Source organism: Mirounga leonina, unplaced genomic scaffold (genome assembly GCF_011800145.1).
Source record: "Mirounga leonina isolate KUSES-001 unplaced genomic scaffold, KU_Mleo_1.0 Mir_101664, whole genome shotgun sequence".
NCBI classification, from domain to species: Eukaryota; Metazoa; Chordata; class Mammalia; order Carnivora; family Phocidae; genus Mirounga; species Mirounga leonina.
In genome coordinates, this window is record NW_023270175.1 from 25288409 (window position 1) to 25432587 (window position 144179).

The window sequence follows — 144179 nt, forward strand, 5'->3', positions numbered from 1 at the left end:
TGCACCATCTTCCCAATTTTTCTATAACTCTAAAACAGTTCTGAAAAATAAAGTTTATTTAGAAAATATCATTTTAAAAAAAGAAGTAGGGGGACTGTTTAAAATAAGAAACTGGAGAGACACACTGAACAATATAGTTTGCGAACATTGGTGGGGGCAGCTATGAAAGTCATTCTGGGGATACATGGGGAAATTTGAATATAATATTGGATGATTCACCATTTTCTTCAGGGTGAGAGTGGTATGTGGTTAAATGGGAAATGTCCTCATCCTTATAGGAACAGACCACTGACGTATTTAGGGATGTCATGGTGTTGTGAAGTGTGATTATGAAGTCCACACTTAACCATAAACTATTCAGGAGGGGACAAAAGCACGTTTGGAGACAACAAAAGCAAAAGTGGCAAAATGTTAGGAATGGTGACCAAATGAAAAATGTATTGGCATTCCTCGTAGTATTCTTTCATGATTTCTGTAAGTTTGAAATTTTTCAAAGTAAAATTTTAGAAAAATATCAGTAGGATTCTAGAAATGGACAAAATGATACTAAAGGCCCTCTGGAAATATAAACATGCATGAATAACTAGGAAAAAGTCCTGAAAATAGTAATAATGCAGTGTGGACTAGCAATGTGAAATATGAAAGTGTATAGCAACTTAAAATAATTAAAAGACTGGTAATTTTTGAAACAGACTTCAGAGCTCAGAAACAGATCTAAATATACACGGAAATTCAATGTATGGATGAAGATGGCTTTTCAAATCAGTGTGGGGAAAAAAGCAAAAAAGTGGGGCTGCGATAACCAGATAGCCATTTGGGGAGAAAAGTGTTGAATCCTTACCTCATTCCTTCTACCTAAATAAAGTCCAAATGAATCAAAGATTTAAAGGTTAAAAAAAAAACTTAAAAGTACTGGAAAAATACATTAAATTTATTCTTAAATGTAAAGAAGGCCTTTTTAAGCAAGGCATGAATCCCTGAAGCCATAAAGACTGATAAGTTTAACTACATAAGTAAGTAAATAAATAAATCAATCTCAGGAAAATATTCTTAAACATATGACAATGGACCAATTTTCTTAGCTTACAAAGAGCTCATACAAATCAGTAAAAAACAAATCATCTAATAGAAAACAGAACATGACCACACAGTTCACAGAAAATGAAATATAAGTAACCAATAAGCATGAAAATGTGTTCCATATCCTTCATTAACATGCAATATAGCTAACGCAAGATGTAAGATATCATTTATTCCGTTTCAGATGATCAAATGTTCAAAAGTTTAGTACCCAGTATCAGCGTGGGCCTCGGAAATAATTGTTCTTACAAATTATACGTGGGAGAATAACTGGGCCAAGATTCCTGGAGAACAATTTGGCAATAACTACTTAATTGAAAATGAAAAATACCCTTTGATCCAGCAATTCTATTGCTAAGAATTAACTCTGGGTATAATCTCATTATATGTATAACTATGTTCACGGCAATATGGTTTAGCTATAGTAAAATATTGAAAACAACCTGAGATCCTCTCAGTGTTTGAACATTTGTAACACATTCCTACATTGGAAAACCACACGGTCATTAAAAATACTGAGGTATTTCTGTATATTCTGATACAGAAAGATCTTTTAAGACACAGGTAGCAAAAAACAGCAACGTACAGAAGAATGTCTGATTCCATTAAGGTAAAGTTTTTAAAATATATATTGGCTGGCAAATAATTTTTCCCCAAACGAATGTACAGGATACTCTAAGCTGATTCCCTTTGGAGAGAGGCATTAGGCACAGGAGGGAAGGGGACAAGTTTTAATGACATGCCTTTCTGTACCATCTGATTTTTTTGTTTTTGCCACATGCATATATCATCTTTATTTTTCCCTTTTTAAAGAATACTTGATTTGGATAAGTGCCAAGTTTTATAAACCAGAACTGCCCCTTGGGTTTTCATCAGACTCTGGATTTGCCCTCTGATGCTTTTAATCGTAATGATTTCCCGTTGGGTCTAAAGTTATAACAAATTTGTGATGGAATGATGGGACACTGCTACTCAAGGACTGAAATTCTTATACCCCAAAGGTCCTTTGATAATTTAGAAATATAAATGAGATTACACATTCTATTTAGACTCTAAAAAAAACATAAAATTGCAATTCGACTTCACATGTACAATAAAAAGTAAAGTATCCATTGAATTTAGTAGAACAGCATCGCACTTGGAAAAAAAAAATACAGCCATAAAATTCTCTCTTACATTTTTCTGGGGACAGAGAAGAGAATGAGATTTAAAAAACAAAAACAAAAACAAAAACCACTACCAAAAACAGGGTGAGACAATCATTTATTTATTGGACAGGGCAAGGCCATTTAAAGAGAGGAAACATATCCAAAAGGAGGTGTTTAGCTTGGTGTTACAGGCATTGATGTTCACAACAAACAACACTACTCAATACATCATGGAAACAGGCCACATACAACCAGGAAGCTGCTGTCATGCCACTCAAAAATAAGCCACAGTGCTTTGGAAACAATCATTAGGGAGTTACAGAGCATCATGGTCTCCAATCGCCGATCTGCATTTTCTGTGGCTGGGCCATTAGCCCATAGCATTTGGCTGGTTCCCTAGTTATTAAGAAGTCTCTTCCTATATTCTAGAGAGCCTTCGATAGTGCACACTTCTGAATGTCACTAAAATCGCAATCAACTGCAGGCTTAACTAGCTTACATCACTACATTTTTTTTGGACTACCCTAGGTAGTCATGGACTGTCTCAAAGTATTATAAATAAAATTCTGAATTTAATCCATTTAGCACTGTTACGATGCACCCAAATCACCTCTATTCCTATGGTACACACTGGAAAAAGAAAACAGAAATTCATTGGAGGAAATTGAAGAAGAAATTTGGGAAGCTCACCTGGCCCGAGGTATACAAGCTGCTAGCAAAGTTAGATGCACCTGAAAACTATGTCAATTCTCTGCCAAACTATGGGGCATCATTTTTACTGGGACTTTCCTGACTGGGCAGGCAAAGATTTCAATATCCATTCTAGAGACTAGCCAAAATATTATAAATAGTCATATATCACGAGTGCTTGGTTATGAGGAAAAGCCATTCAGCCTAAGATTGACGAAGAAACGTGGTAAGTGCCTGGCCCTCCCTACTCCACATCTACTGATTTGACCAACCACTTCCTTTCACAGCGATCACAGTTCTCAAGGGGAGAAGTTCTCACTCCACATAGAACAAAACTATACTTGGGAAGCCAGTCACTAAAGACCAGACATTGTGAGAATCCATTCATATTAAAGGACCAGAATAGGCGAATCTAGAGAGGCAGAAAGTACATTAGTGGTTGCCCGGAGCTGGGAGGCACTGGGGCAGGGGGATATGAGAGGCACCCGCTAAAGGGTACAGGGTTTCTTCTGGGGGTGATAGAAATGTCCTAAAATGCATTGTGGTAGTGGTTGTACAACTTTGCGAATATATGATAAAACCATTGAACTGTACCCTTTAAATGGCTGCATTGAAGGTATGTAAATAATAAAAAAGGAAGGCAGCCCCCAAAGAGAAAAGGCCCTTTCGAATCAAGTCACACCTGAGGAAATGGCAGGCCAGCCTGACGGAAGGAGCTTGTTTCTCATACAATATATATATATATATATTTTTTAAGATTTTATTTATTTATTCATGAGAGACAGAGACAGAGAGAGAGAGGCAGAGGGAGAAGCAGGCTCCCAAGGAGCAGGGAGCCCGATGCGGGACTCGATCCCAGGACCCTGAGATCATGACCTGAGCCGAAGGCAGACGCTTAACCATCTGAGCCACCCAGGCGCCCCTCTCATACAATATTTTGATTTAATTATCACATTAACCCCTGAATTCCATTTTTAACTCATTTCTAAATTATCTTGGGCTATCAGCAGATTTCTAACTTTGTTCTCCTTAGAGAGCAGAGTCAGTGTTCCATTGATATATTGGGTTGGCAAAACAAAACTAAACAACAGTAAAAGCTCAATGACAAAAGAGTCTCGTGCTTTGGGGCTGTGTGTTACCAGGCAGAATAGAAGAGCTGAAGTCCATTTCTAATGGGAAAAATGCCATCCAGCAGAAGGGCCTCTTATGACTCTTGCCGAAAGCGTGTTGCTTTTCAAGTCTGCATAGTTATTCCCTTTGCACCTATACAATTCAAAGAAAGCAATGTTTTCATACCTGTACAGTTCAACAAAAGCAACCTCCTTTACAAAGAAATATTAAGCTCCCTGCAGATCAAAGGGCTAGCCAAATCCCCTAAACCCAAAATTACTGTTTCTAAAAAAAGTCTACTCTGTCCCCTCATCCTCAACTTCGGCAGCATCCAACAAAGATGGAAAAACTCTAAGCCTGCTAACGAATCCGAAGCTATAAAACAGTTTCTTAAATGACTTTAATTGTTTTTCATTGAAGATATTAGTTCCAAATATTTAAAACATATTTGTCCCAATGCCTTTGAAGCCTACCTTTGATGAGAAGTTTCCTTTAGTTTTACTAATTTGCTAGTTTAGTAAGCAATAAAATAACAGAGACTTTGAATAAGTTAAACTGGCTGATGACAAGTAATCAGTTTTCTTCAGTGATTACTATTTTTCTACACAGGCAGGATAACCCATGAAATCATGAATGGTCTTTTGGTCTGTCTTCAACTATTCTTTAACTACATAACCAACTGGGGAAATTTCTGACAGAGAAATGAAGAGAACACAAGTAGCTTTACAGCAAGTTGAATTTGTTAAATATATTTATGACAAAGAATTTCTGACACAAGAATTGCTCACTGCACACAGAACCCCAGAGAAGTGATGAAACAAGACAGTCGATGTTAGGAGGTATATGGGAGTGGGGTGGGGCAAGAAGTCATGAGAAATTAAAAACTGGCAAGCATCTGCTGAAGCAGAGCCACTTTTTAGGGGTCGTAAGAAAAACTGATAAGCCACCATTTTGGTCTCTTTAGAGAAGTCCGTTTGTTGTTAAGAACCGAAGACTTTTTAACTTTCATTCATGCTGCAAAATGCAGTAGTCACATTATTTCCAAAAGGATCCTAAAAACTCAAGTGCAAAAGAAAAGAAATCTAAGAAAATAAATAATTACAAAATCATCAACATTTTTCAAAGTAATGTGTTCAAAACAGTGACTTTTACAAATGATATGAATTTGTTTTAAATGGAAAAAAGAATTCTCTCTATGAAAGATCAAAGACTCATTTCACAGATAACTTATGCTCCATTAACGATTTGATTAACAGTGTACAAACAAGAGCCACAGACTTTTTTTAATTAGGTCTGAAAGATCAATATAATATAAATACTGATGATGGGGGGAGTGTTTTATACCCCAAACTCCAATATTCCAGCTCTGTGTCCTGTCCTGTTATTATAATTTGTAAAAATCTTAACGACGCAGTGATTCAAGTTTTCGTAACTTCAATGATGTGTTCGAGGACAATGCATCTTGATTTGAAGAGTTTGTTGTATCCGAAGGCCGGAACAGTACTCGACCACGATGGTTAAATACATAAAATGATGGGTGATTCCTTAATGTGTCAAATGTCCTTAAAAGAAAAAAACAAAGTATCCACTTTAGATACACCTGTACAAAAGCCTATTTGAAAACAAGCAGGCTTCTAATGAATTATGAATTTGCTATGGGTTATACTCTTAACTAAGTTTAAATCCATGAGATCAGGCTATACATGGCAATCATATTGGGTCTCGTGATTTTTTTTTTCCTGTACAAGGAAAATAAGAAACCTGGAAAAGCAACATAAAGCTCTCAAATCTTTCTTTCAGCCACTCCTTCCAAGATGCCTATGACTATAGCACAAATAATCGCTCAGCTTTAATCACTTCTATAAATCTTAAAACTAGCTAGCCCATGCCAAATAGTCTTTTAAAAAACCAGTACATAGATTGTACCTTTGATTATTCTCATTTGGCCCTCACTATTCAAGCAATATGATCATTTCATAGATCTGTTTCCAAGAATCTTTCAAATACAACAAAAAAACTCCTTTGGCCCTTCTGTACCTACTGTTGTCCAAACTCATATATTTTGCTACCACCTACTAAATTTATATATTTTGCTACCACCTACTTAATGCCATTCTGTTTTACTTCTTTCTTTCCTGGCCCTTTGCCTGTGATTCTTGGTAGACTCTTTGTAAGAACTATAGTGGGTGGTAATAGTAGAGTATCCTTTCTTCTTTCCCAATGAGATATGTGTAGTCGAAAAAAGTTCACAAACACCTAAGTGTACGGCTTTTAGTACTGGTTTGTTTAAACATTATTTTCCTGAACAAAGACAACTCTGCCTTGATAAAAACTCAAATCTCAAAGTCAGCCCACCTAAAATTCCAAGCATACTCCTACATAAAACAGGAAGCCTGACATGTGACTATTTAAAATGTAAATTGAAAAGTAAAAGTAACGAGGGGGTGAGTTTCTTCTAACAAATAAATGTTTATTGTGAACCCTTCTGAGGACACATTGTAAAGGGTTAAAATTTCCAGGCTCAAGAAGGTAGGTAAAGTCCAGAGATGGAATTGAACAAAGCTAAAGGATAACTTTATGAAAGTAAGCAATATGGAAAAGAAAAGCAAGCCAAGCTCAAGAAAATAGCTTAGAAGCAGCACAGGAGAAAAGAGAAAGCAGAATAACAAATATACTGTAATCCAAGAATAGGAAAAGGCCAAAGAGCAGTTTAGGTCACAGTCTAGGCTCAAGTGATAGAGGAAACGGACCAAAAACCCCTATTCTTCCAAAGACTAAGCTGAGACATGAGGATAAAAAGAGGAAAAAATGGAAGGGAGGGGGGTGGGAGGGGAGGGAAGGAAAAAAGAAAAGATGAAAGGAAAACATTTCTGAGGGAATATCTTCCTATTTGTCTATCCCCTTCCACCCATCGAACCAATAAATAATTTTAAGCAAATATAACATGACATCTGAGTCTAATGTCAATAATCTGTCATTCAACTTCCATTTTTCTATCATATCAAACACTGCCTCAATATTTTGACCTCATTATTCACACAAACTGCATCATCAAAATGTAAAAACAAAATCAACTTTTATGTACCAGAAAACATACATTTTAAATTATGTAAATGAAGCAAAACCCCTATGAAACGAAGTGCCTATGAAAAGGGAAGGACTTACTTATTTTTTAGTTCTGAAGTGGCATCCATGTCTTTAAACTCTCCTGCAATATGAACTATACCATAACAGGTAACTGCAAAGGCCAGAAGTGTCTGAAGAACTATCTGTGAGTATAAAGATTGAGATTATCAAATAACATACAAATGTTATCATAAAAATTTGTAATTTTCCCTCCATCTCTTTTTAGCCTCTGACACGTATTTCTCCCAGATCCTATCGAGTCAATTCTCACTTTAAATAATTTGAACTCAGACACAATAAAATCTTCTACAAATTCTGTGGAGCAGCTGCAAAAATACTTCTAGGTTTTGCTCAAATAGCAAACAGGTACTGAGCCATTCAGAACTCAGTTACCAACTATTACCTGCTTCCAAGAGCAACTAAGACTTTGTTAATGTATTATTGTTAAATATCATAGAGTATAAAGAAGAATACCCCTGGACCCACCACCCAGCTTAAGAAATAAAACTACCAGTCCCTTTCTAGTCCCACGTGTCCCTCTCCAATTATTTCCTTCACCAACCCCCTCAAAGTTAACTATAGTTAACTATTGTACTGAATTGTATATTAATCAATTCTCTAAGGCTTTTCTTTATAATTTTACCAGATATGTATGTACCTCTAAAAAGTATATTGCTTACTTTTTCCCATCTTTGAACTTTGTGAGATTCATCCCTGTTGTAGTATATCCTTAGAGCCATTCATTTTCTTTGTATTCTATATTTCATTATATGAAAATACCACAATTTATTCATTCCACTGCTGATGGCTATGTGGGCTGTTTCCTGTGTGTTACTTTCACAATGCCTATAGAGATACCCTGCAGTAGGTCTCCTGGCACATGCGAGTAGAATCACTGGGGGAGAGTATACACACATTCAACTTCACTAGGTAATACCAAAACGTTTTCCAAAGAGGTTGTGCAAGCAAAAACTTGCAGTGTTTGATATTAACCAACCTGGGATTACAGGCACATTTGATTTTCTTGACTGTGATTTTTCTGCATTTTTCAGATTTCCCAGTTTGTAAACAGAAGCAAGGCATTTTAAGTAGATATAAATGAATATGTGTGTGGTATTAGGGGAGGGGTAATCTACCACAAAGCAAAGCAAAGGTGATAGGAGAGTGGCTTAATAGTCCCATCTATCATAACTTTCATTACAGACAACTAAAGTCAAAATTAGCCACAAGCTATTACTCTAACTTTCTGAATTAAAACTAATGTCACATGTTATACCAGCTTACACATTCCTGCCACCAGTGAACCAAGACCTATTTCATACAATGCAATCATAGGCACCATTAACAAGAATGTGGCAAATCTATGAGTTATCATGAAGTTACGTCAAGATAAATAATGTTAAGTAATAAAAGGCTGATTATAAAACTATACATATATACACATAGACAATAACTTTTTAAAAGAAAAACTGTTTTGATTAGGTAAAACTATACATAATGTAAATAAAGAATGCTGTTTATGCACAGGAGGAGAGCTGAACTACTGACATACTCCAAACTGGTGGGAGTAGCAGCAGAACTGCTGAGCAGTGAGGTCACTTCTCTTTTTTATTGTATGGGGTCAGTTTTACTTTTTATGCTTACTGCTTGATTCTGTTACAAAGAAGTTACTATCTTGTCATTTAAAATCCATTAAAGATAAAAAAAAATGGTGAGTGGAGTTCACATATCATTTCAGCTTAAAAAAAAAAAAAACACTTCCTTGTTTTTCCTTACTTTTGCCACCTACATATATGTCCCTAAACAATGTTTAGTTTTGCTTGTTCTTAGACTTTACATAAAAAGGAACTTTGCTAAGAAATAAAGTCAAGTAATCAACTTAAGTCCATCTCAGACTATGAACAGAGCAACTTCTAGAACGACTACTTAAACTACAGTTCTAGAAACCAAACAGAGAAATCTTTTGTTTCCAAATCTTCGGGTTTCACAATGAGTGACAAAGAGTAAAGTAGTGAACAGATGTTACTTCATGTCTGGAAAAATTTAAGAGAACAAGAACCAGTAAAAAATTATTATAAGCTATGTGGCTAATTTTTAAAATATATTTTAACGGAATATAAATGACCAACTTACATCTATTGGCAGTGATTCATCTTCCTTTTCTGTTAATCGCATATAAGAACGATCTATAAACCAGAAGCATACCATTAAGGAAATTGTAGCCCATTTTTCTTTCTTAAAATGCAAGCAAATCAATATACCAAAGAAGCGGCTGACTTATATGCTACATAAAGTAATGCTAATCCCGGATTCCTCAAAAACCTCTATCTTCTAAGGCAGTCAGCCTGATCTTGAACTATTTTACTTTCATCATGACCTGCTTTGTCACCTTACAAAACACGGTAAGAGTGAAAGGTGAGCAAGTATGAGGAAGAAATACCTAAACATGTTGGGTTTTTTTTTTTTTTTTTTCCTTTCGGTACTATGGGAAAACTAGAATCCTCTGAAACTAACAAGTTTCTTTCACTAACTGGTCAAAGAAATCACAATTATTTAAAAACGGATAATCCTACAGAAAACCTCAACTCTGAAATAGCACCGCCATCACAAGGTATGGATAAAGTAATACTGGCATGGACATGTTTTTTTCCTGAGAGACTATGTTGGGGCAGCGGTGGGATAGGAGAAATTCCAGAACGTCAATTTCTTTTTTTTTTTTTTTTTAAGATTTTATTTATTTATTTGACAGAGAGAGACACAGCGAGAGAGGGAACACAAGCAGGGTGAATGGGAGAGGGAGAAGCAGGCTTCCCGCTGAGCAGGGAGCCCGATGTGGGGCTCGATCCCAGGACCCTGGGATCCTGACCCAAGCCGAAGGCAGACGCCTAACGACTGAGCCACCCAGGTGCCCCCAGAACGTCAATTTCTGCCTCTCTGATTAAGTCCTAATTCTGCTGCTGCCTTAGCCTCAGGAAGCAGCAAGGTATGAAAGAAAAGGACCAGGATTTGGAAGCTGATAAGCCTGGATCATAAAACCAGCTCCTCCACTTACTGTCACTGACTTTATCTCATCAAACCTTAAGACATCTTCATGCACTGTAACATGCATCTCAATTTCAGAGTGTTAAAATGTAGGAGTGGGAGGGGGAGTGTGTCTCAGAATCAAAGAAATACAGTATCTTTCTGCTAAGTGTCTGCAACAGTAAAATGGGGATAGTGGGAAGATTACAGTAGATACATGGTAGCCATTCCGCCGTAACAAAGTTCATCCCAGCAAAGGTGAGCTTGCCATAGCACAACAGTGTGCTTGCTATCTGCTACTACAGTCTGACACGACACAATTCGCTTCAAAGGTAAATATCAGTCCTTTTGCAACATGAGCATTATAAAGAGGTCCCACTGCAGTGACGAATGCCACAAGGCATTCTCATCCCACCGGAGACACAAAAACACAAAATCCTAATTCTAGAAAAACCTGGCACGATCCCTACTTAACAATGTGCTGTGGACTTAAAAACCCAAATTGCTGTGAGTGAACATGCAGTGACTCTTAAAAGAAAATGTGTTTAGAGACATTTCTGAAGTTTTATCTTACAGGTTTAAAGAAACATCAATCCAATACCAAAAATAGGTTTGGCTAACTTCCTACTTGTCCGTTCAATTCCTAGCCAGCTTTCTTCTTTGCATGCAGCCTAATCGGACTCTAACACTACCTCTAACCAGGCATTTCCTCATCTGTAAAACGAAGGGGTTGGACTTTAGAGATCTCCTTGCTCGAGTACTGTAAAATTTTACAGCTGAAGCCAACTGTAGAAAATGACGCAGTACTCCACAGTATCCTGATCTCTAGGGTAGTGCTTCTCAAACGAATGTGCAGACAGATCACCTGGGGATCTTATTAAAATGCAGATTAGGATTCAATAAACTCTGGGGCGGGGCCTGAGTTTCTGCATTTCTAACAAGCTCCCAGGCGATTCCCTGGAGGCTGGTCCGTTGAACACCCTTGAGCCTCAAGGCTCTAAGATATTCCCTTAACCCTCTCGTCTCCCACCTCCCATCCCCGGCCTGTCTCCACGCATCCTGACATACTCTTAGCATAGCATCTGTATCACTTTATTGTGGTTCTTTACTGATTCCACTTGACTTTGAACTCCCTTGGGGCATCACTGTACCTCTGGCACCTAAGCACAGCGCAATTTCAACCACTTACACAAAACTGAATTTCATAAAGCAGTGTAGCACATAGGCTCTAGAGTCAAACTGCTTATCTTTGAATCCTGGCCCCACCATCATTGCTGTCAGTTTATGCAAGTTTCCCAGCTTGCACAAACTGCGTGTCTCAACTTCATCTTTCAAGAGCAGTAACAACAATAGCTACCTCACAGGGCTTTTGGTAGGACTGAATTAGATGATAGATGTAAAGCGCTTAGTTCAGTGCCTGGCACATAGTAAGCACTTAATAAACGTTAGCTATTATTATTGTTGTCATTTAAGACTGGAGCTTTGGAGAAACTGTCACAGAATAGAGAAGACCGGGGAAACATGACAACCAAATGTAATGTGATACCCTGCTTGATTCCTGGAATAGAAGACCTTATTGGAAAAACTGGTAAAACCCAAATAAAAGTTAGACTTTAGTTAGTAGTATTATACCAACGTCAGTTTCTTAGTTGTGACAATATACCGTGGTAATAGAAAGTGTTATCAATGCAGGAAACTGGGTGGGGGTATACAGTAACTCTACTATCTTTGCAACTTTTCTGTAAAATTTCAAAAAAAAATGTATTTAAAAAATAAAGCTGAGTTTCCATCAGACAAATGTCAATACATGTTTGTAAAAAGTAGTTAAAATAACTGGATCATTTTAATTCTATATAACAAACAAAAGGTTTTATCTTGAAAAAAAAAAATTAAAGCTTTGGAGGAATTCACATTTCATTTTCTACTTTATTCCTGAAGATGGAAAGTAATCTAGCAAATGAATAAAGTTCAACTTTGAATTCACTTCCTTCATTCAACAAATTTACTGAGTACCTACTGTGGGGAACATTGTGCTAGGCACAAGGATCGCAGCAATGAACAAAATGGGCTGCCCTCGTGGGCTCTATAGGCTGGGGCAAAGGTTAGCAAACTTTTCCCGTAAAAAGTCAGATAACAAATATTTTGGGCTTTGCAGGCCATACTGTCTCTGTGTCAACTACTCAACTCCCTACTTGGAAAGCAGCCAGACAATACCTAAACGAATGGGTGTGACTATCTGCCAGGAAAACTTCATTGATGGACACTGAAACTTGGATTTTATGTAATTGTCATGGATCATAAAATGATATTCTTTTGCTTTTTTTCCCCCAACAAATTAAAATGTGAAAACATTCTTAGCTCACTACAAAAACAGAAGAGAGTCTGCATTTGGCCCACAGGCCAGTTTGCTGACCCCTGGTCTAGTAGAGAAGGAAGACCACAAAACAGATCAGCTGTCTCAAGACCGCACCACCTCCTCTGCTAGACTCCAAGTTTCTTCTTGATGATACAATTGTATGTGTATGCTAAAGTACTTTTACTTTTTTCTTTTAAACTTCCCAGTGACTCTGTGACACAGAAAAAGCAAGAATTAAAATCCATCTCAATGAAGGCTCAGAGAAGGGACATGACTTGCCCAAGGTCACACAGATTTAGCGGTAAAGCAAGTTTTTCAGAACCAGCCCTCCAGACTCCCAGTCCAGTGCTCTTTCTCCTGTACCACAATGCCCCCATGAGGCAAACGGTCACTTAACTTCTCAGTCTCTGCCTGGACAGCCCAGAAGTGCCCAAGATGTTGTCCACCTAGTTGTCATGGGACCATGAGCATCGAGGTCCTCAATCTGACACTTTGCCTGCTCAGTCCCACGCTGGATCTGACATCACCTGTCCCGGATTCCCGGACCTACTCCCTCTCTGGCCACCCTGCAGCCTGACACAGACTCCCTCTTTGCCCACCCTGCAGCCAGCTCAGAGCCCTCTCCCAGACACCCTCTTCCCCTTCCACCCCTGCTGCAATCTCAGGTGCCCATCTCCTCAAACTCAGACTCCGAGCCTTCCACCGGGAAGCCCCGCGCCGCTTCTCGGAGTCACCACCCAACTCTAAGGGCTCAAATGACCATTCCTGGGACACTCGGTCCGACACTCCCTCGGGGTGCTCCCACACACCACCCCCGGAGTCCCACACAGGAGCGGTCGCGGTTCCCCCAGCACTTACGCTGCGCAGCGGAAAAGGCCGCGTGGGCTAGGGCAAAGAGGCCGACGCCCACCAGCCCCTTCCACAGTGACGGCGCCATGATTCCGGAGAAGCAGCAGCCCAACAAAAGAGGCGAAGGGCGGCGAGCGGTTCCTTCTTCCACTGGCGGGTGTCCGCGCAGCGCAGAGAGATGACGTCACCGAACCCCTGGGCGCGAAGTGCCTCGGAGGTGGAAAAACCAAAGAGCCGTGAGAAAGCGGAAGCAGGAATGCCGGGAAGAAGGGGAAAGCGACACGGAATAAGGTCCGCGAGTGACCATGAGCCGAGCCTGCGTGCACCGTCTCTCCGTGAGGGGCGGAGCTAAGCGGAGAGCGTACCGAAGGAGGCGAGAGCGGATCAACGGGGAAGCGGAGCGGAAGGGCGCCAGCGAATGAGCGCGGGCCGCGGAGCAAGGGGCAGGGCCCGCGAGGGGCCCGGGCGGGGCCGAGGGGCGGGGCACCGGGAGGGCTGGAGGCGGAGGTTCAAGGCCGGCGGCGCTGGGTCTCTACTCCTCGCAGGGGGGTTTGTTTGTTTGCTTTGCTTTTCCGTCCCGCTGGGTCCTTTGTTTTCTGCTGGCGGGTACAGTGCTTCAGCCCTCTGGGAGCCAACACTGCTGAAGGAGGCAAGGGTGTGAAAGCCAAGAGGCGGGTGGGGTGCAGAGGAGAACAACCCGGTATTTGGAACCCCAAACACGTGGCACGCGTGGGATGCTCCGTAAAAGTTAGTTCCCTTCTCCTTACCTTCAAAAGGTCTTGAAGAAAGACTCGCGCCCCAAGGGGTTGTGGTGCCGCGCGGGAGGGTTTTTGTCCTGAAGAGAGGCAGCTTACGTTAGGGAGAAATGAAAGGGGAGGAATAAAAGGACGCGCACAACGCCAGCCCACCTCTATCTCTGATCAGGAAAAAAGTGTACTCTCCTTTCTCGATTTGTCTTTGTCTCCATCCCCTAAAATGTACACATTCATTAGTGAGAGTCTCCCCTTCTTTCCACTCTGCTCTCCTATGGCGAGCTCACCTCTTCATTCCCACCGCAAGCGGTAACACAGTAATTCCAAAGTGACATCTCAATCTCAAACGTCTCTCTTTGGCTCCAGACCTGCATTTCCAGACCTGCTAATCGCTTATTTCTATCCTGCGGCACTTCAAACTGAATATGGCTAAGACGCAATTCATCCATTTTTCCAAACTCTGCACCAACTCCTCCAGTGCCCCTTGTCTGATTGGCACAGCGTTGTAAGCTGCATATCACAAGGTAAATGCCCTCGGCCCTGTCAGGATTCTACTTTTTAGCTGCATCAATTTTGCTAACTCTCATTTGCTCAAAGATGCCTATCCTGGACACCCCCTTTTAAACTTGCAGTCTTCCCATTCCTGGTCCCCTTAGCCTGCTCCATTTCTTTCTTTCTTTTTTTAATATCACCTTCTGAAATATTCTATAATTTACCTGTTTATTATGTTTGTTGTGTTATTATTGTTCACTCTCTTCCCCCATTGGAAGGTAAGTTCCAAGAGAACAAAGATTTCTGTCCATGCCTAGAATATTGCCTGTCACATATGGTAGGCATTCAAAGACTGTTTGCTGAATGAATTATGGGAAAGAAGTGGGGAGTGATGTAGCCTTGTTTGAAAGGATCTCTATAGAGAGTCCTTCCATTTTTTTGAATTGGGTTCAGAAATCCCTGGGACTTGCATATACTCTTAAATTTTGATGACCCCTCGATTGATGATAAACATTTTCTGATGTACTTGAGCTTCCTCAAAGCTGAAAAAAAATTAGAATATAAAGAAGGCATCCAAGAGCCTTCAGATTACCTTTATACAATTTTTGTCCTCCGTCTCATTTTCCAAACTTTTAATTATGGTCATTATTTTCGTCTGGGCCCACTCCAATTCTTTCACTTCTAAGCCAAGATTTGACACAGTACTCAATCAATGTCAAGTACAGTGTAATGTATTTCTTACAAATGTAGGCATATTTATAAACCACACAATCAGGAAGAACCAGGAAATAATCTTTCTGTACTTGACAGGAAAGTGCTTCCTTCGCCCCTGGGAGGTGGCTAGATAGAAAAGATAATTGACCGGGAAAAAAAGTCTTAACCCTTGGTTTTAGCTTTGATAATGGTCAAATTGAAAATAGCCTTTTCAGGCATCCTACTAAATTATCTCTGCTAATATTAATTTATCCGAAGCAGAAAAATGATTAGGTTTCTTAAGGGAGCTGAGATCTGGTTCCTTTCCTTTGAAAAGATGAGGTTACAGGGGAAAAAAGAGCCGGTAAGAAATCTGGTATTTGTATAAGCCACCAGTACATTATCCTAGTCTTCAGGGAAGTGGCCAGGCATCGAATTTAGTTTTCTCCACTACACCCTTAAGACGCATGCCCCCCATTCTCTTCTTTTGAATATCTTACCCATGTACGGATGCAAAAGAAACTACACTAGATTCACATTTTCTAGAAATAAACGGTTAACTCCTATTCAGGGAGTGGGATTTTAATGGTCTCATCTGTAAATTTTAACATGAAGGGAAGCCAAGGTATTCATAGTCATAGTTAACCAAGGATTGTATCATTGTATCATTCAAATAAGTACCTTGGGTCCATTCCTACATTGTTTTCTGGGTTGGAGTTCATTCCAAAAGTGCAAGGTACAGCTAGGAGCAGCAATGTTTTCGTGAGCTCTTAGAACAGAAGTCAAACTTCATGCGAAAGAGCATTTAAATTCCTAGGTGACCCCAGAAGTGCCTTTAGTTTTCCTAAAGAAACAGCTATTTTCCATATGCACAGAGGATCCATGATGTGAAATTGTTAAAGGTGGGGATAATGATCTCTAAAGCGTTTCCTACCCAGATGTTATTTACGAAGGCTCATCACGTCTTCCCAGGATAGTCTGTTGAATGAGAAAGCACTGCAATCCCAAATTGTTTTCAAGTTAATTAACTTGGTTACATGCCACCCAACTAGGCGAGTGACTTCATGCACCACTCAGATGTGCTTCCATTTCCCACGCAGATTCTCCCTCTTTCCTGAACACTCTGTCCTTTCCTACCTAGTTCAAAAATCCACTTTCCCTAGGAATATGTTGCTATTATAGGTATCTATAAGAGGAATATATCTATTGTAGGTACTAAACCTTTCTTCAAACTATTTATATTTATTCCAACCTCCCTGGGTAACTAATTCTAGAATTTTACTACCTGCTTGATTAACTAGTATTTTCAACATTTATATTGAAATCGCATCATCTTTTTTATTTCTTTGCAAAAATGGTGTATGTTCGGTGTAAGAAATTCAAACAATGAAACGATGTATCCCTCTTAATGCATTAAGTGGCACCTTGGCATTTACTGAGTTTTGAATCTCAGTAAACAAGACTGTGGTTACTTGATTCACATCTTTAAGACCTGTTTACTGAAAGGTTTATACCCCTGTGGTTAAAAGCATATGCTCTAGAATCAGATTGGGTTTGAATCCTGGCTTCTCCTTTACTATCCGGGAGATTGGGCGAGTTACTTAATTTCACTGTGCCTCAGTTTCCTCATCTGTAAAGTGGAGATAATAACAGTACTTACCTGGTAAAATTGTTGTTAGGATTGAGTGAGACAACACAATCCTATTATTTAGAATAATCCCACTCTTGATCTCTGGGTTGCAAGTTCGAGCCCCATGTTGGGTGTGGAGATTACTTTAGAAAAATAAAATCTTGAATAAAAGAATAACCTCGCATGGTGAGTACTCAGTAAATGTTAGCCATTATTATTGCTGCTGCTGCATCTGTAGATTCTTGTAGCTATTTTTCCAGACTAAAGGGGTTCTTTACCCCTTTAGTCTTTCTAAAAACATCAGTTGCTTCTCCCCTTTGGTTATTTTAATTGCTCTTCTCTGGACCATTTCTAGATCTGCTAATATCTCTCTTGGGGTTTCATTACCACATCTGCACAAAGTATCCTAGGTTACTTGTCTGGGGTTAATATGATTATTTATTTCAAGTAGCCTTGACATTGAAAATGACACCAAAAGTCTTACTCGCTTTTGTAGCACACTGAGCTGGTATGTTCAGGAAATAAATGTAAAACTCTAGCACTATACTGGGTCCTAACTGATATTTGGGTTTTTGTTGTTGTTGTTGTTTGTTTTTTTAGAGAGCAAGGGAGAATGGGCAAGCATGCATCTGGTGAGGGGGAGGGACGCAGAGGGAGAGGGAGAGAGAACCCCAAGCAGACGATGTGCTGATCAGGGAGCCCAACGCAGGGCTCGATCTCATGAACCTGAGATCATGACCTGAGCCAAAATCAAGAGTGGGGCATTTAACTGACTGAGCCACCCAGAGGACCCCCCCCCAACTGATATTTGTGACCTATTCTTCCTCCCACTTCTTCTTTTTTTTTTTTTTTTTTAAGTAGGCTCCACATCCAGCATGGAGCCCAATGCAGGGCCTGAACCCACAACCCTGAGATCAAGACCTGAGCTGAGATCAAGAGTCCGACGCTTAACTGACACTTAACCGACTGAGCCACCCGGGTGCCCCTCTCCCACTTCTTGAATATGCACATTCCCTATACCACTGCCCTAAAACTGGGTCTCTTTCTACCCTCTGTTCTTCGGAGAACACACGAACTCCTATAACTTCAATATTGTGTGTGTAGCTCCCACATCTTTCACTGGTCCTGACTTCACTCCTGAATTGCAGACCCTCCACTTGGATATCCCGCCAGTCCCTTAAATCCAGCCTGTTCACAGCCAAGCTGTACCTCCTGACTCCCATTTTAATGCTATTAACAGCCCTAGGTTTTCAGGTTATGTGGGTTCAGAACCTTGGAGTAGTCTTCCAATCATTCTTCCTCAAGCATTCCCTATCTACCCACCCAATCAGTTGCCATGATGGGTTAGTCCTACCTCTGCATCAGCTGCTGTACCCAGCCTCCCTCCTCTCTTTTCCATTCCTACTGCATCCAGTAAGTTAAGGCCATCTGACTTTTCAGCAAGACTATGTTTCTAGCCCCCCCCTTTTTTTTTCTTTTACTTTTCTAACCTCTGAACCGGCCTCCCCTACTGCCCATCTCTCTACATTTCATTCTTCCCCCTTTCTGCTGCCAAATTAACATTGAGGAAGCTTTGACCAGGGAAATGAATGAGTTAAAAATGTCTGCGGCATAAAGATCTTCCACAGTATGGCCTCAACTTTGCTTTCCAGCCTTCCCCTTTCCCCCAGTGTGGGAATGAGTCAATTCAGTGTTTATCAAGCACCTCAAGTGAGCCAAGGACTGTGCTAACCACTGGGCTAAACTTACCTACACTTTTCAGTGATCAGGTATTTACTGAGCACTTACTATGTACCCAGTACTGTAAAATCCTCTTTCAGTTTAGTCCTTGAACTGAGTCTATGTCCCTAAGAGAATTTAATGTCATCTGCAAACACGGAGATTTCCTTGGTCCTCAGTTAAATTTGAGAGATATTCATTGATGCTCAGGTGTGTTTTATTTTTTAAAAAAGATTTTATTTATTTGACAGAAAGAGAGAGAGAGAGCACACAAGCAGAGGGAGTGGCAGGCTCCCCACTGAGCAGAGAGCCTGACATGGGGCTCCATCCCAGGACCCCGGGATCATGACCTAAGCCAAAGGCAGACGCTTAACCCACTGAGCTACCCAGGCGCCCCTCAGATGTGTTTTACTGAGTACCTATTTTGGTTAGACCTTATGCTAGATGTTGTCAGTAAAGAAATAAGTAATGCCTGGTTCCTACCCTCAGAGTACCCATGACCTATGGAGCAACAAACATGTAACTCAAGCATGACAATATTTCAGGAGGGCTAAGAGAGAGAGTTGCCCAGTGGCCTGTGGGAGCTCATACAAGGGGCCCCAAACTCAGCCTCAGGACATCCCAGAAAGCTTAGTGACCTTTATTCTGAGTTTTGTCAGAGGAGAGAGGTTAGGTGAGGAAAGGGCTGAAGGACATTTAAGCAGAGGGAACACAATGAAAGGCACATACGTGTGTGGAAACCACGTGAAGCATTCAGGAGACCGCAGAGTTCCGAATGGCTGAAGCAAAAGATATTTGGGGGAGAAGGGTGGGCTATGAGGTGAAGAAGTGGTCGGGAGTCGGGGCTTATGGAGCATCATGGGCCAGGCTAAGGAGCCACAGCTGACGACAGTGGGGTCACTGGAGGGTTTGGAGCAGGGCTGTGCTATATATAATCAGATGCGTGCTTCAGAAGGATCCCTCTAGTGGAAGCATGGAATGACAGTTGGTGGAGACCAAGGCCGAGGTCAGCAAACCCTGCCCGTAAAGGACCAGACAGTAAATAGTTTAGGCTATCTGCAGACTCTACAGTCTCTTTGGCAACTACTTAACTCTGCCTTGCAGTGCAAAAGCCGCCACAGACCATAGGTAAACAAACGGGCACGGCCATGTCCAATAAACCTTTACTGATGGACACTGAAATGTGAATTTCACATCATTTTCATGTGTCACGAAATGTTCTTCTTTTGATTTTTGTTCAGCCATTTAAAAAAATGTATAAAGCATTCCTAGGTTCAGGCCATACCAAAACAGGTGGCAGACCGGATTCCATTGGCTGTACATTGCTAATCTCTGGACTAGCAGATGAGAGTGTGGAGAATGTAGCCAACTCTTTGGAGAAGCTCATCTCTGAGGGGGAGAGAAAACTAATGTGGTAGTGGAGGCAGGTGTAGACAAAGGCCTGTTTCTCAGGAGAGATCTGGAAGTGGTTTTGGAGAACAGGAAGAGGTAGTGAGCCAGTTTTGTAAGAAATGAGTCACGGGGATGAAAGGCACAGCATAGGGAGTATAGTCAGTGGTATTGTAATGGCGTTGCATGGGAACAGATGGCAGCTACACTGTGGTGAGCCCAGCAGAACATATAGACTTGTGGAATCACCATGTGGTACACCTGAAACTGATAATGTAACACTTAGTGTCCACTAGACTTCAATAAAAAGAAAGCTAGTGGGGCACCTGGGTGGCTCAGTCGTTAAGCGTCTGCCTTCAGCTCAGGTCATGATCCCAGGGTCCTGGGATCGAGCCCCAAGTCGGGCTCCCTGTTCGGCAAAGAGTCTGCTTCTCCCTCTCCCTCAGCCCTTCCCCCTGTCTCTCCCCCTGCTTGTGTTCTCTCTCTCTCTCTCTCTAATAAATAAATAAAACCTTTAAAAAAAATAAAGAGAAAAAAAAAGAAAGCTAGTGGACAAGGAGCCATTGAAGATGGTGGAGGGAGATGATGGTTGGAGTAGATCCTGGAAGAGGCAGGGAGGAGGTGATGGAATGCAGAGTACAGATTGCAGTGTATGTTTCGTAAGGGAGGAGGAAACATCTCTTTGACTGAGGCTAGAGGGGAGGAAGAAAGAAGGGGCATTAATAGGATATCTAAGTAGGTGGCAGGGTAAGGAAGGTGAGGACTATTTTCTTGAGGATCTTGATTTTCGCAGTGAAAAAGGAGGCAAGGCTCAAATTCCAGGTGATTTATCGGTATGGGCATCGAATCAGCCAGGATGAAAGCAGGGCTGGGGCGGGGCGGGGTGGGAGGAGGGTTGCTGTGACCCAGATGCCCACATCCTCCATGAATATACAGGAGTGACCAAGAAGTCATTAGGTGACAAGGAATGGAGAGTGTTAGAGCTTAAAATGAAGGCTGGAGGAGTGAGGAGCTTGGAACAACAATGGGGAAGTGAGCTGAGTGGCAACTCCTTCAGGCCACATGATACAGGGCGCGAGTTGCACATACTGTATGTGTGCATGTGTAAGACAGTGGGGTGGTGAGGAGATAGCACCCCCTGAAACAGCCTCAGAGCACGTGATGTCCTGGGTGAGATCCAAGTACCCGTTAAAGGAGGAGACAGAGGGGACCAAGCAACTGGCTTGGGTTGAGAGAGGGGTACATTCTCAGGGGAGCCAAAACTCATGGGGATTGGCCCACTTGGTAGAATCATTGCCATGTCAAGATTCCTCCTGGAACTGTGATATAAAGAGGTGGCTGGGTGAGGGGGCATACTAAGTCGCTGGGGCCTGTAAACAGAGGTAGAGTCTGGCGCTTGAAGACATTTGCTTACTGGTCAGGCAAGCAATCTCTGACTTTGGTTTTTTCTTTTTTTTCCAAGTTCCAAACACTAATAAGAGACTGAAAAATGATTCTGTGCTGAGGCAAAACAGCCTTGGATTAGGTGGTCAGTCCTGAAGAAACAGGTAAACTAATTTGCTAGGTCTTCTGGGGTAATCAAGCTAGGTCTGGGGAAGGGACAGTGGGGAGACTGAGAAGGATCCTCACCTGGGTTTCGTAAAGGCCAGCCCTGTGTGCACAGGGCAGTGTGGTTAGGCTGGAACCAGGGTGTAGGGGACAGGCAGCCATGAGATTTCTTGGGAAGGTACAGACAGACCCAAGTACTAACAGGAGAAAATGGGCTCACAGTCCCTGGGACAGTTCCTGACCTGACAGGGACAGAATTTGGAGTTGAACACCTGTTCTGGGTCTTTTTTTTTTTTTTTTTTTTTTTAAGCTCACTATCCTCACGGAACTTAAAGAGCTGGTTAGTGGGAGTGAATCCAGAATGGGGTAGCTTGGAGTTGCCTGGATGTTATTTGTCTTAGCAAGGAGGTGATATAGCCATGAGATGAAAGCGTTTAAGAATCAGGACTTCTAGCGGGGGCGCCTGGGTGGCTCAGTCGTTAAGCGTCTGCCTTCAGCTCGGGTCATGGTCCCAGGGTCCTGGGATCGAGCCCCGCATCGGGCTCCACGCTCAGCCGGAAGCCTGCTTCTCTCTCTCCCTCTCCCACTCTCCTTGCTTGTGTTCCTGCTCTTGCTGTCTCTCTGTCAAATAAATAAATGAAATCTTAAAAAAAAAATCAGGAGTTCTAGACAGAATGATAGGAATTGGATTGATAGTACCACTGATGGTATGCAAAATTTGAGAAAGAATTCGTGTTTGTAAGGGGGAGATGAGCTCACTTCAAAGCAGTTCTAGGTTTTTGAGCTTGGTAGGTCCCTCAACAGGATGTGCTATCCCACTGGTAGAGGCCTGAAGGGAGAGTGGCAGGTCAGGGCTGGGGATTTGTAGTGCATACATGTAGAGGTAGAAATGAAAGTCCAGAGAAGGCAAAAAGCCCACAGAGACTAAGGTGTGATTTGATAAATATGGAGAAAACAGGAAGCCACTGTTCTCCAAGAGGTGAGAACTGTGAATCTTCTGGGGTGCCAGGTGGAGAGGCTGAGAGTAGAGAAAATACTCTTGGAGGAAGAGAGATGAGAGATGGTGTCAAAGGTGACTTCCAAGCTGGGGAAATTTGTGTTAGAACAGCAGGGAAAAGGAGCAAGAAGAGAAAGAGAAACGCACCACACCTCAAAAGATTTCCTCTTTGGGAAGGGAGAGGAGTGTTTGGAGCTTGGGTAAATTTGGGCACACACCGATTGAATCTTCTTTGCGAGATGAACGAGTGTCTCTGTACGGGTTCCTGACGTGAGAGATGACTCGCATCTCGGGTGGTTGACGTGTAAGGAAAACTGAACGTACAGACACACGCATATTCCTTGCCTTTGAGTCCATTTTTTTTTAAAATATTTTATTTATTTGACAGAGAGAGACAGCGAGAGCAGGAACCCAAGCAGGGGGAGTGGGAGAGGGAGAAGCAGGCTTCCCGCCGAGCAGGGAGCCTGATGTGGGGCTCGATCCCGGGACCCCGGGACCACGACCCGAGCCGAAGGCAGACGCTCAACGACTGAGCCACCCAGGTGCCCCTGAGTCCATTTTTTATGAACTACTACAGTGTTGTTGGTTTTTTCCCAGTGAGGACAGAACAAGGAGAATCCGATTTAAATGACAGAGATGGAGTTCTGGGCGTCCCCCGAGGGGACAGCTTCTTATCCAGTTAAGAGACACTGGGGGACAATATTGAGATGTGTTATGAAAGCTCGATTCCCCTGAGAGCTCTAAGAATAGGACCAAAGTAGACCTAGCTCGATCCGCCTCTGCTTGATTACGCCGAGCTGAGGTTTCTTTTCCGGAAGGCCGTGGGCTAGATGCGACAGCCTTTCGTTCCCTGGCAGCACCTGAGTGTGCGGCTGGGGGGAGCCGGTGCGGTGGAGGCCCGAAGGGCAAAGGGATGGGGCCGAGCGAGCCGGGAGTGCCGCGTCCCCTTTAAGAGCGGCGACGGTGGCGGCGGCCGCGCGCACTCCGACGGCTACCCTGGGGCCCCGCCCCTTTCCCGTGAGCCCTCGGGGAGTGGTCCGACCGCGGGCGGCTGCGGGTGAGGAGCGGGGCGGGGGGCGGGGGGAGTCATGGCTCGGCGCGGCTGGCTGCGGGCGCCCCTCAGCCGCGGCGGCGGTGGCGGCGGCGGCGGTGGCCCCGGGGCCCGCCGGCTCATGCGGCCGCTCTGGTTGCTCCTCGCAGTGGGCGTCTTTGGCTGGGCCGGGGCTTCGGACGGCGCCGGCGGAGCGGCGAGAGCCATGGACGAGGAGATCGTGTCCGAGAAGCAAGCCGAGGAGAGCCACCGGCAGGACAGCGCCAACCTGCTCATCTTCATCCTGCTGCTCACCCTCACCATCCTCACGATCTGGCTCTTCAAGCACCGCCGGGCCCGCTTCCTGCATGAAACCGGCCTGGCTATGATTTATGGCAAGTGCCTCAACCCTTGTCCGCCCCCTGGCGCTCCCCCTTTCTCTGCCCGCCGGCTGCTTCGCCTCCTCTCCTGGCCCTGCTCGGCCTGCGTTCGGCTCACCTTCTGATTCCTTTCATTTTCTGCCTCGCCTTCTCCCCCACCCCCGTTTTTCAGCCTCATCTCCCCTTTTTCTGTTTTGCCCCCCGTTTTTCTGCCTCACTCCATTTCCTCCTCCGCCTCGCCCCCCGTTTTCTCTGCTTCGCACCCCCTTTCCTTTGCCTGTCCACACCTTTTTTTCCTCCGACCCCACCCCCTTTTTCTTCCGCGCATCACCCCCCCTCCGCCTCTGCCTACCAAGCTCGGGACCCGGGACTGAGGATGGGAAGGGAGTGGGTGCGGTGTCTCGGATTGGGCTGGGGACTGGGGGAGGGGAAGACAGCATAGCGATCTATTTCTCTGGGGTGTCAGTTTGTTTAAGGTCCACTGAAGCTGCAGTAGTATCTCTGCTGCTCAGGATCTGGCTTCCTTTTGGAACCGGAGTCCACCTTTACCCATCACCCAGCTCTTGCTACGTACGCCCTGTCCTTTCGAGGTTGAGAATGAAAACCTTACCTCCCGTGTAGCCCAAGTGAAAACCCGAACGTAAAAGAAGCTACAAGGAAGGCTTGGGGTATTTTGAATGACATCCTGATTTATTGTACTATGCTCGTAATATCTGATTAGGATCCGTATGGTCTACGTTCCTAATCCAGGCGTATCGAGGTGAGGACAGGAAAGAGTTAAAGATCTCCCAGCAGTGTGTTGTACTATACGGTGATCAGGACAGTTCAGCCAAACAGTGATTAGGAACACCACGCATATGCAGTATGGGTGACTTGCTGGTGGCATAAGGTTATTGACAGACCACTGAGTAAATGGCTTCAGTTCTGGTGTCTTAGTGTGCTTTCTTTTTGAGGTTTCTTATTTATGTATTTTTATATTTTGGTCTTAAAGCGAGAAGGGCAAATCGACCCATGGGCTCATAGGCATTTTGGCCTGCTCCGAGGCCTCATGAGAGGTAAAGATGTATATTGCTGACTGTCTTAACGTGACTATGAGGGTGTAGGTGGCTGAAGACATGAGGGTGGACAGACAATCCTTTCTGTGCAGTCCGTGAGTGAAGATTATCTTCATATGGAACAGGCTTAAACTGATGAGCTTGTTGAGCTTTGTTTCTCAGACTTGCAAATAGGTAGAAGAAGCCTTGGCACAAAAGAGACATTTCTCCACGACCCTCCCCCCCAGCCCTTTCCAGTAAATACGGACTTCTGGAATGTGCATATGTGCATCTCAAGGGTGACAAAACAAGGCAGTTGTGTGCATCAGGAAAATGCATGAACTCAGGTTTATTTTTCATCCGTAAGGTAATGTGATTCTAAGCCTGTGTGCAAATATCTCTGCTCCCTAGGATTCTTAGTTTTTAGACATATTAGATGGTTTTCATACTTCATATTTTTTGCATTTTACTTGCAGCGCCCCTTAAGCTACACATCTCTATATAATTTCTCTGTATAACAATGTATGATTTATATTTACTATATTGAACAAACATTTGCTAGTCAGCCAACTATGTGTTAGGCACAGAAAATACAAAGAAATAGAAGATCCCCACCTTCAAGGCACTTAGCTTTCTTGGGTAGACAGATCACATAAAGAAAATAACGGCATCTTAAATTCAGTTAAATGCCAAATGAGTATTATGGTGTTAAAACAAGGAACTGATCACAGAAGCCTCTTTCCTCCCTATGGAGAGAGTATGATGTAGTGGTTAAAGGTGCAGGGCTTCAGACCAGAGGTCCACAATTTTTTTCTGTAAAGGGCCAGATAGTAAATATTGTTGACTTTGTGGGTCACATAGGTCTCTGTTGCATTTTCTTCTTTTTGTTTTTTTCTTTTTACAAAGCTAAAAACCATAAAAAACTGTTCTTAGCTCATGGGCCATACACAAACAAAGCATCACTGTGGTTTGCCAACTCCTGCTTTAGAGTCAGACCAGGATTCCTGTCCCACTGTGCTAATTGTTCTGTGTGATCTTAAGCGAGTCCCTTACCCTCTTACACTGTGATCTATAAATTGGGGGAAATGATAGGAGGGTTATTGTGAGGAAGAAATGTTTTTAGCTTAGTACCTGACCCCTAAGTAAATGTTCAATAGATGATAGCTGTGATACTATTATTATTGTTTTATAACTGCATTTTCTCAGGTTAGGCTTAAAATAGTTCTTTTAATTCCTTAGTCTTATAAGAGGCAAACACAGTATTTTTTTAGTATCAAATAAGTACTTAGAATTGCCCTGAAAATACTTGCTCCGTGGTCGTTGATATCATTAACTTCTTCTAACTCTTGAACTAAATAGAAAAGTGGTATTACTGACTGCATTTCCTGATGTTTCTGGTAGTAAAAGGTAATGGAGTACCTTAGTGTTAGTATTTTGTAAAGGAAAAACAAGGGTATCTCTTGCCGAATATCAAGTGGAAGGGTGTTATCTGGGAGTCAAATCTGGGCTTGCTTTGTCACAACTTGGCATTCTTTAGCCTGTTCCATTTTCTCAGTATGGCAATGGGGGCTATGGATAAACAGCCTCCTAACTAACTCCCAAGTCCAGTTTGAGAATAGATGGGATTGGGTCAAAGTATTTTCAGTGCCATGGGAATCAATGTTTTCTAATCCTAATTACTGTCTGCCATTTACCTTTTCTTTGACTCTTATACCATCATAGCTGTTATGTCAATATATTATTTTAAGACCTTTATTTTTCAGCTTGACTTCTGGATGAAAAGGCTCCTTACTCTGGGAATATCCACCCCTCCAAGATTCAGCCCACCGATGATTTTATTTCTGTCATGTCAGTTTAGCTACCTAAATCCTGGAAAATGCTATTTAAAATAAGCCTCTCCTTTATCTTTTCGAGAATCAAGAGTAAAAAAAGAAAAGATTAAATTGTGATCAGTTTCTAGATTGTAATATAGCCTAATTGCTCCAATTACAAACACAATATGAAAGCACCCAAGTGTTCTGTTCACTGGGCTAACTTGCTTAAGAAGCTTAAAAGTGAGTCACCATTAGTAAAAATTGTCAGGGTAGTTAATTAAGTCTGAAAAGTGATCACTCACTGTAGTGTGTTTACAGATGGTATAGAAAGCAAGGGACAGGGAAGAAATATTTTGCCTGAAATTTCCAGCATCCAGAGTCCTACGCTTAACTGACGTGATTCATCAATAAATATTAAGTGTCTTTGACGTATGAGATATGATGGAAAATACAGATATTAGTCATCTTCCCTGCCCACAAAGCACTTACGATCTAGTGCCTTAATAGGTAATGTTGATTGAGCATTCTAATGCGTTCATTTAAACCCCCTAACAACCTTGTAAGATGGGTACTATTATCTCTCCCATTTTACATAGAAGGAAATTGGGGCAGAGAGAGGTTAAATGACCTGCCTGAAGTCACATAATTTGTAAGTATTGAGCCAGGATTCGGACCCAGTCAGTCTGGCTCAGCAGCCCCATTCTCTTAGCCCCTAACCTTATTGTCTTATACTGAAGAGATAAAACTTAACTATAAAGATAAACCAGTTAGTATTATCATCACTATGCATAAGGAAACTGAGGTTCAAGGAGAGGTTATCGACCCTAAAGTCACAGACTAGAACTTGATGGAGCCAGAATTCATACATCTATCTGACTTTCAAACTTGTGCTTTTTCTCCTACATCATGCTATAGTAAATTTCGTAAGATCATATATGTAGAGAGATAATACTTATGTTGTAGAGGTTTTGGAGATAGATTGTGAGGGAAGGCTGTGAGGGAGTAGAGACCTTAACCACTGGAGCAGTTCATTGTGACGTGAGAGCAAGAAGATGATCAGAAAGTTAAGAGAGGCTTGGGGGACTCAGTCGGTTAAGCGTCCAACTCTTGATCTCAGCTCAGGTCTAGATCTCAAGAGTTCAAGCCCCGCACTGGGCTCCACGCCAGCATGGAGCCTACTTAAAAAAAAAAAAGATGGGGGGCGCCTGGGTGGCTCAGTCATTAAGCATCTGCCTTCAGCTCAAGTCTTGATCCCAGGGTCCTGGGATCGAGCCCCACATTGGGCTCCCTGCTCCGCGGGAAGCCTGCTTCTCCATCTCCCACTCCCCCTGCTTGTGTTCTCTCTCTCGCTGTCTCTCTCTCTCTGTCAAATAAATAAATAAAATCTTTTTAAAAAATTAAGAAGAAGAAGATGAGAGAGGCTTTGGAAATAGAAAAACCAGACTTCAGTGCTGGTTTTATCACTTAATGCCAAATACTGTTGGCTAAGTCATTTATCCCCATTTTAGAGATGAAGAAACAATGATTGAGAGATTTATAATAATATCTACTACATAAGGTTATGAGGATCAGATAATATATGAAAGAATTAGGATGGGGATTGATTGATTCAGGTGCTAAGTGAAAGAATTCCCTTGGAAAAGAGGTTGATCTTTCTCCCAGAGAGGGGCTAAAGAGAAATGAGCTAATGTTGACACGGGGAGGCTTGGAATTGAGGCAGCTTACATCAGATGGCCTGTGGCTTCTCCGAAAAGGAGGCAGTGAGATTGAAGATTTGAGAAGGAGGGTAAAGGTTGGAGGAGCTGCTGTAGAAAATGTTCTAGGAGACAAAAAGATGAATAAACACATATAAAACTAACCAGAGGTCGGCAAAGCCCTTGCCTTTTTTTGGCCATCTTGAAGTTGAATTAGCTTTTAAAACAAATTCTAACAGCATTCTTCAAGAAGTAGATAAATGTTATATAATACACACACATACGTGTATATAAATCTCTTTGTACATACATACACTTGTTAATCTGTAGAAATTTTATCAATTTTGACCACAGTTGATATCCCAGCAATATTCCTTCCATATTTTTGACTATCAGAGGCTTTTAGTGTCATAGACTGGGAGAATGGGCCGAGATCCCTTAGAAGACCAATTTCCATTGACCATGAGCCCCATACAGTGTTGGAGCCCTGGGTGATACACTGAGTTCTTTATCTCTGGGAGGGGATCCAGCTCAAGAGGGTCAGGAATGTGTAGGAGAGGTGGGACCTTTCTGTTTTGTGAAAGATACCTCTTTGAGGTTGTATTCTTTGTTGCCTGTTAGTGGTAATTTTAAATTTCATGCTGTCAGTGTTTTTTTGTGCGTCTAAGTAGGAGGCTGGAAGTTTCCTCCTTATCCCCTTAACAAAGCACTCTTTTTGTGTACTTCTCTTCACTGAGAATTGCTTTAACTCTATGATTACGATTTGAGCTTTCACAGAACCCAAATTAACTTGAATGGTCAACTTTATTCAGAGAAATTCCAATTTTTCAAATGTCTGATGCTGTAATAAAAGGATCTCAGTTTTTTCCAACCTAAGTAATTATTCTCCTTGCTGAAGTTTTAACTGCCCAAGTGTGTGTTTTAAATTTGTCCAAGTGCTGAGTCCTCCTCAGGGCACCCAGTGACATTTCAGCATTGAGTCGGAGGGCAAAACGGGTAGATACCATTCCTTACACAGTCGGCCTTAAGGACATGGAAAGAATTTGTGCTGCTGTTATTATTTGTAGTAGCTTAGCTATGCTTTTGGCACATAAATATAAAGCGGGGGCGGCTTTTACTGAGCCCCTTAATTAGGGGGTCTTATGGGATAGTAGAGAAAGAGCTCTTTCTGTATCATATAGCGGGATGACTGTGGATCTATAGCCTTTGCTCACCCAGGTTATGTTTGTCAGACCCAGCTAATACCCAACCGTCCCTTTTTTATTTTTGTTTTTTTAGAGGTTAGATATTTTCACAGTGTATCTTTCATTTTTTTAATTTTTAAATAAACATATACGTCTTCACTAATTTCTTCCACCTCCCACACCCTGCCTCTGGCAACCACCAGTCCGTTCTCTGTTATCTATGAGCTTGGTGTTTTGTTTTGTTTTAGATTCCACATATAAGAGGGATCATATGGTATTTGTCTTTCTCTGTATGACTTATTTCACTTAGCATAATGCCTTCAAGGTCCAGCCATATTGTTGCAAATGGCAAGATTTTATTCTTTGTATGACAACAATATTCCGTCATGTATATACGCCACATTTTCTTTATTCGTTCATTGATGGGCACTAGGTTGTTTTCATGTCTTGGATATTGTAGATGATGCTGCAGTGAATATGCGGGTACATATATCTTTTTGAATTAGTGTTTCTGTTTACTTCAGATAAATACCCAAAAATGGAATTGCTAGATCATATGGTAGGTTTTTTTTTTTTTAATATTTTGAGGAACCTCCATACTGTTTTTCATAATGGCTGCACCAGTTTGCATTCCCACCAACAGTGCACAAGGGTTCCCTTTTCTCCACAGCCTCGTCGACACTTATTTCTTGTCTTTTTGATCTTAGCCGTTCTGACAGGTGTGAGGTGATCTCATCATGGTTTTAATTTGTATTTCCCTGATGCTTAATGATGTTGAGCATCTTTTCATGTACCTATTGTCTATCTCTGTGTCTTCTTTGGAAAAATGTCAGTTCAGGTCTTCTGGCCATTTTTTTATGAAAAAATGTTCAGATCTTCTGGCCATTTTTTAATCAGATTTTTTTTTTTTTGCTATTATGTGTATTTTGGATATTTTGTATCCTTATCAGATATATGTATTTTAGATATTAGTCCCTTAGCAGATATATGATTTGCAAATATTTTCTCTGTCATTTATTTTCAATCTGGGACTTTGTTAAAAACTTTTTAAAAATTTCAGGTCATCGTACTGTTCAGCAATTACTCATTGCTGCTCGCTTTAAAAAACGTGTGACTGTAAGTTGCCTGGAGAATCCCTCATCTCTGCACCCTCCCCACTTCCCACATTTGTCCCCTCTCCTGCATTTATCACTTCCCACTTTGGCCTGGCTTCTGCCCCCACTGCTCCACTGGAACTGCCCTTACCAAGGTCACCTGTGAGCTCCTCGTTCCCACACCCGATGGACCCTTCTTAACACCTGTATTCCTTGAGTTGGCTGCAGCATTGGCTAGTTTTCATCACTTCCTCCTCTTCCTTCCTATTCCTGGTAATTTTCTTCCTTCCACTCCTTCATCAGCTCCTCCTCCTCTACCAGCTCCTTTACATTGGCTATTAAATGTTGGGATAAAATTCTGGGCGTATATCCATAGTCCTCTTCCCATTTTATTTGCTCCCCAGGTAATCTCAAAGGCACCTGACTTCAGCCATCTCCACTTGAGACCCCCTACTTCCTTGAGCTCCACATCCCACACACTGAACTGTACATGTTGTCACAGGTACATCAAACTCAACAGGTCTGAAACAGAACTGTACGTTTTCCCCTGTGAACCTGTTCCCTTTCTCACTGAATGGCCCTGCTACCTATCTGGTTGCTCAGGCCAGCTTACCCACATAGTTGCCAAGTCAGTTTGGCTCCTCTTAGTCTTTCTCCCAGTCTCCCTTCCTCCTGGTCTACTCAGTCACTGAATTCTTCTAAAAGATAATACCATCTAAAAATCTCTCTCCATCCCTTTCTCTGCCCTCTTAGATGAAGCCCTAAGCTCTTAGTGCCTGAAGGACTGCAGTGGCCTTCTATCTGGCCCCTTCAAACCACTGTGGTCTAGAACAACCAGTCTTTCTAAAATAGAAATCTGATGTCAAGCCACTGTTTATTTATAATCCTATGACTTCCTTTTGCTTTCAAGATAAAGTCTAAACTCCCTTCCCCAACTTGCAAGGTCTTTTATGACTCAGCTCCTGCCAATCTTTCACACTCAACTCTGTCACTTATAACCCAGCCATACTGAACTACATGTGATTCCCTGAATGGCCTGTGTTCTCCCACTCTTCCATGACTGGATGTGGCCTACTGTACCTCCTACCTGGAAAACCTCTTCTTTTACTTTGTTTCCTTGCTTAGGTGACACCTCTGGAAAGACTTCCCTACTATCCCACTACCCCTTCCCACTTTCCCCGGCTGGGTTAGGTAACTCTTTTCTGTTTTTATAACACCTTGTATCCATATATACCATACTATAATTGTTTATTTGGTCTGTTTTCTCTAATTGGGCTGAGAAGGAGGGACCTTGTTTTCATCTCTGAACCCCGGGGGCCTACTCAGCATAGTACTCTAGTCACATATATTAAAAGAGTGGCTGGCGGGTTAGTGTGAAAGGAAACAGGGAGGTCAAGTGTAACTGATAGTGGTGTGCGGTACATCTTGGAGTTAAGGGAAGTTCCAGAAGTTTGAGTTCAGTTTGCACTTGAGCTGTATCTATACCATGGAATATTATTTGACCATGAAAAGGAATGAAGTTCTAATACATGCTACAACAGGGATAAACCTTAAAAATATGATGCTGAGTGAAAAAAAAGCCAGACATGAAAATTCAAATATTGTAGGATTCTGTTTAAATGAAATGTCCAGAATAGGCAAATCTATATATAGAGAAAAAAGATTAGTGGTTGCCAGGGGCTGGGAGTTGGGGGGTGTGGTAGAAAGTGACTGCTAATAGGTATGGGGTTTCTTTTCGGAACATTGAAAATGTTTTGGAATTAGATAGTAGTAATCAGTATATGACTTTGTCAATATACTAAAAGCCACTTAATGGTTTAAAAGGGTAAACTTTATGGTATGTGAATTACATCTCAATAAAGCCATTATCAAACAGTTTGATCAATACAGGTGTTAGTGCCTAGAACATTGTGCACATTTGAATATCAATATGATGATCCAAGTACAATTCTAGCAATATGTTGATGTCATAGTGCTGGACTGAGGACTTCGATTCCATGTTTTGATTTTGAAGCACATATTTTTATATTTTTTAAATTTTTTTAAGATTGTATTTATTTATTTGCCAGAGAGAGAGAGAAAGAGAGCACAAGCAGGGAGAGGGAGAAGCAGGCTCCCCACTGAGCAAGGAGCCCGATGCGAGACTCGGGGATCATGACCTGAGCTGAAGCAGACGCCCAACCGACTGAGCCACCCAGGTGGCCCAAAGCACATATTTTTAAATTAAAATATGACCTTTTAGTGGTAGAAGAACTCAGTCGATCTACAAATGCTATTGATGTTCTGATTTGTTAAACGTGTATTATTTGGCCAGCCAGGTGCTGGGAAGTGTTGCGTGTTTAACAGTCTTATGAATTGATGGATGGAGGTGGAGGTGGTAAACACATTTGGTTGGGACACCTTGGAGCATATTCTGTGTACACATCATTTGAAGGTATTTTTTATTTTGTTACATTACTAATCACCTACTTATTATCTTGATCTAGAAATGCAGTGATATATGCTGTAACCTAGGGAATGTTTTTTCCTCTTGTCGCACTGGATTAGATAACTATTAGACTCTTAGATTTTCAAATTTAATAATACTTTAAAATGGGGGCACCTGGGTGGCTCAGTGGTTAAGCGTCTGCCTTCGGCTCAGGTCATGATCCCAGGGTCCTGGGATCGAGCCCCGCATCAGGCTCCCTGCTCAGCCGGAAGCCTGCTTCTCCCTCTCCCACTCCCCCTGCTTGTGTTCCCTCTCTCGCTGTGTCTCTCTCTGTCAAATAAATAAAATCTTTAAAAATAATGATAATAATACTTTAAAATGTAACTGCATTTGGTCTAGAAATTGGTTCTGAACCACAGGGGACTATCATCAGAGTTTTTCTGTTAGCAATCCAAAGGTATGTGTGGGGTACAAAAGAAGCAGTCTTTGTCCAAAAGAAGAGCTTATATGGTTCTTTTATTATTTCCAGGTCTTTTGGTGGGCCTTGTGCTTCGATATGGCATTCATGTTCCAAGTGATGTAAATAATGTGACCCTGAGCTGTGAAGTGCAGTCAAGCCCAACTACCTTATTGGTAAATGTTAGTGGAAAATTTTATGAATATACACTTAAAGGAGAGATTAGTTCACACGAACTCAATAACGTTCAAGATAATGAAATGCTTAGAAAGGTAAGTTCTTCGTTAAAGGGAATATTTGGATTTTTTTTTAAAGTGTGTAACTAGCAGCAAAGCGATTCAAGAGAAGAATTAATAAATAATGAATTTTTAATGGTGTTTAAAATCAGTCTCTTGAAATGGAGAAAATCTCAATTAACAAGTGTAATATAATGCTAAGGAAATGGACATCTGTACATTTCATTTTCTGATTGAGGCTAAGTACTATTATCCTTTTTGTTTCATTCTCTGATGTTTGTAATTGTAATAAATGGTGACTGCTTAGTATTGACTTAAGCAGAATTTATAAGCATTTCTTTCAATTTGCAGATGGTCCATTGAGTTTATTTGATAATACCTAAAATATTCCATTAATATTTCTTTGAATATTATTATTTCTTTCTTGTTTTGACTGTGTCCTATATGGAGGACAATTTAATCTTTCTTTGATTCATAATCTGGCACAACTTTAGGGGCCTCATTCTGAGGATCAGTTACTGTACCATGCAGTGCATAAAGCTTTATGTAGGAGGCTGTGCCACAGTCTTACTGGCCCCCAGACGTTCCTGGAACTGCTTTCTCCTGTCCCCGCCATAGTCCCCCATGAAGCTTCTCGGGGCCTCTTTGCTCGGGTCTCTTGTTGCCGCCCACCCTTGGCCATGTGCCTCCACTTCTGTCTTCTGCACGGGCAGGACTTGGCTTTCATAGCTATTTGGATTGTGGTACTGACCATCTTTAATGCCTTTTACAATTTTATACGAGCTTAATTTACTTTGCAGCGAGAGTCCTTTCCACCTGTGGAAAATTCCAGTTCCTTAAAAGTTCTAGTAAACGAAATTTTAACATGGGTGTGTGTGTAGCTGCTTTGTGTTCATTTCAGATCCTGCTGCAGTCTTATGAACAGAAAGGGGCATCTATGTTATTATAGGGAATAGATATTAAAAGAAATAGGCTGTCAGGACTAGAAATCTTAGTCATTCAGAAATTTCTTACCGTAATATTATGCTGTATACCTTTAGAGGTGTGACCTGTGTAAGAAGTCTGTTTCTTGCCAGCAATAATGGCATACCCCCAAATTTTGTTACCAGTTTGGGGGGGGTCTCTTGTATTTAAAGCAAAGATATGTTCATGCTTTTTCCCATTTTTAAGATTTTTAATGTCATAGTATTTTACCACCCTTTCCACAGATATGACTTAACTGATTGCTCCAACACTGTCTCCTTGTCATTTGGTTGAGAAATAGAACAGCAGCTATCCTATATGAAATATTTTTCAGTGACCACAGTAATATTCTTGCCTTTCACCAGTTTAACATTCAATCTTTTTTCTTTTTCATAATTTGATAATGTAATACGAGGTCTTCTATGGGAATTCATCTAAAAGAACTCTTTATTTTAACAGGTTACCTTTGATCCGGAAGTATTTTTCAACATATTACTTCCTCCTATCATATTTTATGCAGGATATAGTCTGAAAAGAGTAAGTGCTTATGTATTTCATATACTTTGAACAACTTTAAACTCCATGGACTTTGTCACGTCTGACACTTTAGAAACAGGCAGTTCTTTCCAGCTTTCCCTCCTTTCTCCTCTCCTTGCTGAAATTTATGCCTGCACAAAAATTCTTTCTGTTATTTCCTTTTAACGAATAATGCATTTAATATTAGCAGAACACACTAGAATAGAAAACCTTTTCTTGGGGCGCCTGGGTGGCTCAGTCGTTAAGCGTCTGCCTTCGGCTCAGGTCATGATCCCGGGGTCCTGGGATGGAGCCCCGCATCGGGCTCCCTGCTCGGCGGGAAGCCTGCTTCTCGCTCTCCCACTCCCTCTGCTTGTGTTCCCTCTCTCGCTGTGTCTCTGTCAAATAAATAAATAAAATCTTTTAAAAATAAAAAAAATTAAAAAAAAAAAAAGAAAACCTTTTCTTTTTCAAATAATCGGTAAGTATTCTAACACACTGTAACTTTTTTCTTTCTTCTTTTTTGTTAGAGACATTTCTTTCGAAACCTTGGGTCTATCCTAGCATATGCTTTTCTTGGAACAGCAATTTCTTGTTTTGTAATTGGGTAAGTACTTGAAGGTTAAAACACTTTTTATCCTTCAAATTATACTTTTTAAATAATGCATATTTTATTTATGCAGTATTGTATTCTTGAGTGTGTCTAAGGACCTTTTTCGGTGAAATGCGCTCACATAGATAATAAGTTGTTTGAATTCTCCTTAAGGCCAAGGTATTACCATATTTAAATGACACGAGTTAAATTTGGGATTAGTCACAAAGTACTACAGTAGACCCATCTTATTCTTACTGTATTCTGACTTCTTTAACAGTTGCTGTTTTTTTTCTAAAGTAGAAATGTGTTTATTGACCAGGTCAATAATGTATGGCTGTGTCACACTGATGAAAGTAACTGGACAGCTTGCAGGAGATTTTTACTTTACAGACTGTCTGCTGTTTGGTGCCATTGTATCAGCAACTGACCCAGGTATGTGTCCATGAGAGTGGAGCTTCAGTGCTTAAAGTTACACTGTTTTGCTAGCAAAAGCACATGTGTGCAGTCCTTCCTTTAGGTGTAGAAGTCATAAATTCCCATCGTACTGTACTTCCGATTGTAGAGGAAAAAACAAAATTCATAGGTCCTTTTGGCTTAAGCACACATTTTTTAAAATTTCATTTTATTTATTACATTTGCCCATTACTGGTCCTTAGCTTGATGCTGTTTAGACAATGGCTGTAAGGCCTTTTCTTTAGAAATTCAGGTTGGTGTCTATCTTTAGTAATTGGGTATTTGGAGAATATGAACTAGATTGGTTAAAATGCGTAATAATGGTACACTTCCTTTCATGCTTCTGGAAAACCAGTCCCCTAAAAATCTTTTGTTTATATTCAGCTATCCACATATAAGAATAACAGTTTTTCGATGATTGTCAGAAGGCAGTTGTGCTACTGTTAGTGTGATTTGGCATCACTGGTGGGCCTTAGTATACATTAAAGAATTGTTTTTATAAAATCAGCTAGGGATGCCTGGGTGGCTCAGTCGGTTAAGTGGCTGCCTTCAGCTCAGGTCATGATCCCAGGGTCCTGGGATCGAGCCCCACCCCGCCACCCCCGTCAGACTCCCTGCTCGGCAGGGGAGTCTGCTTCTCCCTCTCCATTTTCCTCTGCCCCTGCTTGTGCTCTCTCTCACTCACTCGCTCGCTCGCTCTCTCAAATAAATAAAATCTTAAAAAAAAAAATGCTTTAGAGAGAGAGTGCACACACGCAAGCAACCCCGGGGGGGGTGGGGGGGGCGTAGAGAGAGAGACTCTCAAGCAGTCTCCGCACTGAGCGCAGAGCCCCATGAGGGGCTTGATTTCACAACCCTGAGGCCATGACCTGAGCCAAAACCAAGAGTTGGATGCTTAACCGACTGAGCCACCCAGGCACCCCTGAAATAGTTCTGATATGAGCACAGCTGGAGAATGAATACAATTCTATGGAGTTAGGTGGTAGTTTTCCTAATATAGTATTGGTGAGCCTCACAGCTATGTTCACTGTAGGAACTTAGAGAAGATGCGGGATGAAGACCTAGCGTTGGGACTGGGGTTTTTGAACTAAGGAGGCAAGGTTTCTTTCACTGGACTTGAGGACCTTGGCATAGGTTTGTTCTGTGTTACTTTTTGCTCTTGTAAGTTAATCATCTTCTTTAATTGTCATGCAGCACAATTAAAGATGGGATCCTAAGGTTATCTCTGAATTCCTGTGTTGACTCTGATAACACGGGGCATTATATATAGGGAGTAGGAAAATATGTTCTCTACTTTATACGAGATGATTTTACAAAGCTGAGAGGGCATTTTACAGAGCGATTTGTATACTTCAGCATTTTTAAAACTGAAAATCAAATTGCTCCTTTCAAGACCATCAGGGCTGCCCCCTTACTGTTTAGAGCTGCTCCCATTATCTGTATGAAGATAAGATGGTTTTTGCAAGGAGCCAATGGTCCTTTTGCTTAGAAGCAAAGTCCTTGACTTTTCAACATCTATGAGAAATCTAAGTCAATCGGACTGGCTGTGTTACTTCAACCTTCTGATTTTGTGTTGGTAGAAGTATTGCCGGGATGCTCAAGCAAAACTGTTCTGCTCATATTAAGTTGGATGGTTACATTTCTTCTGAGTTATATAGGCATTTTCCCCTATAATAATTCTGTTATTTTGCAACAGTTTACTTGCTAGAAGGGTGAGCCATAGGTTTTCTTTGCAAAATTCTTCAGCACCACTTTTGCCCTCCTTTTCTCGGTAAGCTTTTGTATCAGTATATTCCAGATGAAATGCTTTGCAGTAGAAACTACATCTTTTAAAATGCAAGTATCGTGTTTTGTTGGTTGGCATTTGAAGGGGCTTTCCCATCTCTGGTTATAATAATCTTTCATGTCTGCTTGGGCTTATTTAGTGAGTGATCTGTATGTGACTCAGCAATTAAAGTTATATTACAACTTCAATCTCATCTGATTTTTCTAAGAATTCTCATGGAATTGTTGCCTAGAAGGAGGGTTTTTTTTTGTTTTTTGTTTTTTGTTTTTTAAATCTTCTCAGGCTGTGATAGCCTGATCATTGGCTTCTTATTAAGTTAAATATAGCAGCTGTAATTCTGGTCATAAATTTTATCTCAGCCAAAAACCAAACTTGTGCTTTCATTTCCTACTGTCTTTGCTAAACTAAACCAGTGTGCTTGAAATTTGCAAGTCAGATAGAAATGAGTTGTAAGGCTCCAGGGAGAAAATGAAGTTTGCAGCAGGAGATGCTTTTCGTAATACCCTTCTTCATCAGATTAATGATCACTTGGTCTGGAAGAAGTTCTGTATATATTCTTTATGGAAAAGAAATGTGCAAGACAAGCTGATTAGCATTTGCATGAAACATATAGGTCAGCTCAATCCTCCAGGGTTAATTTCAGCTGTTTGTAAGATAAAGGAAATATTGCGGGTACACAATTAGGGAAAAGAGAAGTATCAACAGGAACATACTGAATCTTTAATATGGTAAGAGAATGTTTATTGGGATCGGATCCTAAGAGGAAGAGATCAGTTTCTAAGTGGCCATCATAATCATCTATGAAGGGGACTGTGTTACATTCGTGATGTCTAAATACTCCCCTCTTTCTACTTGCTAGTGACTGTCCTTGCCATATTCCATGAGCTTCAAGTGGATGTTGAACTCTATGCACTTCTTTTTGGGGAGAGTGTCCTCAACGATGCTGTTGCCATAGTGCTGTCTTCGTAAGTGTTTGTTTTCTTGTTTTTTTCTGTATTTAGAATGTTGGGGTACTAGGAACCAAAAGTCGCTTATTGAATGAAGTGCATTACGAATGCAGATGTTTGAAAGACTGAGGCATTGTTTTTTTCCTCTTAAAGAAATACATACTTACAGCCAACATGGAAAATGTGGGGAAGAAAAAATGGTATATCCTTCTCACACCTAAAGGCAATTACTCTAAAGATTCGAGGGCACTGACTTTTATTCTTGTTTTCTGTGCATGCTGTTTTTACACAGTTGTGATTGTGGTGTGTATATGATTTTTTATTCTGTTTTAACATTATAACATGAACATGTTTTCTTTTTTAATTAAATTAAATTTTTGGAACAGATAATATATTTACATGGTTCAAAAATCAAAAATGTACAGAGAGGTAACATAGAAAAGTCATGTTTTTACTCCTCTTTTCATCCACCTGTCCCCCCAGCCCCTTATATGTAACCATTTTGATTAGCTTCTTGTGTATCCTCCTATTTCTATATCCAAATGCAGCCACACATATGAATAAATATTCTCATTTGCCTCTTATTTCTTATTTTAAAAGTAGCATGCTAAATATATTCTATGCCTAGCTTTCTCTCACATAACTATATTCTGGAGATCTTTCCATATCGAAGCAGAGAGTTTCTCATTCTTTGTTTGCAGCTACAGAGTATCCTATGTGCTGTACTATGAACTCTTAAAGTTGATTTAATCAGTCTCCTATTGCTGGAAGCATAAAAGAGTTTTCAGTCCTTTGCTATCCCAAACAATGCTGCAGTGATTAACTTGACCTCACCTGTTTTATACATTAGTAGGATAATTTTCCAGAAGAAGTGAGATTAGTTATGTTAAAAGATAAATACATTTGTAATTTGGTAGACATTGCTACATTGCCCGTCAAAGAGATTATGCCATTTTGCACTTTAAGCACTGAATTATGGGAGTGCCTGTTTCCTCATAGCTTTCCCAACAGAATATTTGTCAGGCTTTTACATTTTTGCCAGTTTGATGATTGAGCAATATCTCATCGTAGTTTAATTTGTATTTCTCACATTTAACATAAGCATTACAGAAATGTTTGTTAATTTTTAGAAGTGTTAAGACAATTATTGAAATGAGCAATACTTTAATCTACTTATATGTAGTAGTGTTTGCAGGTGAAAGAATGAGTCTGAACCTCTGAGGGACTCAATCCTGCCAACCCACTCCTACTAAGCAAATATCTAGCCCCGTAGACAGTTGCCTTTACTCCATACCATCTAGTGGCTGGAGGCCAGGGACGCTGCTCAATATCCTTCAGTACACAGGCAACATCCCCCACCCAACAAATAACTACCTGGCCCCAAATACCAACGGTGCCGGAACTGAGACACCCTGGTGTTTTAACCAAGATCACTTGTACGTTGTTCTCAACATTGCAGTTGGTAACATCTACTCCTTGTATGGTACCTTTTTGTCATTATTTATGATAATAAAATTAATACATGTTTGTAACAATCTAAAGTATTTGACTTAGTAGAAAATTCCTGAAATTTCAGTTCTCAAATAACCACTATTAAGGTTTTCATCTAGGCTTTTCTATTAGGATATTAACATACATATAAATATATTGATAATTTTTATTTTATTTTTTAAATTTAATTTTGTTTTATTTAAGTTCAATTAATTAACATATATGTATTATTAGTTTCAAAGGTAGAGTTCAGTGATTCATCAGTTGCATATAACACTCGGGGGCACCTGGGTGGCTCAGTCGTTAAGCATATAACACTCAGTGTTCATTCCATCAAGTGCCCTTCCTAATGCCTATCACCCAGTTACCCCATCCCCCCCACCCCCTATATTCATAATTTTTAAACAAAAAAGGCATAGTACTAAACATACTCTTCTGTAACTTGCTTTTCTCACTTGGACATTTTACTGTGTTAATACTTCTATTATCCCATTGTATGGTACACCACAAATTTACCTCTCCTACCCCTTACTGGTTAATGTTTGATGTTTTCTAATATTTTTTATTGTGAATGGCACTGCAGTGAACATATTTATGTGCAAATCTCTGTGAATCCTTGTGAGTTTTTCTGTATGATGATTTTTAGAAGCCGAATTTCTAGGCCAGTGGATATGAGCAGTAAACAATTGAGAGATACAGTCCTATTGCCCTCCAAAAATGTAATGTAGGTCTATTTGAAAGCAGTTGCACTGCATGTAAAAGGAGCCGTAGGTATAGTAATACCCAGCTTCCAGGAATGTAGCACAGGGAAATAGTCCAAAATTCGGAAAAAGTGCAAATATGCTCTTTCACCTGTTTATTATAGTAGCAAAAATATTAGAAGCAACTTTTACATGTCTAAGAGTAGGGAAATGATTAAACAAATGGTTATATCCATTTGGACCATTTTTGGTCCTAAAAACCATAAATGGTGGTGGGACCCTTTATGTATAGATAAGATAGCATGACATTAGAAGCCATTTCATATTTATGAAAATAATATTTTTTTAACTTAACTATGGAAGTATGAAAAGAACTTGGTGTACATGGTATAGCAAGCCCATTTTTCAGCCTTGAACCTTAAAAAACATTGTGGTAACCACAGGGAGAATTCATTATATTCCTGGGAATGTGTTTTTTCTCCTTCTTTTCTTTGACATGACTTGCATGATGTCTTTGAGTCCAGACTTTTTATAAAAACACTGGTACGTCAATTAACTGAGATGAGAACTGATTTACTAATGGTAGACACTCTCTCCAGACACCTGCTGACGGTGATTTTCTCAGCCACTTCTATTTCCCAGGGTGACCATTTTAAAAAGAAGCATTTTTAGACCAGGTTTGGACTTGTAAGTTCAAGGCAGAGAGTGTCTCCTGTAATTGTGTGTCTTGGCCTCTTGCAGAGTGACTTTCTTTTCAAAAGTTTGAGGTAGAGATTCAGCTGGGTAAGCTAAGTGGATTCTAATTCCTTGGATGGACTTTCAAGCCCTTTTCCCTATAAAAGTCTATTTCAGTGAGTGAATAGATGTTAGGCATTGGGCCCATTCTGGTATTCTAAAAGTTGAAAGGGTATTTCAGTCATCTTTTTTTTTCCCATAGGAAAAACAAAATGTGACCAGGTTGAGTATTGAGCAGTGTTCTTTATATTCTTATGCCTCTGCTGAAAACAAGTGGAATTTTTCATTAGTTTGTTCACATTAGTATGTTAGGGCTTGTAGGCACTCAGTGGTAGGAAGTCTTGAACAGAGTCATAAAAGAATAGTACGGCACAGTATCTTGACGCTGGAGAAAAAGGCTCGGTACAACTTCACATAGAAGACCTTGGAATATTCTATCTCCTGAAATTGTCATTTAAAGTAAAAGCTGAATTTTCTTGCCAGCTGGATCCACCACAGGGTGTTTAGTAACCTTTTGTCCTTATTTTGGCAATTCAAATCAAAAGTTTATGTCCCCTCTCCCCCCCGCCCCTCCCCCAGCCCTGATTTCATCTTTCAAGCTCTACTACCCTAGAGAATGTATTTATTTATTTATTTCATTATTTTTTAGATATAGCTCTTAACGTAAAAGTTGCTTCTAGAAGTGAAAACAATCTCTCTCTTGTAGCTCAATAGTGGCATACCAGCCAGCTGGGGACAACAGCCACACCTTTGATGTCACAGCCATGTTCAAGTCTATTGGGATTTTCCTTGGGATCTTCAGTGGATCTTTCGCAATGGGTGCCGCAACGGGTGTGGTGACAGCTTTAATATCCTTTTGTTAATCTTTCCTTGTTAACCTAAAAAGTGCTTGAATCCTGTATTCCATGGTCTCTCCTGTTCCAGAATTGACGTTGTGTTACAATTATGTGTTTAAGATTTATTTTTTTAAAGATTTTATTGATTCATTTGACAGAGAGATAGGGAGCATGAAAGAGAGAGAGAGCACAAGCGGGGGCAGCGGCAGGCAGAGGGAGAGGGAGACGCAGGTTCCCCGCGGAGCAGGAAGCCCAACGCGGGACTCGATCCCAGGGCCCTGGGACCATGACCTGACCTGAAGGCAGATGCTTAACTGACTGAGCCACCCAGGGGCCCCCATTGTGTTATAATTATTAACCTTATAACCAGGGACTTGGTTGGAAAACATTATGTAATCATCTTTACCGATAAGTAAATAAAGGAATTTCCTTGTTTTGCATTAGGCTCCGTGCTCTCCAACTTTCACTACACAAGTCTGATTAGATGCAGTGACCCTCTGGGAGTGAATTTTAAGGTTGTAGACAAAATTGATATCAAGGTAAATACATTCCAGTGAGCCTCTGGGTATTCTGTGCTGATGTTCATTTGCTCTTCGTTGAAGAGGACAAATAGGAAGTGTACGACCATGATGTCAGTTGAACAAAATCAGCTTCCTGGGTTTGGACAGATGGGAGTTCATCTCAGCTCTCAACAGTTTTAACCTTCTGTTCTAGAGTCCTTGGCACGGCCACTAGTTTGCTATTAGAAGTGTTGGGCAAGTCATTCTTGTGCTCATTCAGAAAACACTTGATTGCCTGCTGCATGCCAGATGCAATGCTCTGGGCATCAAAGATGGACAAGACAGACATGGCCTCTGCCTTCCTAGAGCTTCCAGTATAGGCGCACTGACATTTCACGTGGGCCCTCAGTGTAGGAAGGTGGCAGGTGGGGACAGCAGGCAAGATGAGTGGGACTTGATAATCTCTAAAGAGCTTCCGGCTCTAAAGCTTCTAAGATATTTTCGTATAAAACAAATACTTTTGGGAGCACCTGACTGGCTCAGTCAGTAGAGCGTGTGACTCTTGACCTCGGGGTTGTGAGTTCGAGCCCCACATGGGGTATAAAGAGGACTTAAAAGTAAGATCTTTCAAGAAAATAAAAAAAAATACTTTTTTTCAAGGATCTGTAAGTTTGCTCTCCTTCAGCCTTGTGCTGGAAGAGACTTGTCTCATGGCTTTTTACAGGTGAACTGAGGCACGAAGAGACAGTAAAAGGTTCTGAAGGAGGAGCCAGGACAAATCATATCGCTGTCCCATTACAATCTCCTTGAGGGGAGGGAATCTGTCTTGTTCATCTTTCTGCTGTGGTACACATTTGTGGAAGCAGATGTAGATTCCAGCCTGAGATTTGTCACTGGTCTGCACAGGCCCTTCCCCGGTTGACTAACAAATACTTTTTAGATTCGTATAAGTGAGTGACATGCCCCGGTTTCTTCATCGTGGAATGCTCTACATCACGGAGGTGCTAGGGGATCAAATAAACATGAAATCTCATGGAAATGTCATGTTCTTAGTAATTGTAAATTGCTATAATTAGGGAAGCTGTCTTGCTTTGGGTTGCAGATTAATAGAGGTGGCCTGTTGTGTGTCTGATCTGTTGCTCGCGTCTCTGTCCTTTATGATGTGGTTTCTGGCAAGGCATGCGATACCCATAAAACAATTGACAAAACTGTGTGACTTCCTCATGGAAGCAAAGACTGCTGACTCCTCAGTACAGTGCTCACTTTAAGAGGTCCTTCACTTTGGCGCTTCCTTATTCTGTGACTTGTGTTAGATTGGAGCATGCTTCTTGCCCTTTCATGGTTGCCTTGCCTCGACTATTATTCTTTGTAGTCTTACTTGTGTATTACAAGATCTTGTTACCAACCTTGACGGTCTTACGTGACAAAGTTCACCAAATTACGGGAGTTCCAGCTGTTGGAGACAGGCTTGTTCTTCCTGATGTCCTGGAGTACCTTCCTCTTGGCTGAAGCCTGGGGCTTCACAGGTAGGGTCCTTTCTCCTTTTGATCGTAAGCCTTCACAGGGAGTGACTTTGCCAGTCATTGTTTCTACATGGGGGCACATCCTCTAGCATTTGAACGTACTTGTTAGCATTGGGATTTACGCTGTCACTTTAGAATATAAGAAAGATGTTTAATGCAAGTGGTTCCTCTGAACAAAGTAAGTCACAACTGGAAATTTCAACACTAAGCATATGCTCTTCTGTAAAACACAAGCCTCAGTATGAAACTCAGGAAGTCTCCTTGACGTGAACTTGGAACTTGCTCTCTTTGTAGGTGTGGTTGCAGTGTTGTTTTGTGGCATCACGCAGGCGCATTATACATACAATAATCTGTCCACAGAGTCTCAGCATAGAACTAAACAGGTAAGAGAAGCTTTATAGTTTGTGAATAAATGTTTCCTCCTTGGCAACAAAACCGAAGTCTGTCTTTACTGAAAAATCATCTTTAGTTGGTTCCAAACAATGTCTACTCATTTCAGCTCCTCTTCCTTGGACTCCAGAGAGAGATGGGATTGGCAGGTCGAAGGGTGGCTGCACTGAGGGTAGAGAGAGTTCAGCAGAATAGCTAGGGGCCATTATTATTGTGGTTCCAGTGATCGATTGGCTTCCCTTCCTTGTTTTCCTAATCACATCACTTTTAAGAGCACTGTTTTGGAAGGTCTGACTAGAAGGACTGCTGGGTGATAGAAACAAGATTAGTTTCTGATCTGACTGGCTCTACTGCTGGGTGACACAGAGAAGACTGACCTCCTTCGGGTGCTTCGCAGCTGCTCTGTCTCCATGAATGTCAACTACACCAGTGGTTGGGTTTTATATGGTGCCGAACGATCAGGTGTGCAGAGTACCTGAAGGGAATTATAAAGGAAAGAGGCATAGCATTTCCTAGTCTCATGAGGCGTTTGGGACAAATGAATGAATAATATGTAATGTCTGGAATAGAAACAAATGCGTACTTGATTATGATTAGATGCTTTCAGTTTTGCCAAAGGACTAGAACAGTGAGATTAGCCTGGAAAGGACTCCTGATAAAGCAGGAGCAAATGTCCTTATTCTTTTCTTCTTTCTTCTGGAGCCACAAATTTAGTATATGACCTGTGCTTTTTCCTAACTCCTCAAAAGAGATTAGACTTTTCTTCCCCCATGCATATACGCTGAGGCTACAAATCCCTTTTACGAATTAATTTACTGCGGTAAGTGTAGAGAAGAAAATTAGCTGGGGTGTTTGGTATTCTTCTAGACAATGGAGTGGGGAATTAAAAAAAACAAACAAACAAGGTAGGCGTTTCCAGTCTTGTTGGTGATATGAAGCTTGAATAACATTAAAAAAAAAAAAAAAAAACCCCAGACTAATGGAACTTCTAGATTGTATGTTTCAAATGATATGTCATACAAGAGGTCAGAGAAGTGGGGAAATGGTTTGAGGCTTGAGGAGGCTGGAAAACTGTCATTGAAGAAATGGTGTACCTAGAAAGATTGGAAGGATTCAGAAAAGCATAGAAAAAGGATAAGAAAAGAAGCCATAGGGGAAACAGTACTGGTAAAGGCAGGAACAAAAAGGTAGCTAGCATTAATGAATGGAAGGCCGCAAAGTGTGGCTCAGGGGTAGGGCAGACAACGGCCAGACCTCCCTGTAAGGTCTGTGAGCTAGGGATGATGTTGACATTTCTAAATGGTTGGAAACAAAAGAAGATTTTTTGACACGGGAAAATTATATGAAATTCAGACTACAGTGTCCATTAGTAGTTTTACTGGCACACTGCCACACCCATTTTTTTAACATGTAGTCTCTGGCTGCTTTTGTGCTACATTGGTAGAACTGAGTGACTGTGACAGGGACCATGTGGCCCACAGAGCCTCAAATATTTACTTTCTGTCTCTGATCCTTCCCAGGAAAAGTTTGCCAACCCTTGGTGTTGTGTATTAAAGCAGAGAGTCTGTGTTGTTCCAAATCCTGGTTCCACTACTTGCTGGCTGTGTGACCAGGGGCAAGTTACATAACTTCTCTGTGCTTCAGTGTTGTCATCTTTAAAATGAGGATAATGATAGTACCTACCTCATGGAGTTGGGAGATTAAAACGAGATAATGCTTGTAAAGTCCTTAGCATAGTATCAGGCACACAATAAAAACCAGATAAAGCTTAGCTATTATCGTTAAACAAATAAGTATAATTATAGTATATTAAGTCATTTAAAGTAAATTAAATATATACTTATTTCCATTTTTAATTCCCATTTTTCAAGAATGAGGCAAGCCCGGTTGAGAAAGGTTAACTTGCTCAAAGCCATGCAGCCAGCAAGTGGGAAAAGCAGGCTTGAAGCCAAAGCATTTTGACCCCTGGGCACATGTTATTTAACCACTACCCTGTTTAGTGGGGCAGAGGGCGCATGTGCAAGAGCAGTGGTAGATAACCACGACAGACAGGGGGATGCTGGATTACAGAGGGCTCATGGGACTCATGCATTCGGCAAGTCAAGTCGCAAGTCTCGGGTCCCTGCCGTGCCAGTAATCCTTGCGGGGCAGTGGTGTGAACAGGCGGGGCACGCAGGCAGCCGGGGCGGGGAGGAGCGTGCACAGGGCTATAACCCGCAAGCCCGTGCTCCCCGAACAAGGGCTAAGACCCACATAAAAAGGGAAATCACACGACAAGGCGGTGATACGAAAGTTGTCATGAAGCATTTGATGCCAAGAGAAAAGAATCTGTACTGGACCTTCCAGCCTAGAAGAGGGAGGTGTCTTCGAACTGCCGCATCCAGAGAGACTCACTGGGTGAGGGTGTAGGATGGGGGCAGCAGGGTAGAGTGAGGGGCCCTTTGCAGTACTAGGGGTGGGGTGTGATGATAGCTTTAGACTAAGGTGGTGGCAGGGACAAGGGACATCCCCAAAGAAAACTTGACAAGATTTGGAGGAGGAGGACAATGACTGAACATGGGGATTGACAAAGGAAGTGATGGGGGGACGTGCGGGGGCAACATCTCTGGCTTTATCTGTGGGACTAGAAATGTCATCACTACATTTGCTCCCCTCTGAAGCACCTGTTTTGGGGATATACATGAGCTTTACATATGTGAAGTGTCTGCTTCGTTATCTTAGTGATGATACTTGTGTTTTCAAATTATGTAACTTAATGTATTTACTGGACTAACCTTTTAAAATTTCGTTTCAGTTGTTTGAGCTTCTCAATTTCTTGGCAGAGAATTTCATCTTCTCCTACATGGGACTGACACTGTTCACCTTCCAGAACCATGTCTTTAACCCAACATTTGTAGTAGGCGCATTTGTATCCTTTATTATGTGTTCTATTTTGAAAACTTTTTCTCAGTTGGGATTCGCACGTGTCTTCTGGAGAGGTGGGTGATAAAAATACATTTAAATATATAAAATTTTCCTCTGCGTAAAACAAAGGAGGATTGCAACTCTTTTTTCCTATTCCATTTATTCTGTTCTCTTCATTTTTGTATACTGCACAAGTAACACAGGTTGAGATGACCGAAAAAGGTCCCCGGCCATTCCATCCATCCCCCAAAATAAAACTGTCTGTCCTCTGTCACTGAAGGGAAGAGAGAGAGAGTAGACCCTGGGAAAGAGCTTGCAGTCTGCACCACGGGGCAGTAGTTGTAGGATGGTGAAGGGCTGAAGGAGGCTGCTTTCCTCTGGCTCTGGCTCTGGCTTTAAAAATCAGTCAAAATGGAGAAGCTGAGCACATGAAAGAGCACACTCAGTAGTTCCAGCCGCGGGAGAAGACGGGAGAAAATGGAATCTAACACATGTGGGGAGCGGCGGGCCTCCAGAGGGAGGAGGCCCAGCTCCACCATTGTTCCAGGAGAGGACAGGGAATGGAAAGATGCAGGTACACACCTGTAAGATGGAGTTCCTGTCTGATGGCTTCTAGTTTTATCTGTAAAGTAGGAGGTGAGAGCATCTGCTGAGAGGGCGGGAGGAGCAGGTGGCCTATCAGTTATCTTTGTATAACAAAGTATCCTAAAATGTAGCAGCTTAAAAAAACAAACACAATCACTTCACACAGTCTCTGAGGATCAGGAATCCAGGGACAGCTTAGCTGGCTTCTGGCACCTCTCCTGAGGTTGCCGTCAGGCTCTGGACTGGGGCTATGCTCTTTCAGGACTTGACCAAGGCTTGGAGGATCCTCCCCAAGCTCGCTCACTCACATGGCTGCTAGCCAGAGGCCTTTCTTCAGGGGACCTCTCCGTGGGCAGCTCACAGCACAACTTCCCCCAGAGGGAGTGGGCTGAGAGAGCAGAGCACTAAGATGGAAGCTGAAGTACCTTTTATGACCTAATCTTGGAAGTGACCATCATCCCTTCCACCACATTGTACTGGTCACACTGTTGGCCCCTGGTACAGTGTGAGCAGGGACTACATGAAGGTGTGAATACTAGGAGGCAGGGATCGTTGGGGACCATCTTGGAGACTGGCTTCCACAGGCGATAGGAGTTTTGAGGAGAAGGTTGGGAAACAGACGTAGAGAGTGTGGGCGAGCGAGTGAGTGAGTTGACCAAAGAAATGCAGTCGGATTGCTGAGCAGTATTAAGGATGTGTGTGAGTTTGAGAAATAGGTACAAACAGTAGAATCGGTCTGCCCTGTTGTACTATTTTGTCCAGGAGTACTTGGCTGGAAGCATGGAGAAGAGAGAGAGATGGGTCCTTCAAGGTTTGGGGTTTAGTCAAGTGAGTGCAGTGAAAACCCAGAGAGGGGCAAATGAGTATAGGGTACCAGGAAGAGTGTTACTAAGATGTGGCTGAGAAAGGAAGTGAAAAAGGGAGCAGACTGGTTGTTTGAGGAAAGAGTTGAGGGCTCTTTGGATGGGAGGTCCCAGGGAGGGGAAGGTGGGGGAGCCATCCAAGGGAGATAGATAAACGTTGAGACACGGAAGCAGAGAGTGTGGTTAGAGGGGCGGGGGGGTCTGAGTTAGTGCTTTCAAAAAGAAATATTTTTAAAAACTACTTCAGAATGAAGTTTCTGCCAAAGAGATTACCAGGAATATTTTTAAAATTAAAACTCTAAATAGAATCTCTGTTAGAAAATAGGGTATTACTGAAATGCCATTCTGCTGTGTTTTAGTCTTCTGGGAATGAACTTCAGGCAAAAAAGAGAAAACCCTTTTAATAAGAGAAGAACTCTAGCTGGAAGACTCCCATGAGATCAGTCCCTTCATATCCTGCTGGTCTTTGAGAAACTTGAGCAGTCAACTGGCTTGATCTGCTATACTTATCCAGAAAGGAGGCCAAATATTCTCTATACATTTCTGAGTCTGTGAGGAATTCAGGTTCCTCAGTGCAAAAGCCTACCATGAAAACTGACTTACCAGGAGAGAGTTGTCCTCTTGCTGGCTATATTAGTTAGGATATAGGCTTGACGTTATGTGACAATGACCCAGATTAACCAAGGTTTAACCAAGGCAGAAGTTTCTTTCTTTCTCATGTCGAAGTCTGAACTATTGTGGCAGCTCTGCTCCACAATCATCAGGGACCCAAGCAGCTTTCTTGCACCCATCCCTCAGGAGTTTGCCCTTATTCTTAGGGGCCAGCAAGGCTCACCCCTGTGTCTGCCACTTCCCTTTAAGGACATGACCCAGAATAGGCACACATGAAGTGATGTTAACATCCATTGGGTTACACATGCAAGAGAAGCTGGAAATTCTGTTTTTTATCTAGGTGACTGTGCATGCAGTTGAAAATTGGAGGTGAGAATGAGGGAGGGTCTACCACTAGAGAGGAAGGGAAGGATAGATATTGGGGATATAACTAGCAGTCACTGCCACATTGGCCCACGTGTTTTGTTGTTATTTTCTCATTTTTTTAGGGAAGCACTATTTTTAATAACTTTTGTATTCTAGAGTAGTTTTAGATTTACAAAAAAATTATGAAAATAATACAGAAAGTTCTCCTGTACCCCACACCCAGGTTCCCCTGTTGTTAACATCTCACATGAGCATGGTACACTTGCCACAAGTAATGAATCAGTATTGACACATTATCATTACCTGAAGCTCATACTTCATGCAGATTCTCAGAGTTTTTCCCTAAAGGCCTTTTTCTAGCCTAAAATCCCATCCAGGATGCCACATTTTATTTAGTTGTCGTGCCTCTTTAAGTTCCAGTTGACTGTGACAATTTCATAGACTTCTTTTTGATGATCCTTGATAGTTTTGAGGGGCTCCTGGTCAGGTACTTTGCAGAATGTATCACAACTAGAATTCCTGATGTGTTCCCCATGGTTAGACTTGGGCTTGTGCATTATTCCCAAATAAGACACAGAAGTAAGGTGCCATTCTCATCATATTATGTCAAGGGTACATACTTACTAACATGTGGATAATGTTGATATTAGCCTTAATCACTTGACTGAGATAGTGTTTGTCAGGTTGCTCCACTGTAAAGTCAGTGATTTTTTTTTTCCCTTTCTATATTGTACCACTTGGAAGGGAGTCACCATACGCAGCAGGGAGTTAGGTTCCACCTTCTCAAGGACAGAGTATCTACAAAATTATTTGGAATTCTTTGCATGGGGGATTAATCTGTTCTCCATTTTTATTGTCATTTATATCAGTATGGACTCATTGATATTTATTTTATACTTTGGGTTATAACACATTACTACTTTTTAAAAATCTTGTTGCCCAGGGGCACCTGGGTGGCTCAGTTGTTAGGCGTCTGCCTTCGGCTCAGGTCGTGATCCCAGGGTCCTGGGATCGAGCCCCGCATCCGGCTCCCAGCTCCGCGGGAAGCCTGCTTCTCCCTCTCCCATTCCCCATGCTTGTGTTCCCTCTCTCACTGTGTCTCTCTCTGTCACATAAATAAATAAAATCTAAAAAATAAATAAAATAAAATAAAATAAAATCTTGTTGCCCAAACTGTTCCAGCTTTGGCCTTCAGGAGCTCTTTCAGTGGGTACTTTGTCCCTTTAGCACACTCCCATCATTGTGTGTTTTGAATTTTTTTTAAGCACTTCCTTACTCTCTATGGAAGATGCTTCACGCTCATCTTGTGTATTTTCTGCTCCAGCCTCAGATCAGCCATTTGTCCAAGGATCCCAGGTTCTTTTTATGGGGGAACGGTATTAGAAACCAAGATCTGGGCTGTAAGTGTGTTCAGTGTTATTGGGTTGTCCTGGTTTCTAGGCACTCTCAGCTGACACAGGGAGGAAGTATGTATGTATATACTAGCTCCTGTATGTACATATACATATATGTGTAATCATCCGTATCTCTATTAAGCTAAGCATAAGTTCATACTGATGTCTCTACCGCTAATCCATTACCACATGCATCATCCTGGCCTCCTCTTCTTGATGACCTGTGAACTCCCATTCCAGTAGTGAGAAACGTGCCTCCCACTGTCCACCATCCCACTCCCTTAATTGTTCCATTCCAGCATACAGGAGCATCAGAATCGTTAACCAGTACTCCCATGGGAAACAACTTGACCAACAAGCCCATGATACTTATGTGCAGTTCCTTGTGCCTTTAGTCTTACAGACTCTGTCCACTTCCAAAGTTACTGAAGCTTCTGAAGATAGTCTTTCCCCGTCTTGAGTGTGTAGTCTAGATAATATTAATAGTAAAATGAAATTAACCTTAACCTATTAATTTTAGATTGCTATTTTCTTGGGAAGAGCTGCTAATATTTACCCCTTGTCCCTCTTACTTAATTTGGGTAGAAGAAGTAAGATTGGATCAAATTTTCAGCACATGATGATGTTTGCTGGTAAGTTGTAACTTTCCCTCTCTTGGCCCACTCCACGAAACCACTCACAACACATATGCTAGCTTGATTTTAAACAGAAATGATGTGCTAGTAATATAAGAGTCCCTTAAACATTGAAGTTGCAACCTCCAATAGAAAATTCTTTTTATAGTGTCCCATTCCCTTCTGTGAAAATTTTCTGGTTTCAAATTCCTGGTTCAGAAATCTGTCACATGTAGTAAAGAAGGCAAAGATGTATATGTTTTCACCCAGAAACCTGTATGCGACTGTTTATGGCAGTTGTAGTCATAATTGCCGAAACCTGGAAACAGCCCAGTGGGTGAACAAATAGGCAAACTGTGGGATGTCCATGAGGCCGTGGGTGCTCCTTAGCACTGAAATGCACAACTGGGGATACACTCAACAACATGGATGCACCTCAGAGGCATTGCGCTAAGTGAAAGAAGCCAGTCTCAGAGGGTTACATTCTCAAGACAAAAGCACAGTGACGGAGAACAGCTCAGGGGTTTGGCAGAGTGACAGAGAGGTGGGGCTAGAAAGATGTAGTACCAAGGAATTTGGTGAGGGGGTTGGCAGGGGTGGTGACACTGTTCTGTGTTTTGGTTGTGCTAGTGGGCCTACGCCTCTATGCATTGTCACAACTCGTGGGACTGTACGCCCAAAAAGAGTGGATGCTACTGGGTGTAAGTTTAAAAATAAAATTTAAAATATTGTTAAAAGGTCAGCGCATGTCAGGATCCTCTACGAATTCTCTGTATCTGTATATACTTTTGTACGTTAATACATAGTATGTGTTTGTTCACATGCTTCTAAGTTCTTAGAATGTGCCTTATTTCTCTGAATTTCTGAAGCTGGCATTGGTGAGGAGTTGCTGAAGAAATGCCTCTTTCATTCCCTCGCAGGCCTCCGTGGCGCAATGGCATTCGCCTTGGCCATCCGAGATACTGCCACTTACGCCCGGCAAATGATGTTCAGCACCACCCTTCTGATTGTGTTTTTTACCGTGTGGGTATTTGGTGGTGGCACCACTGCCATGCTCTCATGCTTGCATATAAGGTAGGTAGTGCCTGGGAACCTCATTTCAATACTAAGTTCTAATTTAGGGGTTTTTTTTTTTCCAATTACAAGAAAAGTTTAAGCTTTGACCAATGTATAATGTTTTATTTTTTCCTTTTAAAAATTATGTAACCTGTAGTACAGAGAAAATGGGAAATGTGCAAAGGAAAGTTAAAAACCATCATTTATACTTTGAGGGATGTCCTTCCAGATCTCTTGCTGTGCGTCATATGTATTTTTAACAAAAAGGGGCAGCACTGCAGGTATTCTTGTAAAGCAATTTGTAAATGTACTATCGCATGGACATTTATGTTAGGAAATATATTTACGTCAGAACTTCATGGCTGCATACACCATAATTTACTTAACCAAATCCCTCTTTGGACTTTTGCACCGTTTCTAGGATTTTTCTGTTACCATTACCATTTGAGGATTTTGCTACTAAGTGTTACCATTAACAGTGTGAACATTCATAAACGCACACACCACTGTGCACTTGTTTGATTATTTCCTTAGGATCCATTCCTAGGAGTGGCATTGCTTGGTCAGAGGATATGCATATATTTAAGGCTTTTGATCTGTATCACCCAATCAGACCAAAAATGTTTCTTCTCATCTGCAGCATATGAAACAGTCCAGTTTATCTCAACCCTAATCAGTACTAGACGTTATCTTTCTTTCTCAACTTTATAATCAGCACTGTCTGTAACCTGACAGTCCGAGGCCAAGATTGCAGGGTCTTAGTGTTAAATGCATACTAGTTAATGTATTCAATTGGAAAGCTCCCTGTCCTCAGGAGTGCTGCATTGTTTCCATGGATACAGCAGCCTGTGTTGCTAAAGCTTTTGTAGATTTTCGTTCTGTGTTTGGCTGAAACTTCATAGACCTTCTGCTGAGCCTCTAGAATGTGTAGGGTTCATTAGAGAAAACAGCATTTCACATTTTATAGAATCTGTTCTCCATTTTTTCCATTCTATTATGCCTTTCTCTTGAACATTCTAGAGACCAGCCGGCCCTAAATCACACTTTGAATGTTGTTGTTATTGTCTTGATTTCTTTTTACTTTTCAAACTCCTTTCTTACCATTTCTGTGCTATTATTGTGTATAATTGACAATAATGTTCTTCTAATCCTGATCATGACTTCAGGGAGGACCTGGCATTTGTTGAGCACCTACTATGTGCTGGGCATTGTGCTAAGTACATTTCACGTATTTATCTAATCTCAATAGCTCCATTTTACAAGTGAGGAAATAGTGGCTTCAGAAGTTTCTACGTTGTTCAAGGTCATACAGAGAATTAAGTCTCACACAGAGGAGCCTCCAGTCTCACCTCATTTCTTGTAGACCATGCTACATCAAGAAATGAGGGTGTTCACTTTGGGAAGGATTAAACTCCTTTCTTGCCTTAAGAGCTTGTAAAGGACGATTCTTCCTTATTCTACTGAGAAGAACAAAATTAAATGTAAGATAATTTATGAAAAATAATGCTCTTCAGTAGAGTCTCAGCTTTTCCATGGACTCCGTTCTCTTTCCTGATGACCCTCCACACAAAATACCCATGCCTCCCCCCCCCCCAAAAGAAAACCCACCTAGAGTTGAATCCACCTCACCAGATTTGCAAGCCCTTTGGCCCCATCTTGCCTGTTCTGGAGCATAATTTGGCACTTAATTATATGCATTGCCTTACAATCTGAGGTTAGTTCTTATTGTGGTTGTTTGGGGGGGGGTTTTGGCCTCTTTGTGAGCAGAGGATGGATTTTAAGTTTCCTTTCCCTCCCCCCGGATTTGTCTAGTACAGTTTTGAAGATGCTGAGAAGTCCTTAAAGTTTAAGACTCAGGCAGACTGAGATTTGACTTTGAGTTCTTGCTCCTTCATTCTCCAATTCTGTGGGCTTGGGCAAGTTCTTAACTCTTTTTACGCCTCGGGTTCCTCATTTGTAACGTGTGTGATAATACCTGCCTCCTTGAGGGTTGCTGTAAGGATTCAGTGAGCTAATAATGTCTGTAGAGCTCTTAGCACAGCATTTCCAGTGTGCCTTTTATTCGTTCATTTGATTAATACCAATTGATCGCCAACCATGTGCCAGGCACTGTTTTAGGCTCTAACTTAGTGGTTCTCAATGGAGGGGTGCAATTTGGCAACGTCTGGAGACATTTTTGATTGTCAGTAAGAGAGGAGGCTGCTCCTGGCATCTAGTTGGCAGAGGCCAAGGACGCCTCTAAACATCCTGTGGGGCATAGAGCAGCACTCCCACAACAAAGAATTGTCTGGACCAAAATATCAGTAATGCAAAGGTTAAAAGACCCTGCTGTGGAGGGATACAGTGCTAGCAGTAAGATAGAAAAGGTCCCTGGTCTCATGAAGTCTACACTTCAGTGGGAGAACACAGACAATAAGCTAGTAAACAAATAGATGAAGGAAACAATTTAGATGATATTAAGTGCTGTGATGACAAACCCAGTATGTGATGTGACTGGGGATAGAGTGAATTTTATACGCAGAGGTCAGGTGAGGTCTCTCTGAGGTTCCTTTGGAGCTCAGTCTACCTGAATGACAAGAGATTGTGAGTTAAACAGTGAGCAGGAAGAAGAGTGGCCCAGCAGTAGGGAAAAGAAGTGCAAAGGCCCTGAGGCAAGAGCAAACTTTGCCTGTTTAATGAACAGAAATAAAGCCCACATAGCTGGAATATTAGTGATTGAAGGGTAGGTAGGAGCTGAGGTGGGCAAGATCCTACAGGGGTAGGGGCTGGCAAATGTGTCCTGTAAAGGGCCAGATAGTAAATATTCTAGGCTTTGCCGGCCATATGGTCTCTGTCTCAGCTACTCAACTCTAGCGTGAAAGCAGCCATAGACAATGCGTAAATCAGTTGGTCTGGCTGTGTTCCAGCAAAACAGGAGGCGTACGGGATGGGGCCCTGCCATCCAGTTTGGGGAGCCCTGCTCTCTGGCCTTGTAGGACGTGGTGAGGAGTTTGGATTTTAAAATCTTGTAGGATTTTAAAGCAAGGGGCCGACACGATCTGTTTGACCGTGTGACAGGATGGCTGCAGCTGTTGTGCAGACAAAGGATCCTCAGTGAGCGAGAGCCAGCCAGCGAGCTCTTCCTGCGTCCTTTCACGTAGTTTGTGACAGTGACACTTGGCTCCCTGTCATTTCCCGCATAGACTTGGCACTTCACGGTCTCCGAGCCTTTGCTCATGCTGTTTCGTCTGCCGGGGCTTCTCCTTCACCCCCCAGGAACTAGCACAGCTCAGAGGCCTCCTCCCTTTGCCCTGTTCTGTGGGACCCCCTCTTCCCTTGGCTGAACGTGGGCATGCCTGTTACAGCGCCCCTCTCGGCCCGCCTCGGAGGGATAGCAGCGTCAGAAGAGCTACTGGGTAGTGAGAGTGCGATGAGGCATCAGGCACTTGAAAAATCTTTAGGTACATTTTCTCATTTAATCCTTGCATCAACTCAGTGTGGTGGAGATGGTGCCCATTTCCCAGGTGTAAAATTCGGGTTCATCGGGCTGCATAGCCTAATGTCACCCAGCTAGAAAGGAGCTTTGGCCAGACGGAAGCCCAGCCCTCCCCAGTTGCAAAGCCCTTGGGGATTGCGCTCTAGTTGTATCTGTGCCCCCCACTAGTCTGTGAGCTCCTTGAGGACGGGCGCTGTGTCTCAGTCATGTCTATGCCCTGTGCCTAGCACAGTGCCTGGCAGATAATAAATGCTCTGTAAATGTTGATTACACTGAACTGGCTTCCAATAACGTTCCATCCGAGTAGTACAAATGTGCTATCCCCAAGACCACTAGATGTCACTTTAGATGCACAAATGTGTCTAGAGTTTAATATGGCTAAGAAGGTATTAAACAGCTTCTGGCCATTTAACAAAGATGAGGCGAGCCTTTCTTTGAATTATGGATCTGGTCATGGCCATCTGTTTTCAAGTACTTGACCAGGATTCGCTCGCCTTCCAGATGAGGTCTTGCATCATTTTCCTCCCTTTCGTGTATTCATATTCTGGGATGCTACTGCTACAGCTTCTCACGCTGCTATTTTTTCTGTGTTGTCTGTAGTAGTGACCTTAATCGATAAACATTTGAGCACCTATTGTGTATCAGGTACTGTGCTAGACTCTGGGGCTACAGAGATGAATTGAGACATGGCCTTTACCCTCAAGGAGCTCACAGTCTATTTGGGGAGACTGACAGGTAAATAATTATACTCTCCTGTGCTAAGTATTATAATAGAGTAATCTAGAAAGTGCCGTAGGACAGAGGAAAGAATGGTTCCACCTGCAGGGGTCATAGAATGGTTCCTTTGGAACTTGCCGAAAGAGTAGGAAAAACATGAGGGACAGTGCATTTCAGATAGAGCGCAAAGGCATGGAGGCTCGGGAGAGGACGGGTCTGGGGAGAGGAGTAGGCGGGGATGGCTAATATAGGGTGTATAGAAGAGAATGAGGGGAAATGCGGGTGGAAAGGTAGGTTGGAGTGGCAGGGGCCACTAGTCTGTAGAGAGTCTTCAGTGCTGCCCAAAGGGCTTTAGACTTGACCCTCTGGGTTATAAGCCACTCTCAGAGTCTTCTGCCGAGGGAACGACCCTGTGAGTTCTGTGCTTTAGACAGCGAACTCTAGGGGACAGCCTGGCAGCCGGACAACCTTACAGCCAACTGCGACAGACCTCCTGAGTCACAGTGAGGCCTGAGCTTGAGCTGTTGGAATGGAAAGGAGAGAAGATGGGAGAAACTGTGTAGGGAAAGAACGGACAGAGTTGGAGGGTGCCGGTGTTGAGAGAGAGGAGGCAAAGAGAGCTTCCTAATGAAGCTGTTCCCTGGGCTACGGAAAGCAGGAATTTTAAGCAGATAAAAGATGATTATGAAGAAGCCAGGCTAGTATCTGTCCATTAGCCTGTGAAAACCACAGTAACTGGGCCCTCTCTTCAGTCGTCATAACAGAACGTTGCCATGAGAGCCGAGAGGCCCGCAGACACGCAGCTCCCTCCTGGAACTGCGCCGTGGCGGCCTTGTGTTCGACACTACCCGGTGTTCCTATTCCGCAACTAGGGCAGCTCCCCTCCCCCCCCCCCCCCCCCCCCCGCTCTGCTTCTAGTGCCCTGCCATTCAGGGAAGAGAATGTTATTTTTCTGAAACTGGTAAGTGGGATTGCAGGAAGAGAATCCTTAGTAGACCCTGCCTGCCTCAGGATCCAAGCTGTTGCTAAGGAAAGTGGCAGGAGCCAAAAATCGACATCAACAACCAGAGAGAAGCAAGAAAAATATTCACCATTCCATAGCTTGCGTGTCGGGGAAAGTAGCAGCCTGACAAGGCACATATGGGAATAGACCTCGTTTTGGCCTCAAGATCTCATTTGCCTTTTGTGTTTCTCCTTTAGGGTTGGTGTTGATTCGGACCAAGAACACTTGGTAAATATGCGTTTGTGTTGTCTAGCATTCCTGTTGAACGTGCAGCCGTTCGGAAAGAAAATGGCCTACCGTAGACTTCATGCCGCTATTATTTAGATCCTGTCCTGTTTGTACCAGCTTTTAACTGACACCGTTCCTGGCTTTTCTCACTGCTTGATAGAGACAAAACCAAATTTTAGACAACATGTGGTTATCAGGGGTGACAGCTCTCCTATCTGTGGGCCAAGCTGGGCTTTGGCCAGGGAGGGGAACAGTCCTGTAAGCGCTCCTGGGTTTTCAAGTGACGGCTCTGGCACACGGAGCCTTTTTCCACTCTGGTTTGCGCATGAAGGCTTGTCTCTGATGTCAGCCCCACTCCAGCTGCTCTTCCTGTGTAACTTTCAAATTGGATGACCAGCAGCTGCCCTTGAGAACCGCCTAGAAGCTTTGCAGTCCTCAACCAGTCTTCCCTGGCTGTTCAGGAGAATGTACTTTCTTGTCCCATGCCTCTACCTTGCCCGCGTCTCCTTGCTTAATTCCAGGTGTCCTTTTCTCATTGGTTCCTCTGAACCTGAGCCTGGTAGGTGCCTTCTCTAAACTGGCCACCCTTTTCTGGTGTTTTTCCATCTGCTTTTTAATGGTTTCTGAGTACCACTGAATACATGACTCCGTCCTAGACATTAGATGAGAAATCACAGAAATTATGTCTTTAAAGATGGAAAGCCTCTCTTCCAAAACGCATTCTTTTTCTTGTCTGAAACAAGCCACAGTCTATTTGTCTTCAGGGTGTGGTTCAAAAAAAAAAAAAAATTTCTCAGATTCATTTCCTAAATGCTGATTTCGTTAGCCGTTGAGTGATGAGTGTGTATGTAATATAGTCAGTACTCGCCTCTTTTGTGGTCAGAACTGGACTAGTATAGTTTCATGGGCTTGAAATACTTGTGCAAACCAGGCTGGATAAATCCCCAGGATGCCGAGCTGCTGGGGTAGTTTCTAAGTTTCTAAGTAGTTCCTCAAGGCTCCACCCGTGTCCAAATAAGAATCGAGTATCATACGATTCACCAGACAAATGCTTGGTCATGAGCCACATAAGTCTCCACCTGTTATGTCACCTCTGTCACCACAGAGGAGAAATGGGAATGGAGAAGGAAAGCCAGGTAGGTGAGTACCAGCAGTGAGATACAGGAAAAAAATGCCATTTTTCCCTTGCCCTCGAAACCGTATGGGTGTCTTGCTTTGTTACATCATGTAGTCGGTATTTCAAGCGTCCACTGGGAAGCAGAGAGGAACATGATAGTAAGTATAGGTGTTTATGTGGTGACGGGATCGTGAGATTTATAGACCCATTGCTCTTCAAAACGCAGAGACGTACAAACCTTTGTGTACCAGTGTGAAAGGAAGTACAGGTGTTTTTCAGCTCTCATAAGCCAGTACAGTGTTCTCAAGCATTCTTATTTTGTGTATGTTTTGATACATGTTGAGAGGAAGATTTATTTATTTATTTTGAAGATCAGGAAGGACAGGAAGAACCCAAACCCAGAATCTAAACTCCTACAGAAAGCCTGGGACTGTGGAACATCCACGCTAGAAAGGGCCTTTGAGATTCTTTACCCCTCGCCCTGTGTACACGAAGAAATCCAGGCTCAGAGAGGGGAAGGGACTTGTCCAACTAGTTCATGTCAGAGCTGAGATGAACCAGATCACCGAACTGCCCCACTGCTGACTGTACCACATTACAAATAAGGACCCAGTTTGGTTTTGGAAGCTATTTTAGAAGGGACCTGCTTGCTATGTTAGTTTTCCCTTCTAGCCTCTCAGGCTTACCATGGAATTTTTCTACTTGCTTTCGTTTTGCTAGTGGTCTAAGAACGTAGTAACATCTTTGCAAAAGCCAGTTACTTTTGGGACCCATAGCAACTCCCAAAGATAGGGATGTCGATGTGATGTTTTCTACTTAAGATGCAGTTCACATTGTGGGTGTAAGTCTTGCAGATTTAAGGGCGAATTATCCCACATTGATTTGTTTTCAATGACAGTAGACCCATAAATCAGCAGGCAGCCTGAGTAATAGAGGTGTTCAGAAAAACATTTCAATTTCGTATTCCAGAGCTGCAAAATACAAGCTATTAAATTTTTAATGTTACCCATGATAGAGGGTATCTTGTATGAAGTAGGCTATATTTCCAAGTCTACAAAGAAATGATTCTAAATAAATGTGTTTTTTATCTTGGTGTATGTATTGATTTCTTTATTATCTGTTTGCAGGGTATTCCTGAAAATGAGAGAAGAACCACCAAAGCAGAGAGTGCCTGGCTTTTCCGGATATGGTACAACTTTGACCATAAGTATCCTTAACCGAGGGGGAAAAATGGTCGTGTGAACATGGTCAGTTACAATTTAATGGAATGGCTGTTTTGATTTTTCCCTTCCTGAAGTGGAATACAAAGCCTACCTTTGGTCTTCCCTTTCCCCTTCAGTGTGGTGGATGGAGAAGGTTATTAAAGACAATCCACACAAATGAATTCCCCTGAAAACCCAGGACGCCAGCCGGGAGCGGTTCGTATAGAAGGTGGCTGTGTGATGGGCCTCTGGAGCCCTCATGGTAGAACTTTCTTCCCTCTCTTGGCCTATTTATTGAGCAGTCGTTGTCTTTTACCTGATTTAGTGAATCTTGCAAAAGGTATTTGCCGGTCCTTGTCAGTGCACCTGCTAGGATAAAAGAGGAAATGCTGCCTCAGGGAAAAGCGTGAGTGTGAGGTGAAAATGGAGTCATGTTAGATCCCGCAGTAGCCAGTGGCAGGCCTGCTTTTCCTGACCTGTCAGGAGACTGGAAGATTCGCCTCTCCACTCATGGTGCCAGTGTTTCCTTGATTACCAAATCTCTGTCTTCTCCTATAGTAACTCTTCTACTTTGGGTTGTGTTATGTTGTATGACCTGTTCAAGTCATGCCTTTCAGAAAACATTTTATCCCTTACTATTTACTAAAATCAGTTTCTTGGGGGAACCTGGGTGGCTCAGTCAGTTAAGCGTCGGCCTTCGACTCAGGTCATGGTCCCAGGGTCCTGGGATTGAGCCCCACATCGGGCTCCCTGCTCTGCTGAAGCCTGCTTCTCCCTCTCCCTCTGCCCCTGCTTGTGTGTGCTCTCTTGTGCGCTCTCTCTCTGTCAAATAAATAAATAAAATCAGTTTCTTATTTGAAAATTGAACTGGGAAAAGGGACCATGCAGTTCTTTCAGGCTGAGGCTTATTAGTAAATGAATCAAAACTCGGTTTGTGTTCCACCAAAGCCAATTTGGGACAACCATGTAAAACATGTTTCCCTTGCTTTTGACTTGCTGATGAAAGCCTTGTATATTTAAGAAAAATGCACTTGGCACTTATCGTTAGAAGCTACTACTTACTATATTCCATTTGCTAGATTTTTACAATCACTTTTTGCAAGTACTCAAAATTAAATTACTGTATGGAAACAAGAATGCAAGCGTATCTGTGGTATTAAGACTCCCAGTAGTGAGAGAGATCCTGGCTCTTTAAAATTGTTTAATGATTATGTCATTACTTCTGGCTCCATTATCAGCATTTTGGGTATAAGCCATTCCCATATCTCTTGGGGCTTTTTCTTCCCTCTGATTTAACAAAAATTGTGTAATGTTTCTTGCATAAAATGTACATTTTCTGCATAATATATGTACAAAACAACTAAATAATCCTGATGTAGAGAAAGAGCAGAATAATAGCTTATTTTTCTGTATATTTTTATAGAAGTGAACTCAAGATTTGACTCAGTACTACTAGACTAAGACCCAGTAATTTTTTTTTTTTTTTTTTTTTTGAGAGAGAGAGAGAGCTGGGGCAGGGCAGGCCAGGAGGAGAGGGAGAGAGAGAGACACTTAAGCAGGCTCCACGCCCAGCACAGAGCCTGACATGGGGCTCAATCCCACGACCCTGATACCATGACCTGAGCTGAAACCAAGAGTCGGACACTTAACCGACTGTGCCACCCAGGCGCCCTAAGACCCAGTAATTTTAATACCTAGTGCCCCTAGTAGAATTAATCATTCATCCTTCTAGATTTCAGGTCCTTTGTGTAGCCAGATTGTTATAATTGAGATATAACTGAAATAACAGACCCAAATCTTAAGCTGGCGTCCTATGTATATACCTGTGTGCTTGCTACCCTTGTAAAGATATTTAGAACATTTCCAGCATCCCCGAAGCTGCCCTGTGTTCCCTTATAGTCCGTGCCTTCCCTGCCCCTCCTCCCTGCAAAGGGCAACCACCATTCTGATTTCTAGCAACATGGATTAGTTTTACCTGGTTTTGATCTTCATAAAGACGGAATCATGTATCACATATTATTTTATGTCTTGCTTTTTTCACTTAGCAACGTGTACCAGTAATTCATTCTTTTTCGTTGCTCTGTGGTGTTCCAGAGTGTGAATATACTACAGGTTTGTGTGTGTGTTTGTTTTTCCAACCGTCCTACTGTTGATAAACATTTGGGTTGTTTCCACCTTTTGGCTGTTACGAACAAAGTTAAACATCCACGTATGCATCTCTTGGTGCCCATCAGCATTCATTTCTCTCCTGGGTATATATACCTAGGAGAAAAATTTAGGGCAAGTGTATTGTTCAGCTTGCATAGATATTGCCAACCAGTTCCAGAGTGCTCATAACCAATTTACATTTCCCACCAGCAGCTTAAGGGAGTCCCACTTGTTCCAGATCTCCACCAAAACTTGATATTTAATCAGCCGTTTAAATTTTAGCCATTTCCATGGGTGCGTAGCGATACCACATGTGGTGCAATTTGCATTCCTCTGATCGCCGGTGAGATCGAGCATCCCTTCATATGTTTATTGGCTATTTGGACTTCATTTTTATGAAGTATGTCTGTTTAGTTCTTTTGCCCATTATTTAATTGATTTGTCTTACCTTTTTCTTACTGACTTGTAGTTCTTTCTATGTTCCTGAATTGGGTTCTCTGTTGGTTATATGTACTATGAATATCTTCCCCCAGTCTGTGGCTCACCTTTTCATTTTCTTTTTTTTTTTTAAAGATTTTATTTATTTATTTGAGAGAATGAGATAGAGAGAGAGCATGAGAGGGGGGAGGGTCAGAGGGAGAAGCAGACTCCCTGCCAAGCAGGGAGCCCGATGCGGGACTCAATCCCGGGACTCCAGGATCATGACCTGAGACGAAGGCAGTCGCTTAACCAACTGAGCCACCCAGGCGCCCCACCTTTTCATTTTCTTAATCCTGTCTTGTAAGGAACAGAAATTCTTCATTTTAATGAGGTTTACTTTATTACTCTTTTCTTTTTTTTTTTTCTTTTTTAAAGATTATTTATTTGTTATTGAGAGAGAGAGAATGAGAGCGAGAGCATGAGGGGGGGAGGGTCAGAGGGAGAAGCAGGCTCCCCGCCGAGCAGGGAGCCTGATGCGGGACTCGATCCCGGGACTCCAGGATCACGACCTGAGCTGAAGGCAGTCGCTTAACCAACTGAGCCACCCAGGCACCCCTATTACTCTTTTCTTTTGGTGCTTTTGTGTCTTGATAAATCTTTTATATCCCAAGATCCTATGTTTTCTTCTAGAAGTGTGATTGTCTTGGCTATCACATTTAAGTTTTTGACCTACCACAAATTAATTTTTGTGTATGGTGTGAGGTATGGGTCAAGACCTACTTTTTTCCCATATGAGTAGGCAGTTAACCCAGCACCATTTATTGAAAATGCCATCCTTAACCCACTGAAGTGCAGTGGGGCCTTTGTTGTAAATCACATGGCCATGTAAGTGGAAGTCTGTTTCTGGACTTTCTTTTCTCTTTGTCTTTTTTTTTTTTTTCCCACATCAATACCACACTCTATTAATGATTGTACTTTTTAATAAATCTTGCTATCCAGTTGGGGAAGTTCTATAGGTTTGTTATTCCTTAGTATTGCCCTGTCTATTTTAGGTTCATTGCATTTTCATCTAAATTTTAGGAACAGCCTGCCACTTTCCATACACACACTCACACACACACACACACACTCACACTCACCCACTCACCAAAAAAAAAACCTGCTGGCAATTCTCTCGGGTTTGTATTAAATCAATAGATGAATTTGGAGAGAACTGACATCTTAACAATATTGAGTCTTCCAATCTATGAACACAGTATATCCTTTAATTTCTCTCATTAATGTTTTATAGTTTTCAGTGACGAGTCTTACACATCTTTTATTATATTTATTATCCCTAAGTATTTGATGCTATTGCAAATATTTCGACCTTGTATCCAGCAATCTTGTTAATAAGTTCACTTATTATTATAAAATGGTTTATAGATTTTTTTTATTTACTGTTCATAAAATCAGGTGAAAAATATTGTGTCTTTTTTTCTTTTCTAACACCTTTTTTTTTTTAAGATTTTATTTATTTATTTGAGACAGAATGAGAGAGAGAGCACATGAGAGGGGGGAGGGTCAGAGGGAGAAGCAGGCTCCCCGCCGAGCAGAGAGCCCGATGCGGGACTCGATCCCGGGACTCCAGGATCATGACCTGAGCTGAAGGCAGTCGCTTAACCGACTGAGCCACCCAGGCACCCACCTTACTTCTTTTTAATGTCTTATTACACTGGCTGGACCTCTCCAGTACAATGTTGAATGTAAGTGATGATAGTGGACATTTTTGTCTTGTTCCTGACCTCAGGAGGAAAATTTTCAATACTTCACCATTAAGTATGATGTTAGCTGTAAGTTTTTTTTTAGGATTTCATTTATTTATTTGAGGGAGAAAGAGCACAAGCAGGGTGGGAAAGGACAGAGGGAGAGGGAGAAGCAGACTCCCTGCTGAGCTGGGAGCCCAATGCGGGACTCGATCCCAGGACCCTGGGATCATGACCTAAGCCACCCAGGCACCCCAGCTGTAGGTTTTGAGATAGCCTTTGTCAAGGATATCCCCTTCTATTTCTAGTCTGCTGAGAGTTTTTATATCATGAACAGGCATTGAATATTATCAGATGTTCTTTCTGCATCAATTGAGATGATCATGTATTTGTTCTCCTCTAATCTGTCGTTGTGCTATTTTCATTGATTGACTGTTAAACCAGTCCTGCATGGCTGGAACGAATCCCATTTGGTTGTGATACACCATCCCTTGTGTGTGTCACTGGACTTAGTTTACTGATATTTTGTGTCTGATTTTTGTGTCTGTTTTCATGAGTGATATTGGCTTGTGGGTTTTGGTTTTGCTTCGCCTGCGTTTCAGGTATAAAATCCATGACAGGGAATATAAGCCCATTTTGCCCAGCCAGAAAATACATATACAAGATGTAACAAGATAATGCTGGTTTGATGACATGAATGGGAGCAATTTTTCTCTTTTTCTATTTTCTGGAGGATTGGTATTTTTTCTTCCTTAAGTGCTGGGAAGAATGTACCAGTGAAGTCACCTGGGCCTGGAGTGTTTTGTCTGAGAGACAGGACTAGTCCTCATTTTTTAAAAAGGTTTTATTTATTTGAGAAAGAGAGAGAGTGCAAGTTGGGGGAGGGGCAGAAGGAAAGGCAGAGAATCTCAAGCAGACTCTGCGCTGAGCGCGAAGCCCAGCACAGGACTCAGTCCCATAACCCTGAGATCACGACTTGAGCTGAAACCAAGAGTCAGACACTTAACCGACTGAGTCACCCAGGCGCCCCAGGACTATTCCTCATTTTTAACTGACAACAACCTTAGGTTGTGACTTTAGAAAGTGGGGAATGTGTATATGTGTCTTTCTCCCATTGTCTCTCCTTTTTCTTATGATTCCCTCTTGTTTTCTTCTGAGTATTACATATATTATCATGTCTGTTTTTATTTTTTAGAGAATAAATGAACACTGAAATGAGGGTCTATGATAGAGGAACTCGTGATACATAATTTTTTTATTTTTTTGACGTTTTTAGAATTGAATTTCCTTTGATACGAAGTTTCAACTCATTCAAGATGCCAGCTGAATTCACAATAGATGATTAAAACCATTTTTGTTACTCAATTCTGTGGCTGGAAAATTTCATCTTTTTTCTGACTCTTACCCACTCTTTACTTTCGACCGCATCTCCTTCAGCACGAAACTGAGAGTGATTCTGTCTTCCCTTTGGTTCTAGTAAAAGCAGAAAGGCAATGTGACGCCGTGGACCGTGGCACAGGGCTTGGAATCCAACCAATCTGAGTTCATGTATGGGTCCTTCACTTGCTTCATTGTGTGACTTTTCGGCGGGTCATTCCTTTCCCTGAGCCTCAGTTTCCATTTCTGTGAAACAGAGATCGTAACAAAATCTCCCTTTGCTGTCTCACTGGCATAAGGTGAAAGCCCTCTGCTGCCCTCTGAAGTGGCGGGTACACCGGGAGGGTGGTGGTGAGCACACGACTTGTTCTTTTGCATTTGGGAAGAAAGGGGCATGGCTCTTCCTTAACCTGCGGCACAGCTATCTGAAGCCCCTGCTGACACACAGCGGACCTCCGCTCACTACAACGCTCCCTGCCTGCTGCGGGCCCATCGCCAGATGCCTGACCAGCCCCCAAGCTTACGAAGTAAGTTGCTTTTATCCAAAACCTAAGTTCTTCATGAAGTTAAATTGCTCTGCTCTGTGGATGCGTCACTGGTTTGGTTTTGCTTCGCTTGCCTTTCAGGTGTAAAATCCATGACAGGGAATATAAGCCCACTTTGCCCAGCCAGAAAATACATAGAGATACATACAGAAATCTAGAGATACAATTTCACGGTCTTTGAAACATCATTTGAAGAGAGATCTAGTGTTATTACCTCACTTACTGTCAGTGATTTTAGTAAATAATTCTATTTCCACGCTGGTTTTGATTTATTTCCACTATGTGGCCCGAGCTCGGTACGGAATGTGTTACATTTTCATCTAGGAATTAGAGTGGTCACAGTCATGTTGAGGGGATTAATAAGACAATTCTTGATACCCCTAAAGTGCAACAGATGGTCTTTTGCTTCAAGCCTGCCAACTTTTGGCTGTCAGGGAGAGTTTATGTACCGGTGTTCCGCATTGCTAGGCTACACAAGCACATCTAGATAGTATCTAGGGTCCCTATTTTTTTTTCCTTAGCTGCCAACATGAGATTGGTGATTTGGCAAGCGTCGCAACACAGAAAGAAATGACAAATGCTAACCAGCCTTCATTTTAAAACATGAACATCTTATTTTTCAAGTTCTTTTTTAAAAACCTTTGCTTCCTTAGGGCACCTGGGTGGCTCAGTCGTTAAGCGTCTGCCTTCGGCTCAGGTCATGATCCCAGGGTCCTGGGATCGAGCCCCGCATCGGGCTCCCTGCTCCGCGGGAAGCCCGCTTCTCCCTCTCCCGCTCCCCCTGCTTGGGTTCCCTCTCTCGCTGGGTCTCTCTCTGTCAAATAAGTAAATAAAATCTTTAACAAAACAAAAAACAAAACCTTTGCTCCCAACCCAGGCCTTCAGAAATCGTCTGTGGCATCAGATACAGGGCCCACATTAACAAAGCCCACCACCGCAGCAGCTCGGGTAGAGCGACAAGGCAGCGACGACGCATGTAGACAGGCCCTGGGCAGTTCCCTGTGCCCTCCTCTGTGGTGTGGTAGAGCAGAGCCCCCAGAGGACGGACGGATGGACGGGAAGAGGAGTCTTAGTAGAGGCCGCACCCACAGGGCGGGGCGCCCTGTTGAGTCCATGCACCTTTTTGAAGATCGTGCCCCGGGGGCGGGGGAGCAGCCAGGTTGTCTTGTCTCTCCCTTCCACATTGCCCAGGCTCCCCTCTCGAGCAGCCTCCATCTCCTCTGTGCCCTGTCAGCCCACGAGGCTCTGTGCAGAGGGGCAGCCAGCTTCGTCAGTTCAGTCAGTGAGGCTTGGCTCTGGGATTCCAGAGACCCGCTCACCGTCACCAAAAGCCGAGAGTTCCACAACTGTGCGTCCTGTGGAATATAGCAAAATACAACATGGTTGTATTTGTCCCCTAGGGCTGCCATAACAGTACCACAGACCGAATGGCTCAACAGAAATGTGTTGTCTTGTAGTTCTGGAGGCTCGAAGTCTGAGGTCAAAGCGTGGGCAGGGTTGGTTCCTTCTGAGGGCTGTGAGGGAGAACCTGCTCCGGGCCTCTCCCCGGCTTCTGGTGCTTTGCTGCCAGTCTTTGGTGTTGCTTGGCTTGTAGATACATTACGTAGACCTCTGTCTTCATCTTCACGTGACACTCTGTGTGTGTGTGTGTGTGTGTCACCAAATTTCCCCTTTTGTAAGGACACGCACCAGTCATACTGGATCAGGGCCCACACTAATGACCTCATCTTAACTGGATCATCGGCAAAGACCCTATTTCCATATAAGGTCACATTCACAGGTACCGATGGTTGGGATTTCAGCATCTTTTGGGGGGGATATCATGTAATCCCTAACAACCAAAAAACTTAATTTTTAATGTTATTTTTCATTTGTTAATTACCTACTTTTTTAGTTATAAAAGTTAACGCCCTTGTGGCCAGATATTCAAACAGTATGGAATGTACATAGTGAAAGATCAGTTTGCTCCTTCTCCCACCTACATCCCCCCAGAGACAGTCTTTATTAAGGATTTATTGTGTATACTTCCTAATGCACAGGAAGTACATGTTACTTACATGTGTATATATAGCTTTGCACAGACTTACATATATAGCTTTGTTACTGTTTTATACAAATGAGATCACAATTGCATTGTCCGGCTACTTGCATTTTTCACTTTAACGATAGATCGTGGCTACCTTTCTATGAGTACATGAGAACCCGTTATCTTCTCCTTATTCATGGCTTCATAGTGCGGCTGGAGCAGCGTTGATTTAATCAGTCTCCTACGGATAGACTTTTAAGTTGTTTCCTTTCCTTTTTTGTCATTACAAACCATGTTTATAGTAAATATTCTTGTACCTATGAATTTATCCAAGCATATAAAGGTATATAAGATAGATTTTAAGGGGTAAATTGCTGAGTCAAAAGGCATTATGTGCATTTTAAAATTTGATAGATATTGCCCCAAACCTCAAACTTAATAAAGTCCTTGGAAGGTGCTGAAGAGCCTCTGCTGGTGTGTGAAGGAGCCCCCAGCTTTGTTGGCGAGTATCACTCAGTGAGGGGACAGACCCTGGTGGGCCTTCACGTTATACTATACAGGGCAGGAGGGCATTATGGTTGGTTGGTGGAATGGGTTTGTTTGGTTTTTAATTCACCTGGCTTTGAGTACTGAGGCAAATTTCTAGCAACAGCAAATTAAAACTGTTTTGAATTGATGTCTAACAGTCTCCTCAATCTGACTATCTTAGACGAATTTAAGACTTTCAAACACACACAGCTCAGGAGAGCCGATGTATGCTGTTTGTGTCAGCTCTTCTTCCCTCAAGGAGTATTAGTCACAGACTTTTTTGCCAGATCCATAGGAGTGTTTAGAATGATTCTTATGCATTATATTAGAAAAAGGTGACTTTCTGATTCTTAAAAGGAATATATATTCAATATAATAAAATTTCAGTACAGAAACGTAAGAAAATAAAAATCACTAGCAATTTTATCACGCAGAGCTAACGATCATCCCTAACATCCCTTTTGTTGACTACCCTTCCAAACTTTTCTATGCACATATAACATTCTTTTATTTACCAAAATGGCATTATATATATGCTTGATTTTTTCCCCCCTTTTGTAGAACTTTATTTAATTCTACTTTTTTGGCCACAAAATCTCCATGAGAACCAAAAGCTTATTGAGCTGGGAGACAAGTATACGGTGAAGGTTCAACATAATTGGGGAATATTATAACTCTAGGCATTGTTCATACTGAAGTAAAAGCTTCACTTGTATACATCCACTCGGTGAGCCATTGAACTCACATTTGGAGAATACTTTCTGTGTGCCCCAAGCTGTCCGGTGGCCGGACTAGAGCATAGAAGGGGCTCAGAGGCTAGTGTGGGCTGGGAGAGCAGACCAGTGTGCATGCAGCTGTGGTACAAGGGTGAAGGGCACCGTAGGGCCAGGGCTAAATAGGGGACGCCGGGAGAGAGCACAGGAGGCACACCTAAGCCAGCTTTGCAAGATCAAGGAAGACTTCCAGCAGGAGGGGACTTTCTTTGAAGACAAGACCTCAGTGATAAGCAGGCCCTAGTCACAGGAAGGAGGGTGGGGGAGACAGGAGGAAGGGAAAGCGTGAGTGATTTGAGCACCTGTCAGCAGTTCAAATGGCAGGCACACAATGGGCGGCTGGAGTGGGTGAAGCAGATGCGGGGGCGGGGCTGGGGGTGAAGGGCCCGAGTCACCACGCAGTGCCTTTATTTTTATTTTTTTAATTTAATTTTATTATGTTATGTTAGTCACCATACAATACATCATTGGTTTTTGATGTAGTGATCCACGATTCATTGTTTTCATATAACACCCAGTGCTCCATGCAGTACGTGCCCTCCTTAATACCCATCACCAGGCTAACCCATCCCCCCACCCCCCTCTAAAACCCTCAGTTTGTTTCTCAGAGTCCATAGTCTCTCATGGTTCATCTCTCCCTCCGATCTCCCCCCCTTCATTTTTCCCTTCCTTCTCCTAATGTCCTCCATGCTGTTCCTTATGTTCCACAAATAAGTGAAACCATATGATAATTGACTTTCTCTGCTTGACTTATTTCACTTAGCATAATCTCCTCCAGTCCCATCCATGTTGATGGGAAAGTTGGGTATTCATCTTTTCTGATGGCTGAGTAATATTCCATTGTATAGATGGACCACATCTTCTTTATCCATTCATCTGTTGAAGGGCATCTCGGCTCTTTCCACAGTTTGGCTATTGTGGACATTGCTGCTATGAACATTGGGGTGCATGTGGCCCTTCTTTTCACTATATCTGTGTCTTTGGGGTCAATACCCAGGAGTGCAATTGCTGGGTCATAGGGTAGCTCTATTTTTAACTTTTTGAGGCACCTCCACACTGTTTTCCAAAGTGGCTGTACCAACTTGCATTCCCACCAACAGTGTAAGAGGGTTCCCCTTTCTCCACAACCTCTCCAGCATTGTTGTTTCTTGCCTTGTCCATTTTTGCCATTCTAACTGATGTAAGGTGGTATCTCAGTGTGGTTTTGATTTGAATTTCCCTGATGGCTAATGATGATGAACATTTTTTCATGTGTCTGTTAGCCATTTGTATGTCTTCTTTGGAGAAGTGTCTGTTCATGTCTTCTGCCCATTTTTTGACTTTATTTGTTTTTTGGGTGTTGAGTGCCTTTAAGCCAAGGTGAGGACTGTGGGCTTTATCCTGAGGGCAGCAGGCTAGCCCTGAAGGGTTTTAAATAGGGAATCCTTGAAAAGTCTTCTATTGGAAATGTTTCTTGAGTCACATAGCAATTCTTAAGACTTATTTTATTTGCATTTAGAACCAGGAGCAACTGAAAGACGATGACTCCGATCTTATTCTCAATGATGGCGATATTAGTTTGACATATGGGGATTCTACTGTGAACACCGAATCAGGAGCATCCGGTGCCCCTAGGAGGTTTATGGGAAACAGTTCTGAAGATGCCTTGGATCGGGAGCTCGCATTTGGGGACCACGAACTGGTCATTCGGGGAACACGCCTGGTTCTTCCTATGGATGATTCTGAACCCCCATTAAATTTGTTAGATAATACGAGACACAGTCCAGCCTAAGCTTACTAATGCTCACTTAGTGATTTGTAAAATTTGCACATGTGATTGTGAAGAAATTTGTACTACCTAAAAAGTCCCAGTGCATGTCTCTGAATGTTTAAGCTATATAAATGCTCTTTATATGGCATCGAGAGAATATAAATATCCTGTACAAGGCAGATTGTGAACAAACTATTCTTTTACGTTTCATTGGCTGCACTGTGTAGATTGGATCTGTTTTAGAAAAAAGTTATTTTCACAGTGATGTTGTGTGTTCCGTTAGCTTTATGTCTCAAAGTATACAAAGTGACAGATTTACTCTTTCTTACACTTACCTGATACTTAACCAGAGTACCAAGTTCTTGTGCCGTGAATTAATTTTGTTTCGTGGGAGGGGAGGGAGAGGAAAGAGGGAGTGTTATCTCTGGGGAAGCCCATGGAGGGAGAGGTTCCTTTGTTGGGAAACTTGCGTTCATTGCTACTGCCTTGGTCATGACCTTTGTCTCTCCTTTTTCTCCGGATGGTGTTCGGATCTTGTCCCGTTGGAGTTGGGAATGAAGTGGGGTGGGGGGGCTCTCCCCCCCCCCTTGCTATGAAGGAACAGATTCACTGACTTATAGGACACTGGTGTTCAGAAAAGAAGGGCTACAAATGACGTCCAAGACTGTGTTGCTTTTCTCCCAGACCAAGACCATAGGAAGGAGTCGTATCATCCTGCCAGGTTAGCTGAAGTACAGGTTTAGATGGCGCAGGGCACGTGGTCTGCATTGGTGGGGGGCCGGGGCAAAGCGCAGGAGCGGAGGAAAGAGAAGGGGGCGGTGCTTCAGAGATCTCTCTTCCCAAATGTGTAAATATTCCATATCGGATAAGTTTAAATAAGAAACTCAGTTGCTGCTTACTTTTGAATTATATACTTTATCTGTATAGCAAGCTTTGTGGTCAGGTGTTTTTTATATCGATTTAAATCGCTGCTCTTTAGCAGCCAAACAGGAGCAAAATGTAAAATTTTTGAACTTTACTGTGTCTCATTGTCATGCGTTAGTCTGTAGTTGATGTTTAAAGTTAATTTATGACTCCATGATCGTTCACACTACATCAAGGTCAGTCGGAAAGAAGCGCACCGCTCTGGAGCTTATCGTAAGGGCAGTGTTCCTTTATGCGCACCGGCTAGACTTGTCTTCGTTTCCATGTTACTTTTTAATATGAAATACCGAAACTGCCGTGTGGGTGTGTGTGGGTGTGGGTGTGGGTGTGGGTTTTTTTTTCTTTTACAGTTTTCAAGGAAGAGTACATAGCAACTTCCCATTTCCTATTCAGAGAATGAAAGTAGATTCTATTTTGTAATGCTGAAAAAACCTGCAGGTGCACTGAACGCTTAGAAGGGGGATACGTTCTGATGTTGATCCTGACCTGTTAATGTTTCGGAAGACAAATGGGAACTTTTGTGGGTCTTTCGCCCCTTCGGTCTGAGTAGCATTGCCTTAAATCTTAACCCAGTTCGCAAACTGATGTGTTTACATGATGTTCACATTGCCCAGCAAAAGAGGTCTTTCCGTACAAGAGATGTACTTATTCTCCCCAAGGTGTCGGAACTGTTGCGAACACTCCTTGAGATTTTAAGGGAACTCTACCGTCGTACCCTCGAGCGGCAGCTCTGACTGTTGGCACAGTCATGTGTTACGTAGTGGTAGCGACTTTCCTGCTATGCAGGAGCCCCGTGACGTGTGCATTCGACAGGACGTGTGCCTCCTCAGGCAGCCTCTCATTTCTTGTTAATGTGTGTTCCAGGGGCTTTGAGCTTCAGCGTCATTCACCCACGAAGTTATTCAAGTTGTAAGAGGTTATACAAGAACTTAACAACTACCTTTTTTATTCTGTCAGGTTACTGAGCTCACTTTATGGAAAATGGCTGTAAATACTTAGCATGACCCGTTCAGTAACTCGTCTCTTTCAGCATGCATAAGACTTTTTCTTAGGGAGATACAGCTTGAGTCAACTAAATCTGCCTTCGTACTTTATCAAAGGGGATCCAAGGCTGCTGTGCTCATGTCAGCGTCTGGAAACTTCTCCTCTCCTCTAATCTGTGTGCACGTCTCCAAGCAAAGAAGAAACAACAAACTGTGCTCATATACCCGTTGGTTTTCAACACCTGAGTGAACTCAAATGAAGGACAGTCTGAGGTTACCATCAGGCACAAAGTAGAGCTGCTCTCGGACTCAACTGTTCTGTTCTTTGTGAACCCTACATGTTTGAATGACTCAAACATTGCATCTTTTAAAGTTATTTTGTAAGGTTCCTTGGCATTTTATCCTCGTCGTCCGTGTTTGGCAATGTGCTGTTAAAGAAATAGACTTAATCTGTATGTATTTTTTGTTTTCCCTTGGAGTACTTGGACAGATGTTATAGTGGTTTCTTTTAGGAAAATCTGTCATTAAAAAAATTATAGCCTTGCAAATAACCACTCACCGTATTTGAGTCACAGTTTATTCTAGTGAGAATTAAAGAGTGCTGACTTCATTTATTTTTCTACCGATACACCTACTGGGAAAGCGGGGAAGACCAATGCTTAAAAAAAGAACAGACAGAAACCTACCAGAACGTAATGTACGGGGTTGCCAATTTGGGGGGCTTATGTGGAAGGCTGGACATATTTGCTTGTGGTCACAATTGGACCATTTAAGAAATAAGACTCAAAGCAGTCAAATTCTGTCACATTGATTTGTAGCCTGTTAGTTTGGTAATGGATAATGTCATGAAAATGTCAGTCCCATTATATAGTGAGAGTAGATTCTGTGTCTGGTTAGGTAGAAAGGCTGTTCCAAGTTCGGTTGAAAGCATGCTCGTCAAATAGCCCCCTTTTCCAAGTTAAAGATAGGTCTTTCTTTCTGTACATGAGCAGTTTTACAGGTTAGGGTTTGCTCACAGCAACTTTGTCTAGTAAAGGCACCAGCCACACTAGTACTCTGTTTTGTTGCCAGCTTGCTTATTCATGGTCCAGTGAGACACACAGGTAGTGGGCCTACACACATTTCTTTTCTGGAACAAACCATGTTTTGTTTTGTTTTTAAGATTTATTTATTTGACAGAGAGACAGCGAGAGAGGGAACACAAGCAGGGGGAGTGGGAGAGGGAGAGGGAGAAGCAGGCTTCCCGCCGAGCAGGGAGCCCGATGTGGGGCTCGATCCCAGGACCCTGGGATCATGACCTGAGCCGAAGGCAGACGCTTAACGACTGAGCCACCCAGGCGCCCCAAAACAAACCATGTTTTCTGATTCACAAATAAAACCTGACATTCAATTTGAGCAAGTACATTCGTTAACCTGACTCAATGCAGGAGTGTAAAGAGATGAAGGGTAGGGACGCCTGGCTGGCTCAGTCAGTGGAGCGTGCGACCCTTGATCTCAGGGTCGTGAGTTCGAGCCCCATGTTGGGGGGTTGTTTTCTTAAGTTTACTTGAGTTACTTAAGTTTAGCTACTTAAACTTAAGTTTACTTAACAAAAAAAGATGAAAGTGTAGATGTTTTAACTCCATCAGGCAGTCCTTGATGGGAAGCACCCCACACAGATGATGCGGTGTAAGGTATGAGGCTTGGAATAAATTGGAAATGATAACAATACCAATTCCCATTTTTTGAGCCCCTCTTGGATACAGGCTGTGTGTATACACGGTCTTCTTGAAAATCTACATTTTAATTTAATCCAAATCATGCTGTGAAAGTACATTCTGTTCTTCTCATTTCACAGATGTGAAAGGTAAGGTGCAGGGAGGTCGTCACACTGCTAGTAAGTGACAGAGCCAGGACTCAAATCCAGTCTTGATCCAAAGTCTAGATCGTTAACCACTCCTCTAGTGGCCCCAGTGGCAGGCTGCGGGCTAATCCATCTTGAGAACTGGAAGGAGGGTGCAGAGAATTGCAGACTTCCATCCTGCTGCCCACCACCTGCTTGACATCAGGCCAGGAAAGGGCATGAAGTCTCAGCTCTGTCCCTCCATTCGCTGCCCTGTTGGCTGCCAGACACGAGTTTGCCCGGTTGGGAAGTTTCTCGAATTCTTAGTGAAGTGCCCTCCTGTGTCTCTTTGAGCCCATAAGCAAGGCAACCTGGCTAGCACCATGCCTTCCCACTCTACCTCCCGCCATTTTCACCAAGGGGGTCCATCCTTTGTGGCAGAGTGTGTGGTCCTGAACAGTGGCTCTGTGTCCACATAGTTGGGTGTAGTAGAAAAATCCCAGGCTGTGGAGTTACACAGATCTGGTTTCAAATCCAGCCTCCGCTGTTACACAGTGTCAGCTAGTTACTTGACTTTGCTGAGCCTTTCCGCTTCCTTAGCTATAAAGTGAATTCATTCAAGGAATATTTGAGCGCTTACTTCGTGCCACACACAGTGGCTATAGTAGCAAACGATCCTGCAACGATCCCTGCTCTCACAGAGCATATTCTACAGAAAGACTGATTGCCTTCCAGTAGGGGAATATCTGTCTTAAATAATTGGCAAATAACCTAAAATACAATAGCCATAAAGGCTGTGATGGCAGAGTACCGGAGGCTGGGAGAGGGGACTGTTGCCTGGCGGTAAGGGAATAGGGCAGATCTTCTAATGAAGTGGTATTGAAGCTGAGACCTCAAAGCTAAGCAAGGGGTCACCCAGATGAAGGGGGGTGAGGACGAGGAGCATTCTGGGCAGAGTGAACAGTGACAACTCGCCACCTGTGATCGACCTTCCACCCAACCTTCATCCAATCAAATAGTTACTGACAAAACATACCACGTGCTATGCTATATACACAGAGCGAGGAACAAGATCGACGCGGGCTACCCTCCTAGCACTTATGTGTCCGTGTGGAAGACAGTGCCCACCGATTGTAACAAGGGGCACCTCAAAGCCAAACCTGCCCCTGTGACTTCCTCCCCTTCAGCCCCTTCTAGCCACACGCGCAAGGCAAGTCCATGCCCTCTGTTCGCTCACAGCCTGTAGACATTTAAAAAGAGGAGCTGGTAGTATGACTTCTGGGTCTTTCTGCCCCCAAGCTAACAGCCCCAATCTCTTCCTGTCTTCTGGACATGCACCAGGAGTCTGTTGTTCTAGACTTTTTTATGAATGCGCCTGAGACCATGTTGGCTTTTTGTTTCGGTGGCCACATCTCCCTCATCTTGCCATGGGCTGACTGTCCCCAGAAAGTCTGGGCGGGCCCCCTCCCCTCACAGAGCTTATATTCCCGTCGGAGCAGGCCAACCATAAATAAATGCGCACACAAAATAATTAGAGATTGGGATAAGGGACAAGTAGCGAATGTGGTAGAGGGTGATGGGCATGAGGAGGCAGCAGGGGGGGTGTGGGAGGGCTCAGGAGGTAATGTTAAAACCAAGGCTTGAAGGAACCAGCCAGACAGACCGCAAACAGGGAAAGAGCGGCGGAAAGGTCTGGTTTAGGGTAGATGCTCAACAAATGTGTGTCGAAAAGGAGCAAAATGTCCTCCTGACGTTTACTGAGTTGGATCTGGAAGGCCTTCGTGGTGGAATAGAAGAAGCAGTAGGCCAGAGGCCCCGCCCTGCCTCCCACTGGGCGCTCTTGGGAAGCCCCCTAAACCCCTCTGGGCCTGTTTCTTCCCTTATAAAATGACGCCAGCTGACTGACTGAGTAAACATTTATTGAGGTACTGTCAGGAACAGCACTGTGGTAGGTACTGGATTCTGATTCCAGCCCCGTGTGGCTGCCAGCCCTGTTCGGGGGAGAAGATGAAGTGATGTACATCGAGACGTTTTGACCAGGATTCCGAAGGCTCTTGAAACTGAGGTTGAGTACTCTGTAAGGTTTTGCTGATGAGGTGCTATCTGAGTAAAATATGGAAAACACTTTAGAGACCATGATTCGACTCTGGGCTGCTTTCTTTTGAAATCTCCAGTTCAGCAAGTTGGAGGCGTCCCAAGCCGTTGCCATGGTGAAGACTGAACTCTGAGAACTGGCTTAGCTGGGGCTGTCCTGGCTGGAGCCGGAACTCCATGAAACCCGACAGTTTCTGGACAATTCTGTCTGCCTAGTGAAAGAGCTTCTCTCCTTCTTCCATGCACCATACTGTAGCTGTAGCCGGGGAGTCCTGCCCTTGGCGTCCGCCTGGACCCCAGATCTACTCATTTTCCACTTGGTGCTGGCTGATGGGCGCTGGGTCCCACTAAAGAGACACAGTAGTTGTGCAAGTTATTTCTTTTGCAGTGATGAAAAAAATGCATCGAAGGCTCAGTGAGCCCTTCTTGGAAACAAGGTTTAATTTCTCCAGATTTGTTGGAACTGAGGTGGCTCGCTGTGTGTTTAAATACTAATCTTACAAAAATTGCTTGAGAAGTATTCAATTCTTGGTTGCTCTGGGAGTCACGAGGCTTTATTGCATGCTTTTTTTTCTTTTGTTCATTTGAATTTCCTATACAGCTGTGTTCCCGTGTAGACTGGGCAAAAAAGCACGTGAGCTGTTTTGTTGGGGGTTTTTTTGTCTGAAAAAAATCTGGAAGACTTCTGTCAAATAATGGAAGATGCCTGTTTTCTGGGTTTGTTTTTTGTTTTTGTTTTTTTTTTTAACTGTAGAGCTGGTTTAGTGTGAGAAAGCAAGACAATGGCAATCAGACCCCTGATTGTGCTACAAAATTGATTTTTAACACTTTCTTGAAACCTCGACCACCGAAGCTCCATTTTCTCAGGGGAGCCAAGAGGTTGATATTTAAAGATTTTATTTTATTTTATTTATTTGAGACAGAGAGAATGAGAGAGACAGAGAGCACATGAGAGGGGGGAGGGTCAGAGGGAGAAGCAGGCTCCCCGCCGAGCAGGGAGCCCGATGTGGGACTCGATCCAGGGACTCCAGGATCACGACCTGAGCCGAAGGCAGTGGCTTAACCAACTGAGCCACCCAGGCGCCCAAGAGGTTGATATTTAAACATTCCAGCCAACCAACACTTCACTCCCTAACTTCCAGTCGGCAAACACTGAACATGTCAAATGGGCTGAGCCCTGGGCCAGGCGCTGGGGACACGGAGGGGACTCAGTCACAGTTTTGATCTCCAGGCAACTATGGCCCATTAGGTAAAAGCATTGCAGTTGTGTGAAAAGCATTAGCAAGGAACTTCAGATGGAATTCCCTCACCCGTTGCTGCTTCCGGTGGGCAGACCAATGGTCCCTGAAGATGTCCGCGGGACATCCCGGGAACCTGTGACTATGTTAGGTTTCATGGCAAAGAGAATTATGGCAAAGGCTGTAGGTGGAACCAGAGTTGCTAACCAGCTCATCTCGAGACGGGGAGATTATCCTGGGCCCGTCTAATCGCACAGGCTCACAAAACTAGAGACCCTTTCCGGGCCACGTTCGGAGAAAGAGCTGAGACAACAGAAGCAGGGTCAGAGAGATGCTACATTGCTGGACTGGAAGAGCAAGGAAGGCCGTCTCTGGAAGCTGGAGAAGGCAAGGAAATAGATTCTCCCGTACAACCTCCAGAGGGAATGCAGCCTGCTGACACCTTGACTTCAGCCCAGTAAAACCAGTCAGACTTCCGACCTCCAGAACCGTAAGAGGACAAGCGGGTGTTGTTCGAAGCCACTAAGTCTGCGGTAATTTGTTAGGGCAGCAATAGGTCGCTAACATGCTGCCTTCGAGGGAGAGGATGTGGTCTCTGTTACTATTTAGTTCTGAATGTCTGCTCTGTGCCAGGCACTTTTCCCAGTGCTGCAGACACACCACTGAGGAAGATCCACAGTCCACAGCCCAGTGGGGAAGACTAGCAACACGGCACCATGATGGAGGGGAGTCCAGATGATAAGTGCACGGCCAGGGAAAGGATCGGGAGGCGGGGAAGGCCCTGCCGTGCCTATGACTTGAGCACTTAGACGTTACTCACTGGTGTCAGGAATTTTCCCAGGGCACCATGCCCACTCCATTTCCGGAGAGTGGCAGTGTATGGAAGACATGATCATATTTGGGTTCTAGAAAGGTCGCTCTCCTTGCAGCTGCAGTAGGAAGGATGGATTATCCAGACAGGGGCAAAAGTGGACGCAGGGGTAGTGGTTAGAACACTTGGCTAGGTGAGAGAGCTGGCCCGGACGGGAGAAGAGTCATTTGGTGGGTAGACTCGGCAGGACTCAGCAACTAACTGTAGAGAATGACCAGGGGCTGGGGGGCGGGGGTGGCAGTTACAGTGACACCCCATCATCTGGGGTTGGGCAAATGAGGGGGGCGGAATGACAGTAAGTGCAGTTCTAGAAAATACTTTCATGACAAAGAAGTTAAGAGATGGAGCCGTCAAGGTACAAATCTAAGTTTGCCCCTGGATCCCTGCGGTAAGGAAAGACAGAGCCCAGTTGGGAAGGGGGTGGGAGAAGGGGACTGAGGGCCCCCAGCGAGAAAGTTGAGGGAGGATGCCAAGTTTGAGAAACGCCAGGACTTGTAATCCATTCTCCCGTTATAACCTAAGAACATCTGGAGCTTTCTGCTGTGGGTGGCGTCTAGGGAAAATAATTGCTCTAACCCAAGTACAATAGATGGAGGAAAAAATAAATTATTTTCCCTCCTTACAAAAAGCAGAAAGCTTCCGAAGTTCTCAGGGAACGATGGGTGGTGTGATTAGGAAATTAAAAAGTGCGTCACTCTGGATTTCGGTGTATCCTCCACGGGTCTGGCCAGAAGAATGAAAATATGTGTTGCGGGCTCTCTAAAATGCAGTTCTTAGCATTTTCCAGGAGGGTCAAGGGCCCAGGAATGAATACTGGATCTGGAGAGGAAGCCACGGCTAGTTGGCGAGACCCTTGCTGGTTCCGTGGAGGTTGACGTGCGAGCACGGAGACAGCTTCACCCTGCTTCTCCCCAAGGGCTGTCGCCAGCGTTCTCTAGCAAATCCCAAGCTCTCCGGTCTGCTGTTCTCAAGCCCTCTGTGCCACTGGCTTGCTGAGACGGTCGCTGCTGGGGCTGCAGCCTCTGTGGAAGTTTGAGCCAAATAGCAACGGTGGGGGCAGAGTTCATCAGATACGCGGGGACTCAAACTCTTTTAAAAATTGATTTTTGCCTCAATAGAAGGAAATCGGCAACGGACAGTGTAACTGACAAAAGAAAGCATAGAGGCCTATAGCAAAGTGAAGGAAACATCTGGTTTTTGTTTTCTTAACTTTTATTAATTCATCTGAGGTGTGAGTCACCAGCTCACCCAGCCAATGTTTCCAAAATGGAGTCTTCGTTGCCTCCGGAGTCGTTGGGGAAAGTCATTTCAGAACTACCTTGAGAGAAAGATGACCTGCAGGGAGGTGTCAGGTTTTTTTGTTTGTTTGTTTTCAATGTAATGTTGGTCCTGATAGGTATTTCCTAAAAATGCTTTTCTGTTAACTCACGATTACAGTACTTCCTCAGCAGGATTTTAGTCCTCTGCCCAGAAATTGTAGGACTAATGTGCTGACCTAAAAATGTGCATTAAACTCAGAATCTCACGAAGTATGCCCTTCACACTATAAAGAAAACTTTCTTGGCTCACCTTAGACTTTCCCGGGAGAGGTTGGGGTGAGATGCATAGCCCCTGGAGACACTGTAGAAGGAGAAAAGTCTCTCTCTCTCTCTTTCTCTCTCTCCAAGGTTTTCTTGAACCAACACCAACCCCACCCCACAAAGGGAGCTCAGGTGGAGACACCAAGAGGAGAGGAAGATGATGTGCTGGGGCCAGACCCTACCGCCCTTGGGGCTAGTGATTCTCTGTTCTCCTCCACAGCTCTTGGTGACCAACATTACATTTTCAAGATGGCTGCTCAGAGTTCAAAGTTGGCCTATGGCTACCGTCCCGGACGAGCTGGCTGGTCTGTGGAATGATGGAGCCAGCAGCTTTGCTCTCATTACTCTGTACTCTATCTAGCTGAGCTGTACTTTTTCTGGCCCGTTGGTAGTGATGTCAGTAGTGGGGGTCAAACCTCTACCTTTCATAGGTGGCTAATTACTTGATTCTACTAACCATTTATTTACTGAACAAACTTTGTCTGACTGCCTACTCTGGCTACTGGGAATTCAAAGGTGAATAAGGCAAGGTTTGTGCCCTCGAGGAGCTCACAGATGAGTGGTAGAGACAGGGCTGCAGCGAGGGGGCAGTGAGTTGAGCTTTAAAGGACGTGTTAGATCTCTGAGCCTGAAGCACAGGAGAGAGATCTTGGCTTTGGGTGTGGATGAGATCACCAAGAGATCTTGGTCTACAATAGAAAGAGCCCTAGAAATAAAATATGAAATAAACCAAAACCAAACCGGAGCAAACAAAACCAGTGACATTTAAAGGGCAAGTAGAGGGACGCCTGGGTGGCTCAGTTGGTTAAGCATCTGTCTTCGGCTCAGGTCATGATCCCAGGGTCCTGGGATCGAGACCTGCATCGGGCTCCCTGCTCCGCGGGAAGCCTGCTTCTCCCTCTGCCTGCCGCTCCCCCTGCCCTCGCGCTCTCTCACAAATAAATAAATGAAATCTTTTTTAAAAAAAATAAAGGGAAAGTAGAATAAAAGGAGACTGGGAGGGAAGAACTTGAGGGGATGGTGGGAAACAAGAAGAGAGTGGTGTTAGAGATACCAAGAGAGAAAAAGAATTTTCATAAAGAAGGGATGGTCAGTAATGTCAAAATCAGTCAAGAGATCAAGTCAAGATGCCCATCAAGTGCGAAGGGCATCCACTGGGTCCAGGAATATGGAGCCATCACTGCCCAACAGTGATGGTAAGAGAACGGCCAAAGCAGGTTAGGAGAGACCTCCTGACTGCTTGGAGGTGGGAGACGAGGGAGAGTGGAACGTTCGGGATAACTACCAGGTTTTTGGCCCGAGTGAGTGATGAGTGGTGGCTCCATTCAGGAAGAGCAGGTCGGGGGAGAGGGAGAGGGAAGGAGTTCAGGTTTGGACCCACTGAGCATGAGGTACCTGTGGGTCTCCGAGTGAGGATGACCAGTGGGCCATTAGCTAGATGGGCCTAGAGCTCCAAAATCCTAGTTTGTAAATCAAGCAGACTCACACGGCCAGTTTTTGGGTTTTTTTTCCTCTGGGGAACTCCATGCCCCCTTTTCATTATGCCCTTTTCCAGGATCAATCGCTTAGAAATTTCCTGATTCTCAGTATTTTTCTGTGAGTTCTCAACTGATTTTATTTGAACCAGAAACATCTGTACATGTAGTTTCTGTACCACGCATTTGGAACCACTTGTAAGGGGAACAGAAGAATTTACAGGCAAATTAAAAAGGAGCTGGGACAGCTCTCCTCTCTGTACTGAGCCAGTTACCCACCGCCTCTCCTTAGCATTGATGGATTATGGCAGAACTCTCTCTTGTTGCTGACCTTAGGAAGAAGCCAAAGGGTAGCTTTAGATTCTATCTCAGTTTTTTTAAAGATTTTATTTATTCATCTGAGAGAGAGAGAGAGCACGAGCAGGGAGGAAAGGCAGAGGGAGAAGCAGATTCCCTGCTGAACCGGGAGCCCAACCTGGGGCTCGATCTCAGGACCTGGAGATCACGACCTGAACCGAAGGCAGACGCTCAACCATCTGAGCCACCCAGGCGCCCTGGATTCTATCTCAGTTATACAGCAGCTAATGTCATAATGATGGACAATGATCTGATTCTCTATTAAATAAAGCACAAAGCAATTGCAAACATTTAAATGACATGACTGAACTGGACAGGGCCTACCCTGGTCATTCGGGACAGGAATCACAGTGCCTGTCCCTATGCCGTACATAGAGTAAGCTCTCAGGTCCTTATGTATGAGGGAAGGTCTGTGTCTAGGTATTCCCTCTTGCCTTCTATTTTTTTTTTTTTAAGATTTTTTTTTTTTTTTTTTAATTCATGAGAGACAGAGCGAGAGAGAAAGGCAGAGGGAGAAGCAGGCTCCCAAGGAGCAGGGAGCCCGATGCGGGACTCGATCCCAGGACCCTGGGATCATGACCTGAGCCGAAGGCAGACGCTTAACCATCTGAGCCACCCAGGCGCCCTCCCTCTTGCCTTCTATGGATAATCATCATTTCTTGCCAGCTTCGGGCTCTTATAGGTTCCTACTCTAAGAGAGTCCTTATGTTGTGTCCCTTGCAGTAAAGGAAAACTGCAAGCTTCATAAAGAAAATGATGTCCTTGGCTTGTCCTATTCTCGATTCCCCATCTGATTGAATGTAGATATAAGACTGACAACAGCAACAGTGATCATTTTCTGATGCATCTGGTCCAAGGGGGATTACTTTGACAGTCTGCTCTAACTATACAAGCAGTGTTTCCAATAAAAAGTTTTATTAGGTGTTGTCACAGATGTAAATGTTTCATAAAGATACCACTCCAGTTGTAAATCATATACTTGAATTCATACTAAAGTCACCTCATTAAATACCAAGAAAAACTATGTCTTTCACATAAATCCTGGTCTCAAGTGACTTTTTAAAAAAAGGGAGCAAAGAACGAAAAACAAAACTCAAGCCCCAGCCACCTAAGGCTGAACTTGGGGAGACTGACAGGCGTAGGAAAATCGTCTATGTTTCTGTGGTCTTCCTTTCGAAATTGTATACTCCAAAATACTCATTATCTTCCTATGTTTATCGGATTCTCCCGAGATAATAGAACTGGAGAAATGATCCACACTCTAACTTAAAAAAACAAAACAAAACAAAAAAAAAAACAACTCTGATTTATTAAGGAACAATTTATATACAGTAAAACTTATCCTTTTTCATGTGTAGTTCCATGGGTTTTGAAAAACACACAGTCACATAATCACCACAAGAAGGACACAGAACATTTTTAATCACTCCAAAAAATTCCCTTGTGTCCCCACCCCAGGTTCCTGGCAACCACTGACCTGTTTTCTGTCCCTCTAGTTTTGCCTTTTCCAGAATGTCACATAAACAGAGTCCTACAGCATGAGCCTTTTGCTGGCCCTCTGCTTTTGAAATTAACAGTATTTTTCAGACAATAAAGATGAATACATGTTCAGTGTGGGAAAACGTAAATGTTTAAGAAGCAGGAAGATACAAAAATGCTTCCCAAAGACAGCCCTCATTAACATTTTGATGTGTTTCCTTCCAGTCCTTTTGCTGGATATGCACCTGCACTCCCGCATACAGAAACAAAGTGTCCTATAAAATTGGAATCCCACCATCTACAGGATTTTGTCTTTTTACTTTGTATTTTGTAACTTCAAATCGTGAGCATTTTCTTAAGGATGAACTCTTGCTGGAGGGTTGGAGGCGAGAGCCTAATCGGCAGGCTCAGGGATGGTGGACAGGAAAGAAAACCAGAATCACCAGGACCCAGAGGAACGGGCTCTGCACCAGCTGCATTTGGTTTCCTGAGCTGCTGAGTTCCACTTGTTTTCATCAAAGCCTATTTTTTGTTGCTGCTGCTGGCTTTTTCTCCGACTAAAACAGACACGCTCCCAGGATGAGCTCGGGGCCCATTCCTCTGGGGCCCGCTGCCCCCCCTTCTCCCCCTCTCCCCCGCCGTGCTCCTCTCCTGCAGAGAACTTTGCAGGGCACATTGGAAGGGCTCATTTATTTCGTCCAGCTCCCCTGCTAGACGGTGCGCCCCTCAGGCACAGTCACCTCATCCTTCCCTGCCCGCCTGTGGCATGTTACGCAGCAAAGGGTAGATACTTACCAAGAACGAAATGAATGAGCAGGACGACGCACCAAGATGAAACGCTCCCTTCACTGGTCCAGTTGCTGCCCCTCATTTTTGTTCCCTCTTCTGCTTTACCCTCAGAAATACCTCTGGGGGCATTATTTTGGGTGGGCCATCACAGAAGGGGTGGGTTTTCCTTTGGGATGCCTTGGCATTTCTGATTCACAGCTACACAGCCCGGCAAGATGGCCCACCAGCAGCTTTTCACCGGGGAGGCGGGCCACAGTCGCGTTATCCAGGGAGAGGTAGAAGGTGGACCTGGCCGGGAGGAAGGAAGAGGCAGGCTGCTCAGAGTCGCCGCTCATGGGCACACAGAGCCACCAGGGATGGCTTCGTGCTTCCTGCCCGGCCGGCTCAGCCCTTGCCCTGCCTGCCCTCTTGGGGGGTCAGGAGAGAATTGAAAGGGTCTATTCTCGTTTCCCCCTTCGATCCTAATCATTGCATATTTTTCACGTGGACTAGTTGCCACTTACGTACAGAGCACCCAACGGGGGCCAGGGACACGGTTAAGCCCTTCACACACATCGCCCCGCTGAGTCCTTACGGCAGCCCTCTGAGCGAAGCACTGCTGTTATCCCTCTTTTACAGATAAGCTACAAACTGAGGCTCAGAGAGGGTCAGGGAATGTCCGAGGTCACACAGCTACTTAGGACGGCGTCTGGGCTACTGGGAACACTCTGTCAATGGTAGCTGTCATGGATGTTATCACTATTATTCATCATAAGCAGTGGCTGATTGATGCCTTGGGCTCACAGAGGCCTGCCCAGGGGGCCACGAGACCCCCTGCCCCACTTTCTGCCTCTTCAAGACTTGGGAAGGTGGCTCCTTGGGTGGTGGGAAAAATGATACCATGTTTGTGTTTGGCTCCTTCTTGGTTCCCACAAATGCCCTGAACATTTTCCATTTTCTGAGCGCTTTTGTGAAACAGCTATGATGTGGTTGACAGTATTTGTAGTCGGAGCCAAGTCAAGCCTTCCTCTGGAGGAGAGCTGGAAACCTCTAAGGGTCTTGTCAGTTTTCACGTAGCCCACAGGCCCCTTCCCGGGGTCCCCCGAGGCTGAGGCTTTCCGGGCAGGCAGCAGCCGAGACAGTGCGCCCATTGATCCCCACGCCGTGTCTCCGGGTGGGGAAACCGGCACCGTATCAGCCTGGGGGGGCCTTGCTGGGGCCTTTCTCCAGCAAGTCCTCTGCTGGAGCTTCTGATCTGCTCGTGATGCTCTTCGTGGTTTCGGAACTGCTACGGATGGCTCAAGATGATTTCCCCTCCTGTGTTTTCTGCAGTTTTGTTTTGTTTTTTCCAGGATCCAGGAGAAACTTTGAAACTTAAAAATTACCCCCGTGCCAGGAATCCCCACAGCCTCCAGCTGAGGGGTAGATGAGCACCATATGCTGTTTACATAAAAATAAATGGCTTCCCCCCATGAAGCACATGGGTCTGAATCACTGGCTAACCCCTCTTTTACCTTAGCAGCTGGAGCAATGGCCCTCTGGATGAAGATGCGTCTGCAGAGAGCAGTTTGGCTCCCAAAAGCCCCAGTTTGTTTGTGCGAGAGCTGTCTCCTAGGGAGGCAGGTGGTGGGCAGGCCAGCAGCCCCGGTGGGACCAGCAGGAGTCAGGACCCAAAGGCCGACAGGTAGTGCTGGGGGATGACCTTCTGCCCCCCCAGGTGGACTTTCAGAGGGGTCCCCTCATCTAATGCCCCCCAACATCATGAGCTCTAGAGATGAGGGAGAAGGGGTCTCTTTTCTTGGACTTCAAACACCAAAGGACTTGACTTGGGCAATAGCTGTTCGTTTATTCATTCATTGGTTCATTCATTCGTTCGTTCACTTGTCAAGGAATTATTGAGCACCTCCTGCATGCACATCCGGATGTTGCACGAAGTCTAGCCTCAGCCTCCAGTCCCCAGTGATGACCCAACCAGGCCACTGGGCCCGAACTGAGAGTTTGGAAGTGAGGCAGGTGGAAACTCGCCAGCCTAGGCATAGTAAGTGAAGGCATCGGGTGCTGCATTTCAGTGGGGTGCCTTTCATTCACTCAACAAACAATCTGTGAGCGCCGACTGCCAGGCACTGTGCTAGACGCGTGGCTCATCAGAAGGGAGAATCCCAGCTCGAATCAAAGGGAATTTCAGATAACAGTAGCTGACTTTTTTTTGAGTGTTTGCTGTGTGTGCCAGAAACTATGCTGAGTGCTGTGCATGCCTTGTCTTTTTGAGTCCTTATTCCAGAGCCGGCAAGATGGGGAAACTAAGGCTCAGAGATCTTACCGACTTGCTCGAGGCCACCTAGCCAAAAAGTGGCAGAAGGAAGCTTGAAAAATCCAAGTGAGTCCAAAGGTCTGGGGCTGTTTTGTGTGCATTCCTGCCTACTGTAGAGGTCAGTCCACGGCAGCCCAGAGTCCAGATCTGGCCCACTGCCTGTGTTTATGCTGCCGAGAGCTAAGCATGGCTTTTACGTTTTTAAATGGTTAAAAGAATCAAAAGAATAAGCTTCTCTGAAGTGAAAATTACATGAGATTCAAATTTCGATGTCGATCAATAAAGTTCTATTGAGACACAGCCACACCCGTTCGGTTACACATGGTGGAAGGCTTTTCCTCGGCAACAGTGGAGTCGAGGAGTCATGACAGAGACCTTATGGCCCACAGAGTCGAAAATGCTCTCTAGCTCTTCACAGGAAGAGTTTGCCAAACCGCCTTCCCCATCACCTTGCAGGTCACTGGCAGAAGAAAAAAAAAAAAAAAAGCAGGTCTCAGCCCATGTCTGAGCTCAGGTGGTTTCCAGAGCCCTGTCCTCTCCCAGCCTCTTCCTCAGCCACTCGCAGAGAGCTCCAGGGAGCCTCCAGCAAGCATCTCCATGATGGCTGCCTTTGGGATATTTTCAGCACTTCTTTCAAGAATCTTTGAGGCCTGAGATGTGTAGGGTGGTATTAGGTTTTTCCTCAAATGTTTAGATGAAAACATAGACAGCCACAGCGAGGAGTATTTGTGAACAAAGCTCCGAAAGCAATCCTGTTGGTCTTTGCCGAGAGGTGCCAAATTATCTCAGGCTCCACTGGGAGCTGCCTGCAGGACCTTATATGGGCATAATCTCCCAACCCGGGCTTGTCTCGCTCTGCAGCATGGTCAGATCCACTTTTAAGGTTATGTGTGACCATTTCTGGTCTTTCCATTTGCTCGGGCTGTGGGGGAATTCGCTTCTGCCACACTTGAAGGAAACACGAATGCTATCGCCTCCGCGCCTGTCTTATTTGGACACAAAAGATGACAACTGACCTTTTTTTGGGCAGTCATCTCCCTTTATGTTTGTGGGTGAAGGGAAGCATCTTTGGAAGCACTGGAGTGGGGGAAATGCGGCTTCATGATCCTAGTTGTTTCCTGGGCTGCACGGGACTGAAGAGATGTTGGTAAAGAGAACATTCACAGTATGCCCACAGGCAGTGGGTACTGCGTGAGGCCTTCCAGGTGGGTTATACTCAGACCTCACTGCATTCATTCATGCATCCCACAGCCAGCTACTGAATGCCACCTGACGCGCCAGGCGCTGTGCTAGGCCAAGGCCGACACAGTGAGTAAGGTGGACGGCCCCTATCCTCATGGAGCTAACCCACCAGTAGGAGAAGCAAATCACAAACAAGTCAAGACACATTGCCAATCATTACAGATGGTGTTGAGGGGGACAAAGCAAAAGAACCGTGGGCCAGGACAGAGCCATGGGGAGACCTACCCGTGACTGGGGAGTCAGGGACAGCCTCTCGCAAGAGGAGGCCCTGAAGATGAGCCCCTGGAGCATAATAAGGAGCTGGCTGAGAGACTCCCAGGAGTAGGACTGAAAGTCTTGGTGTATAGGAGTTCAGTTAAGAAAGTTAACGAAAGGGATGCCTGGGTGGCATGGTCTGGTCCGTTGAGTGTCCAACTCTTGGTTTCAGCTCAGGTCAGGATCTCATGGTTGCGAGATCAAGGCCCATGCCGGGCTCCGAGCTCAGCACAGAATCTGCTTGAGACTCTCTCTCTCCTTCTGCCCGCCCCCCATGCTCTCTCTCTCTTTCTGAGATAAATAAATAAATCTTAAAAAAAAAAAGAAAGAAAGAAAGAAAGAAAGAAAGTTACTGGAAGAACTATGCCGGTGACTCCGTTGACGGGAGCTTCGTGCTGAGGAACCCAGGGTTGTGTTCTAGAAACCTTAACCTGGAGCCCTAACTCAGGCTAGCCCTGGAAAACACAGCTTTGGTTCAAAAGAGAACAGCTGGGCAAGTAAGGTGTCTCCACGATTGGGCATCCACGTCCACAGAGGTTTCTGGAGTTCTTCCCGAGCGCTAGCGCGCTCCCTGCCCTGGGGATCCAGAGACGAATCGGACCGCAAGGAGCTCACGCTTTACTGGAAGAAATCAGCCAGATGAGCAAATAAATGACCGGAGAGTGTGGTAAATACAACAGGAGAACCATGTGTAAGAGCCCAGAGTAGCCCAGAAGAGGGGGTGCTGAACACATTTGGGAGGGGCAGGGAACAGCTAAAGGAGGCTGTGTTTTGGAGCTTGGAGTACAAGGCAGAGAGCGGTGGGCACCGAGGTTTCCGCAGGGGCAGGTCGCAGGAAGGCTTTGCGGAGAAATGTTCCGGATTTGAGCTGCACTAAAGGTATGTAAACAGCAGAAACGGATCTCCCCGTTGATCTGCCTCGATTAATGCCGCTCTTGTTACCTAATCCCGCTGGTTTAGACTCTGTTTTCTAGGAAGCTATGGCATTTCAAAGAAACTGCCTGATCCTTTTCTAGACAAATGTCATGCTTTGGGATGTAGCTTTTCCCCCCTAAGTACTTTATGCTTTTCTTACAACTTCTCAAAGCATCTACCATATGGTGTCTCTCCCAAGTGAGAGATGATTACCCCTTTATTTGGGGGGAGCTGAAATGAAGTCATCTGTCCACTAGAGTGACAGTGGCAGAGAGGTGCTCTCCTGCCATCTGAGCCTGGCCCGGCGCGCCTCCTCCGCGGAAGTGACTGTCCCCCAGCGCAGCCACCCCTTGCTGCCTTCCCTTTGTCCTGGCTTCCCATTATGTAAGAGCGTTTTTGCAGAGATGAGCTCTGGGCTTGTTCTGAATATTTTAGGTGTCAAACATCCTGTTTTTCTGAGTAATGTGACCCTGTCGATGACCCACTGCATTGCAGAATGACATCATGGGATTGAACTGAGAACAGTTGAAGAGAAGTGATTATGGGAGCCTTGGGACCAAGCCTGTCCCTTTACCTTTCAGCAAGTTGTTTGGAGACGTTCAACAAGAAGTCTGCAAATGAATGTTCGCTTTGCAGAGAGCAGAGGTCGCCAGCTACGGCTTGCAGACCAAATGCAGCCCGCAGAGCAAAGCCGGTCCCGCTGTTTTTGCAAATAAAGTTTTATTGGCACACAGCCATGCTCGTTGGTTTGCACACCGTGGCTGCCAAGTTTGCCAAGCCCCCCCAGCCCCGGAAGAGAGCTTGTGAATTTAGTGGTATCCCCCCCGTTCCCTTCCCCTCCTCCCAAAACACACGGCACGCAAAAAAAGAGAGATTGATTTTTAACAAGCGTATCAAAGCTTTCATATTTATTCAATGACATCAGAACTTTTACATTTAGCAAATGAGCGGTGTCCTTCCAAGAAGTTCCCCTGGGGGATTGCACACTTATTCCAATGCTGCCGCCAGTGCCCTGGACATCTGGGGGGCAGGGGGCAGGGGGGGGCTACTCCTCACAGCCCAGTTCTGTGACACCTGAGAAAATCCCCTTCACCTTTTTTGGACCCAAAGTAGTGCGGCCTTGTTGGAACATCGGCCTCGTGGCCGTGGATCAAATGCTGGCCAATGAAAAAAAAACCAACAAACCAATCAATGTAGCCCTCAGGCTAGCTCAAGGAATTGGCCGCAGGTTCTGAATGGAGTTCCCTCAAAAGCATTCCGCAGATTTCTTCAGGAAAAGAAAAAAAAAAAGAGGTCAGCCTTACCCAAGGGATTGGGAGTCAGAGTTCTATTCCAGAAACACCTTTTGGGATTTGGGTGTGTGTTTTCGGCATTTGGGCCATGTGATTTCTCACCGGGGGCTTTCTGTCCCTCTTCAGGGACTGCTGTGGGCAGGCCAGGGTTGCTGGGGAAGGTGTCAGCATTTGGGGGTCACTCCAGTCTCCTGGACCGGACCGCCTGCTGTGTGCTCTGGATTGTAGAGGGGTGGGGGGCTCTGGAGTTGGATGGTTTCTGAAAACCACGACATGCCTGTTTTCTGCGCCCCATTTCTGCTTTCTCCTCTTCCCGAAGCTCGTTCTGCGATGGGGATAGCGCGCGGCCAGCCCTTGAAGCAAAAAGATAGCCAGCTCAGCAAGTTGCGTTTCGGTGTGTTCTTTCTTTTTCTTTCTTTCTTCTTTTTTTCCCCCAAGAGCCACTGCCTCCCACACAAAACGTCTGCATTTCCTGAGCTCACAGTGGCGTCGCTGATTTCTGCTCAGCTACATCTCAGACGCAGGCCCGGGGTGGGGTGGGGGAGGTACTCAGATCCGCGTTCGTGCTTATACTTGCCATGAGCTGGCGTGGAGAAGTACGATCGAGTGGGTTACTGAGAGGCGAGGAGGATTAGGACTGGAGCCCTGAGTGTAAATTCCTCCCCAGGGCTCCTGGGTTCGCGCCCCAGCCTGGCTCTGAGGGGGTGAGGCCGGCGCTCTCCAACCCACTCTCAGTTCCCGAGGAATGGAGATCTAACAGGGAGAGATTTCGGATGGGAGGCTCTGGTGCTCTTCTGAGATTTTCTTGCTCCAGGGAGCCGAGTTTAAACTTGAGCTGTTATCTCTAGCCCTGGGTGAGGGGTGGGGCCTGGGCCTCGGGTTCGGGAGCCCCAAGGACACTGGGAGCCTCTGACCACTCACCAGAGGCCGCGCAGGGGGAATGCTGGCCACACCGTCCGGGCGCCCGCACCGCGAGATTCTGCATTAACATGTGCGTCTTTCCCAAGTATGTCGATCTGGCCCTCCTAGACTCTTTCGGGGGTAGGAATGATGTCTTCTGCTGTTCGGGCAGCACCCCACAGGGTCTCTTGAATGAGGGGCACATGAAGCGCCGAACTGTCCACAGTGGTATGGGAAATAGCGAGCAAATGGGACTCTGGGCGTTGGCTTTTACCCTTGGAGTGGAGTGTCCACTCTGCTGGTACTTAATAATCAAGAGGCCTTTGGTGTGAATCCTCTGAGTGTTGAATCCCACAGGATTTCCATCCATCAGGCAGCATTTGAGGGAACGTGTGCTTTGTTCATAAAAAGCCTGGCATAAAAAGCCTGGTCCTTGGGAGATGTCCAAACTGGCATGGCTCTCCAGCTAAGGAAAAGGTGGAGGAGAGGCTTCTTACAAGAGAGCTCTTTACTTTGCAGTTTCGACAAAAGAAAGGGGGTGGCTTCAGAAATGTTTGCTGGAAAGCTCAGAACCTCAATTTTGATGCCGAGCAAGGGAGAAGTGATGTTGGCCACGGGCCTCGTTTGGGCTCCCTTCTTAGTATTCACAGGAGTGAAGAGCTCCATTTAGGAGGTTGGACACGTTCCTGTGGGCAGAATTTCTGGAGGTGGAATGATGACTTTCTCTTCCTGCTGGTAGGGGTGGGGGGTGGGGGCGGGGAGGTGGGAGCGCTGAAGATGGGGGGCAGCAATGGAATGCGGGGACCGTTGGCCAAAATTCCTCTCCACTGCTCTCCAGGAAAGCTGGGACTGTTCAAAAGGGCCACCAGACATCCGGGCCACTCGGTCCTGCCCTGGGTCTTATCGCTAGCCAATGGCATGCTGGTTTCCATGAGTGTTCATGGGACATCTGTGTCCCAGGCCTTACCTGTCACTGATTAACCAGTCTCCAGCAGCCACTAGAAGTTTTGAGAAGCCACTCCCCGCTAGCCCCTTTTTTCCCAGCCAGCCATGGGGGGCTGTTTTTTCTTCTTTCTGTATCAAGGGTCTGTCCCATCTGGAAATTTTAAAAAAGCACCTTTCATGAGTGCCAGAGGCAATTCATGCTAGGAGAGGGTAGGCCCTGGCCCTAGGGAACTACTGGGGACCCATCTTAAGCCCCAATTCAGGCTTCATGGGCTCCCCACTTAGTTTACCGCTTCTGCCTGGGGACTGCTGCTCTACTCTGAGGGTTACATCTGATTCATTCATTCATTGGTTCATTCATTCAATTCATCCATCATGTATTCATCCAATATTCATCCTACCATGTACCAAGCTTTAACCCAGGCGCCATGTTACAGTGTGGAGCAAAACCAGACAAATATATACTCCCTGTTCCCATGGAGTATATATTCCTGCCAGAAAAGATGGGCAATAAACAGACAAACACACACACACACACACACACACGGAAAAGATTCAAGAGTGGCAGCTGCCACGCAGAAAATAAAAGCAGGGTAATGTGGGGGTGCCTGGGTGGCTCAGTCAGTTAAGCATCCAACTGTTGGTTTAGGCTTGGGTCGTGATCTCAGGGTCCTGGGATGGAGCCCCACACCGGGCTCTGCACTCAGCGGAGAGTCTGCTTGAGATTTTCTCTCTCCCTCTGCCCCTCCTGCTCATGCTGTCTGTCTCTCTCTCTCTCAAATAAATGGATAAATCTTAAAAAAAAGAGAGAGAGAGAGAGAGAGAGAAAGAAAGAAAGAAAGAAAGAAAGAAAGAAAGAAAGAAAGAAAGAAAGAAAGAAAGAAAGAAAAGAGAAAGAAAGAAAGAAGAGAAAGAAAGAAAGGAAAGAAAGGAAGGAAGGAAAGGAAGGAAGGAAGGAAGGAAGGAAGGAAGGAAGGAAGGAAGGAAGGAAGGAAGGAAGGAAAGAAAGAAAGAAAGAAAGAAAGAAAGAAAGAAAGAAAGAAAGAAAGAAAGAAAGAAAGAAAGAAAGAAAGAAAGAAAGAAAGAAAGGTAATGTGGTAGAGTGACTGGGTGGGCAGGGACAGCATCCATGAGGAGATGACCATGAGCCTGAGATGCGAAGGATGAGTAGCCAGACTTTCAAAAATGAGGGTTAAGGCTGAGCTGGAGCAAAGAGCTGACTATGAGTTGGAACATACAGAGAGGAACATACAGAGAGGAACAAGAGAGAAGAGGTCTCTGCCCTCCAGAGTTTCTAATCTAGATGGAGAGACAGAAAAGAGGCAGTTACAATTCAGCTAGATCAATACTATGACAGGAAGAATATGTAGAGAGCTCTGGGAACACAGAGCAAGGGCCCCGAAGGCTGAGTGTGAGGGCCAAAGTAAGCCTTCTGGAGCAAGTGACATTTAAGCTGTGACGTGAAGGATGAAAAGTCAGCCAGGTCAACAGGGTGAAGGCGAGGTGAAGAGAAGGGAGGACATTCTTGAAGGGCCAGTGCTCCCAGTGCATAGGCATGTCTGGGGGACCAAGGAAAGTTCCCAGAGCTTGAGGAAGGAAGGGGAGGGAGTCCTGGGACGGGAGCCTGGAGAAGTAGACACAGTCATGTCATGGATTTGGGATTCATATTTTGATGACAGTGGAGGACGCATCAAACAGTGTTAAGTGGGGGAGAGACATAATCCGATCTATGTTTTGAAAAGACCATTGTTCTGGCTGCTATGGGGAAACTGGGCTGTAGGGGAGTGAGAGTGGAGGCAGGAAGATCAGTTAGGAGTGAGTCCAGTTATCCAGGTGAGAGAGGATGTTGGCTTAGATCAGGGTGGTGGATGGAGACGAGATCCACGAGATATTTAACATGCTCCTGTGGGGTGCCTGGGTGGCTCAGTCGGTTAAGCGTCTGCCTTCAGCTCAGGTCATGATCCCAGAGTCCTGGGATCAAGTCCCGTGTTGGGCTCCCTGCTCAGCGGGGAGTCTGTTCCTCCCTCTCCCTCTGCCCCTCCCGCCTGCTCGTGCTCTCTTTCTCTCTCTCTCTCTCTCAAACAAATAAAATCTTTAATAAAAACATGCTCCTGTGTCTCCTGTATTTTTTGTATATTGGTGGTTGAATCTAAAGGATTAATCAGATTTGGGTTTATTTATTTATTTAGCCAGACCACTTCATTGGTGGTGGTGTGTGCTTTCATTGGGAGGTACAAAAATGTGATAATGCTTCTTTGTGTGATGTTAGCAGCTATTGCTGATATGGCTAATCTCATGCATAGATTTCCACTGAGGATTGCAACATGGTGGTATTAGAATTCTACCATCCCATCTTCACTTATTAGCTGGAAATACTTCAATAAATAGAAATGTTCCCTCATGTACTATATGGTGTTAGAGTGGTACCATTTCTATAGAAAGGCAGGAGGGATGCTTGATTCTCTCCCTCTATTTACCAGTTCCTAAAATAATGAGTTGGATCCTTAGCACCCTCCAAAAGTGACCAATAATTTCTTCCCCATCTCACGCCAGTCAAGCTTTCACCCCCATCATCCCACCTAAATGGCTCTAGTCAAGGTCATCAATGATCTTCATGATACTAAATCCAGTGATATAGCCTCCACCTAGGTTAAGTCTCAGCAGCATTTGACACACTCTTATTGAAACATTTTTTCGCTCTTTTCTTCCAGAACAATCCACTCTCCTGGTTTTCTTCCCACCTCAATGACTGCTGCTCAGTCTCCTTTGTTGATTCCTCCTCTTCTGACTTCTTTTTTTTAAATTAATTTTTAAGTAAACTCTACGTACAATGTGGAGCTTGAACTCATGACCCCGAGATCAAGAGTCACATGCTCTACCAACTGAGCCAGCCAGGCGCCCCCTCTGACTTCTTTTTTTTAAAACTGAGATATAATTCACATACCATAAAATTTACCCTTTTATAGTGTACAATTAAGTGGGTTTTAGTGTACTCACAGAGTTGGTAATCATCACAATGATCTAATTCCAGAACATTCTCATCACTGTAAAAAGTAACCCTTATTTATGAACACTCTCCATCCCCACCCACAGCCAACCATGAATCTACTTTCCATCTCTTTGGATTGACCCATTCTTTTTTCTGACTTCCTAGCATTGGAGTGCTCTAGAGTTCAGTTCCTCTTCCTCTTTAGCTATCCTTACCCCTTGGTGATCTCATCCAGTTCCATGGATTTATTTTTTTTTAAAGATTTTTTTATTTACTTGACAGAGAGAGACACAGCGAGAGAGGGAACACAAGCAGGGGGAGTGGGAGAGGGAGAAGCAGGCTTCCCGCCCAGCAAGGAGCCCAACGGGGGGCTCAATTCCAGGACCCTGGGATCATGACCTGAGCCGAAGGCAGACGCTTAACCGACTGAGCCACCCAGGCGCCCTCCCCCCAACCCCCGTTCCATGGATTTAAATACAATCCACATACTGATAACACCATCATGGGCCTCTCCCCTCCCAATTCTCCACTTGGATAATCCACCTCCCTACTTAACTTGTCCACATGGATGTCTAATAGACCTCACAAAACAAGCTGCTGAGCACCTAGAATCTGTTCCCCCTATATAGTCATCATCTCAGATTATGACAATCCCATCTTTCAGGTTGCTCAGGCACCAAAACCTTGAAGTCATCTTTGACTCCTCCCTTCTACTCACACCCGACATTTACTAAATCAGGAAATCCTGTTGGCTCTAACTTCAAGATATATCCAGAATTTGACCATGTCTCCCAACCTCCACTGCTATTACTCTTGTCCAAGCTGCCATCATTTCTCATCTGATTATGTCAAGAATCTTCCTGCTGCCACCCTTGTGCCTTCTATAGCTTTCAACCCAGAAAAGGATGATTCTTTAAATATTTAAGTTTGATGATAATGATGGCATTGTATAATAAGACCTATGACGTGCCGGGCACTGCAAGGCCTTACATGATCTGGCCCCATTACTTCTCTGACCTCATTTCCTACTACTCTGCCCATCATTCATACCACTCTACACCGGTTTTCAGTAGACTAAAGATCTATTAGAGAAGGGATTTGGGTTTCTTTTTAAAAAAAAAATATTTATTTATTTAAGTCATCTCTACACCCAACATGGAGCTCGAACTCATGACCCCGAGATCAAGAGTCATACGCTCCACCAACTGAGCCAGCCAGGCGCCCCAAGGTTTTGGTTTCTTTATTAACTGCTGTATTCTCAGCACCTAGAACAGTGCTTGGAAAATAGGTACTCAATAAATATTCGTTAAATGACTGAATGATTATACCAGGTAATGCCAATTAACAGACACAAACTGTGCCACCGAACACCCGACATTTATGACCACCTGATTTTCCTAAGAACCCTACAAAGTTGTATTACATCCATATTTTGCAGATGTGGAAACTGGAGAGTTAACTGCAACTCACACATCTGGTAAGTGCTAGATTTCCCAATCAAGCTTCCAGAGGGTCACGGTGTGGCTGCTCTTGCCTCCTCTCAAGCCACCTTGTCTCGAGAGAGTATTCTTCTATGGGTATCTATGGGACTCTCAATGCGAACATGTAAATGGGGCCCAAATAATGCCATTTACGTTTTAGAAGTTGTCCAGGCTGTGCTTTGTGGGTTTATTTTTCTTTCATGGTTTCGCATCTGTGGAGCTACAGCCACAAAGGACAGACGTGGTCCTGCTCAGACACCCGAGATGACGGAACTGACACACGCATGAGTGGGAAAGAACAATGTGACGGGACAGAAGATGAATTATTTTCTGGAGTGAAAATTGTGTACAGTGGAGGCAATTTATCATGTCATATCATCACTGAAATTATCTCCCTGCTGCCTGCCAGCCCATCAGCAGCTTTGCTTCAGTGGCTTCCTTAGTGTTATTTAAGCAAATGAAATATGCTTGCTTCTAGCTTTGCTTATGCAATTTTTTTGTACTGCTTTAGTAAGAGAATGTGTTTTAATAACTTTATGTACTTTATAGATAGTCATAGATAGTTGTGACAATATTTTTGCAGCCGGATAATAAAATAAGCACTGCATTCTGGACAGGGTCAGATTGACCAACACTTGCTGGCAGAATCCTTTATATTTGATGCCAACTCTGCTAAATTAAATACAGTTAAAGCAAAATCACTTTATTATGAGCATAAAGATCTGGTGGGTTTTCCACATGGCTGGACTTTAGTTTTGGAGGGGCAATGGAAGTGTGGTTGATGGGGATGTTTTCTTAAAGGGTTCAAAACAAGGTGTTCTCTGTGCCGCTTGACAGAGGCAAGATTTTGAAATGGGTGGCCCCCATATATAGCAGTAGATTGTTCTTTTCCATTGCTAAGTAGTAGTCCTTTGTGTGGATATGCCACAATTTATTTATCCATTCTCCTGTGGATGGAAATTTGGGTTGTTTCCAATTTCTGGCTAACACATATAATGTTGTTATGAACACTCTTGTACATGACTTTTGGTGGATACATGGATTTATTTTAGGTATAAACCTGGAAGGATACTTGCTGGGTCATAGAGTACATGTATGCTTAACTTTAGTATATGCTGTCAAACAGTTTTAGAAGGTGATTGTGGCAATTTAAAGCCTGTGATGACCAGTTTTATGTGTCCTACAGTCCCCAGTTATTCAGTCAAATACTTATCTACGAGTTGCTTGCTCTGAAAGTATTTTGTAGATGTGATGAAAATGCATAAGCAGTTGACTTCAAGTAAGGGACATGATCCCAGATAATTTGGGTGGGCCTGATTAAATCAGGAAAAAGACCTTAAGAGCAGAGCTGAGGTTTCCCTGAAGAAGACATTCTGCCTGTGGACAGCATCTTCAGCTCATGACCAAGAATTCCAGACTGCCCTTCCTGTTGGTCTATTCTGTGGATATCAGACTTGCCTAGCCAGCTTCCACAATTGCATAAGCCAATTTCTTCCCATAAATCTCAATACATATTTCATATTGGTTTTATTTCTCTGGTTGAACATTGACTGATACAGATTTTGTATCAGGAGAGTGCTGCTACAACAAATTCGGGAATTGAGCAATGGGTAGATGCTGGAAGAATTTTGAAAAGCATGATAAAAAAATCCTACATTGGTTTGGACAGACTGTTGATAGAAATATAGGTGTTAAAGATTCTGCCAGGGGCACCTGGGTGGCTCAGTTGGTTGAGCGACTGCCTTCGGCTCAGGTCATGATCCCGGAGTCTCGGGATCGAGTCCCGCATCGGGCTCCCTGCTCGGCGAGGAGCCTGCTTCTCCCTCTGACCCTCCCCCCTCTCATGTGCTCTCTCTCTCTCATTCTCGCTCTCTCAAATAAATAAATCTTAAAAAAAAAAAAAAAAAGATTCTGCCAGGGAGGGCTCAGGAAGAAGTTGGGAGCATGGTAAAGAAAGCCTAAATCACCTAGAGAATTCATATGTCATCATAAAAAGAATGTTGGTAGGATTCTTTATACTCTTCATTTTTCAAATATAGATAAATCAAAGTGTAATTTAAAAAAAAATGTTCAAGGGGCGCCTGGGTGGCTCAGTCGTTAAGCGTCTGCCTTCGGCCCAGGTCATGATCCCGAGGTCCTGGGATCGAGTCCCACATCGGGCTCCCTGCTCCGTGGGAGGCCTGCTTCTCCCTCTTCCACTCCCCTTGCTTGTATTCCCTCTCTCACTGTGTCTCTCTGTCAAATAAATAAAATCTTTAAAAGAAAAAAAAAATGTTCAAGTGATCCACAGGAAGGCAGGAAAAAGGAAACAAAGAACAAAGAGAAAAAAAATAATAAAATTGTGGACTTAAATCCTAACATATCAATAACTATATTAAATGTAAATGGTCTAAATATACCAAAAAAGATGAAAAAAGAAGAATGGCAGAGGGAATTAAAAAGCATAACCCAACTCTACAAGAAATCCACTTCAAACATAATGATATTAAGAGGTTAAAAAAAAAGTATAGGAAAAGATACATTGTACAAACATGAATTTTTTTAAAGTAGGAGTGGCTATGTTAATATCATATCCAGTAGACCTTAGACAAAAACAAAAACTACCAGGTGAAAGGGGGAAATTACATAATAATCCACCAATAAGACACAGTGATCCTAAATGTATTCATCAAACAATAGAGCTTCAACATACATGAAGCAAAAACTGATAGAACTGGAAGGAGGAATAGAAAATCCACAATTATAGTTGGAGACTTCAACACCTTACTCTCAGCAATGGGTAGAACAATTAGACAGAAAATCAGCAATGATATTGGAGACCTCAACAACACCATTAACCAACAGTATCTAATCAACATCTATTGAACACTCCACCCAATAAAAGTAGAATACACATTATTTTCAAGTGCCCATGGAACATTCACAAAGAACATTCACAAATTTAAAAGAATTCAAATCATATAGAATGTCTTCTCCAGCCACAATGGAATCAAACCAGAAACCAAGCAGAAACTAAGAGCACAAACAGAAAAATCTCCAATGCTTGGAAGTTAAGTAACACTCTTCTAACTAATCCACAGGTTAAAAAAAGGAGGCTCAATGGAAACCAAATAATACATTCCCAAAAATGACAATGAAAGTACAACATATCAAAGTTTGTGGGTCACAACTACAGCAGTGCCGAAGGGAAATTTGTAGCCCTAAATTCACACGTTAGAAAAAATGTCCCAAATCAATAATAAAAGTGTCCACTCAAATTGAAATGGAAAGGCAAGAACTTAGAATAGCTTAAAGCAATTTTGAAAAAGGAGTATAAAGTGGGAGGGATCATTCTACCCAATGTAAGATGCGTTACATAACTATGGTATAATCAGGACAGTGTGGTATTGGTGGAGAGACACACAGACGTGTTTAGCTGGAGTAGGGCAGGTATTGTCAAAAAGGTTTTCTATTCTTATAGGCCACCCTTTTTCTAGTCCTTTGGGTAGAGAGAGCAGACCCTTCTTGGAGATTTTTTCATCTCTGCCTGTTGGTTGTTCCAGGTTGCAGGCTTCTCCAGTGCCCATTCCAGATATATGGGAGGCAAAGGAAAACCCAGAGAACTCACTGCCATGTCATTCCTGAAGTCTCAAGGTCCCTAGCCAAGTCTGCCTTCTTCTTGACACCTTTTAGAGTCTTCATATGTTTGTTTGTTCTGTTGTGTACAGGGTTTTTTAGTTGTAATAACCATCTTACTAGACCAGGAAGTCAGATTTCTTTACAGGTGTTTTTTTTTTTTTTTAAGATTTTATTTTTAAGTAATCTCTACACCCAACGTGGGGCTCAAACTTACAACCCCGAGATCAAGAGTCACATGCTCTACCGACTGAGCCAACCAGGCACCCCTCGAGTCTTTTTGAAACCTCATTCTGTCATGCAAGGTGTTTAAATCCCTTCCAAGCTGTATGCCACTTCCAAATTCAATTAATTTTCCCTCTAGTCTTTATTCCAGTTACCAATAAGAGATGTTGAACAGAACGAGAGGGTAAGGAGTCTGCCCCCTGTTTTCTTTCACTGTGGTTTATTCCCAGTCATCTCTGGCCTCTTCCAGTTTCCTGGCTGACACCCCCAATTCTCCATATTGGCTCCAATTTGTCTATTCCATGATTATTCCATTTCTATAAATTTATTCCTGGTGCACCAAAGGAATTCCTGTCTTTTCTACAAATTTATTCCTGGTGCACCAAGCCCTGTCAAGTAACCCCTATTTACAGGTAAAGTATATGAAAGAGCTCTTCTTTACATAAAAATAATTTGGCTATACACATTCACATATGGGAACACACTTGATCTAGAAGATTTTTTCTCCTTTCTCACCCCTTTCTTCTCTGAACTCCAGTCAGACCTGGAACACAGAAACAGTCCAGACTGCCAAGGAATACTCAAAATGGGACGTAATTTTTTGTTGTTGATTTTTTTCCCCAAAAATCTGTCACTTGTGATGAATTACCATATGCCAGACACTGTGCTAAGAACTTCGCATGTACTCTCTCTAATCCTCACTGTAGTGCTATGAAGTAGGAACTAGTAACTGAAACAATTTTGCAGAGAATAAAACTAAGGCATAGAGAAGATAAGTAACTTTTCCAAAGTAACACAGTCAACATTCGAACCCAGGCCTCTATAACCGGAGCTCCTGAACTGTTAGCCATGATGTTATATGGCCTTCCCTAATGACTTTGCTATAAAGGGATTTATCCTTGACTTGGTGTAACCAGTTGACCTAACTGGTTGCGCTGATTCACACTAAGGCATTGCCCCGCATTGCTACCTCAGCGTGAATTCTTCTTTCAGGTTGGGCCAAACATGGAGCAAGGCCATAGGGAACAGGGAGAAGGTTTGGGGAATTGATTGTGAGGGCCAAGGGAGTTTGGTGCCACAGGGATAGTCAAAGGCTGGATTATGAGCCATGGTCCTGGGGTGGTAGGCTTCTCAGGGCACTCTAGGGGCAAGTGCAGCCTGGGGATAAGGACGGGAAGAGGAACGAGGGGGAGCGGAGCTCAGTTTTCATCTCAGCTGTCAGTAACAAGCTGTTTGACTTTGGGTGATCTGCTTGGGCTCTCTGAATCTCAAGTTTGTCATCTGTTGTTGAGATGGTTGGAGTATCACAGAGTACAGGTGTGTTGGGATAGCTCGGTGTTATAAAAAAAATTTATTCTAAACACCTTTAGGGAAGATACGTGCTTTCCAGATCAATGCAGGCTCCATCATGCTCTCTGTCTCACGCCCAGCCCTCCGGCAGTTGCCTCTTAGTTCACCTGCTGGCTCCTGGAGGCATTTTGGGTTTTGACCACTGGCCTGGCTCCTCCATTTACCTTCCTGAAGAGATGTTCAGCCCTAATCTTCTATGGATGTCATGTTCATTACAAAGTAAACTAAGTCAACCATAGCAGACCAAGCATGGTAATGTGGAACGAATACTGGACTAGGAATCAGAAGGTTTGGGGGCGCCTGGGTGGCTCAGTGGGTTAAGCGTCTGCCTTCGGCTCAGGTCATGATCCCAGGGTCCTGGGATCAAGGCCCGCATTGGGTTCCCTGCTCAGTGGGGAGCCTGCTTCTCCCCTTGCCTGCTGCTCTCCATGCTTGTGCTCTCTCTCTCTCTGTCAAATAAATAAAATCTTTCTTTCCTTTTTTTAAAGAAGGGTTCAAGGCCCACATCTGACACACACAACTGAGTGATCTCAAGAAGGTCAGCTAACTTCTCTAATTCTGTTTGCTCATCTGTAAGATACCATGCTCTGCTATGCTCACAGGGTCATTGTAGAAACCAAATAGTTGGGCACCTGGGTGGCTCAGTCGGTTAAGCGACTGCCTTCAGCTCAGGTCATGATCCTGGAGTCCCGGGATCAAGTCCCGCATCGGGCTCCCTGTTCGGCAGGGGGTCTGCTTCTCCCTCTGCCCTCTTCCCTCTCGTGCTCTCTATCTCTCATTCTCTCTCTCTCAAATTTAAAAAAAAAAAAAATCTTAAAAAAAAAAAAAAGAAACCAAATAGTATAAATAATAGGAAAAACACACGAGACTTCCCAAATGTGAGGGATTAGTAATTAGTTGCTACTGCTCTTCCAGCATAGCCACCAGCATAAGACATGCCCACTGACTTTGGTGGGCACCATCCTGATGGACTGCAGTGCCCATTCTGATGGATTGGTACCTGCGTCAGATCAGCTGTTAAATACCATCGAACCTTTAGAAACTGTGAATGTGCCCTTATTTGGAAAAAGGGTCTTTGCAGATGTAATTAAGTCAAGGGTCCCAAGATGAGATCATCCTGGATTATCCAGGTGGGCCCTAAATCTAGTGACAAGTATAGAAGACAGATGAGAGGACACAGATGCAGGGAGAAGAGGAGAAGGCCGTGTGAAGACAGAGGCAGACACTGGAGGGATGCTGCCACAAGCCAAGGAACGCGGGAGGCCAACAGAAGCCAGAGGAAGCTAGGAAGGACTCTCCCCCAGAGACTTTGGTCCCGCCTGACACCTTGGTATTCGACTTCCGGCCTCCAGAACAGAAGAAATTTCAGTTCTCTTAAACCACCAAGTCATCTGTTAAAGCAGCCATAGAGAACTAATGCACCGCCCATCCCTCCTCACTTGCAACATCTGTGTCCTACTTAGAACGTTTCATTTCACTCCCCCAGTCAGGCTTTGGCATTATTCAATACTGCTTGTTAGCTATAGGGCTACATCATGCAGTTAGACGGGCCCAAGTGTGACTCCCTCCTGTTCTACCTATTAGCTTAGTGATCTTTGGCCAATCACTTAGCCTCAGTTGCTTCATGTGTCCAATTGGGTTAACACCCCCTCCCTGGCAGAGTTATTGTGAGCATTAAAGATAATGAGCTTTGGCAGGGGCAAACTAAACAACAGCTCTCGATACTCGCGAAATGTTATTCTGTGTTGGGTGCTGAACATAAGTGAGGCTCCCTGTCTTCCCCAGTCCACGATCTTCTTTCTTTATTTTTTTTAAGATTTTATTTATTTATTTGACAGAGAGAGACACAGCTAGAGAGGGAACACAAGCAGGGGGAGTGGGAGAGGGAGAAGCAGGCTTCCCGCGGAGCAGGGAGCCCGATGGGGGGCTCGATCCCAGGACCCTGGGATCGTGACCTGAGCCAAAGGCAGATGCTTAACAAATGAGCCACCCAGGCGCCCCGATCTTTATTTTTGAAGGTTGTCCTACTCAAAGGCTCAGCCATGCCTCCCACCACTCTCCTTACCCATACTGGGCCAGCCACTCTGGCTTCTGTGCTGTTCCTCAAAATGTCCAGTACATTCCATTCTCATGGCCTCTGTGCTTGCTCTTCCCTCTCTCTAGAACACTCCCAGATATCTGCATGGCTTGCTTCCTTACATCCTTCAGTTCTCTGCCCCAAACATACCATATTACCCAAGAGGCCTTTCCCCACCGCCCTAAATAGCACACTTCCCCATCCCTCCCTATCGTCCTGGGCCTGATTTATTTTTATTTAAAATCTTTATCATCACCTGACATAGGTATTTGTCTATTATATGTCTCCCTCCACTAGAATGTAAGCTCCAAGGAGCAGGAGCTGAGAGTTAGTCTTTTATGTAAGCTGCTGTATCCCCAGTGCCTAGAACAGTGGTGCTCAATAAATATTTGAATAAATGAATAAATATATGAATAAATGAATGAATAAGCACATAGTCTAGCTGAGTAGAGAAGTAAACATTCAGTTACAGTACAGTATAATCCATGCTATGGGGCTGCCCGGGTGGCTCAGTCGGTTAAGCATCTGCCTTCGGCTCAGGTCATGATCCCGGGGTCCTGGGATCGAGCCCCTCATCGGGCTCCCTGCTGCAGGGAGCCCGCTTCTCCCTCTCCCTCTGCTCCCCTGCTCCTGCTCTCTCTCTCTATCTCAAATAAATAGATAAAATCTTTAATAAAAATCCATGCTATGATTTCACGGAGTGTTGTGGGGGCCCCTCATCAGGCTGGAGGGTGGACTGGGGCTAAGAATTATTAATGGAAGCTCCTTGGAGTATGTGCCATCTAAACTGAATCCTGCAGAATGAATAGGAGTTTCCGGGTCTAGAAGGCGGGGAAAGGATATTCCAAGAAGATAAAATAGTGTTGCAAAGTCCCATAGACCAGAGATTTTAGAAATTTCAGATAGTTCAGTGTGCCAGAAAGAAAGAAATGAGGAAGAGGGGCACTGGGGTGGCTCAGTCAGCTGGGTGTCCGTCTCCTGATTTCGGCTCAGGTCATGGTCTCAGGGTTGTGGGATCAAGCCCCACATTGGGCTCCACGATCAGCACTTGAGATTCTCTTGAGATTCTCTCTCTCCCTCTGCCCCTCCCTGCACTTGTGCTCTCTCTCTGAAATAAATAAATAAATCTTTAAAAAAAAGAAATGAGAGAAGAAGAAAGGATGGCAGGAGTGAGGGAAGGAGAAGGAAGGGGGAAAGAAGAAAGGAGGGAGAGAAAGAAGGAAGTCTATGCTTTTAAGGAGCTCATAGTTTAGTACTAGGAAAAAATCATATAAACAAAATGCAGTTTGATAAAATCGGTGGTACAGATATTTGCGGGGTACCATGGGAACACATAGGAAGAAGTCCTCCCTCTGTGAAGGAGGCAGGAGCTGTGGAAAGAAGGAAAAGACTTACCAAACTATCACTCACCAGGCAGAGGGGAGTAGGCCCAACTGAAGAAGTATAAACAAGACCTGCAAAGACATAGAGCTGCGAGAGAGCACAGCATTGTGGGACAGCTGGAGTGCAGGGTGCACTTAGAAAAGACTGGTGTTTGGAAGTTCATAGGCATAGAGACCTTCGGTGTGGCAGTAAGGGGTCTAGATTGTATTGTAAGAACATTAGGCACTATTGGGGAAATTTAAGTGGAGAGAGGCAAAGACAGTGTAACAGATCCAGGATTAGCTTCTAAATCAGTTATTTCAGGGCGCCTGGGTGGCTCAGTCGGTGAAGCGTTTGACTCTTGATTTCAGCTCAGGTCATGATCTCAGGGTTGTGAGATTGAGCCCCGCAGTGGGTTCCACGCTCAGCACAGCGTCTGCATGGGATTCTCTCTCTCCCTCTCCCTCTGCCCTTCCCCCTGCTCACTCGCTTTCTCTCTCCCTCTCTCTCCCTCTAATAAAATTTAAAAAAATAAATCAATTATTTCTATCTTCTCTGTGAAGAATGAATTGAAAATAAGAGCAAGCCTGGAGGCAGGAGACCAGCCAGAAAGATGCTGTAAATATCCAGGCATATTATGGCATGTTATGGCAGCCTAGATCCTGGCTACTCAGTGTGGTCCAAGACCAGTAGGACGGACATCACTTGGGAGCTTGTCACACATGCGGGATCTCGGGCCCCACCACACACCTGCCGAATCTGATCTGCATTACAAGATCCCCAGGTGATTGGGGCCTGTATTAAAACTGGAGAAGCATTGGCCAAGACTAAACAAGGATGGACAGGAGGGTATAGATAGGAGACAGCTATTTAGGTGGAACACACAGAATTTAGCCTCAGATGTAGCGATTCTTTTTAAATTAGTTCATTTCTCCATCTGCTGACATTTCCCCTTTTCCATCAGCTAGGGCTCCAACTGACCGCACACTCTCCTGGACTGGGTTCCCACCACAGCTGAGGGGCTGGCCTTCATTTCGGGTTTGGAGTCATGTGTGGACAGAAAGTTGGTTTCTTTTCAAGAGTCCCAGCAGATGGCCTCTTACGCAGCTCAAAATCAATAAAATGTAAGACAGAACAGTGAAGGATAATTCCACATTTTTTTTTTGTTTTTGCCAAAGCAGATTTAGACTCCAGCTGTTTCAATAATGTCTTTAAATCTCCTTAAAGACAACAGTTGACTTTCATTTAAAAGCATTGGAGGGGAGGGAGGAATTGAATTACCTTGAGAAGTTTGGGAAAGGAAAATGTGATCTCTTGATTCTAGTTGCAAAGCACCAAAGGCATCCTTGCTTTCATTATGGATACCTATCTTAAAATTGGGAGGTCATGGGTTTCTATAGCTGCTGCTAGAAATATGGGGGGGGCGCCTGGGTGGCTCAGTCGGTTAAGCGACTGCCTTCGGCTCAGGTCATGATCCTGGAGTCCCGGGATCGAGTCCCGCATCGGGCTCCCTGCTCGGCAGGGAGTCTGCTTCTCCCTCTGACCCTCCTCCCTCTCGTGCTCTCTGTCTCTCATTCTCTCTCTCGCAAATAGATAAATAAAATCTTTAAAAAAAAAAAAAGAAATATGGGGAATGGTGAGTGGGTTCATCATTAAGAGAGGATCCAGAGAAGGTTCTTCCCCATGAATAATAATTCCCACGTGTTATTTTTAGAAGGAAACGGACTTCACCCATGAGTCAATATGTTTATTCCTGTTAGACTAGGACGACAGTTACTTCCGCTGCTGACCTCTTGTTTCCCAGTCCTTCAAAGACTCCAAGGAAAGATGTCGATTAACCAAAACAAAACAAAACAAAACAAAAAGAGTACTCGCCATTAGACCACGGCAGCCATGGTGGAAAAGCAGGGGACTCCTCACTGAGTAATTTTTAGTTAGGGGGAACTTATTCAGACACTTAATCAGCAAATACTTATTGAATGCCGACCAAGTTCAAGGCATTGTGCTAACGGGGTTCTTAGTTGCAATCAACAGAAACCCACTCTTGTTAACCGAAGGAGAAAAGGAATTCACTGGCAGGAAATCAGGTAGCAAACAGAACTGACAGGAAAACCAGCGAACCGGGCTTGGAAACAATCTGAGACTGAGGGAAGCTCAGGGGCCAGAGTCCCAGCCAAGCTCACCCCACAAAAACAGACTTGGTTAGGTGCTCCTGCCAACCACACTGTCACCACCAACCACTGCCCGTGACCACTTCGATGGCACAGCAGCTGCCATCAGAACAAATTCAAAACTGTCCCTTGTTCCTTTGCAACACTGGCCCCAGGTTCAAAGTCCTGGACAGGAGTCCTAGGTCACATGTCCGTGCCCTGGCTGCCAGGGGTCAGGGAAAGGGAGTGTCCGGCATTTTCAGGTTCCCTAGGGGAAGGCCGGCTCTGCCTCCCATCACGACTCATGCAATGGGGATTCCCCAACTCGCTCCCTCCCCAAATGATCTCATCCTGCCCCTTGGCTTTAAAATACTACAACACACTGATGGCCCCAAATTTCTGTTTCTTTCTCCTTTTTTTTTTTTTTTCCAAATTTCTAGTTCCAGCCAACATCTGTACTGAGCCCCGGATTCGTATGTCTGCACACCTATGTGACATTTCCATTTGACTGTCTCATCAACAATTCAAATTAATCATGGCAAACAAGAAATTCTTGCTTCTCCCTACAAGCCTGCATCTGCTTCAGACTTTCGTGCCCCAGTAAAGAACACCACCAATCACTCAAGCCCAAATCTTAGGAACTTCCCTCCATCCCTCTCTTTCTCAGCCTCCACATCCCACACGTACGGACGCCCTGTGGTTTCTACCTCAAATCGGCCTTCTGGTCACCCCATCCAGCACGACTACTGCAGTCCACAGCAGCGTCTTTCTGCCTGCAACTGCCACCGGGAGGAAAGAGATGGCACACTCAAAAGGCATGACCAGAGAGAGTCTATAACTAATTAACTATTAACTGTAAACCATTATATATTACCACGATATATTATTATTACTATATATATTATGTATTCTTACTTAACCAGTATATATAAACCATTAACTACTGACCATTAGCCAAGGTGTGGGCAGGTTTAAGAAAACAACCAAAAGGTCGTGGGGGCGCCTCAGTCGGTTGAGCGGGTGTCTGACTCTGGATTTCGGCTCAGGTCATGATCTCAGGGGCCTGGGATCGAGCCCCACTTCCGGCTCCATGCTCAGTGCAGAGTCGGCTTGGGATTCTCTCTCTCTCTCTCTCTCTCTCCCTCTGCCTTTCCCCACTGTCACTCTCTCACTATCTCTCTCTAAAATAAATAAATAAAAATCTTAAAAAAAAAAAAAAAGACAAAGGAAAGAACCAAAAGGTCGTGAAGCACCAGGAACAAGCACCAGGAGCTTCAGGAACAGCTGCAGCCTGGACCTGGTTGAGAAAGAAAGGAAATGGGGCAGAGAGAGTGGTAGGGAGGGCCCTGATCTCTCTTCTCCCACCTTCTGATCTCCTGTCAGCGCTTGCCATTGGCTAAACTCAACAAGAAACCAGCCAGCAGAGGAGCCCTAAAGATTCTCTCTACAGGATTCAGCCTTCAGGGTCAGAGGAGGCAGAGAATGTAATGGGGTAAGAGGTAAAGAGGTTAAGGAGAATAACCAACATGGCTTCTAACTGGTCACTTTGATTCCACTCTTCCCAAATCTATTCTCCACAGAGCAGCCAGAGTGATCCTTTACCACACAAGTCACACCGCAGGCCTGTCTAAACCCTTCCAATGGCTTCTCATCCCACACAAAAGAAAATCCAAGCTCCCCACCATGGCCTATATGGCCCTACATGTTCTAGCCCTACCTCTTTGATGTCCCCCCCCCCCCATTTTCCCTTGCTCACAAAGTTCAGGCACATGCCAAGCTCATTCCTGTCTTAGTCTTTGCATTTGCTTTCCCTCTGTCTGGAACATTCTTCCCTCAGCTCACTGCATGGCCTCCTAATTACCCAAACTAAAATAGTCCCTTGTCCAATCACTCTCTAACACATGACCTTATTTTATTTTCTTCATGGTGTCAAAGGATTTTGAGACTACCATTCAGTATCTGAGTTCCACCTGAGATGCCTACATAATCATTCACGTAGCGATGTCAATTAAGTAGTTGAATATATGCGGTCCTTTTGTGGCTGTTTCAGGCTTCAGGGCTTTATTTTTAATTTTAATTGAATTTTAATTTATACTTTTAATTAAATTTTAATTATAAACTTGTAAAAATTCATTAATCTGAAGTTCAATGAGTTTAGACAATTATATACCCCAATCAAGCCATAAAACACCTCCATCACGAGCACTGAGTAATGTATAGAATTATTAAATCATGATATTGTACACCTGGAACTAATATAACACTGTACGTTAACTATACTGGAATTAAAATTTAAAACTTAATAAAGAAATAAAATAAAACCTGTCCATCACTCCAGAAACCTCTTTCATGCTCCTTCCCCCCACTTATAGATCAGTTTTTTCTGTTCCTGAATTTCATAGAAATGAACTCATATGATATATACTCTATGTCTGGCTTCTTTTTTTTTTTTTTAAGATTTTATTTATTTGACAGAGAGAGAGACAGCGAGAGCAGGAACACAAGCAGGGGGAGTGGGAGAGGGAGAAGCAGGCCCCCCGGCGAGCAGGGAACCCAGTCCCAGGATCCCGGGATCATGACCCGAGCTGAAGGCAGACGCTTAACGATTGAGCCACCCAGGCGCCCCTATGTCTGGCTTCTTTTGTTCAACATTTTATTTTTGAGTTTCATCTATGCTGTTGCATGTATTAGTAGTTTGTTCCTTTTACTGGTGACTAATATTCCAGTATATTCCACAGTTTGCCCCTTCTCCTCTTGATGTATGTATGTTTTGGTCCTCTCCCCCTAGTTTTTGACTATGTGAATAAGGCTGCTATGAGTCTTCTTATAGGAGTCTTTTTGTGGACACAAGCTTATATTTATTTTGGATAACTACCCAGCAGTGGAAGTGTTAGGTCATAGGCAAGATCTGTGTTTAACTTTATAAGGATCTGCTAAACAGTTTTCCAATATTTTACCATTTTATATTCCCAGCAGCAACGTGTGAGGTTTCCTCTTGCTCCACATTTTTGCTAACATTCTATGCAGTCAGTCTTTATCATTTTAGCCATTCTAAAGAGTGTGAAGTGGTATTTCACTGCAGCTGTAGTGTGCATTGCCCTGATGACCAAGTGTTGAGAACCTTTTCATGTGTCTGTTGTGTTTATTTTCATGGGTTTACATCACCTATCTTCTTTTGTAAAGTGTCTATTCAAGTCTTTTGCCCATTTTTCTATTGGGTTTTTTGTCTTTGGTTCTTTGTCAGTGATATGTATTGTGAATATTTTTTCCCAATCTGTGACTTGATTGTTCATTTTCTTACTGGTGCTTTTTGATGAGGAGAAATTTTTAATTTTGATGAAGTTTTGTTTATCTTTGTTTTTCTTTTACATCAGTGCTTTCTTTTTTTTAACTTTCTTGTAACTTTTTTCTTTTTGTTTCTTTTTTTCTTTTTGAAATAATCTCTCCACATGGGGCTTGAACTCACAACTCTGAATTCAAGAGTTGCACACTCCACCGGCTGCACCAGCCAGGTGCCAGTCTTGAAAAGAATACTCTGGCTGCTGTGTGACAAAAGGGCTCAGTGGATAAGAAAGGCTAGAGTTGGAAATTTGTGATTCATAACTAGATGGAGGGTATTTAAAGCATGAGTCCTGAAGAATAACAAAATTCAGAGGTTGGATAATAACTTAAAATAAGAATAAATCAGGGGTGCCTGGGTGGCTGAGGCGTTAAGCGTCTGCCTTCAGCTCAGGTCATGATCCCAGGGTCCTGGGATCGAGCCCCACGTCGGGCTCCCTGCTCAGCGGGGAGTCTGCTTCTCCCTCTCCCACTCCCCCTGCTTGTGTTCCCTCTCTCGCTGTCAAATAAATAAATAAAATCTTTAATAAAAAAAGAATAAATCGATAGCAGAACTGGAAAAATGAAAAAGATGCCACAGGAACACTAGAAGTAATCATATGTACCATTTATTGAGGGCTTACTATTTACCATGAACTATTCTAAGCACTTTTCATGCATTACTTTATTCACTCTTTGCAAGAATAGAGGAAGAGGGGAGATCTAGCAAAAGGCACTGAAGGAGCAGCTTGAAGAAAGCCAAGGTGCGGGATGGTACCAAAACCAAGAAATGAGATTGTCCTGTGAAAGGACTGACTTCTGGTTATTGCTGAGAGGCTAAATAATAGGATAGAAGAATGTTCCTTTGCTTTGCCAGCATGGAAGCCAGCTGCCTTGACAAGAATGCTTTCAGTCAAGTAGAGAGAGAGGAAGACAGATTGGAGTGGGTTGAGGAGTGGATGGGGGCTGGGTAAGGAAAAATTCTTTGGAAAACTTGCTCTGTGAGGGAGGCAGGAAAGAAGAGTATCAGATAGAGAGGGCTGTGGGGTCAACGGAGAAATTTTTCTGCCCCGTGTTCCTGCCACAATGTCCTTCCCATAGTTCTCCCAAACTTGGCTCTGTCCCTACTGTTCTTTTCACATGCAAAATTCTGTCTCCACCCTTCTCAACCCAAGAAGCTCTTGCTTTAAAGATCCAACTCAAATGTCCCCTCCTCTCTGAGGACTTCAGTAAGTCAAGGTAAAGTGAGCTCCTTTCTCCACCATGTCTCTAGGTACCATGTACACACTTCTATTGGAGCACTCAGCACATGGATGATAATGGCACCATTTTGCTTGTCATCAGTCTCCTGTATCAGACTATGACTTCCAGTGCACAGGGCAGGTCTTACCCATTTTTTGCTCATTTCTTGTTAAAAATCCTCCACTGGAAATGGGTAACAGGTTATGCAGGTGTGGTCAGCTTGTGAAAATTCCACCAAGCTCTACACTTATACTCAACAAAAAAGTTGGTTTTTAATGCACAAATAAAAAATAAAAATTTTTTAAAACTCCCCATCTCAGTGTCTTCGGGATAAAATCCAATTACTGAGCACCTACTATGTTCTCAGCACTGTGCTAGGTTCTTAGATGATCCCAGCAAGCAACTCTTGGCCTCTCTGTCCCTCTCCAGCTCTTAATCTATGCTGGCTAGAGTCTGGAGAGATCATAAACATGTTCCGTTCGAGAACTGTGGACTCCAGAATGGTCAAATCCTTGCTTGGCTCCGTAGAATACTTTACAAGGAGTTCAAAAAATGCTAGATAAACAAAGAGGATGAATTTACAAATGTTTGGGGCTGCATGTTATACTTCTGTTAATATAATCTGGAAAATAGCGAGGTCTTTTGCAATAATATGTTCATATTTCACACTGTGCTAGTGAGTGATTATCTATACATTCCTGTTGGGCCACATGTCATTAACCAAGAGCAAAGTTCCAAGAAACTAATTTCTGGACCAATGTGACGGAATTTTCTACCTACTTTTTTAAAGTTTGAAATAAAATTTTCATATGTTTCTCCAAAAATAAAGCAGCAAACATCTTCTTTCTTCATTTATAGCATTGGAGTGTATTACTCACAGTTAATCTGTGTTTAGCAATCTGAAATGGGGCCTTAAGGGGATTTAAATTCCTGGAGCCCTTTCACATTTCCGGACTTCAATTGAGTGAGAGGTACATACTACAAGAGTAGCCATCTGTAAACAGGGAATATCAACCCATATTAAGCAATTAGAATCAGAATATGGCTTGTGTAACAGTCCAGTTTTGAAATTTAGCCCTGACTAAATGTCTGACTTCAGCTAAATTGTTCAATTTCCTTGCTCCTTAGGCCCTCCATCTTATAAAATGGAATGAATACTGTAAGTCTTAAGATTAGTAATTAGAAGGCATATATATGCTAACAATTACGGAGCTGTTTGCTAAAAGAAAGTATGATTACTCACGTGAATCACTTTATCTGAAGGAAAGATAATTCTGTGCCCCGATTATAAAACCTCTTTAAGTGTCATATGTAGAAGCCCTGCAGAAGACATAGGGACATTGGGAATTGTACACTTAAAACAGGCGAATTTTGGGGGCGCCTGGGTGGTGCAGTCAGTTAAGCATCCAACTTTTTGTTTCGGCTCAGGTCATGAGCTCAGGGTCCTGAGATTGAGCTCCACATGGGCTCCACGCTCAGCAAAGAATCTGCTTGAGAGTCTTTCCCCCTTCCTCTCCCTCCCCTTCTGTTCCCCCCCACCACCACCCCCAAATAAATAAATAAATAAATAAAACCTTAAAAAAATAGGTGAATTTCGGGGCACCTGGCTGACTCAGTTGGTAGAACGTGAGACTCTTGATCTTGGGGTTGTGAGTTTAAGCTCCACGCTGAGTGCAGAGATTACTTAAAAAAATAAAATCTTTAAAAAAAAAACAGGTGACTTTATGGTATGTAAATGATACCTCGATAAAGCTGCTTTAAAAAAACAAAAACAAAAAACATAGGTCCACCTGAGCACAATGTCCCCAGTCTAGAAGGACCCGTGAGTGACATTTTTCTCAGGCTTCCAAACCAGGAAAAACTGCAGTTATCTGGAGCAAAACTATGGTTTATCTTATAGACATTATGAATTTGGTCTTGCTTCCTTCTTTTCTTTGCCTACCAGACAGCCCGTATCTAGGTTTGTGAACCACTTGTAGAATTTCAGCATACTGTTTTAGCTTTCCACTGTCATGTTTTTTTCCTACCCATTGTTTCCCTTGGTCATGAACTTTATCTGTTGATTATTTTTGATCCTGTTATATGACATGGATTTATGTGACCCACTTCACGTCCCCTTATGTTACTGACCAAACTACTACCTTAGTCACCTCTTAACAGAGGAAAACAGTACGAACATAACAAATATGACTCCTTGTTGAAAAGCCATCCTGGGGCGCCGGGGTGGCTCAGTCGTTAAGCGTCTGCCTTCGGCTCAGGTCATGATCCCAGGGTCCTGGGATTGAGCCCCGCATCGGGCTCCCTGCTCAGCGGGAGGCCTGCTTCTCCCTCTCCCACTCCCCCTGCTTGTGTTCCCTCTCTCGCTGTGTCTCTCTCTGTTAAATAAATAAATAAAATCTTAAAAAAAAAAAGAAAGAAAGAAAATGCCATCCTCGCTAGCTATTTCAAAGAAAGTGAAGGGGCAACGGACTCAAGCTTCACTTGACTGACCAGGTCGCTTGGCCATAATGATCTACAAGGATAGGTCTGCATATAACCACCGTCTTCAAATATTCAGTTGGATGTCTATGACATGTTGAAGGCCAAGGCCAACTTATTTTCTCACTGACAACCTGTACCCATGTGCCCCATGACAGTTTACAGAGAAAGAGCCAGTCTGGAACAGAAGGCCAAGGAACAGTAGACTATAAGCAACATTTACATTTTCTCAGTGCACTTAGATAGAACAAGAACCCCACTCCTCACCGTGCGCTGGAGCTGGTCCTTGTCTAACGCTTCCACCTGTTTCCTTCCAATCCGCCTTTTGTTCACTAGGCCACACTGGTCTCCTTTCTGGAAATGACCAGCTTCTCCCCATCTTGGAAACTTTCAATTTTCTGTTCCCGCTGCTTGGAATGTTCTTTCCCCAGCTCTGGGCTCCTTGGTTTCTTCTCCCCTATGAGGCCTCTGCTGAATTAGCACACCCCCTCCCCGCCCCCCCAGAGAGACCTCTGACCATCCTTTGTTGCTTTGTTTGTTTATTTTATCATAACCCACAATTAGGTTCATTTTTTTTTTTGTCTACTTGTTTTTAGTCTGTCTCCCTCACTAGACTGAAAAGTTCTCAGGGCAAGGCTGTCATATTCAAATGAAAAATGTTGAACCTCCATAGTAGTGCCCCCATGCCCCAGGTGACTCTTACCATCTCTCCATGTTTATGTCTGCCATAGCTCTGCTCACAACCTGAAATGCTCTTCCTTTGTTTTCTTGTGTATGGTCTGGTTCTCCTTACTAGACTGTGAGCATCATGAGGGCAGGAAACAGGTCTATCTTGTTGGCTTCCATACACCCAGTACCCAGCACAGGCCCCAACACGGGACAAATGAAAGAGCCTTAGCATTTGTGTTTAGGACAAGACACCATGCTCACCTCTTCTTGAGTTAACACTTTCAGCTTTGAACTGTCTAGTCTAGAATCACGATGGTGTTGGCTCCTGATTCCCAAGATACTGCGGCCCATTTGGGCTACTTGAAAAAAAGACCACAGAGTGAGTGGCTCTATGAACAGTAGAAATGTATTACTCACAGTTCTGGAGGCTGGAAGTCCAAGATCAAGGATCCAACAGATTCGGTGTTTGGTGAGAGCCCACTTCCTGGTTCACAGACTGAATGTTGCTATAGACTGAATATTTTTTTTAAGATTTTATTTATTTATTTGACAGAGAGAGAGAGAGAACACAAGCCAGAGGGGAGAGGCAGAGGGAGAAGCAGACTCCTGGCTGAGCAGAGAGCCCGATGTGTAGCCATCTTCTTGCTATGTCCTCCCATAGCAGAAGGGGCGAGGAAGCTCTCTGGGGTCTCTTTTTTAAGGACATGAAACCCATCATGGGGGCTCCACCTCATGACCTCTTCACCTCCCAAAGACCCGCCTTATAATACATCAGATTGGGGGTTAGGTTTAAACATATGAATGAAGATGGTGGGGGGGGCACAAATATTCAGTCTATAGGGCTCCTGGGGGCTTAGTGGGTTAAATGTCTGCCTTCAGTTCAGGTCATGATCCCAGGGTCTTGGGATCAAGCCCCACATCGGGCTCTGTGCTCAGCCAGGAGTCTGCTTCTCCCTCTGCCTCTCCCCTCTGGCTTGTGTTCTCTCTCTCTCTCTCTGTCAAATAAATAAATAAAATCTTAAAAAAAATATTCAGTCTATAGCAAAAGGAATAAGAATAAATGAGAAATGGTTTTCCCTATTGTGCACCTAAATCATGGAGGCCTTCAGCACAACGTTTGAATTGTATCATAGGAATGCAGAAGTGCATAAGCAAATGTTTAAGAGACTGGAAAGCTGTGTTACTTAACAGCTGCAATGTTGAGAAACATATTTTATGCCTTGTGTGCACTGTGAAAATACAAACAGTCTCTCATTCTTGAGCATTCTCCCAACTCCTAATTCAAAAAATATTTTTCATATTATAAAAGTAGCAATGAAACCAAACCATATAATACAAGCTACATTGACTAGCTTAGAAATTCCAGAGGTTAACAGGAATTAGCCGGGTTAACTGCTACAAGTTGGAGCGAGCTGGGAGGATCCCAAGTTTCAAGGGAGATATTCTCTGGGGTGGGGCAGCCACTCAGAGTTGTGGCAGAGAGGACCTGGCTGGGAAATTAGGAAATCAATGGTGGCAAGTGGGGAGGGAGGGATGGAAACCAAGCCCGGTCCCCACCCAGCACCCCTCTGCCACTGCCATGATTCTTGTCTTCCTCCCCTGTAGCTGGCGGCTTGCCTCGGTAGCTTGTCTTCATGCACTTAACAGATATTTTTTAGTTTGTAGATACAATGTCATGTCACACTCAAATAATCAGGCCCTAGGGGCGCCTGGGTGGCTCAGTCGGTTAAGTGTCTGCCTTCGGCTCAGGTCATGATCCCGGGGTCCTGGGATCAAGCCTGATCGAGCCCGACATCGGGCTCCCTGCTCAGCGGGGAGCCTGCTTCTCCTTTTGCCTGCCACTCCCCCTGCTTATGTGCTCTCTCTCTCTCTCTGACAAATACATAAAATCCTTATTTTAAAAAATCAGACCCTAAACTTAACTGTCTAGGGATTTGCAGCCATGACACATGCATGAATTCATTTAGCCCGTAACCTGCCCGGCGGTTGCTCAAATGGTGTGGTTTATATACAATCTAGCCACGCTTGTGTCCTTTACCATGGAAACTTCTGCTTAAAAGTTAAATCTTCAGGGGCCTCTGGGTGGCGCAGTCGGTCAAGCGGCCAACTTGGTTTCAGCTCAGGTCATGATCCCAGGGTCGTGAGATCGAGCACCGCATGGGGCTCTGTGTCCGGTATGGAGTCTGCCTGAGACTCTCTCTCCCTCTCACTCTGCCCCTCCCCCCTGCTCGCTCTCTCTCTAAAATTAAAACACATAATTAAAAAAAAAAAAAAAGTTAAATCTTCAGAGTTCCAAGGGGATTCCGGAAGTGGGCTTGCAGACCAAATATACGCTCAGTTGTTTTCAGCCACGGGGTAACCAACATCTTTCTTATTTTGTAATACTTTGATATCATACTTCTCAAGCACCTAGCCTCTTGAACTCAAATTCCAGTTAAGCCTGTGGGGATTCTCTACACAATTCTATTAAAACACCTTGTTTGAAAATATGCAGATCTTGGTTTTTCAACCCTGCATTTGATCGCGGTCTATTTGCTCAAGATAAAAGAATGGGATCTTGGAAAGCCTCAGGCTCTTGGGGGCATATTGAACAAGCCCTGTGATCCCTGCCCTCTAACCCTCTACCTGGGAACACACACGGCAACGTTACAGAGCTCCTCTGTGCTCCTGAAGCCGCTGGGTCCTGCTTTCCATCCGATTCAGTGGTTCCACTCTATTCTGTCTTTTCTTTTTTAAAAAAAATTTTTATTGTTATGTTAATCAAGAAAGGAGCGACAAGGGCTTGGTGCTATCATTCTGTTGCTATCTGAGAAAGCTATTCGTTTTCTAAAATAAGCATCACCTGAGGAATCCGAAAGAACGCAATCTGGCCTTGCAAAAGTGTGTCAAGATTTATTCATTCCTTCACTCAGCAAACACGTTATCAAGCTTCAACGGGTGCCAGGCACTCTGCTAGTTGCTGGGGAGACAGCAGTGAACAAAATAGACAAGGTCCCCACTCTGAAGGAGATAACATTGCAACAAGACTCCTCACAGTAAAAGGTCTTCCCGAATATGGGTTGAACAAATCTGGCTGAACATTTGTTTGCCTAGCCAGCCTAGTTCAGACCCTTGCTATCTCTTGTCAGGACTGTCACACGATCCTTCTAATTGGGTTTCAACCCTCTGCAGGTCCACCATCAAAGAACATCCAGAGTTCGATTTTTTTTTATAATCACATCATGTAAAATATGTGTTAATATATGAATATTATAAAAAACCAAATACTTCAGAATCCAATATCACATAATGAAAAGCCACAGCCCCTCTACTCACCTTTTCTCACACCCTAGTTGTACTCCACAGAAGCAACTACTTAATACTTTTTGCTCTTTCTGCTAATAGTTACGATCACACTTCTTTACAGTATGATTTTATTGGTATTTCTGGATTCATCAGTCTCAGACATTATCTATTGACTTCTTCTTATGCTGGAAGAGCACTAACTAGATGAAATCTAACCATCTTAGAATTCATAGTTGTAAGTAATTATATTTTAAAATAAAACAAGTGTTTACACCATTACAATGATGTTAATATCATTTACTGTGGAGTCAAGTGATAAAGTATGATTTTTTTCTTTCTTCTAATATATTTTTTTCCTGGAACTTCTACTTAACCTTTTGCCTGGTTTTCTTTGACCTTATATATCATCCACATACCCTAAATTCTTTGTAACTTCTCCATAATATTAGATATTCCCTCAAGTTCTCCTCCTGCATATCTTCCGGTAGCTTCAGAGACAGATGCGCGAGAGACAGATACGCCTATTGTTCTGACGTTTCAGCTTCAGCCTCTCTAGTTCCCTTGCTCGGGTCTCTTGCTGGAGGACAAGATGTGTATTTGGCACTGAGTGATTCAGGGTGAGGGTGAGGGTTGGGGTGGAGGTGGGGTGGGGGGACGAGGGTGTCTGTCTAAAGCACAGTTCTGATCATGTCACTCTCCTGCTCAAAAGCCTTCGTGTTTCCCTCTTGCCCGGTAAGCCAAGTCCAGACTCTTTAGCATGGCATTCAGTGCTCCCCAGGGTATGACCTAACCTGCCTGTCCTGTCTTAGGGTACCTAGGGTACCTTAGGGTACTTGACATTTCCTCAACACAATAGGTGCTTCTCACATCCACTGTTCCTGCTGTGCTTTGCTACCCTCCATCCCCCCTTACCCCTCCTCCCCACACACAGCTGGAATGCCTTTCTCACTGAATATACCTGTTAAAATCCCACTAACCTTCATTACCCCAGGCGGTACCTCCTCCATGAAGAATTTCTCTTACCCTCATCATAACTTTTGGTACCTCTTTGGGTTCAGTCTCCACTTTCTTTCATGCTTTAGAGTGCACATGTCCTGCACTGAAAGCTCTTTGAGACGGTCCTGATGTCAAACGTAGTCTTTTGGCTCGCCGGGCAGCTAGCCCAATGCGTGGCCTGTAGTAGGTACTCCATCGATGCTTGGGAAATCAATAAATCTGTGATTTCTGTAAATGTGGAAGAATATTATCACAGTTTCATAGCTTTATTGAGATATAATTCACATACCAAGCAATTTGCCCACTTAAAGTGTACAGTTCGGTGGTTTGTAGTATATCCAGAGAATTGTGTGGTCATCACCACGATCAGTCTTAGAACATTTTCATCACCCCAAAAAGGGAACCCTGTAGCCATTTGTAGATGCTCCCTATTTCCTCCCCAAAGCCCCCACCCTAGGCAAACAGTTATCTACTGTCTGTCTCTATAGATCAACCTATTCTGGACATTTCATATGAATGGAACCATAAATATGTATGTGGAAGGGGTTGTGAATAGTTATCAAGACGCATCCATATTTATAGCACGTATCAGTACTTCGTTAGTTTTTATTGACAAATAATATTCCATTGTATGAAAATACCACATTTTATTTACCCATTCAGCAGTTGAATAACATTTAATTTGTTTCTGCTTCTGACTACTAGGAATAATGTTGCTCTGAACATTTTTTGAGAAACATCTCTTTTCGTTTCTCTTGCCTAGGTACCTAGGGTGGAATCGCTGGGACACATGATAACTCCACGTTTAATTTTTTGAGGAGCCACCAAACTGTCTTCCAAAGTGGCTGCACATTTTTCATTCCATCAGTAATATAGGAAAGTTCCCATTTCTCCACATCCTCGTGAATACTAGCTATTGTCTGTCTTTTTTGTTATAGCCATCGTAGTAGGTGTGATGTGGCATGTCATTATGGTTTTTTTTTTTTTAAGATTTTATTTATTTATTTGACAGAGAGAGAGACAGCGAGAGAGGGAACACAAGCAGGGGGAGTGGGAGAGGGAGAAGCAGGCTCCCCGCCATGCAGGGAGCCCGATGCGGGGCTCGATCCCAGGACCCCGGGATCATGACCTGAGCCGAAGGCAGACATTTAACCATCTGAGCCACCCAGGCGCCCCTGGTTTTCTTTTTTTAAGTAAGTAAGCCCTACGCCCAATGTGGGGCCCAAACTCACAACCCCGAGATTAAGAGTCACATGCTCTACTGACGGAGCCAGCCAGGTGCCATGTCATTATGGCTTTGATCCCCATTTCCCTGGCAGCCAATGATGTTGAGCATCTTTTCACATGATTGTTGGCCATTTGTACATCTCCCTTGGAGAAATATCTGTTCAGACCCTTTGCCAATTCTTTATTTATTTATTTGAGAGCGAGCTAGCGAGAGAGAGACAGACAGAGATCATGAGCAGGGGGGAGGGGTAGAGGGAGAAGCAGGCTCCTCACTGAGCAGGGAGCCCGATGAGGGACTCGATCCCAGGACCCTGGGATCATGACCTGAGCCGAAGGCAGACGCTTCACCAACTGAGCCACCCAGGCGCCCCCTTTGCCAATTTTTAAAAAATTATTTCAAAAAAATTATTTCTAATTGTGTAAAATACACATAACAGAAAATTGACCATGTTAACCATTTTTAAGTGTACAGCTCAGGGGCATTAAGTACACTCACATTGTTGTGTGACCATCACCCCCATCCACCTCCAGAACTTTTTTCATTTTGCAAAACTGAAACGCTGTCCCCATTAAACAACAACTCCCCATTCTCCCCTCCCCCCAGCCCCGGGAGGTCACCATTCTACTTTCTGTCTCTGTGAATTCAACTACTCTTGGTACCTCATGTAAGTGGAATCGTACAGTATTAGTCTTTTTGTGACTGGCTTACATCACTTAGCATAATTCCTCAAGGTTCATCCTGGTTGTACATGCATCACAGTTTTCTTTTTAAGGCTGAATAATATTCCATTGTATGTCTACACTGCATTTCGTTTACCCATTCATCCATCAATGGACACTTGGTTATTGTGAATAATGCTGCTATGAACAGACATGTACAAATATCTCTTCAACAACCTGCTTTAAATTATTTTGGGTACATACCCAGAAGTGGAAGTGCTGGATCATATGGTAATTTTTTATGTCATTTTTTGAGAAACTGTCATACTGTTTTCCATACTGGTTGCATCATTTTTGCATTCCCACCAACAGTGTACAAGGGTTCTAATGTCTCCATATCCTTCTTTTTATTTTTTTTTAAAGATTTTATTTATTTACTTGAGAGAGAACAAAAGAGAGCACAGAGGGAGAGGGAGAAGCAGACTCCCCGCTGAGCAGAGAGCCGGAGATGGGGCTCGATCCCAGGACCCCTGAGCCGCAGGCAGGCGCTTAACCGACTGAGCCACCCAGGTGCCCCTTATCCTTCTTTTTAAAATGCTTTTTCATTCTATTTTTTTCCAGTTATATTGAGATATAACTGACATATAACATTGTATTACTTTAAGGTATAAGACATAATGACATAATGTACATTGCAAAATGATTAGCACGGTAAGTTTAGTTGACATCCATTACCTAACATAGTTACAATTTGTTTTTCCTTGTGAGGGGGATTTTTTAAAGTCTATTTGTTTAAGTAATCTCTGCACCCAACATGGGGCTTGAATTCATGACCCTGAGATCAAGAGCTGCATGCTCTACCGACTGAGCCAGCCAGGCGCCCCGGGAGATGGGAATTTTTTTTTTTTTTTTTTTAAGATTTTATTTATTTGACACAGAGAGAGCAACAGCGAGAGAGGGAACACAAGCAGGGGGAGTGGGAGAGGGAGAAGCAGGCTTCCTGCGGAGCAGGGAGCCCAATGCAGGACTCGATCCCAGGACCCTGGGACCATGACCTGCACCGAAGGCAGACGCTTAACGACTGAGCCACCCAGGCACCCCAGAGATGGGAATTTTTAAGATCTACTCTCTCCTTGTGGTTTTGATTTGCATTTCCCTAATAATTAGTGATTTTGAGCATCTTTTCATGTGCTTATTGGCGATTTGTAGGTCTTATTTGGAGAAATGTCTATTCTAGTTCTTTGTCCATATTTTATTTGGGTTGTCTTTTTATTATTGAGTTTTAAGTGTTCTTTATATGTTCTGTATACAAGTATCTTCCAAGGTATATGATTTGCAAATGGGTTCTCACATTTTGTTGGCTGTTTTTTCACTTCCTTGATGGTGCCCTTTTGAAGCACAAAAGTTGTTAGTTGTTTTTTTTTTTTTAAAGATTTTATTTATTTATTTGAGACAGAGAGAATGAGAGACAGAGAGCATGAGAGGGAGGAGGGTCAGAGGGAGAAGCAGACCCCCAGCTGAGCAGGGAGCCCGATGCGGGACTCAATCCCGGGACTCCAGGATCATGACCTGAGCCGAAGGCAGTCGCTTAACCAACTGAGCCACCCAGGCGCCCCCAAAAGTTGTTAGTTTTAATGACGTCCAATTTATCTATTATTTTTTGTCACTTGTGCCTTTGGTGTCATATTTAACAAGGTTTTGCCTAACCCAAAGTCACCAAGATTTACTCCTATATTTTCTTTCAAAAGTTTTATAGTTTAGCTCTTACTTTTAGGTCTTTAATCCATTCTGAGTTAATATTTGTATATGGTGTGAGGTAGGGGTCCAACTTCATCCTTTTGCATGTGAATATTCAGTTGTCCCACCACCATTTGTTGAAGACACTACTCTTTCTCCATTGAATAATCTTGGCACCCTTGTTGACAATCAGTTGATCATAGGGGCGCCTGGGTGAGCATCTGACTCTTGATTTCAGCTCAGGTCATGATCTCAGGGTCGTGAGGTTGAGCCCCCAGTGTGGAGCCTGCTTAAGATTCTCTCTCTCCAGGACACCTGGGTGGTGCCATCAGTTAAGTGTCCAACTCTTGGTTTCAGCTCAGGTCCTGATCTCAGGGTCGTGAGATTGAGCCCTGTGTCAGGCTCTGTGCTGAGCAGAGTTTGCTAAAGTTTCTCTCTCCCTCTCCCTCTGCCTCTGCCCCTCCTTACCTTGCTCTCTCTCTCTTTGGGTTGTCTCTCTCGCTCAAAAATATAAAAATAAATAAAAAAGAAAATCAATTGATCATAGATGTATGGGTTAATTTCTTAACTCTTGATTTCATTCCATTGTTCTATATGTCTACCCTTATGCCAGTACCACAGTTTCCATTGCTATAGCTTTGTAGTAAATTTTTAAAAAATTTTTATTGTTATGTCAATCACCATACATTACATCATTAGTTTTAGATGTAGTGTTCCATGATTCATTGTTTGTGCATAACACCCAGTGCTCCATGCAGAACGTGCCCTCTTTAATACCCATCACCAGGCTAACCCATCCTCCCACCGCCCCCAGAACCCTCAGTCTGTTTCTCAGAGTCCATCGTCTCTCATGGTTCGTCTCCCCCTCCGATTCCCCCCCTTCATTCTTCCCCTCCTGCTATCTTCTTCTTCTTTTTTTTTTTCTTAACATATATTGCATTATTTGTTTCAGAGGTACAGAGTAAATTTTGATATTGGGAAGTGTTAGTATTCCAACTGTATTCTTTCTCAGTATTGTTTTGACTATTCAGGGCCCCTAGTGATTGCATATGGATTTGAGAATGGGCTTTGCCATTTCTGCAAAAGAAAAAAAAGACTGTTGGAATTTTGATAAGGACTGCATTGAATTTGTAGATCAGTTGGGGAGTATTGCTATTTTAACAATATGAAATCTTTTGCTTCCATGAATGTGGAATGTCTTTCACTTATTTAGGTCTTCTTTAATTCATACAGTGCTTTGTACTTTTCAGAGTACAAGTTTTATACGTTTTTTGTTAAATTTATTCCTTAGTAATTTATTCTTTTTGATGCTATTGTAAATGTAATTTTTCATAATTTTATTTTCAAATTGTTGGTGTAACTTATTTTAAGTTTCTTTTTAATTTTAATTCTGGTATAGTTAACATATGTGTAATATTAGTTTTAGGCGTACAATATAGTGATTCAACACTTCCTTACATCACCCATTGCTCATCACAACAAGTGCCCTCCTTAATCCCCGTCACCTGTTTCACCCAGCCCCCCACCCCACTCCCCTCTGGTGACCATTAGTTTGTTCTCTAGAGTTAAGAGTCTGTTTCTTGGTTTGTCTCTCTCTCTTTTTCTTTGCTCATTTGTTTTGTTTCTTAAGTTCCACATATGAATGAAATCATGGTATTTGTCTTTCTCTGACTTATTTTGCTTAGCAGAATACTCTTTAGCTCCATACATGTTGCAAATGGCAAGCTTTCATTATTTTTTATGGCTGAATAATATTCCATCAGATAGATACACACACATACATACCACCTCTTCTTTATCCATTCATCAATCGATGGACACTTGGGCTGCTTCTATATTCTTGGCTATTGTAAGTAATACTGCTATAGATATAGGGGTGCACAGGGGCGCCTGAGTGGCTCAGTCATTAAGTGTCTGCCTTCGGCTCAGGTCATGATCCCAGGGTCCCGGGATCGAGCCCCACATCAGGCTCCCTGCTCCGCGGGAAGCCTGCTTCTCCCTCTCCCACTCCCCCTGCTTGTGTTCCCTCTCTCGCTGTCTCTCTCTCTGTCAAATAAATAAATAAAATCTTAAAAATAAAATATAGGGGTGCACATATCCCTTTGATTTATTGTTTTTTTTGGGGGGGGGCTAAATACCCTGTAGTGGGATTACTGAATCATAGGGTAGTTCTATTTTTAACTTTCTGAGGCACCTCCGTACTGTTTTCCACAGTGGCTGCACCAGTTTGTGTTCCCACCCACAGTGCAAGAGGTACGGTTCCTTTTTCTCCACAGCCTCGCCAACACTTGTTTCTGTTGCTGTAACATTTTGAATAAGACGTTAAAAAAATCACCATAGTCGGGCGCCTGGGTGGCTCAGTTGGTTAAGTGACTGCCTTCGGCTCAGGTCATGATCCTGGAGTCCCTGGATCGAGTCCCGCATCGGGCTCCCTGCTCGGCAGGGAGTCTGCTTCATCCTCTGACCCTATCCCCTCTCATGTGTTCTCTCTCATTCTCTCTCTCAAATAAATAAATAAAATCTTTAAAAAAAAAAAATCACCATAGTCAACCTCTAGGTTTAAAATCAAAGGTTGGTAATATTTTTAGGTTGTTGTTTTCAGGAGTCCCAATGTTTTACGATGGCCTGCGCAGTAATAAAACTGAAAAAAATTATCCTATTAGTATGTTTTGGTAATATGGAAACAACTGACTTCACTAATGGAGTTAATATTATCATAAAAATTCCAAACCAACCCCATCCTATCTGAGAAAAGTTAATGTGAAACTGCTCACTTTGGTTCTTCTAGAAAGTTGTATGGTCATTGTAATAAAGTATTCAGTATGCTTCCTGGATGAGTGGGTATTTCTATATCATTCTTCTAGAGGGCATGGAAAATTCCTGGGCGCTGGTATCAATTTCCTCCTTTCTTTAATGAACTTAGAGTCTGAGTGCCTGGGTGGCTCAGTCGTTAAGCGCCTGCCTTTGGCTCAGGTCACGATCCCAGGGTCCTGGGATCGAGCCCCACGTCGGGCTCCCTGCTCCGCGGGAAGCCTGCTTCTCCCTCTGCCTCTGCCCCTCCTCCCACTTGTGCGCTCTCTCTCTCTCTCAAATAAATAAATAAAAATTTTAAAAAAAAATGAACTGATAGTCTGTTCCAATGTGATTAAAATTTTCTCAAAGACCAAGATGAGAACTCTGCTGTTAAAGTTTTGGATGAATTTGGGGTTTTGCACGAAACATAAATTCACACCAACCCTTCACATAGAGAGACTGGTCTCTCCATTTCTTCCTCATCTTGGCTTTAATTTAAGACACCCCGACCAGCATACTCCTTCTGTCTTCAGACTGCTGGCTCCCCTTGCTCTGTGCTTACTTAAACAGCCAACAACTTTATCAAAACATCTAGTATATTGGTCAGAACTCAAGTACACAGTGAACATTAATTTATTTGACTTGAAACAATGTCTTCTTTCCATCTTAAAAAAAAAAAAGCTTTCTCTGCTAATCAGCGTTCTAAAATGTTTACCCAGATTATGTGTCAACTTTAAAAAAGAAATTTCATGGACTGGAGGCATTTGAGAAGTTGGAAGGAACTTTAGAAAGCCAGGGCAGGACACTGTGAGCCAAGTTCAGCCCGTAGACATGTTTTATTTGGCCCCTGTGGTATTTTAAAACTATTTAGATTAGTTGCCAGCATTGAAAAATCAAGCAGTTTCACATAAAAGTCTGGATTTCTGGCCTCTCTTGGAAGAAAAGCAGCAGACCTGGCCATGTTAGGCCCACACTGCCACATGGCCTATACGGGGGCATGCACGCCCCGGGTTGTCGAGGCCCTCCCTGCAGGAGCGCCCTGGTGCCCCCCCGACCCCCGACCAGGCCTCTGAGCCTGAGACTCCTGAGCACATTCAGTCCTCGCCAGAGATGTGGAGAAATCATTACCGCTCAAAATTCGTCAACAACTGACTAGTTATCAATTTCTCAATTTGTTTCGACTCAAACACCAAAAGCATTACTTATCAAACAGGGCTAATTATTCTAAAATTTCAGAAGCTTTTCTTGTTTGATGGCATCCTCATGATGTACTTAGGCTTTTTAAATATGATTAACCGACAGAAGAGCTAGACAAGCCACAGCGAAACAAAGATCAGTCACATCTAAAAACAAGAAAATGTGCTCTGAATCATCGTTTCTTATTTTTTTTACTTTTTAAAGATTTATTTATTTATTTATTTTTAGAGAGCGCGAGAACAAGCAGGGAGGGGCAGAGGGAGGGGGTGAGAGAGAATCTCAAGCAGGCTCCACAGCCAGCACCAAGCCCGACGCAGGGCCCCATCTCATGATCCTGAGATCGTGACCTGAGCTGAAACCAAGAGTCAGAAGCTCAACCAACTGCGCCACCCAGGAGCCCCTGAATCATCATTTTTTAAAACCTATCTCCCAGTTGAGGGGCGTCTGGGTGGCTCAGTCAGTTAAGCATCCAACTCTTGGTTTTGACTCAGGTCATGATCTCAGGGTCCTGGGATCCAGCCCTGCATCAGGCTCCATGCTCAGCTGGGAGTCTCCTTGAGGATTCTCTCTCCCCCTCTCTCTCTACCCCTTCCCCAGCTTGCACGTGCTCTCTCTCTCTCCTCTCTCTCTCAAATAAATAAACCTTTAAAAAAAAAAAAACTATCTTCCAGTTGAACTCTGACCTCCTCTTTAAATTTTTCTTTCACTTTCCTCCTTTTCTTTGGAACCCCTATGATTTACTTACATATCTGGGTAACAAGTAAGTTAGCACTTAATCATTCATTCATTCAATCAATATTTATTTGAGCACTTGCTAGATGCCTGGTGCTGTTCTAGGCACTTGGGATAGCACAGAAAACAAGAGACAAAAATCCCTTGTGCAGTTCACATTCTCATGGGAGACAGAGACAATAAGCAAATGAACAAAACTAGGTCCAATAGTTACAGGCACTATGAAGACATAAAAGAAGATCTGTGATAGTGACCTGGGGCTGGGTACTACTGAGATAGGGTACTTAGAGAAGACTTGATGGCAAGGAACCAGCCATATGAGTTGTAGAGGAAGGTTGTTCTGGGCAGAGAGAAAGGCAAGTGCAAAGGCCCTGAGGTAGAACTAAGCTTAGTGTGTTTCACGAAGGAAAAGCCAGTATAGCTGAAGCACAGGGAGAGGGGGAAGCTGGTAGGAGCTGTGTTGGGGAAGGGAGGCAGGGGCCAGACATGCAAGGCCCTGTAGGTCATGGCAAGAGGTTCAGATTTTATTCTGCTTTAGAAGCCATTGGAAGGCTTTCCATTACATCGGTCATGCCTTAAATTTTTTCCGAGTCTTCTGCAGCAGATACAGTAGTAGTAAGTGAATAAATACTTACTGATTCGACTAATTAATTATAATAATATTATAATAACATTGTATGGTGACTACACTTATCGTGGTGAGCATTGAGTGATGCGTAGAATTGTCGTATCACTGTGTTGTACACCTGAAACATTATATGTCAACTATACTTCAACAATAAATAAAATAAATAAATACGGGGCGCCTGGGTGGCTCAGTCGGTTAAGCGACTGCCTTCGGCTCAGGTCATGATCCTGGAGTCCCGGGATCGAGTCCCGCATCGGGCTCCCTGCTCGGCGGGGGGTCTGCTTCTCCCTCTGACCCTCTCCCCTCTCATGCTGTCTCTCATTCTCTCTCTCAAATAAATAATAAATAAAATCAAAAAATAAAAAATAAAAAATAAAATAAAATAAATACAATTTAAAATGAACAAAAAACCAAAAACCAAAAAAAACTAAAGTGGTTCCACTGAGAACTCTTGGCTGCCTTCGCAGAGTTCTGAAATTTCCACTCACTTGATTTACTGAAAGTGACAGGGAGAAGGAAATCGTGCCAATTTTTGATCAAACATTCCCCCAAACGATGACCTAAGCCAATGGTAAATCATGATCCAGCACCTCTAAACAGCATTATATGACGGGCGCCTGGGTTGCTCAGTCGGTGGATCATCCAACTCTCCATTTCGGCTCAGGTCACAACCTCAGGGTGGTCTCTGCGCTCAGCATGGAGTCTGCTTGTCCCTCTCCCTGCCCCTATTTGTTCTCTCCCTCCCTCTCTCTCTCTCTCTCTCAAATAAGTAAATAAATAAAATCTTTTTTTAAAGATTATTTATTTGACACAGAGAGAACGAGCACAAGTAGGGGGAGCAGCAAGCAGAGGGAGAGGGAGAAGCAGGCTCCCCGCCGAGCGGGGAGCCCGATGCGGGGCTCAATCCCAGGACTCTGGGATCATGACCCGAGCTGAAGGCAGATGCTTAACGACTGAGCCACCCAGGCGCCCCTCAAATAAATAAATAAATAAGATCGTTAAAAAAAAAACAAAAACCATTATATGCAATGGCAAGGAACACGGAAATGAAAAGAAGTCTATCTATGTCAGCTTAGTGATTCAGAGTGCCCGGGGCTTGAATACTCACAACCTCTCTTAACAACTGTGTGACCCTTGGCAAGTTGCTTAACTTCTCTGAGCCTTCAGTTTCATCATCTATGAAACAGGATAATAGAGCACCTCCTTCATAGGGTTACTGTAAAGTTTCAATGAGACTATACATGTGAAGTTCTTAAAACAATGCCAGGCACAGAGCAGTCAACAAGCATGAACTAGTTTTCCTTCTTTCTTTATTCCTGCCTTGCTTACCAAAAAACCCCATAGAATTAAGGCAGTTTATATCTGTACTGAATTCACAGCCATTCATGACATGCTATCTGAGCTGAGATATGGGGGGGTGGGGGACCCAGAAAAGAAAAAGTGACTCCAACTAACGGTATCTTCAGTCACTGTCCTCCCCACCCTCTTCATGGCTGTCTCGAGGGTGAGCTTTACAAAGAATCACTTCATACCCAGTTCCCAAATATAGGCCTGATCTCCACCGACACTGGCTCTCACTCCTAAATTATTCCAGTCTAGAAAACAAATCAAGACTTAATTTGCCTCCATTTTTGTTCAGTATTGCCAAACCCCTTCATCAATACACAACAGAAATTACCCAGCTCTTCAGAGTTCACCTGCTGTTAGGATTCAGCTGACTCCAAGCTCGGGGTGCCCAGGCCGAGAGGAGCTGCGCCTATTTGTACATAAGCATACGTGGTAGAGTCTGGACTAAGAAAACAATTACACTGACATGATTTAAGCCCAGCCAGAACAACCCTCCCAAGCCTAAGCTGGCTCTTCCTCGGTGGGTCTGGCTTCCCTGAGCCCTCAGAATTCGAAAACAGGAACATTAGCCTCCGATGTGTGGGAGACCGCGTTTTGGGGGAAAAAAATGGTTTGCACTTATCAGTGGCTTTCAGTTCTGAAGTCGCAGAAAAATGGTTGACTATGACATTTAAGTATTCCGAGGATGCATGTGTTGTTGCTGAATTGCTTTTTCTACAATGAAATATTAATGGCTGAAGAGTAATGTTTAATTAACTTGCTTTTATCAGACACCATGTCCACTGCTATATTTAGCAACTGAACTAATACAGAAAGCTGTTGCAGAATTAGGCAGAACATCAGCCTGCTAAATATCAAAGAGCAGAAGAGGCCTTTTGTCTCAGCATTGAACCAGAGACTAAAAATGCATCCAATTTTAGCATTTCCAGAGGATAAGAAGACGTAAAACACCATAATCAGGAAAAATGTCACGCAAGGCCTAAGTACATATCCGTCAGAGGAGAAATGCTGGGAGGGTGGCCACATAAGTAAGAGGTCTGCCCGGAAGCCAGGATTCACCATCACAGGTGGATTCCTTAAGCTAATTTACCATTAAAAAAAAAAGCCAAGACTCCGTCTACATAAGAGGTCTTAGGGTGTAATACAGAATACTGAGCAGGTGGCAGGGTTGTTATTTATTTATTTATTTATTTTACCAGAAGCAGTCTCCTGTGGTCTACTTTAGCATTTAAAGGCTCCTGGGCATCCAAAGGAAGGATTAAAGGAATAAAGGAAAAGCTTTTCTTCTCAGGGTGCGTTTTTATTTTCTATAGGAAAGCTTCTTTTATTTTGAGAGTGTATATTCAAGTAGAGGTGAGGAAGGAGGAAATGGGTGAGGTGAGCACTCCTTCAAGAGACCCTAGCAATCCCAATGTGTTTGAAAGGTTTTATTGGATTATGAAGGCAAAGTGCACATTTTTAATAAACAAAGCATAAAGCAAAAGAAAAGTGAGCTTTGACTACCTATGATCATTTCTTGAATTTGTTTTGGTGTCCCAAGACCCTGGACCAGTGCTTGGCACATAGTAGGTCTCAATAAATATTCACTGAACAAATGAATGTATGGTTTCATGTCAAGATGGTGAAGCAAACACATGCAAAATTCTCCCCCACGCTATTTCAAACACGTAAGAATGATCCATAAGGTCTTTAAAGATGTATTTAAAAGTACATAACAATCAATTGTGAGAGGAAAACTGGCACGGACCAAAACAGAGAAGCAAACTACAGTGGGAAGCCATGTGGTACAGGATTGGAACCAGGATCCCAGTGTGAAGCCAGGGCCTAAAACCATGCTTTCTCCCTGACAGCAATGGCTGAAAGAACTCTGTCCACCCACCAGGATTGGGCCAGGATCTCCTGCCTGCTTTAGGCAAAGCTGTGTCAGAAAACTCTAGCCAACATGGCACCTACATCTGGGTTTGTGCCCTGTGAGTATGGGCGTTAGAACTGTGAAATCTTGGGCGCCTGGGTGGCCCAGTCGTTAAGCGTCTGCCTTCGGCTCAGGTCATGATCCCAGGGTCCTGGGATTGAGTCCCACATCGGGCTCCCTGCTCAGCGGGAAGCCTGCTTCTCCCTCTCCCACTCCCCCTGCTTGTGTTCCTGCTCTCGCTATGTCTCTCTCTGTTAAATACATAAAAAATCTTAAAAAAAAAAAAATTAAAAAAAAAGAACTGTGAAATCTTATAGAAAGAATCCTTGAGCTGAGCTGCTGCTAACTTGAGAGGCCAGACCTGAGGCAACAGAGAAACCCCCCTCACGGGGACGGGCATGCAAGGAAATCCCCATAGACAATTAGCTCCAAAACCAAATCTCTGACATTTATGGGAAGTTGGGTACCAGGACAAGTGATCAAACAGACCCAATATCTGAAAAATGGAGACAACAGAACAATCGAAAAAGGACTTTCAAGTAACCGTGTATTATATCTTCATAGACTGTAGTGTTTGCAAGATGCAAAATATTATATACAGTATGTTACCTTTTGTGTGTAAAAAGGTATCTTTTTATGTATCTGCTAATATCTGCAAAATATATTTTGTGGGAAGGATAAACCAGAAATTAAGAAAATTGATTACGTAGGGGCACCTGGGTGGCTCAGTCGTTACGCATCTCCCTTCGGCTTAGGTCATGATCCCAGGGTCCTGGGATCAAGCCCCACAGCGGGCTCCCTGCTCAGCAGGAAGCCTGCTTCTCCCTCTCCCACTCCCCCTGCTTGTGTTCCCTCTCTCGCTGTGTCTCTCTGTCAAATAAATAAATAAAATCTTAAAAAAAAAAAAAGAAAATTGTTTACCTAAAGGGACTAGATGCAAATAGAATACAAGAAAGGGCAATGGGACTCTTCTGAGTATATTTTTGTATACTTTGTCTGTTAGTTACATTTATATATTTTTTTAATTTTTTTATTCTTATATTATCCCCATACATTACATCATTAGTTTTAGATGTAGTGTTCCATGATTCATTGTTTGTGCATAACACCCAGTGCTCCATGCAGAATGTGCCCTCCTCAATACCCACCACCAGGCTAACCCATCCTCCCACCCCCCGCCCTCTAGAACCCTCAGTTTGTTTTTCAGAGTCCATCGTCTCTCATGGTTCGTCTACCCCTCCAATTTCCCCCCCTTCATTCTTCCCCTCCTGCTACCTTCTTTTTTTTTTTTCTTAACATATATTGCATTATTTGTTTCAGAGGTACAGATCTGAGATTCAACAGTCTTGCACAATTCACAGCGCTTACCAGAGCACATACCCTCCCCAGTGTCTATCACTTAGTCACTCCATCCCTCCCACCCCACTCCAGCAACCCTCAGTTTGTTTCCTGCGATTAAGAATTATTCCTCATATCAGTGAGGTCATATGATACATGTCTTTCTCTGTTTGACTTATTTCGCTCAACATAATACCCTCCAGTTCCATCCACGTCATTGCAAATGGCAAGATCTCATTCCTTTTGATGGCTGCATAATATTCCATTGTATATATATACCACTTCTTCTTTATCCATTCATCTGTCGATGGACATCTTGGCTCTTTCCACAGTTTGGCTATTGTGGACATTGCTGCTATAAACATCGGGGTGCACGTACCCTTTCGGATCCCTACTTTTGTATCTTTGGGGTAAATACCCAGTAGTGCAATTGCTGGATCATATGGTAGCTCTATTTTCAACTTTTTGAGGAACCTCCATACTGTTTTCCAGAGTGGCTGCACCAGCTTGCATTCCCACCAACAGTGTAGGAGGGTTCCCCTTTCTCCGCATCCCCGCCAACATCTGTCGTTTCCTGGCTTGTTAATTTTAGCCATTCTGACTGGCGTGAGGTGGTATCTCATTGAGGTTTTGATTTGGATTTCCCTGATGCCGAGCGATATTGAGCACTTTTTCATGTGTCTGTTGGCCATTTGGATGTCTTCTTTGGGAAAATGTCTGTTCATGTCTTCTGCCCATTTCTTGATTGGATTCTTTGTTCTTTGGGTGTTGAGTTTGATGAGTTCTTTATAGATTTTGGATACCAGTCCTTTATCTGATATGTCATTTGCAAATATCTTCTCCCATTCTGTCGGTTGTCTTTTGGTTTTGTTGACTGTTTCCTTTGCTTTGCAAAAGCTTTTTATCTTGATGAAGTCCCAATAGTTCATTTTTGCCCTTGCTTCCCTTGCCTTTGGTGATGTTTCTAGGAAGAAGTTGCTGTGGCTGAGGTCGAAGAGGTTGCTGCCTGTGTTCTCCTTTAGGATTTTGATGGACTCCTGTCTCACATTGAGGTCTTTCAACCATTTGGAGTCTATTTTTGTGTGTGGTGTAAGGAAATTAGTTACATTTATATTTTATATATTCAAAAAATTGAATTGAATCAGTGTGAGAAAAAAATGCTAAAATTCAATATAAACAAATAAATTAACCTAATTGCACAACACATTGAAGATATAACTACACAGTGGAATTTATTCCATATATTGGACATTTAGTCCAGTAACTTTTGATATAGTACTCTCACTGCATGCCTTCAGTGGGATACATTATATAGATTTTTAAAATAGATGTAAAGCAATCTTGAAGATTTTTAGTAGGTTTATTATTGGTAATATATTGCTGTAACAATTCTGAAGCTATTTTGTGGGTATCATTAGATACAGCAAATAATTCAATACATTGCAAATGAGTATATACATTGGGAGTCAGGATTCTCACCATGAGTAAAGGGAAATACAAACTATATAATGGGGAAAGGAGAGGAAGAACCATGTGATGTTGGATTGAACACAGCTATTAGTGCAAACTCATTATTTAAAAATATGTATCTGTCTACTGGAAGGGCCCAGAAGCAATGACATCCCAGTTGCAAGGAGCACACAGCACCTAGATCTTGTATACTAAATATCACATGCCTCAAGTTGGGTTCTCTGGAAACAGTGCTGGGATGGAGTGTGAAGTACAAGGTAATTACTAGGGATCGACGAATGTGTAAAGATGGAGGAGGAAGCAGGATTGAGAAGAGAAACAAGATTCAGGCCTGACAAAGCTTCAGTCAACCCAGCAGGGAGCTCTGGAGCTGCACTTTGCCCTAACAGAGGGTCCTGCCTGCAGTTGAAAAGCTGGGCCTTTATACCGCTGTCTCACTCAGTCACTGGATGTGGGGCTGCCCCAGGAAGGGCATGCACTTAGGTGAAGTGGTTCGGCATCTGAGGCAGGCCCTGGAGGAGCTGACAGCTGCAGGCACCCCACTGACCACACGCTCCACAGCTGGGCAGCAAGTCCGTTCCTTTCCTTTTTTTTTTTTTTTTTTTAAGTAGGCTCCATGCCCAGCGCGGAGCCCAACGTGGGGCTCGAACTCACGACCATGAGATCAAGACTTGAGCTGAGATCAAGAGTAGGGTGCTCAAATGACTGAGCCACCCAGGTGCCCCAACAAGTCCTTTCCTGAAGGGTGATCTGTACATCTCCATGTCCACCACACTATGCCCCACGAAGAGGTGCTAGATCTCCTTGGAGAACTGACTCATTCTATGTTCAGGGCGAGGAAAGAATGAACTGAGCTTGGAATATCTTTTTATGTCAGAAAGCAAGGAAATGCTCAAAAATGGATAGACCATGTAAAAAGGACACAGCAGCCAGCTGGAAGGGGCCCCCACTAGACGCATTTGGGATAATTTGAGCATCAAAATGAGTAAGGACAGGAATGGATTTTAACACACTGAATAATAATAAATAAAGAACCCATGAGTCCATAGAGATACTGAAAAAAAAGTTCAAAAAGAGGTGGGAGGAGAAGAGAGAGCTCTTATTGATTGGAGAATTCCAGCTAAGAAATGTGAAACAGATGACAGAAATAGAAAATCATCATTTTATAACTGCCACAGTAATAACTGAGTCAAGCGAAATGCATCAGTGGATGCTAAAACTATCAAGTGAAAGCAGGTTGAAGAATAGGGTGTTCAAATAGTCTCAAAATATCGCTTCACAGATTCCTTACTAATTACAAGGGGGAAAGGAACCCTTACAATGGAGAAGTCTGCTGGAAACCACTCAAAACCAAGTGATCAAACCTCACATTATAATAATGGGACAAGCTGACATCATGCGCCTTCTGATATGACGCACTAAGAAGAACACACATGTTGTATACTTGCCAATATGTAAACCGTCAGACAAATCCAGATTAAGGGACTTCTAGAAGGTAACTGATCTGGATTCTTCAAAATGTCAATATCATGAAAGCAAAAACAGGCTGGGAAGTTATTCTAGATCAAAGTAGACTAAAGAGGGCGCCTGGGCGGCTCAGTTGGTTGGGCGACTGCCTTCGGCTCAGGTCATGATCCTGGAGTTCCGGGATCGAGTCCCGCATCGGGCTCCCTGCTCAGCGGGGAGTCTGTTTCTCCTTCTGACCCTACCCCACTCATGCTCTCTCTATCTCATTCTCTCTCTCAAATAAATAAGTGAAATCTTAAAAAAAAAAAATTAATAAAAAAAAAACAAAGTAGACTAAAGAGACATGACACGCCATCATTAATTCTCCATTGGATTCTGATTTAAAAACAGATCTAGGGGCGCCCAGCGGACTCAGTAGAGCCCGAACTCTTGATCTCGGGGTTGTAAGTTTGAGCCCTACGTTGGGTGTAGAGGTCACTTAAAAATAAAATCTTAAAAAAGAGTCCTTAACAAAATAAATAAATACAAAAACCTCTAAAGGATATTACTGGGACAACTGGGGAAATTTGATTGTGGATGCAAATTCAATGATAGTATTACTATATCAAGATTAAATTTCCTAAGTGTGATCATTGTACTCTGGTTATGCGAGCATACGCCCTAGTTTTTAGGAAATGCATGTTTGAAGTATTTAGGGGTGAAGCATCCTATCATCTGCAACTATAACTATCAAATGGTTCAGAGAGATAGGAAGGTAAAGACATAGACATCCATATACAGGTAAAGCAAATGTGGAAAAATATTAACAATAGATGAATCTAGGTGAGGGGTATATGGGTTTTCATGATACTGTTTTTGTCTAGTGGTTTGAAATATTTCAAAATAAAAAGTTGAGGAAAACAAAAATATAAACCAAACACAAATACAATTTTCAAAGATAAAAAAGGAAAAGTAGCACATAAAATTTTAATAGATTATGAGGTAGGAACATACAATAAGAAATCAATTTTAAAAAAAGAGAAGACTCCAGTTAGACAAAGAACAGAAAAACAACACAACCCAAAAGTCGTTTCTTTGAAACGAAAATATCAATAAAATTCACAAGCCTTTTTTGAGACTGACCAAGGGAAAGAGAGAGAAGACTCAGATTACTAAAATCAGAAATGAAAGAAGGTACATTACTACTGATTTTATAGAAATTACAAGGATTAAAAAAAGAAATTACAAGGATTATAAGTGGATTCCTAGAAAGACACAAACTACTGAAACTGACTCAAGAAAAAATAGGAAATCTGAATAGACCTATAATAAGTAAAGAGATTGATTTAGTAATTTTTAAATTCCACACAAAGAAAAGCCCGGGACCAGCTGGCTTCACTGGTGAATTTCATCAAACATTTAAAGAAGAATTAATATCAATTCTTCACAAGCTCTTCCAAAAAGTAGAAGAGGAGGAAACTCTCCCTAACTCATTCAGTCAGGCCAGTATACTATACTGATACTGATACCAAAGCCAAACAAAGACACCACAAGAAAACTATAATCAATACCTCCTATGAATGTAGACGCAAAAATCCTCAACATAATACTAGCAAATTGAATCTGGCAACATATACACATATAAGAAGTATTATACATCTGATCAGGTGGGATTTATTCCAAGAATGCAAGGATAATTTAACATCAGACAAACAATATCCTACAACGTATCAATAGGGTTGATGTAGAGTGTCTATATCAATAAAGGACACATGATCATCTCAACACACTCAGAAAAAACATTTGACAAAATCCAACATCTCTGCATGAGAAAAACACTGAACAAACTAGTAACAGAGAGGACCTTCCTCTACAAAAATCTACAGCTAACATACTGAATAATGAAAACCTGGAAGCTCTCTCTCTATGCTCAGATACAGGACAAGGATGTCCGTTCTTACCACTTTGACTCAACATTGTTCTGGAGGTTCTAGCCAGTGTATCAGGCAAGAAAAAGAAATAAAAGGCATCCAGATTGGAAAGAAAAAAGTAAAACTATCTCTACTTGCAGATGACATGATTTTGTGTATGAAAGATCCTACAGAACCCACAAATAAACCTATCGGAACTAATAAACGAGGTCAACAAAGCTGCGGGGTACAAGATCAATATGTAAAAATTAATTGTAATTCTACACACTAACAATGAACAATCCACTGGTGAAATTAAGAAAACAATTCCATTTATAACAGCATCAAAAAAAACAAATGAAACACTCGGGAATAAATTTAACAAAAAAGTATAAAACCTATACTCTGGAAACTATAAAACATTGTTTAAAGAAGGCCTAAAGATATTGAAAGACATCCCATGTTTATGCATTAGAAGACTTAATTGGTGAAGATGACAATACTCCCCAAATTGATCTACAAATTCAATGCAATCCCTATCAAAATCCAAGCTGGCTTTTTTGCAGAAATTGACAAACATCATTAGTCATCTGGGGGGGGGGAATGCAAAATCTACAATGAAATACCACTTCACACACACCAGCGTGACTATACTAAAAAAACAGACAAGTGTTGACGAGGATATGGGGAAATCCAAACCCTTATGCATTTCCCTCCGGAGTGTAAAATAGTGCAGCCACTTTGGAAAACAGTTTGGCAGTTCCTCCAAAGCTTAAAGATGTAGTTACCATTTGACCCAGCAACTCCACTCCTAGGTATGTATTTATTAACCTTAAAAATAAAACTGCCAGGGGCACCTGGGTGGCTCAGTCAGTTAAGCGTCTGCCTTCAGCTCAGGTCATGATCCCGGAGTCCAGGGATCAAGCCCCACATCAGACTCCCTGCTCAGCGGGGAGTCTGCTTCTCCCTCTGCACCCTGCTTGTGCTCTCTCTCACTCACTCTCCCTTTCAAATAAATAAAATCTAAAATAAAAATAAATAAAACGCTCAGTTATTTTACCAGCAAACATGGGTTTCTTCAGGAAGAGCACAGAGTTGCAATCCTCCACAAGCAAGTTAAGATAAAACCATAGGCAAATCCAGAGAAGGAAGAAGAGGAAGACTCTAACAGAAGAAAGGGGGCAGTGCGGGCGGGGGGGGGGGGGGGGGCTGTTGTAAACAAGAAGTCCATTGGAGTAAACTGGGAGTTCCAAGTATACTGGCTTCTCATTGGCTGAGCTGTGACTGTCTCTCATTGGCTGGGCTGTTGCCAGGGTGAGAAGGAAGCCTTCCTTCGTCCTTCTGGGGGAGTAAAGTAGTACCCTTACGCAAGATCTCTCTCTTCCTGTTGGATCTACAAATGACTCCATTCTAAAGGAGGTTTCCCTTAATAATTTTCACTTATCCAAGAGAGCTGAAACATATGTCCATACAACAACTTGTACACAAATATTCATAGCAGCATTATGCATAATAGCCCAAAGGAGGAAACAACTCAAATGCCCTTCAACTGATGAATGGATAAACAAAACGGAATGGATGAACAAAATATCCATAGGATGGCCTATTATTCAGCAATATAAAGGATGAACCTTGAAAAGATTAAGCTAAGTGAAAGAAGCCAGACACAAAAGGCCACAATATTGTATAGTCTCATTTATATGAAACATCCAGAATAGGCTAATACATGGGGAAAGGAAGTAGATAAGTGGTTGCTGGAGCTGGAGGGGTGGGGGTGGGGGGACGGGAAATAATGGCGAGACTGACTGCTAGCGGGGTTCCGTTTTGGACTATAAATGTCCTGGAATTAGATGGTGGTGATGGTTGCACAACTCGGTAAATACGCTGAAAACCAATGAATTATACACTTAAGGGTGAATTTTATGGTAGGTGAATTATATCTCAGTTTGAAAACAAACAGGTGTTAGCTAAGGCTACAATGGCAATCATGTTGCAATATGTAAATGTATCAAATCAAATGCTGTATAAAAGCAGAACAAAAAACTGGAACTAAAGTCACAAACAACAAAAACACCAGAGTTGGGGGTGGAGTGGGAGAAACTGGGAGATGGATAGAGATACACATTACGTTGGACTAAATGGTATAAATAGTATGTATAACTTCTAAAAATGATGATGGCAGGGAAGAAGGAGAGGAATATATAAAGCCACGATACTGAGTCAAATAGATAAACCAGGGGCGCCTGGGTGGCTCAGATGGTTAAGCGTCTGTCTTTGGCTCAGGTCATGATCCCGGGGTCCTGGGATCGAGCCCCGCCTTAGGCTCCCGGCTCAGCGGGAAGCCTGCTTCTCCCTCTCCCCCTGCTCATGCTCTCTCTCTCTCTGTATCTCTGTGTCTCAAATGAATAAATAAAATCTTTTAAAAAACCAAAAACAAATAGATAAACAAAAATAAGTTGCAGAATGATATATACTAATGGTACCACTAATGTACATTAAACCTAAAATCATAAAACAAAACCAACTCATAATAGTGGGTTGACGCAGGGGAGAGAAGGGGGGTAGGACTGACGTCAGTGGCCAATATTAAATATTTATCTATAATATTTAATTCCTTTGTTTCTCAAAAGAGAAACTTAAAGTAAATATAAACTGTTATCAGCTGTTAATTCTGAGTAATGGAAGCATGAGTGTGTGTTCTATTATTATTCTTTGTATTTTTCTTTTTAAAAATCTCTGAAAGTTAAAAATAATGCCCAGGGAAATGTCCTGAATTGGATTTTCAGCCCACTTTTATTGATTTTATGTGTCATCCTGGCCACATAACATTTTTTAAACATGCTTTTTAGGCTGTAAAAAAAAATGATTATCAACACTACTTGTGTAAAAACGGGCAAGTCAAGGTGGAAAGGTGGGGAAGGAAGCTAATATTTGCTGAGTTATCTACTCTACCGCTGACATAGTGCTAAGTACTTTACATGTGGTGTGTAATTCAATTCCATCCTCATATTAATCCTGTGAGTCAGATAATGCCAGTCCCAAATTGCAGCTGTGGAAACTGGGATGAGGTAAATTAAGTCAAACTAGGTCGTGAATATCAATGGGCATACGTGAAGAATTGCCAGGAGTCCCTGGGCACGCTCAGTTGTAAGAAAATCAGTTTCTGGACTAAAATTGATCTCCTGAGAACAGGGAGTCTGCCAGGTGGATTCTCTTTCTCACCTCCTCTGGCTCAAGAGCCTTTCTCCCATTTTACAAAAGCAAGACAATCCTGACCCCCGCCACCCTCCCACCCCCGTCACTAATTTGACTTTCATGCAGAGCCCGGGGTTGGGGGGGGGGGGCAGAAACCTCCGGGGACCAAACAAAGGGAACAGCCAAAATCAGGGTGTTGGTGTGGAAAAATGAATGACCCTAATCACCGCCTAACAAGCCCTTTTGCAACACAGGTGGTTTCTAATTCTTTGCTTTCAACCAAATTGCTGAAGGCGCTAATGGAATTGTCAGCTAATAAATCATTAAAATTAATTTTGGGATGATAGATCATGATGGGATTTTTGGTACATAACTCAGAAGAAATACAAATAACTGTGGGACCATGCTGGGAGAAAGAAAAATTTCATTTCATTCTACCTATTTTTGTGAACAAAGCTTCTCAAGCATTTACATTTTTAAAAAGTGAAAAAGGATCAAAATAAAATCAATGCTGAATTCCGTCTCATTCTAGCAATAAGTAATATTTATCCACAAATGCATGAACTAATTGAAAAAACACCTCATCCATCCTTAGAGATACATTTTCAAAACATTCTTTACATTGTCTATTTAAATTATTTTTCAAACTTCATAAAATATTTGTTCTTTTGATGAGTTGTGTACTAAAGCTAACTCTATCCAAAAAACTTTCTTTTTTTTAAACACATAGAGCTTTATGGTGATAAGACATTTTAAAAATTAATTGTAACTGCCCTGGCTTTATTGGTGGGAATGTAAATTGGTGCAGCCATTATAGAAAACAGTATGGAGATTCCTCAAAAAAATTAAAAATAGAACTACCATATGATTCAGTAATTCCACTTCTGCGTATTTAATTGAAAACACTAACTTGAAAAGTTATCTGCACCCTCATGTTCACTGCAACATTATTTACAATAGTCGAGATGTGGAAACAACCTAAGCATCCATCAGCGGGAGGAATGGATAAAGAAACTGTGGTATCAAATGGAATATATGGAATAAAGTGAAATATTACTTGGCCA

General features: G+C 43.3%; 2 protein-coding genes across 9 annotated transcripts; one reads left to right on the forward strand and one right to left on the reverse strand.

Moving 5' to 3' along the window:
• Positions 1–4638: 4638 nt before the first annotated feature.
• Positions 4639–13714, reverse strand: MMGT1 (membrane magnesium transporter 1). Its single transcript, XM_035009117.1, has 4 exons — positions 13390–13714; positions 9288–9340; positions 7194–7297; positions 4639–5590 (listed from the first exon to the last, which is right to left on the reverse strand). Exons 1-4 carry the CDS (start codon positions 13466–13468, stop codon positions 5431–5433), a joined length of 396 nt encoding a protein of 131 aa, XP_034865008.1. The 5' UTR covers positions 13469–13714; the 3' UTR covers positions 4639–5430.
• A 228-nt stretch (positions 13715–13942) lies between these two features.
• On the forward strand, positions 13943–75296 carry SLC9A6 (solute carrier family 9 member A6). 8 transcript variants are annotated; one of them, XM_035009152.1, is made up of 18 exons: positions 13943–14127; positions 21518–21602; positions 23801–24025; positions 33788–33987; positions 35374–35451; positions 35961–36037; positions 36345–36457; positions 39124–39229; positions 42845–42986; positions 44895–45000; positions 45292–45380; positions 48182–48295; positions 52632–52743; positions 53646–53799; positions 59174–59204; positions 61449–61528; positions 67635–67740; positions 72584–75296. In XM_035009152.1, exons 3-18 carry the CDS (start codon positions 23857–23859, stop codon positions 72854–72856), a joined length of 1950 nt encoding a protein of 649 aa, XP_034865043.1. In that variant the 5' UTR covers positions 13943–14127; positions 21518–21602; positions 23801–23856; the 3' UTR covers positions 72857–75296. The 8 variants fall into 8 exon arrangements, 7 of the variants coding, with proteins under 7 accessions (XP_034865043.1, XP_034865051.1, XP_034865022.1 ...); XM_035009160.1 differs by lacking the exons at positions 13943–14127; positions 21518–21602 and adding an exon at positions 23631–23657; XR_004679988.1 differs by lacking the exons at positions 13943–14127; positions 21518–21602 and having other exon boundaries at positions 23689–24025; positions 72584–73556; positions 74860–74946.
• The last annotated feature ends 68883 nt before the right edge of the window (positions 75297–144179 follow it).

Excerpts from the sequence above, each read along its gene's own strand:
- MMGT1 (XM_035009117.1), bottom strand. The coding sequence starts at position 13,468 with ATGGCGCCGTCACTGTGGAAGGGGCTGGTGGGCGTCGGCCTCTTTGCC. Across the intron at positions 7,298-9,287 it reads ATGAATCACTGCCAATAGAT|ATAGTTCTTCAGACACTTCT; the intron begins GTAAGTTGGTCA and ends TTATACTCACAG. Across the intron at positions 5,591-7,193 it reads ACTTCAGAACTAAAAAATAA|GACATTTGACACATTAAGGA; the intron begins GTAAGTCCTTCC and ends TTTTCTTTTAAG.
- SLC9A6 (XM_035009185.1), top strand. The coding sequence starts at position 23,773 with ATGCGGCCGCTCTGGTTGCTCCTCGCAGTGGGCGTCTTTGGCTGGGCC. Across the intron at positions 45,381-48,181 it reads CTCAGCATAGAACTAAACAG|TTGTTTGAGCTTCTCAATTT; the intron begins GTAAGAGAAGCT and ends ATTTCGTTTCAG. Across the intron at positions 57,992-59,173 it reads CTATTTGGGGAGACTGACAG|GGTTGGTGTTGATTCGGACC; the intron begins GTAAATAATTAT and ends TTTCTCCTTTAG.